The 140,021-nt window shown below is 47.5% G+C and overlaps 2 protein-coding genes across 5 annotated transcripts; one reads left to right on the forward strand and one right to left on the reverse strand.

Annotated features, from left to right (window-relative positions):
* Nucleotides 1-32,228: 32,228 nt before the first annotated feature.
* On the reverse strand, nucleotides 32,229-38,270 carry Dbi (diazepam binding inhibitor, acyl-CoA binding protein). The gene is made up of 4 exons (XM_041648507.1): nucleotides 38,114-38,270; nucleotides 37,015-37,132; nucleotides 34,150-34,212; nucleotides 32,229-32,483 (listed from the first exon to the last, which is right to left on the reverse strand). The coding sequence occupies exons 1-4, from the start codon at nucleotides 38,120-38,122 to the stop codon at nucleotides 32,410-32,412; spliced, it is 264 nt and encodes an 87-aa protein (XP_041504441.1). The 5' UTR covers nucleotides 38,123-38,270; the 3' UTR covers nucleotides 32,229-32,409.
* A 52-nt stretch (nucleotides 38,271-38,322) lies between these two features.
* CUNH2orf76 (chromosome unknown C2orf76 homolog) lies at nucleotides 38,323-99,759 on the forward strand. Of its 4 annotated transcripts, none has more exons than XM_041648505.1 (7): nucleotides 38,323-38,385; nucleotides 58,460-58,539; nucleotides 61,589-61,733; nucleotides 71,897-71,947; nucleotides 79,777-79,814; nucleotides 86,232-86,313; nucleotides 99,620-99,759. In XM_041648505.1, the coding sequence occupies exons 3-7, from the start codon at nucleotides 61,601-61,603 to the stop codon at nucleotides 99,694-99,696; spliced, it is 381 nt and encodes a 126-aa protein (XP_041504439.1). In that variant the 5' UTR covers nucleotides 38,323-38,385; nucleotides 58,460-58,539; nucleotides 61,589-61,600; the 3' UTR covers nucleotides 99,697-99,759. The 4 variants fall into 4 exon arrangements, 3 of the variants coding, with proteins under 3 accessions (XP_041504439.1, XP_041504440.1, XP_041504438.1); XR_005974040.1 differs by lacking the exons at nucleotides 38,323-38,385; nucleotides 58,460-58,539 and adding exons at nucleotides 43,743-43,790; nucleotides 98,773-98,880 and having other exon boundaries at nucleotides 99,620-99,672; XM_041648506.1 differs by lacking the exon at nucleotides 58,460-58,539 and having other exon boundaries at nucleotides 38,353-38,385.
* The last annotated feature ends 40,262 nt before the right edge of the window (nucleotides 99,760-140,021 follow it).

Below are 140,021 nucleotides of genomic sequence, written 5' to 3' on the forward strand. Positions count from 1 at the left end.
TTCAGCGGTAGTACCCAACAACAACAAAAACCCCAACAACAACGAAACAGTGCAGAAGCAGATTCTGAATACTTGAATGGCTTTGTGACCCCGGGTGCTTGTGTGCCCACTCGGGGTCAGGAGCAAAGCAGCTGAGACCATGTCCACAGCTCAGCCCTCCCCGCCTGGGCAGACAGTGGAATCAGGTCTACAAGGCATGCACAGGCTGGAGAGCATGGCAGATTCCTGCCACCATACACAGAGATATTTCCATACTGCACATGGCACTACAAGGCAGATTTAGCTATTGCTCAGATAAAAAGGGTTTATGTGCTGCACGCTCCTTCTCAGAGGTAAAGTGGTGAGTGAGGCTCCTACCTGGTGGTCCCAGAGTTGGCAGTAATGGTGCCTCTGCCATTTTGAAAAGCAGAGAGAGGCAGAGGAAGCACTTAGGGCCTCTGCAACCAAGCTGCTTACTATTTTAAAAACCATCTAGGTCAGAAAAGGATTACAAATACACAATAGGACAGATTCAGACATAGAAGACCTCTAAAGGAGACACCATGTGTTTAAAATATGTCCGTAGGCTTGGGAGAGAGAAGAAACAGACAGTCATAGTGGTGGAATTCATTGATTTAATGTAGCTCAGGTTTGCCTCAAACTCCTGGCTCACAAACCATCCAATTTCAGCCCTCCTCTCCACCCCACCCCCAAGTAGCTGGGACATGGGTGTGCCCCACCATGTCTAACCACAAAGTGTCTTTAATACAGGTGTGAAAACGCATTAGCTCAGAGCGGTTGATGCATTTTAAACTTCTCTTTAGATCTTTTGGAAGCTTGAGTCTCACTTCTATATTTTAGACAAATCCTGCCTTGAGAGGCCACTAGTCTTCCCTCAGGTTCTGTCTACTCCCCGGTTGCTAGCCTGATGCTAACGACACACTATTGTGTATCTCCCAGAAGTACTAGGGATCAAACACTGGCCGCTGGACTAAACCTCAGCCCTTCCATGTTTGATTTCTAGATAGGGCCTCACTAAATTGACAGGATGTTTTTGTCTTGTTTTGTTTTTAACTCAGAATCTTCCTGCCTCTGCTTCAGGCTAGGTTTACATGTGTGCTCAGGCATGAACTGTGTTAGCCCAGTTCAGTGATAAGGACGTAAGATGGCCAAGCCTTGCTTCCCTGACTTCAGGGGCCGCCCCTTCCCATACTACTGCTGGCTGCTTCCCCTGCTAGGCTGTAGTTTCTTTTTCTTGACTGGTCTGGGAGCCACTCCCCTCCCCGACCCTCCAGGCCCAACACTGCCTCCTCCATTTGTAGAGATATTTTATTTGTGTTCTAATAAATAAAGCTTGCCTGAAGATCAGAGTGCAGGAGCTAAGCCACAAGAGGTCAGGGAGTGGTGGCACACACCTTTGATCCCAGGACTCAAGGCCATCATGGGCCATCATGAGATCGAATCTGTCTAAAAATAGAAACAGGGTTCACGCCTTTAATTCCAGCACTAGAAAAGAATATAAGGTAGGAGGAATTCAGTGCAGTCTCAGTGGAGTCTGAGGTTTGGGGGAGAGCAGTCTGCAGTCACACTGAGGACAGGGTCACCCCTTTGTTTGTCTGAGCCTTTGTAGATGTATGAACTCTCTATGATTGGCTGCTTTGCTTTTCTGATCTTCAGCTTGAACCCTAATATCTGTCTCTGGGTTTTTATTATTCATGTTACACGCATTTTCCACAGGCGCTCTTACCACTGCTGGCAGGTACTCTTTGCTTCAGGGTTCCTTAGGGTTTCTCCAAGTCAGAGTAAGTGACTATCTTGATGTTAGCCCCATGGTACCATCTTATTGACTATCAAATTTCATTTCCGAAGGTTGCTAAGAAACACCCCGCTCGTGTTAAGGGCAGTGTGGTGAGTGGCTTCAGACATGGATGGGTTGATGACCTGACAAAATAAAAGCAGCAGCCAGTGGCGCTGAACAGGGGGTTAGCAGTGTTTTTTCTCTGTAACTGGGGCTTCTGGTATACCTAGGAAACTTCAGGGCTGTGGTTGGGAAGGAAGAGGGCAGAAGCAGTTGGTAATTTTGCTAGGATTTTGACCATGCTGCTGCTGAGAGCCTTCAAGCAGATGCTTGGTGAGAGCCTCCTGGCTTCTCAGTTGTGCCAAGTTTCCCGCTTCCATCCCGTCCCGTTGCCGCTCGCTTGTGTTCCTAGTGCTGTGGACATGAAGGTGGATGATCAGAAGTTCAATCCTGTCATCCTCTGCTGGACAGCTAGTCTGATGACAGGGTGGGCGTTTGTGGTAAGAGCTTTTACCTGCGGAGTCATCTTGCCAGCCCCAGCGAATGCCTTCATCTGTGTCTGTCTCACAGGGACATGCTGCAAGCTTCTGAGCATACTGTCCAGGCAGGTGGATCCAGAGGTCAGGACACAGAAACAGACTCACTGCCTGTGGTGGTGATTGATGACTGTCAACTTGACAGGGTCCAGCATCCCTTTGGAAACAACCCTTTGGGCCTCTGGGTCTATCTGTGAAGGTAGTTGGAGGATAGGGTCCCCCGTGGTGGGGAGGTGGAGGGAGTAGGAACTCCAAGAGGCAGCTTGTTACATTGTATGTACAATGGGGAAGCAGGGAGCGATGGATACTGGCGCTCCACTCAAGTTCTTTTCATTAAGTCCAGGATACTGCTTGCAGCTGGTCCTGCCCACAGCTACGCGGGTCTTCCCACTCTTAGGAATGAAATCTGGAAACTCCTTCACAGATAAGCCCAGGGTTTTGTTCCTGTAGTGAGTTAAATCCCATCAAGTTGGTAACAAGTTTCGCCATCATAGCCCCTTACCCCTGAAACTGACACATAAATTCCAAATCCTAGTCACTTTGTGTGTGTGTGTGAATCCACGGGTATATGACGAAAATCAAACTTTTCTCTTGTCCACTGGTCTCTTTGTCACTTTAATTCCCAGATTCCCCAATAGCTGAGAGGGGAGAGGAAAAGCTTCCTTGCCAATGTGGATGGAAGTTTTCTGTCGTCTTTCCCACGTTCTGTTTCTGGGTGACTGTCCCCTCTGACCTATGGTTCCCAGGCCAGGCTACTCCACAAAGTCCCATGGAGTACTTTTAAAAGCATGAAATCCTGGGCCCCATTGTAGAGGTTTAGATGCACTGGTTTGGGCTTGAGTTACAGCTGGGGCACAGCCAGCCCCAGAGCCCCACGTTACTCCAACTTCCTTCCACTGACCTGAAACTCAGCTGGATGTGAAACCATGACCATCAAGTTGTTAGTGGCCAATTTAACCCTCTAGTGAGTAAGAGTTTTGTTTCTTTTCCCCCGCCACCCCCCCATCTCTGAGTTGAACCCAGGGCCTCACACACACATGCAGAACATCCTTTTTACTGCCGCACTACACCCCGGCCCAGGATCATCCAGTGTGTAAAAACCTGCTGAGTGACCATGGAAATGACTCATAGTTAAAGCACACACTGACAGGAGTTAGGGTTCTCCATGCCCAGAACCATGTAAGACGCCAGTGGGTGTGTCAACCTTCCTATAACTCCAGCCTTGCTAGACAGAGACAGAGCAAGCCAGCAAGCCTAGGGAGACTGGCCTATCAGCGAGCTGTGGTTTGGTTGAGAGGTCCAGTCTCTATGAATCAACACGACATCCCCAGCACCCTCTGTGGGAGGAGGACTTTAGACCACGCTCTTTGCAGTGTGGGTCCCCTGCCCCATAGCCATATTCTTCACTTACCTTAGGATGTAGGTGCTTCTAAGAGACGGTTCAGAATGTTTTTCTCCAGGTGAGCAGAGAACCAGGAAACATGCACCGTAGGGAAAATCCCGGTGAACAGAGCAGACTAGACAATCCTATGTCCATGACCTCTCAGCTTCCTGGTCCCACAGCCCTAGGCAGGATGTCAGCCCTGGGCCACTCTTCCCTCGGTGTTTCCCTCGCCCTCCCTGCTCCCTACAGAAGGGTACCAGCTGAGAGCAAAGCTGTGTGTGGGCAAAGGACCAGGCACATCTCAGCAAATACCAACATCTCCTTCTGCTGCTGTTCCCTCCCTGAGACTGCAGTCAATAAATTCTCCCAGGGAAGCCAGGCAAACGTTTTGCTAACAGTCACATGCATCCTTGGGACGGGTGGGGTGGGGAGGTCATCGTGGTTCAGTCTATAAAGTGCTTGCCCACAAACATAAGAACTTGAGTTCGATCCCCTACACCCATTTAAAAAAGCCAGGCTGGAGGGGTGTACCTGTAATCTGAGAGACGAGGAAGCAGAGAGGGGAAAATCCTTGGGGCTCACAGTCCCCTGAGTCAGGAAACTCCATGTTTAGTGAGACACCTTGTCTTAAAAAGTAAGGCCTATAGCAATTATGGAAGACATTGATGTACCAAATGTAACATACACCCACACATGTGTAGAGGCCAACCCACCTACATGCAAAATAATAATAATAGTAATAATAATAATGGAAGCAGCCTGATCTGGTGACCTCTTCTTCCAGGACCCTGTGCCATCCTCTGTGAAGATTTGTGTGTGTTGGAGAGTTGTTTCTCAACTCCACACAAGCTAGAGACATTTGAGAAGAGGGAAGCTGAGGGACATTTTCTCGACTGGTGATTGATGTAGAAGGGACCAGCATAGGGTGGGCAGTGTCATTCCTGAGCAGGGGATCCTGGAGTGTGTAAGAAAGCAAACCGAGGAGGCCAGAGAGTGCAAGGCAGTAAAGTGTTCTCCCATGGCCTTCAGGCTCCCAGTGTTCCTGTCCCAACTTCCGTTAAGGATGGACTGGAAGCCAAACAAACCCTTTCCTTCCCGAGCTGGTGTTGGTCAGGATTTTATCGGAGCCATGGAAAGCAGACACGGACAGTGTGTGTGTCAGTTAGCTCTCTATTGCTGTAACAAGGCCGTGTAACTCCTGCTCCGCGTCTCCCATCCTCACTGTGTGCCGGGAAGACACTGAGCCTTTGTGATGCTGTCTAGGGTGCTGGAGGAGTTGGCTGCTGCTGATGGCGTAAGGAATTACTAGGCATAAAAGGAGTGTTCCCAGAATCTTGGGAGTCTTGGTGGAACCATCAGGGGAAACTGAGGAACTCTCTTAGGGTTCTTAGTCTCACTAAAGGAAAAAAATTAAGAACTGATTCAGATGGAAGCTCCAGGGCAATTTGGTAGAGTTTAAAGAAAAACACAGGGCAGATAAGCTACCTGTCACACCTTCTCAGAGGGGAAGGGAGACAGAAAGTCAGCATAGAGGTCACCACATGGTGGCAGGTAGCCACACAGGGAGGAAACTCTAGGGAAAGAGTCAGGAAGCCCAAGGACTTTAAGGGATCTGTAGGCTCTGGCCAGCACCCAGAGGGGAAGGACAAGAGAAAGGAGCCATTATGCCTTTCTGACTCTGCCAGTGGGAGACCCAGTTGGACCCAGTGGCCTCTTGAAGGGGCTGCAGTAGGAGGTGGGGATGCTGGACAAGAAAAAGCTCATTTTCTGAAGGTGAACCTGCTTTCCTAGGGGTCCCCGACCTGTTCCACCCAGAGACAGCTCTTCAGCCCCTCCTTGCGCATGTTCTTCTGTTTTCAGCCCCAGCTGAGCCCCTCCTTCACCTGCAGAGACAAACCCTGTCATTTCACTTGCGGTCCTGGTCTCCCATGTTAAGGTTGGAAAGCCATCAGGCCAAACAACACGCCAAAAGTCGCATGGTAGGAGCACACAATCTTGGACAGCCCCTCTCTGGCGACACTGGGTCCTGTAGGATGTCCCCTTGTAGAACAGGACAAATGACAGTGATCATGTTTCCACTCCAGGGAAGGCAGAGTCACGAAGGTCAATTGAGAGAGTGAGCTGGGCTCTGGGTTGAGGTTCAGTGGGAGAACACTTGGTGGAAACTGAGAGGTCCTAGGTTCCACACCCAGTACAAAGGCCTACAAATTCCTCTGTTCTAGGGGTGGCTATAAAATTCCCTTTTTAGAGAAGCCTGGTTTTGGGGGTGAGCACCAAGGACAAACACTTAATAATTCCCCAAACAAAAAATGTCTTTTATTAGATTTGAACTGAATTTTCCTACATGGCTATCCAATGTTTTCACGTGTGTGCCTGCCTGCACGCATGTGTGTGTGTGCAGGTGCAAGTGTGTATGGGTGCTCCTACATGTGTGTATGTGTTCAGAACCAAGGCTGTAGTGAAGTCACAAAGGGAATCAAGAGGGAGGCTGCTAGAACACCTTGGATCTGATATATACTTGATTTTGAATTAATTTTTGGTAGCCGTATGTTCAGAAACATTTTCCTGTTGTGCATTTTTTGTTACCTTCACATTCAGATAAGTGACCCCATATGGAGTTGCGAACCACAGTTTTAAGAAGTTGGGATTTTAAGACATGATATACAGTAGCCACCACAATGGGAACATGCCACGGATAACCCCTGACTCTTCACCAGAGTGCCCCAATTCTGCCAGACTCCATCTGATCACGTCACTCCTTAGGGACCAGTTCCTTCCCTTCTGCTGGTGTGGACACAGGATCTACAGCCTGTTGAGCTTGTGGACTCTCGGACTCTGAGTCTGGCCTGGTGGCCTCCTCCATGGGCTAACCTTTTCTTTGGACCATATGGCCTATCTGCTGCTCCTTCCTCTCCATGCACCTCCCAGCTAAAAGCCCAGGGTTCTGCTTCTTGCTGTCTCATGTTAGCCTTGATCCTTTGTAACTGGGTGCTGGGAACCCCTCCAAGGGGGAGTTTAGGAGATGCCCAGAGGAACGGGGAAACTGTACTGACAGCCGTTGGATCTCACTGCTAATCTTTGTGCTCCAGTGTGGGACTGGGTGTGTGGTACACAGCAGTATTCAGTAAGGGTTCTGTGAACCAACAAATGAAAGTGGATGAAGAATAAATGAAGAGTAAAATAAATGAAGCGCAAAAATACCTGGAAAGAAGGAGAAATACCTCATCTCTCCTCAGGGTTAGTCCCTGGGTCCCTCTATCACACGCTGAGGGGAAAGTCCTCCAGAGGCTCCTCTACAGAAGATTATGGCAGGAGGGTCACAAACTAGAGACAAGCACACTGCCACGCCATCTCTCTCCTGCCCTCTCTCTGTCCTGGGTCTAGGGAGTTGTGGGTCTAAAGTGTTTGGCTTCCTCTCGTGGTGTAGTTGTGAGGACAGAAACTAAGATAGCTTATGGGGACATGGGAAGGACAGGAGCCCCTCCTGAGGACTCTGCTTGAAGCTTCTTGTCATCTGGGAAGGAGGCCAACACAACTGGCTTCTGATTCAGGTCTTTTCCCTGCCCGCTGGGAAGCTGTGTGGTTTTAACAGGACACTCTCTGGTGTTCCAATATGTGGTAGCAGATACGTCCGAAGCCTCGTGTGCAACTCTTGATTCCTGTCACCTCTGGAGCCACCTGTAGTCTCAGTTATCAAGCAAAACAAAACAAAACAAAAGAGAGGAATAGGGACGGAGAAGAGTCCCTTAGAATCCCCATAAGCAATGGAATTCTAAATGTTTCCAAAACTCCTGCCTACTGTCATCGCTGACACTCAACTGTAGAAGCCTACGCTCATGCTCAGTCCCTCCCTCTGTGCCTGCGTCTTCTTCCCCCTCCCACCCCATCTGTCGTCTGTCTGTCTTGTGTGTGTATTTGTGTACATGTGCACATATGTGTGGTTCATGTGCACTTGTGGATACAGAGGGCAAAGGCTGATGACAAGTGTCTTTGTTAATTAAATTTTGACCTTAATTTTTTGAAACAGGGACCCTGGTGAGTCTCCCATCTCCTCCCCACTGCACGAGCAGCCCAGCTATTTTTTAGGAGCTGGAGATCCAAACTCAGGTCGTTGTGTATGTGCAGTGAACACTTTGCCAGCCAAACCGCTGCTCCGTTGTCTTTCAATCTGCTTCTCATAGACTTCATCTCCACTCTATACTGGCTTGTTCTGAAATCCTTGTCTGTACCAAAGCCAGGCTTTGCACCAAGATCTGGCTTCACCTAAGGGGAGGTCCTTAAAAGATTGCCTCCCCAGGCTGCTGAGAGCAGTAGCATTAGCTATGCTGCACACTTGTTACTGATGGCAGTGGCTGCGGGATAGAGATCGGAAGAAGTAGCAGAATGCACAACATAGAGCTGCAAACTTCTGTGTGCATCGGAATCCCCTGGAGGGCTGTTCAGACCTAGACCTGCAGCTGGAGAGACGGCTCAGTGGTAAAAGCACTTGCTGCTCTTGCAAAGGACCTGACTTCAGTTCCCAGCGTCCGCAGTGGATAAGCTCACGACCACATGTGGTTCCAATGCTGGTCACCCTGCACACATGTACAAACCCATATGCACATACATGTAATTAAAAATAATAAAAGTAGGATGGGTGTGGTAGCACACGCCTTTAATCTTGGAGGCAGAGGCAGGTGGATCTCTGTGAGTTTGAGGCCAGTCTGGTCTACAGAGTGAGTTCTAAGACAGCCAGAGAAACCCTGTCTCAAAAAACCAAACCAAAATAAAACAAACAACAACAAAGCCCCCACATCACTGGACTCATTCCCCTGTGTTGGGTTCCAAAGGCTGGGCTGAGACTACAGAATATACCTTTGATCAAATTCCCAGGTGAAGAGATGGCTGCAGGAGGGGTTGGGGTGGAGAAGGACCCATGCCCCAGAGACTGTATGGACAAGACAAACTGAACTGGCTTTTTTTTTTTTATCTTTTATTGGGAGGCACACAAGGGTAGGGAGCAGACCGGGAAGGATTTGGGAAGTAAAAGTGATCAGAGTGCGTTATGTAAAATTCCCAAATAATCAATAAAAATATTATGTTTTTAAAAAATTCCCGGGTGAAGCTGACCCTGTGGGTTTGAGCAGCACTGACAATCTCTGGTGTAGAACAATGGACCAAAAACAGGGAAATTGCTATTCTGTTCTGATGTCCGTGTGTGACCCAGGTAACCTGCGATGCTCTTTCCACCATGGTTTTTCTCACCTGTGAAATAACAAAGCTGAGTTTGGTCATCTGTAGTGCCTGCGCTAAAGGCAGGTACGCGAGCTGGGAACCGGGCTGGAGACTTAAAAACATACAGACACCACAGAGACAGAGGGGACACGGGTCATCCTTGATACGAGAATGCCAAGTTTATTGTGCTCCAGGGAAGCTTATATAGGGATCTTTAACTGTTAGCCACGCCCAGCTCTCAGGATCTTTCAGCCTCATCAGAAGCCACTCTCCCACCATCAAGGTGTTTTGCTCAGTTCACTCCAGCAGGCAAAGGGTCTGAGGCAGGCAAAGCAATTCAAGGGGCCAAGGGTCTGCAGCCCCAACAGTCATCATAAGAATTGGACATGCATATATATATACATAAATGTATATGTGTGTCTATGGTGTATGTGTATGGTGTGTGTATGTGTGTGTATGGTGTATGTGTGTGTATGGTGTATGTGTGTGTATGGTGTGTGTGTGTGTGGTGTGTGTATGTGTATGGTGTGTGTGTTTATGGTGTGTGTGTGTATGTGTGTATGGTGTGTGTATGGTGTGTGTGTGTATGGTGTGTGTGTGTATGGTGTGTGTGTTTGTGTGTGTATGGTGTGTATGGTGTATGTGTGTGTATGGTGTGTGTGTATGTGTGTACGGTGTGTGTATGTGTGTGTATGGTGTGAGTGTATGTGTGTATGGTGTGTGTGTTTGTGTGTGTATGTGTGTACGGTGTGTGTATGTGTGTGTATGGTGTGAGTGTATGTGTATATGGTGTGTGTGTGTATGGTGTGTGTGTTTGTGTGTGTATGGTGTGTATGGTATGTGTGTGTATGGTGTGTGTGTATGTGTGTATGGTGTGTGTATGTGTGTGTATGGTGTGAGTGTATGTGTGTATGGTGTGTGTGTGTATGGTGTGTGTATGTGTGTGTATGGTGTGTGTGTGTGCGCATGTGTGTGTGTGTGCGCATGTGTGTGTGTGTGTTTGAGTGGAGCACCTGTTACAGTATCCGGCTACAGTCCTAGTACTGGGAGCCCGAGGCAGCTCCTCACATCGTGTCCACTATCGCAAAGCAAGGAGGTTAAAGCTCCACTTGTTTCCTGATCTTGAAAGACCCCCACAGTATAGACAAACAGCTAAGCAGCAGCAATGCCAGGCTTAAACTTTGGAGCAACACAAGTAACATTAGAGCAGGGAAGTTCGACTTGAGAACAAGGGCGGAGAAGCCAGGCAAGATATCTGCGGTCAGCCGGTCAGCCATCTGGCCCCAAGCGATAAGGAGCCAAACTAGAAACAGGAAAAATGAAAGACCCTCTGGACACCCCCCCCCAGAACCCGCAGCTGGCCTGCTCTCATGAGAACATCCTGTTCGCTTAAGACCCTCAGGACCCCTCTCAGGACCTGCAGCTAGCCGGCTCTCATGAGAACATCCCGTTTGCTTAGGGAAACAGGATGCCTATAGTCAGCACATGTGCCCAACTTAGAATATCAGTAATTCACAGAAGAGACAACTCCCCCTATGAAAGATCCCAGCTTGGCTGCTGTAACGTCATTTCACAAAGCTTTTGACGAACGACTGTAAGTGCAGAGTAAGGTCAGGGTCCCTGGCTGCAAAACAGGATATTTATATCCATAGATTTGGACAGGACATCAATTAACAGGATATCTGTTCCCATACATCTGTGCTGGGAAAGGAAAAACCACCTGTGCCCCTTGCCCCATTCCAACTGACCACTAACAATGCATTTGCTTCTGTAATCTGCTTCTGCTGCCCTCTTTCCTATAAAAAGACCTTCCCCCAGTCTGCAGGCGCGCTTGTCTTCCGAGAGACTAAGTCGCCCCAGGTACCTGTGTACTGAATAAAGCCTCTTGCTATTTGCATCCGAATAGTGACTCGCTGTTCCTTGGGAGGGTCTCCTCAGCCTGAAAGACTGCCCACCACTGGGGTCTTTCATTTGGAGGTCCCACCGAGATTTGGAGACCCCTGCCCAGGGACCACCGACTCACCACCGGGAGGTAAGCTGGCCAGCACAATTGTTTTCTGTCTGTCTTCTGTCTTTTATGTTTGCGCCTGCGTTTGTACTGGTTAGCTAATCAGATTTGTATTTGGCGGACCCGGGGAGGAGCTGACGAGCTCGTACTCCCCACCGCAGCCCTGGGAGACGTCCCAGTGGTGTTTGGGGGCCCGATTCGTGGCCCATTTGCAGTTTGTGAATCGCGTGGAACTGGGACTGTTGGGGGCTGCCCCACTGTCTGAGGGATTCGTGACTCTTTTGGGAGACGAGGAGCCCGGGTCCTCAAAGTCTCCGTCTGAATTCTTGCTTTCGGTTTTATGCCAAAGCCGCGCTGCGAGTTTCTGTGTCTGTCTAAGTTGTATTTTGTTTGTCTGTCTAATTGTTACTGTCACCACGGTTGAGAGAATGGGCCAATCTGTAACCACCCCTCTAAGTCTGACTCTACAGCACTGGCGAGACGTCCAAGACATTGCAAATTACCAGTCAGTGGACGTTCGGAAGAGATGCTGGGTAACTTTCTGTTCCTCGGAATGGCCCACGTTCAATGTGGGCTGGCCAAGGGATGGTACTTTTGATATCAATGTTATCTTACAGGTAAAGGCTAAAGTGATGGATCCTGGCCCTCACGGGCATCCAGACCAGGTCGCGTATATCGTGATCTGGGAGGTGATGGCTTATGACCCACCGCCCTGGGTCAAGCCTTTCGTCACTCCGAAACCCCCTCTGCACCTACTTTACCCCCTCCACTCCTTCCCACCCCAACGGGACCTCCGCCCCACTCCTCCCTGTACCCAACCCTCACCAAGTCCCCGGTGCCCAAGCCCCCTCCTCCAAAAGTCTTGCCCCCAGATGATGACCTACTGATGGACCTCCTCATGGAAGGCCCTCCCCCATATCAGGAGCCAGCTCCACGGCCTCCGAATGAGGCTGACTCAACTGAAAGAAAAGAAGAACAAGCAGCGCCAGCCTCTGCTGGTCCTTCTCCGATGGCCGCACGCCTGAGGGGACGAAGGGACCAGCTGCATGCAGCGGATACAACCTCCTCACAGGCATTCCCTCTTCGCATGGGAATGAACGGCCAACTGCAGTACTGGCCATTCTCCTCCTCAGACCTCTACAACTGGAAACATAATAACCCTCCTTTTTCTGAGGACCCCTCTAGGTTGACTGCTCTGATTGAATCTATTTTGATTACCCATCAGCCTACATGGGACGACTGCCAACAGCTGCTGCAGGCCCTGCTGACTTTGGAGGAATGGCAGAGGGTCCTCCTGGAAGCCCGGAAGGAAGTCCGGGGACCTGATGGCCGCTCCACCCAATTGCCTAATGAAATAGATTCTGCCTTTCCCCTTGAATGCCCCTCTTGGGATTTCACCACGGTGGAAGGTAGGAATCACCTAGCCCTCTATCGCCAGTTGCTCATAGCGGGTCTCCACAGGGCGGCTCGACGCCCAACGAATTTGGCTCAGGTAAAGCAGGTTATACAGGGGTCAGAGGAAACTCCCTCTGCGTTCCTTGAGAGGCTCAAAGAGGCTTACCGCAGATATACTCCCTATGACCCTGACGACCCCGGACAGGAGACCAATATCTCCATGTCTTTTATTTGGCAGTCAGCTCCAGATATCAGACGCAAGCTGGAGCGTCTAGAGAACCTCAGGGAAAGCTCACTCAGGGATCTGCTAAAGGAAGCAGAAAAGATTTTCAATAAGAGGGAGACTCAGGAGGAGAGGGAGGACCGCCTAAGAAAAGAAGCTGAGGAGAGGGAAAAGGAAAGGGACTTAAAGAGAGGGACCGCAAGAGACATAAGGAAATGAGTAAACTTTTGGCCACCGTAGTGTCAGGGCAAAGACAGGATAGACAGGGGGGAGACAGAAGAGGGCTACCCCTCGACAAGGACCAATGTGCCTACTGGAAAGAAAAGGGGTCTTGACCCAAAGGCTGGGGCCCTGGCGGCGGCCAATAGCCTATCCTTGCGGAAATGCCTGGGACCAGACCGGACCTGAGGGATCAACCCCTCCGGGATGCGGATGTCACCTGGTACACTGACGGCAGCAGCTTTCTGCGGGAAGGTGAGCGAAAGGCGGGTGCAGCGGTAACCATGGAGACCGAGGTGATCTGGGCACAGCCTCTGCCTGCGGGAACTTCTGTGCAGCGAGCAGAGCTTGTCGCCTTGACACAAGCTTTGAGGATGGCAGAAGGTAAGAAGCTCAATGTCTATACTGACAGCCGATACGCTTTTGCCACTGCTCATGTTCATGGGGAAATATACAGAAGAAGAGGGCTACTGACTTCAGAAGGAAAGGAAATTAAAAATAAAACAGAGATCTTAGCCTTGTTAAAGCTTTATTTCTGCCTCGGAAACTGAGCATTATACATTGCCCAGGACACCAGAAAGGAGACAGCCCTGAGGCTCGAGGAAACCGTCTGGCTGATGAAGCCGCCAAACAGGTGGCCCTGCAGGCTCCGCTAGCCATACTGCCCATGCACCAAGATAAGAGAGACCCCCTCAAATATGATGAGGAGGATCTAAAGCTCCTGGCAGACATGGGAGCGGAGCAGGACCAGAAAACGGGCGAATGGACATGGAAGGGAAAAACAGTGATGCCGATGGCATACACTTATAAGATGCTTGATTACTTACATAAATTGACCCATCTAAGCCCCCAAAAGATGAAAACTTTGTTAGACCGGCAGGAAACTTTTTGCTATTTACTAGGGCGAGACAGTATCCTCCAAAAAGTTATGGACAAATGTAGAGCATGTGCACAGGTAAATGCAGGAAAAACCAAGGTGGGACAGGGGGTGCGAATCCGTGGACATCGACCAGGAGTACAATGGGAAATTGACTTTACTGAAATAAAACCAGGCATGTATGGATACCGATACTTATTGGTATTTGTGGACACCTTTTCGGGATGGATGGAAGCCTTCCCGACCAAGCATGAGACAGCAAAAATTGTGACCAAAAAGCTGCTGGAAGAAATCTTCCCCAGGTATGGCATGCCCCAAATGTTGGGCACTGATAATGGGCCCGCCTTTGTCTCCCAGGTAAGTCAGTTGGTGGCCAAACTATTGGGGATTGATTGGAAATTACATTGTGCATACAGACCCCAGAGCTCAGGACAGGTAGAAAGAATGAATAGAACTATTAAGGAGACTTTAACCAAATTAACGCTTGCAACTGGCTCTAGAGACTGGGTACTCCTACTACCCTTGGCTCTATATAGGGCCAGAAACACTCCAGGACCCCATGGACTCACTCCTTTCGAAATACTATATGGGGCGCCCCCGCCCTTCATTAATTTCTTTGACTCCAACATTTCAAACTTTGCTAATAGCCCTTCTCTGGAAGCTCATTTGCAGGCACTCCAGATCGTGCAACAAGAGGTCTGGAAACCCCTGGCTGCGGCTTATCGGGAGCAATTGGATAAACCAGTGGTGCCCCACAACTACCAGATTGATGACACGGTGTGGGTTCGCAGACACCAGACTAAGAACTTGGAACCCCGCTGAAGGGGACTATTGTCAAGCGGGGATGGGACAGGCCCCCAGGGGACTATAGAGCGAAATGTGGAGAGACAGAAGGCACCTCGGGGTGGGGCAACTTCCGATGTTCCAATGCGACCTATCTACCCCTTCAGATATCATTCACTGAGGCGGGGAAACAGGCTGCTGGCTGGCAGTCCGGATATCAATGGGGCCTGAGATGGTACCTATTGGGCGTGCAGCACGGGACTAACCCCCTGTGTGTCCTCCTCTGTCTTAAACATGTCCTCTGATTACTGTGTGCTAATTGAATTGTGGCCAAAAGTAACTTACCATGAACCAGAGTATATATACACTCAGTTTGAAGGAAGACTTAGATTCAGGAGAGAACCAGTGTCTCTCACCCTAGCCCTCCTACTTGGGGGATTGACCGTCGGAGGCATCATGGCGGGGGTGGGGACCGGGGCAACGGCCCTTGCCGCCACCCATCAGTTTGAGCAGCTACAGGCGGCCATGCACACTGATATGAAAGCCTTAGAGGAATCGGTCAGTGCACTAGAGAAGTCCTTGACCTCACTATCTGAGGTAGTCCTACAAAACAGACGGGGACTAGACATATTGTTCCTGCAGGAAGGAGGGCTTTGTGTAGCCCTAAAGGAAGAATGCTGCTTCTATGTAGACCACACCGGATTAGTCAGAGACAACATGGCAAAGCTAAGGGAGAGACTTAAGCAGAGACAGCAGCTCTTTGAATCTGGGCAAGGCTGGTTTGAGGGAATGTTCAACCGATCGCCATAGTTCACTACCCTGATTTCCTCCATCATGGGACCCTTAATCATACTATTACTGATCTTATACCACAGCTAAATGAATAAAGGGTTTTATTCAGTTGATAGAAAAAGGGGGGGATGAAAGACCCCCACAGTATAGACAAACAGCTAAGCAGCAGCAATGCCAGGCTTAAACTTTGGAGCAACACAAGTAACATTAGAGCAGGGAAGTTCGACTTGAGAACAAGGGCGGAGAAGCCAGGCAAGATATCTGCGGTCAGCCGGTCAGCCATCTGGCCCCAAGCGATAAGGAGCCAAACTAGAAACAGGAAAAATGAAAGACCCTCTGGACACCCCCCCCCAGAACCTGCAGCTGGCCTGCTCTCATGAGAACATCCTGTTCGCTTAAGACCCTCAGGACCCCTCTCAGGACCTGCAGCTAGCCGGCTCTCATGAGAACATCCCGTTTGCTTAGGGAAACAGGATGCCTATAGTCAGCACATGTGCCCAACTTAGAATATCAGTAATTCACAGAAGAGACAACTCCCCCTATGAAAGATCCCAGCTTGGCTGCTGTAACGTCATTTCACAAAGCTTTTGACGAACGACTGTAAGTGCAGAGTAAGGTCAGGGTCCCTGGCTGCAAAACAGGATATTTATATCCATAGATTTGGACAGGACATCAATTAACAGGATATCTGTTCCCATACATCTGTGCTGGGAAAGGAAAAACCACCTGTGCCCCTTGCCCCATTCCAACTGACCACTAACGATGCATTTGCTTCTGTAATCTGCTTCTGCTGCCCTCTTTCCTATAAAAAGACCTTCCCCCAGTCTGCAGGCGCGCTTGTCTTCCGAGAGACTAAGTCGCCCCAGGTACCTGTGTACTGAATAAAGCCTCTTGCTATTTGCATCCGAATAGTGACTCGCTGTTCCTTGGGAGGGTCTCCTCAGCCTGAAAGACTGCCCACCACTGGGGTCTTTCAATCTTAGCCATCACAGCTCACAAACGATACCATTCTCTTTATCAGCTGGGAAGAGCCACAGTTTCATGGTAGAAAGAATGGAAGGCGTGCTGCCAGGCCGACCTGGCTTTAGACATCCCTCAGGTGTGAGCTGAGGGGCCACTTGTCCAGGATTTCACAGACAAATGACTTACACTGCTAACCCAGGAAAGCCCTAAGCAAACCTCGCCTGCCCACGTGGTGGTCCATCTGCTGTATCCATGTGAAGACCGAGGACCATGGAGAAACTTGCTATGGTTTGACTGTGGAATGTCCCTCACAGGCTTCTGTGGGGGTCTGGTAGCCCACGGATAGGCTTTTGGGAAGTCACTGGATCTGAGGGCTCTGATCTAAATGGATTGATACCCTGATACGATCTGGTGGCACTATGTTAAATGGTGAGACCGGAAGTACGGTCTTATTGGAGGAAATAGGTCACTGCGGGCACGCCCTTTGGGACTGTGTCTTGCTCTGGCTCCTCCCTTTATTCCAGCTTTTTCTCCGTTGTCTGTAAACTGTAATGTGAACTGTTCTGCCATCCGCTCTCTGCCTTCACAGATGAGACCATGAGCCAAAAATGAAATCTTCCTCACTTGTTTTTCTCGGGGTCTGCTCACCATGGAATGAAACCATCTAACACAGCAGGCAATCACTAAGACCTCACTCACCGTTAGGAACCGGGGGAGGGGGGGGGAGCCCAGAGTTTGGGAACTCAGAGGTCATCTATGCTCAGCACAGCACACTAAGGAATGAACTCGCTCTGAATTTCCTGCACACGTGCATAGGGATAGGGGACCTTGGGTGGGGTGGGACATGCGTGTTCACAAATCATATCAAAATTACAGAATTTACATTTAGAAAAGGACGACTCGCCCCGCCAGCCCCCACCCCCACTCCCGGCCCTGAAGTGCAACACAGATTGCAAAAGAAAAGCCTGATAGAAGACGCTGACTAGTGAAGCTGGACTAGGCTCCAGCCTCTGGGTAACCAAAGCAAGCGCGCGCCTTCTAGCGGCCAGGAGTCCGAAGTGCAGCGTGGGCCGTACTGATTTGCGGCTTGCTTCCGCCGAGGATGCAATGATGAAGGACTGAGGATTAGACGGTACTGGTACTCTGGTATCTTCTGGATTAAGAGAGATTTCTGTAAAGATCTAGTCTCTCCAGAGTCAAGACGTTTGAACTCCCTCTCTCACCTCTCTTAGTAAGGAGGGCAGTGGCCGAGGGTGACACCCCGGACTATCCAGCCCTTCCAGAAATCCCTTACTGATATGTGGGGGAGAGGGGGGCGGCTTCAGAGCTCCCAAGGTAGCTAGCTCTCTCTGTACCCCACCATATCGGATCTTGGTGAGGCAGGAACCCTTGATTCCCCTCCATCTTGTTCTCAGCAAGGATCTTTAAATCTCCCTGAGTCCCAGTCCCGGTATCCAGAAGCAGGAAATGGGCAATCTGTTTAGCCTGCCCCTCACCCCTTTCCCCAGCCCTCCTAATGGTTCACCCTAAGATGCTGGGAGCTCGCTCCTGGCTTCATCCCCACCCCTACCTGATGCCCTCTGGGTCTCCGTACAGACTCCTTTTTGCTATGGCCTGAAAATACTCCTTAGAGAAGACTGTAAATATAGCTATCATCTTTTAAATTAAAATTTTGATGAAACATTTATGCCTTGTGGGGGGGGGCAGGGGCGTTGCCCACACATGTGGAAGTCTGAGTACAGTTTGCCACGTGAGTCTGCGGAATTGATTAGGGGGAGTCAGGCTGGTAGCTGGTGCCTTTATCCACTCAGCTACCTAGCTGACCCCTAAATGTATACATTTTTATGCTCTGTTATGAAATGATATTTTGTCCTTATTCTTCCAAGTTTCTGTTCTTTCTTTCCTCGGTGCTGCTGATGGAACCCTAGGACTGTATGCAAGTGTTCTATGAACAAACTATACTCTAAATCTGAGACTTCTGATCCTCCTGCCTCCACCTCCCTAGTGCTGGGAGTATAGGTATCATATGGCCCCCTACTCAGTTTATGTGGTGTTAGGGGTATGTGTGAGTGCATCTATGTGTTAATAAAGCTTTATTTATAAAAGCAGGCAGTGCACTCTAGTTTCTGATTCCCGGACTAACACATTGAAATTTCAAGGAATTATTCAGTAGAACCCACACTTCTACTTTTGGAATCTGATTTTTACCTGGCTATATGTGATGATCTTCATTCTTAGAGCTGGGCACCGTAACCCTAGAATCAACTATGTCGTCATTGTTGTACATACAGACAGTCCACGGTGTACTAGATGCTTAACTGTGATGTTTGATGATAAGATATAGCCATATTTTTATATCATAGTTTCATCTTTTAAGGGGGGCCTTGACCTCGGACTCACCATCTAAGTGAGGATGATATTGAACTTTTGGTTCTCCTGCCTTCACTTCCCGAGTCCTGGGACTGCCAGTTTGTGCTGCTACACTTGATATAGTGTTAGGGACTGAATCTGGGGCTTTGCAAACGATAGACAATCCACATCACTGTGCTGGATTCTTAGGTCAGGAGCATGTGTCCTTTGAAGGGGACAGAACTGAAGAAATCAAGGAGATGGAATTTTGATACCCACCCACCCATCTGTTCGCCTTCTATTTCTTAGGGATTCACATAGCTGATGTCTGAGGACGCATGCAGGACTAGGGAAGGTAGGCCTTTGTCTCCAAGGGCCTCAAGCTGACTCGTTCTTTAAGAGGGAATAGTCCTCTGTGTTGCACTTTGATATTTAGATAGAGCTCCATGACATAAAAGTGTCCGTAGGGGTGTATATGATAGAAGGGGCATCTATAAAGTGAGGGGGAGCTGAGAACAGTCCTTAAGAAAGCAGGGTTTCTGTGGAGCAGGAAGAGGTGAACTCGAGGACCCCCTTTTGTGTCTCATCAGGAAGGTGGTGGAGTCTCAGATTAAAATCTTCCTGAAGTGCTTAGGACTCAGCAAGAATCTGTTTTCACAGTACCTTTTCGAGATAGCAAAAGAAGAGGTTCTGCACTTTAGCCTGGCCGCAGGAATTTGAGCGAGCTTGTTGTACCTGGCTGGAACCGTTAGATAGCAGTGTTTTTCTTCCTTTGAACTCCAGAGGGCGCTCCAATGCTTCCTTAAAGGCTTTTGTTTTTGTAAAAGCAGATAAAAGTCATTTCCCTCTGGCTCTTGTTTTCTTTTCCTTTGCTGGCACAGCCAGAGGGACTTTGACTCACAGTTTCAGACCCTTCCATTCATGGTCCTGTTTCGCTCTGGCCTCGTCATAGAGGAGGAGAGGAAAGAGAGCAGTAGAGAAAAGGGAAGGGGAAGGAAAAGGAGGAAGGGGGAGGGCGGAGAGAAGGAGCTGGGATCGCCATAGCCTCTCCAGAGGCATATCCCCAGATGGCTGGATACTTGCCCATGAGGTCCCACATTCCTAAGGCTCCACTGCCTCCTAATAGAGCACATGCTGATCAAGCCTTCAACATGTTATATCTAAATTTTGTCCCAAAGTAACAATAGACATATACGTAAATATAAGCACTGATTAATAACGTACACACTTAAGATTATGGGGAAGAATACTGGTGTCCGTATTGCTTTGGAATGTATGCAGGTATACTCAGCCTACTGGCAGAGCAGTGGAAAAGATAAAGGACTGGGTGTGTGATAAAGTTCTCAGGATAAAATGCTGAGATAGGCGTCCACGGAGTGGGCTCATGACTGCTCACTGCGGAGCTATTCTACTTTCCTGGGTGTTTGAAATATCTTATAATAAAATGGTCCCAAATAGGGCTGGGGAGATGGCTCTGCTTGGAAAGCGCCTTGCTGCGAGCCTGAAGACCAGAGCTGGATCCTCCAGAGCCCATGGTAAAAGCTGTGTGTGGCGGTGAGTGTTAGTAATCTCATTTCAGGGAAGGTAGGGACAAAAGGATCACACTGATCAGAAACCGACCTTGGAGCAGCTGCAGTAAGGCTTTCCTTCTGGACCCTACTCAGCTCCCCATCTCTGGCAACTCCCCAGACCCCTTGTGGCCTTCTGCTGAAACATGGCTTTGTCTCCTCAGAGCTCCCAGATGACTCATAGTCTGCCCACAGGAGCCCTTCCGGTTTCTAAACATCTGAGTCCTGGTGGTGTGCCCTGAAGGCCTGCTTCCTCAAACGCTGACCGTTTTTGTGGTTCACTGAGTGCCACATTTACCCCTGGGGTGGGGTGAGGGTGAGGGCAAGGAAGGCCCAGTCCACAACACACCCACACATACACACACACACACCCCTGCCCACGCGAGCGAGCACACCACACACACACACACACACACAGGACCTTGGTGACTGGAAGACATCTGACTTGCTGCCCCTGAGCACGGTTAGACTTGAGAGCAAGGCTGGACCTAAGAGTGCAGGGGGAGGACAGGAGGGAGGTGTCAGCAGTGAGGGAGAGGTGGGGGAAGTGAGCCCCATAAAGAAGGCAACTGTCAAACTTTAATTTTCAAGGAAGCCTGAAGTAGCCAAATACCACCATCCTTGTCTGATAAGCTATAAAGATAAAATCATTCTAAAAATGATAATCAAGTTAGCAAAGACACCTTGACCTTTAATACATCAAAGAGGGGCTAGGGATGTGTCTCAGTTGCAAGCGCGCTTGCCCAGCATGCAAGGAACCCTGGGTGCAATCCCCAACACTGAGTCAGCTAAGCTTGGTGACACAAGTCCTTAATCCCAGCACTCGGGAGGTAAGGGCAGATCAGAAATTCAAAGTCATCCTCAGCTACATAGTAAGTAGGAGACCAGCCTAGGCTACATCAGACTGTGTCTCAAAACCCCAAACAATCCATTTGCAAGACCTTTAGTTTATTAAAAACAACAATAAAAACAAATAGGCCCTAGTTCAGAATCCTACTGATGGAAATGTTAGAGGTTGGCAGGAGGGGGCGGGGTAGAATTCTGTCCACGCCAGGCTGGAACAAACACACCATAAAACAACAGTGTCATTGTAAGGCTGTGGACTGTCCCAAGTGGCAAAGGCTGCCGCCACTGCTCTATTGCAACTCGGATGGCAAGAGTAGCACATTTCCACCAACTACAGGGCAGTGAAGGGTCACTGGGAGAGAGAGAAGACATGTGCTACACATACACGCAACCAAAAAAGCTGGTAACCCTGGTGTTGGCGTGCTGGCTGGATTCATGTCAACTTGACACCAGCTATTGTCATTTGGGAAGAGGGACGTTCATGGAGAAAATGTGTGCACCACGTTGGGCTATGGGCAAGCCTAAGGTGGATTTTCTTGATTGATGATTGATGTGGGAGTGCCCAACTCAGTATGGGTGGTGCCATCCCTGGGCTGGTCCGGGATGCAATAAAAAAACAGGCTGAGCAAGCCAACAGGAGCAAGCTCATAAGCAGTCCTTCCCCATGGCCTCTGCACCACCTCCTGCCTCCAGGTTCCAGCCTTGCTTGAGTTCTTGTCCTGATTTCCTTCAGTGATAGACATGCAAGCCAAATAAACCCTTTCCTCCCCAACTTGTTTTATCACAGCAATAGAAACTCAAAGTAAGAGAGTTGAGGGGGGAGGGGCAGAAATGGTTGGGTAATGGGGGTTGCCAATCCAGTCAGCCTAGCTGAATCTTGCCTTCCAGGCCAGGGAGGGACTCTGTCTCAAAGCACAAGGGGGACAGTGTCCTGAAGAATGACACCTGAAGCTGGACATCCATGTACACACACATCTGCACCCTCCAAACAGAGGTGATGCCTGGCTCTCTGGAAACTCAGCCACCATGCTCTGAGGAAGTTCAAGTCATGTGACTTGACATGGGCCGTGTCGGTCTGATGAGCAGGGAAAGGGACACGATTCCAGCCTGGGCCATCTCCTAACCACAGCGACATGTACCCCTCGCTGAGACAGGGCCAATCCTAGATCCACGTGGACAAGAAAATGTCAGCATTTGAAGACACTAATTCTAGGGACGTTTAATTCCACGTAGATAAGTGAGACCCTCCGTCTTTTTGAGACAGGGTCTCAAGCAGCTCAAGTTGACCTCGAACTCGCTATGTTGCCAAGGACAACCCTGAAGTTCTGTTCCTCCTGCCTCTACCTCCCACCGTGTTGGGATTACACAAACACTGACCCTTCTGCAAGTAGAAGTTTGGTGCAGGTCCCTGTGGGTAAATGTCTAGGCATAATAGGACCATTTTCCTTCGGGCATCTCCAGGGGAGACTGTTTCCTTGGCCTCCCTAGTCTCTAGGAACTTCCATGTGCCCTGTCATGTTCTGCCTTCTAAGCCAGCGGGGGATCTCATTCGGACACTGATTTATTTGTCTTTGTCTGCCACGTCCACACCTTGTGGCCACACTGGGCTCCTCTGGACTATTTTTGAAAACATGGTGAGTTAATGACCTCATTTCTGTCTGTACCCTCAGTCTGGGGATGAGGACAGAGGTCTCTCTTTAGGGACACCATTATCTTGCTGACCATGGGACCTTGAAAAGGAAGTCCTGTTTGTTTTCTATCCCTCCTTCCTTCTTCCTTCATAGGACTTGTGGGATCCCATGTCTGTACTTAGTTACGGTGAGGGGTGGCCTCCCAGAAGCCCCTTTTGCCAGGGTCACATAAATATGAGGACCCGAGCTGCACTGCCCAAAGCAGGTTATGCTGATGATATGAGCTTCTAATCCCAGAGCTGGAGAGGCTGAGATGGGGGATGCTGGAGTTCATGGCCAGCTCGTCTAGCTGAATCTGTGAGAGACCCTGCTCAGAAAGTGTGGAGGGAGTCTGAGAAAGTCACTGAGGCTGACCCTTGACCTCCATATGCATATACACACATGAACACCCACAAACACAAAATATGTGTATTTGCAAAATGTGAACATATATATATTTGGTACACATATAAAAAAAGGAATCGTTAGGACTGATGTGCACGAAGGGATGGATGCAAACTTGAGAAATGTTGGTGCCTGCACCAAGCACTTGGAACAATGGGGCTTGTCTTACTTTTCTTGTTGCTATGATAAAAACACTTGGCTGATCTGCAGTGGATGAGAGACCTGTTGCTTCTCCTCACTGGATGCAGAACTAGAGAGAGTGGGCCCTGAACCTTGCCTGGGGCAACACAGTCCAGCTGACTTTCTTGGTGGAGGTGTGAGGAGCTGGCACCGAGAATGTGAATGAGAGAGAGTCCTGCCCCTCATTTGCTACACGGTGGTGTGGGCGAGGGCGAGAAGCACCCTCCATGCCCCTAGACGTCTATGGTGGGTGGGAGAGCTGTCCCTGAGGTTACTGGAGCAAGAGAGCTGGACCTGCCTCTCACCAGCTGCAGCCCTAGGCAGAGCGGCCCCTACACATCAACTAGGCAAAACAGTAGAGCTGGCCCTGGTGGTATAGGCGTGGATGAGCCAACCTGACGGCACGAGAGCAGAAGAATCAACCCCAACCCTTGCTGCTTACTACATAGGGTGAGCTATCGCTGGGGCAGTACTGGGGAGCTCACCCTGGTGTTGAGGATGAGGGAAAGCTGATGGGCTGACCAACCCAGCAACCATGCAGACCCAGAACCAGAGCCATGAGTTGGCCCATTCCATCATCCAACCCATCTATGATCCCCTGGAACAAGTGAAGGGGCTGGTCCTGCAGACAATGTTACAGGGTCTCCATGACACAGGACAATGACAGGATATCCAACAGGAGCCCCCTGAGGGCCCAGCATTGATGATGTAGCAAAATCCAGAGACCTCAGATCAGAACAATGAGGCAACGCAATGAACAATGGGAGTCACAACACATGAACGAAAGGGCTGTGGGACTCCCTGTGTCACACTGCAGCTTCCACAACCAGGTTTTTCTTTCCTTTTCTTTTAAATTTTATCTTGTTTTATCCTGGCTGGGGGCGGGGGGGGGGGGGAGAGGTTGCAAGGGCAGATGGGAAGGGATGGGGAGATGAGTGGCATCGAGATGCACGAGCCACAAAGAATCGATACAAAGTTAAATTTGAAAAAACCCCAAACAAACAAACAGCGCCTGGCAGAGGCACTTAGAGGAGCAGGATTTTTTGGCTCACAGTAACAGGTTATGAGAGGAAGCTGAGGCAGCGGGACTTGAAGCAGACAGTCGCATTGCATCCTCAGTAAAGAGCAGGTAGCAGTGATGAACGCATGCTTGCCCTCAGCTCACTTCCCTGGGCAATCCAGTCTCTCAGCCCAGGGAATGGTGCCACCTACAGTGGGCAATTAACATAGCTCAATTAACATAATGAAGATACACCTCCTCTGCCTGGCCCAGTCTAGACTCTCTTTGCACGTGACTCTAGACTGTGTGCCATTGACAATTAAACCATCACAGTGCTGCTATGTGGCCAGCTCTGAAGACACGCTCGTTTAGGAGCACACTGGTCCACCTGTCTGCAGCTCACAGGTGTCCAGCTGCCGGTGGCTGTCAGGCATGGGATCAGCCAGGGTGGAGGACACTGCAGCTCAGTTTCCAGTGCGTTCTCCCTCGCGCACCCAGCCGCAGCTGTTGGCACATGCTCTCACTATGGACGCCCGTCACTGTGCCACTCCAATCTGTGCCCATTTTCACATGGTCTTTGTATTCCTGTCTCTCCCCACAAGTTCTCTGGTGACTGAGCCAGGCCCCACCTTGTATCCAGGCTGATCGTCCCTCAATAAATATCCTTTGTACCTGCAAAGACCCCAGAGCAATCCCTTCCTCATCCACGCCTCACTTCCGTGAGATCGGTTATCTGCACACATTGCAGTCCCAAAACGTCAAGTGAAAAGAACAATCACAGAAATCACATAAGTGCACTCGCATGGGTAGCAAGGCAAAGCCTCATGCAGTCCCATTCGGATTATGGCGCCTGACCCAGAGCCCAAAGGCAAAGCTCTAGGAAAGCCTGCCTCATTGGTGACCTCTCTGGCCTCACCCTCAACTTCAGTCCCTGTAATTTAAGAACCTATAATCATCCGGCTGTTTAAGACATCTATTTACAATATTCTAACCTGACTTTAGTAACCCAGCCACCCCTGGGGGCTTCTCTTTGCCCTTCTGTGGCTTTCATGGGATGCTAACTTCCTTAGCACCGCTAAAAAAAAAAATAAATTATTTCTAACATTTAAAAAAAATTATGCGTAAGTGTGTGTGTGTGTGTGTGTGTGTGTGTGTGGTGTGTGTATGAACATGGGAGCACAAGTGCCAAGAGACCAGAGACATTTGATCCCCCTGGATCTGGAATTACAGGTGGTTGTGAGCCACCTGACATGGGTGCTGGGAATCAAACTCAGGTCCTCTGCAAGACACTGGTGCTTTTAACTGCTAAGCCATCTCTCTGGTCCTTGGCTCCTTGTGTGGTGTGGTGTGGCGTGTGTGTGTGTGTGTGTGTGTGTGTGTGTGTGTGTGCATGCACAAGCGTGAACTCCTGTGCATATGCCACCGCACAGGTTGAGGTCACAGAATGACTATAGGTGGTAACCTTTCACCTTGTCTGGGACAGAACCTCTTGTTTTCACTGTGTACTCTAGGCTGGCTGGCCCAAGGGCTCCCTGGGATGCTCCTGTCTCTGCCTCCCTGAGGGAGCACTTTGATTGTGTGCTACAAGCCCAGTTTTATGTGGGTTCTGGGGAGCTGAACTCAGGGTCCTATGCTTGCACAGAAAGTGCTTACCTACTGATCTCTCCCCATCTCCCAGCCCTGGGTTCTGTCTTGTTGCTGAAGAAACTGAGGCTCCCTGAAATGACATGATTGTCCCAAGTCTCTTTAACTTGAGTGACTGCTGAAGCTCCTGACTTACAGTCCAGTGATGCGTCCATGTTTCTTGGCAATGCTTGTCTCCAGACTTCTGGATCTTGGAACCACTTTGGTGTACGGAGGACGACTATGAGCAACCTACATTTGCTTGTTCTGGAGCTCTGACAAAGTAAGGCTAGGGACCCCGTGACGCCGTGGTGCCCAGCCTGGACCTGTGCTCCTGCGGAAGCCCAGAAGAGCCCCTGAGGGGAAGCTATGGCTGACACTTTAGAATGCTAGGTAAATACCAGTAGGACTGCTCTCTAGTGTGTGCGTAATGGGGCAGCGGGGAGCGGGGTGGAGGGGAGGTGGTGGGACAGGGCGATGGCTGACACACCTGCTCAGCCTGGGAATCACCTTAAAAAGCGTGCTCACTGGCGCCCCCTCCAGGTGGAGATGGAACTGCTTTTGCCAGCGCGTTTTCAGGAATGGATTCCAGGACTTTGAGCTCCTGGGAGCACGAGAAGTTGTCGTTCTTGTCCTCGGACAGTCAGTGGAGATGGAACTCTGAGAGGGAACATGACAGAAGGAAAGAAGCGGGGCTTTCTAAACCATTTATATCTCCTCAGCCTTTAGCCTCTTATTTGGATGATGAACACAGCCATCCATCGGCCAGGCAGGCCATCTGTGCCCGCTCATCTGTGTTTTGCTTTCTGTAGTTTCAGGACTTGTGATAAACAAGTTCAAAAGTATTGAATGGGAGTGGGGCATAGTGGTGCGTACTTCAGGAGGCTGGCACAGGAAGATCCTGGGTTTGGGGCCAGGCTGGGATAGGCATGCAGTGAGACTGTCTGAAACAATGGAAAATGTAACGTCTTTAGCGCTGTGTTTCTGCACTGAGAGGGGAGATGGGAAGGAGGTAAGAATGTGTATTGTGTAGGTGTGAGGACCTGAATGTGACCCAAGAATGACACAAACTCCTGGGTAGCATGTCTGTAATCACAACACTCCCACAGAGGGATGTAGGCAGAGGATCCCAAAAGCCTGAGGGCCACCTCGTCTGCCAGACAGTAGAGGGAAAACAAAAGACACACCGTTCCAAACAAAGCGATAGGTGCTGATGGGCACAAGAAGCTCCTCTGACTCCCACGCGTGGCCCAAGTGTACCGCATGCCTGGATGCACACACGGATGCTTGTGTGCACACACACAACAAATAAGCCATAGTTTCAAAACATGTTTAAAAGAGCAGGCTCACTGAGTAAAAATGTTTGCTGCGTGGGCACAGGAATCCACGTATGGAGCCCTGTGTGGCAGTGCTGTGAAGCAGGGACAGGTGGATTCTGGGAACTCAGTGGTCAGCTAGTGTAGCTGGGAAAGATAGATTCCAGGTTCACCGAGAGACCCTGTCTCAAAATATGAGGTAGAGACAGTGGAGGGCAACCTCCTCCCCCACTGGGTAGGTCGGGGGTGAAAAACTCCACAAGCGAGCAACTCGTCATTAAGTTAGCTGGTGTATCTTATCCTTTTCTATTTCATTAGTTATTGTTAATATTTTAATGCATACGATTCATAGATTAAGCCACAGATATGCACAGAAAGGAAAAAGTGTGCATACAGTCTGGTATTTGTTGGCCCCGGGCGTATATACAGCATCTTGGAAAATGTTCCCCAAGAACTAGTTCACTGTAATGAGGTGTACTCTCCACACCCAAGGATGCAAACACTAAAAGGAAGACCTTGAATGACGGCCCTATCAGGTTCTCTGTAAACAAAGCAAAGGCCACTGATAGGAGACCGTGAAATGGTGACCCCAAAAGACTTTGCTTTTTTGTTTTGTTTTTGGAGACAGGGTTCCTCTGTGTGCTCCAACATGATGGACTAAATCTACTTAAAAACCTGAGGGGGCTTAAAAAGGATAGAGAGAGAGAGAGAGAGAGAGAGAGAGAGAGAGAGAGAGAGAGATTAACACAGCTTTTTGCTGTTTGCTAGGGTGTGCTGCAGAGAAATTTTCTTGACTCAGCAGACTCAGCAGGAAAAAAGCTGCACCATTTTAAAACGCAGCTTCCTGGGCTGTGCGGCCGGTGCAAACTCCGGCTATGGAGCATTTGTGGGCTGGATGTTTGTGTTCCCACTCGGGATCGGGAAGAAAGTACTCTGAGACCATGCCTGTGCTCCCCGCCTGGGCAGACGGCGGGATCAGGCTTAGGCAAGTGGGAGAGCATGGCGGATTTCTGCCACAATACAGAGAGACGTTTCCAGGCTGTTCAGTGCTCTGCATGACAGATCTGACTGTAACTTGGATGAAAAGAGTTTCTGTGCTGCACGCTCAGTCTCAGAGTTAAAGTGCTGAGTACAGTTCCTACTTGGTGGCCCCAGAGATAGCAGAAATGGTACATTCACCATTTTGAAATTGGAGAGAGCTGGAACCAACATTCAGAGCAGCCCACTGCTCTACAGCTCAGAGGCACAAGTGATTCAGTCACAATGTTGGACTGGGCGGGGCAAGCCCGCAGTACCTGTTTTTGACCTAGGACTTAGATTCTTAAGTGCTTAGTGATTTAAAAGCACAAAGCAAGAACAGACAATACAATAGGACAGATTCAGACATAAAAGACCTCTAAATGGGTCACAGTGCTGGATGAGTGTACCTAGGTTTCAGAGAGAGAAGAAAAAGAATATAGAGAATAAAGTTAATGCCTTAAAAAAAGGGTAAAGTCTTTAAGGAGACAGAATAAAGTAAACTGATAAGAGTAAAAATAAGCCACGTAAAAATGGAAAATTCACAGAGGGTCTGGATTATATATTTTTTTGTGTTTTCTTTAAAACTTTTGACTGTGATGGAGTTAAGTACAAAAAACCATTTCATTAAATGGCTGCTAAGCTGAACCTGCATATATGTTCTAAAGGTATCTTGACTTCAGAATTTGGATCTAAGGATATCAATGCTTTGGAAAAGAGTTTCTTCTTTTGTTTTCACAGAGGATGAGACCCTGTGGATTGCTTCTATCCCAATATGGTATGATAGACCACACCATCCTGAAAGGTTGCTGTGAACACCCTCAAAAAATTACTTCACTCAACTGCTGACTTAGATGAACCTGGCACACAGGTTACACCATGAAAGATCTGATTAACAGCACCCCCATTCAACACGAAGTGTAAAGCTAACCATGCGGGAGCCAGGCGGGATGAAAAGTAGGCCTGCTTATCCCCTTACTACATCTGTGTAACAACCCTAGCTGTCCTAGAATTTGCTTTGTTGTAGACCACGTTGGCCTCAGACTCACTGAGATCAGCCTACCTCTGCCATCCAGGTGCTGGGATTAAAGATGTACACCACCACCACCTGACGCCACTGACTTTTCATTTCCACAGAATGGTTCCTTCCCATCCCCAGAGAGAAGCACTGTTAAGTGGTCAGAAGACAGTCCTAGAGCCGTGTGACTGTAGTGTGTCAGGCCTGGAGGCTTCCTCACCAGGAAAGGCGAGGACATGGTGCCCTGCAGGCCTAGCTCCTCACAAGCCACAAGCCAGTCAGAAGGTTGTCCTGGGCTACTTATCCACTCATGTCATGTTACCAGCTGAACGGGCTGAGCTCCAGGCCTAAGGCCTCCTGGATTCCCACAACCATAGACTGGGAGGTTGCTAGTAAGGGTGGGTGAAGGCTCATGGGACAAGATCCCGATAAAGGAGTCTTGATGGTGACAGCCTGTGTTGGAAGCCTCTGGCAGTCTCATGAAGGTTCACCACTGCCCTCCAGGGGAGTTTGCTGAATTGAGCCTTGAGCCACATCTGAATGGAGAGGGAATTTCCCCCTTAATTTCCTCTGTGTGCCTCTCCCTCCTTCCATGTTAGGCCCACCTTCTACTAATGCAGTTTACCCTCAGTGTATTTTGATATTTTTTTTTTGAGATGGCATCTTGCTGGGGAGGGGTCTCTGCAAATGCCATGGCTAGCAGGAGGTCAATCTGAGAGAAGCTAAGAAGTCCAGTTCAACTCGACTCAGGAGCCAGTGTTGGTTCAAACTCCAAGACTCTAAAACCAGCTTGTTTATTTTAGGCTTATTTAAACACAGTGCAATTTGGAAAGAAAAAAATTTCCTGGGGATAATTCACTCAATGCTAAGTGCACAACAGAGCTTAGGAGATGATTATATCACAGCTCCAACAAAATACAACCAACGTCTTCCATCAAGATTAAGCAAGGAAGCAGGCTCAAGTAAACAATGCTCCTGATAAGGTCTGGAGAGGAGAGCGCTACTGAGCCAGAAATAAACAGGCTCTGGATAACAGTCTAAGCAGCCTGGCCATACAGATAGGACAGAGGTTACCAGGCTATTAGCTACCTCAGCTCCCTGCGTTATGGGTGAAAAGTATGATGCATCTCTCCCTTTGGAGACAACCTGTGTGTTTAGCATTCCTGGTTTCCCTATTGCTTATCCAAGAGCACAAAGGCCTCTGTGCCTTCTGCAGGCATTCTGCTCGGGCATTGTCCACCTTTTAAAAAATATTTATTTTATGTGTATGGGTATTTTGTCTGTCTATGTACCACATGCATGTCTGGCATCCATGGAAGCTGGAGGTGTGTATTGGATCCCCTGGAACCGGAATTACAGGTAGTTGTGAGCCATCCTGGGTCCTCTGTAAGAGCAGTAGGTGCTGTTAACTGCTGAGCCACCTCTCTTGCCCATCATGCTTAAAAGACAGGCTCTTACTGGCCTAAAACTCGCCAGGTAGGCTAGGCTGGTTTTCCAGGGAGCCCTAGGGAATTGCCTGCTTGTCTCTCTGGTGCTAGGCTTACAAGTGCATGCTACCACGCCCAGCTTTTTATGAGTTCTGGGGACTGAACTCAAGTCCTACAGACAGCAGCAACCCCTCAGCCCTCGGACAGCACCTTCATATCCACTTCCCTGTGCTCCAACTGCCTAGCACAGATTTGGGCACATTTAAGCCTGCTCTCTCCTGTCTTGTGGTACAGAGGGTACCACACCCAACAGTGGAGGCTACTCGCCTTCTTCTGGTCTCCTTGAAGGTTTCGGCTTTGGAACCAGGGTAACGACCTGCACTTAAAAAGCTGATTCTCCATTTAGTTACCAGCGGAGGGAGCCAGCATGAGTTATTCTCAGGCTTTGGCGCTGTTCTGAGGCTGAACTGTGGCTATGGACCTGGGCTTTGTAAGAGGAAAGCTGAGCGAGCTACTTGTCCTTGGAGTACTCGTGAAACCCTTTCAGATTTAACATCCTCACCCATGACATGGAAAAGCACTACAGTATCCCATGTTCAGGGCACAGAGGGGCCCAGCTGCAGCATGCCTTTGCCGGCTGTCTCTTCTTCTTCTGAAGAGCAATTCTTCTGTAGGAGTCCAGCTTGCTTTTCTGTGGTCTCCCCAAGCCCTGCTCTCCCTTCTTCCTACTAAGAAAGTTCTTGGCACACTGGCGAATGGCCTTCCTGTTCCCACTGTGGTCCAGTTTTGAAAGGAACCCTGGGAGACCTCAGACCAGGAGCATCCTGTTACCAAGAGTGCTCCCTCTCTTGCTCAATTGCTCTGGATCCAGACAAATCCAAACACTGTCAATCCTGCCTTCCTTAGAACTTGAGGGCGGCCCTGCGATGGGGCTCTTAGAACATCTGGAGGCGCAGGTCCCTGCCAGCTCACCTGATCTGAGGTGGCTGGGAGCAGGGGAAGAAATACCACTTCTACAACCCCACCCCTCACTGTGGCTGTCCACACATGGGAATGAGCGTGACCACCGCTCACGTTCCATCCAGGTAGAGAAAGAGGGCAGACGGGCTTCAAGAACACATCTTCATTTATCTTTAATTTTATTTGGTTTTTATGACTCAGGGTCTCATGTAGCCCAGGCTGGTCTCAAATTCGCTCTGTCACCAAGAGATGGCTTTGAACTTCTGATAGGCCTGGTCTACCTCCTGAGTGCTGGGATTACAGGTGTGCACAACCATGCCTGATTTTTTGGTGCAGTGCTGGCTGGGGAACTGAACCCACGGGTTTATACATGCTAGGCGGCACTCTCCAAATTGAGCCACACCCCCAGCTCCAAAGCACATCTTTAGAAGGAAGCAAAGAGGAGAGCCTGGAGCAAGGCGAGTCATTCCAGGAACCTGGGTGGTGGGCTGGTGAGATCCTCAGTGGGTAAAATGCCTGGTGACCTGAGTTTGATCCCTGGGACCTTCATGGTAGGAGGAGATAACCAATTCTAGCAATTTCCTCTGACCTACACGTGTGTGCCGTTGCGCTCCCACCCACCCATACACACAGAAGACAAACACAATGAATATAAAAGAGCCCAGGCGCCTAAAGAGATAAAGTAACAAATGTACTTTTAATTGATTTCAGGTAAAAACTACACAGGGAGAAGGATCAGCGATTAATTCTGGCCCTAATTTATCAGAGCCATAGCATCTACATTAGAAAAAAAAACAAGGCATTATGACCTGTGTGTCCTCACAGGTCACACGTGTGGCTGGCCACCAAATCTGGTCTTCTATATTCCGTATTTCTTCTTTAGTTCTTCCACTTTCTCCACGTAGGTTTTCATGGCGCTTTCCTTGGAAGTTCCTGGAAGGAACCGGTGAGAGTTACATCAGGGAAGCAGTCTGCTAGAAAGGCGCTGAGCTGGCGGGGGTGAGCCCTATCTGTGCAGCTGGATGTAATATGCACGTATGTGTCTGTGTATCTGCCAGCGGATGTGCACGTGTGCAAAGTGGAGGTCACAGTTACATGTCATGTGTCTTCTCCACGGCTCTCTATTTACTTAAAAATCCTTCTATCATTTATTTATTAACTAGTATGCATATGTCCTTGAATATATATGTATGTGCACCAAACGCATGCAGGTGCCTGAGGAAGTGAGACGAGGGAGTCAGATCTCTTAGAACTGGAGTTATAGGTAGTTGTGAGCCACTTGTGGTTTGGGGGACCAAAATCCAAGTCCTCTGTAGGAGCAGCAAGTGCTCTTAATCAATTAACCATCTCTACATGATCTCCCCATGTGATGGACCACAGGTTGGACACACTTGCGGCGATCCCAGTTTCATATTTGGAAGTTACTTCTTACACACACAGCACAGTTCTTGTATCTCAGAGATGGCCCGAGGGCTAGACACACAGCACTCCAGGGGATGAGGTCTGCTTCATGATGCACCCAGCTCTTGCCTGATGGGGCCGCAGGCAGCAAGGACCTTAGCCTTCTAGACAGGCAGGAAAGTATCCCTGCAGTGATTCTGCTGGTGCTGCTGATTTACTGTTTGACTTCAGCTTTATGGACGACCTGTTTTGGATTCTTATCTCCCAGGGCTACGCTGTTGGCTTTCCGAGCCAGTCCCCCTCTAACCCTCTGCCCCCACAAAGAGAAGCTGGGAGAAGAGGTGAAGACTGCGGATAAGCAGTTGGCTCTTGGAAAGGAATGAGGCAAATCTTTGTCCCCTGGTCACGGCATAAAGGACAATGGATACACCCTGAGGGACGGCTATACTGGGTTTCCTAGATCCCCCAGGGTAATGAGAAGTCCTCGGGGACTGAGAAAGCTTGTTGTGAAGCACCAGGGTTTCCAGGGCCTGAAAACAGTGTGGAAGATGGACAGCCAGACTCACATTGCCCTGGCAGGGCATTTCAGTGTGCTGGGCCCTTCCTGAGCCCATGCCTTTCTCTCTGTGAGGACAGAGGCCTATTCAACAACTGGCTGGCGAGGGTATGAAAGCTGCCACAACTCTGGTGCCAGCTCTTGGGGCTTGCTGCCGTGGGAACACGTGATTTAGTGGAGCCTGGACACCTCTTAGATGCCTGTGCTCTCAGCGAATAATCGTTCCATTCACTGGCCATGCATTACCTCATCCTCTTTTCTCATGTGCCCTTCTAGCTGAAAGGGAACTGGGGAATGGCCACTCGGCTAAGGGGTCATCGCCTGGCCTTGTTGGGGAGATAGAGGCGTGGACGAGAGAACTCTCTTTACTCAATAGACATCCAAAGACCATGGCAACAATGTCACTCCCTGGCCTTCTTCTCAGTGGCTGGTCCCCAAGTCCTTCCCCTCCAGATAACATGTCTGCTCAGAGACAAAGCTCTTAGAAAAGGAGGGAAAGGAGATGGCCTAGTTTTCCCCATGCTAGGCTTGTCTGGGCTGGCTTCCAATGTGAGCTTCCTGACCTTTGTCCTCCCCACTCCAGAACTGAGAATCTTCAACGGCCAGCCTCACAAGGGAGGGAGATCGATCAGAACAAGTTACCTTTCAGCTTATTCCAGGAATCCCACTTGGCCTTGCCTTTGAGGTCCAAAAGCCCTGGCCGATCTGCAACAAGGGAAGGGCAGACAGAAGATTTGTTACAAGTTCTAATGGAGAGCTTTATCAGCTTCCTTCCCATGCAAAGCAAGACATCATTCCTGCCCCCATAGAGTTTCCCCGGCTCTGACTGTGCTGCAACTTACTCTGTAGACCAGGCTGGACTTGAACTCACAGATCTGCCTACTTCTGCCTCCGTGTGCTGGGACTAAAGTTGGTGCTATCACTTCCCAGCACTAAGATATTCTTTTGATGCATATACTCCCAGTGTCTCACACAGAGGGTTCTAGCATAAGAAACCCAGATGGGTTTATAGTAACTCAAATTTAAAATATAGAAAAAACAGGCTAAAAATGTTCTTAATTTTTTTTTTCTGTACTGTAAGTTAAATGTTTAAAACCCAAAGTTTTACTTTAAAAACAACACTATCTTTGGGGCTGGGGATGAGGCGTAGCTGTAGGTAGTTCCCTAGCGTGCACAACGCCCTGAAGAACTCCAGCACCCTGTAACTAGGGCATGGTGGTACACACCTGTGATACAAGGAGCTGGGGCAGGAGGATCGGAAGTTCAAGGCCCAGACTGGGTGGCTTAGTGAGATTCTGTTTCAAAACCAGAAAAATATTAAATAGTAAAAAGGCTAGCGATATGGCTCCGTTGGCAGAGTGCTTGCCTGGATGCCCCAAACCCTGGTCTCCCCATCCCCAGGACCAGATAAAACAGGCCTGGTGATTCACATCTGTAAGGTGGAAGCCAGAAGATCAGAAGTTCAAGGTCATTTTATTTTGGCCACATAGTAAATTTGGGTCAGCCTGGGCTACATGAGATTCTTGTCTTAAACAAAACAGAGGAGGAAAAAAAAAGACCAAAAAATTCTCAAACCAAACTATACCTGTACTTTAATCAAATCAAACAAACATCCATTCACATGGTTCAGAATTCAAAAACTCTGGGGAAAAAAAGGGGGCTGGAGAGATAGCTCGGTGTTTAAAGAGAACCCAGCACCCACATGGCGGCTCATAGCTGTCTGTAACTCCAGGTCCAGGGGATCTGGCGACATCACACAGACAGACATGCCGGTAACATACCAATGCACACAACGATAAAGCAACAACACCAAACCCCAAAGACAATTCTGAAAAGAAACACTTAGATTCCACCTGCCGCTCAGCGGCTTTACCACCTGGCCCTATTTCCCTACCACATTGCTGAACTCTGTTTTTTTTTTTTTTTTAAATGAAGACCAGGCTTCTTCCAGAGCATCTGGGTTTGGGAGAGACCTCCTACCATCCTTCCTGGGGAGCAATTTCATTGCTAAGAGCAGAAACTGCAGAGCATACAGCTTGGGGCACTGAGTCTGAGGAAAAAGTCCTGGGAACCTTACAGGACTATGCCTACAAAGGTACCCTCACCACCCCAGAGGAAGACGCCCTAGGTGGGCATGCATATTGGCCACATTCAGTTAGTGCATGTGTATATTGGGGTGCACGTGTGTGCGATGCCAGAGGAGAACTTTTGGGAGTTAGTTCTTTCACCAGGTGCGGCAGCAAGGCTTCACCTGCTAGCCGTTTTGCTGGTCCTTCCAACATTTCATTCAGAAGCCACTTGCCCCACGTGGTTACCGAGCCCTTGAAACATAGCTCATGCAGCTACAGACTGTTTTGCGCATTGCTTAGGTAAAACCATTTGCAGCTAACACTTAGATAGCCACAAGTGGCTAATCTTCGCTGTATTGAACAGTGCAGCCGAAAAGAGACAACAGTTTCCTGTTCAGGGAGTGAAAGATTCCAAGCCAGTCTGATGCTCAAGTACCTCTAGGCTGGCCAGAGGCCAGGCTGTGACAAAATACTATCTGGCAGCAAGGCAGTCCGGCCTCCCCGTTATCTTCTTCTTCCTGGATGTTCATAAGCTCTCTGCTCTGACCTGCTTGGCCTGCCACTCCAGCCCAGTGGAACTGGAGGCCACACTTGGTGGGTGGCTGAGGGGTACATTCCCTTCTATGCTGCCATGAGTTCTTGCTAGAACACACTGTGCTGCTGTCTCAGGACACAGCCACTGCCCAAGGCAGCAGCAGAAACAATATTATAGACCATGGTAATCCACAGCATAACTTCAAAATCTGTACCAAAGGGCTAGAGATAGGTCAGCCAACAAAGGGCTTACCTTGCAAGTATAAGGACCTGAGTTCCAGTCCCAGAAGTAATGTGGAAAAAAAATGGGGCGGGGTAGGGGTGCATAGGGCAGCCTGTGCTTATAATCCCAGTGCTGGAGAGGTAGAGACAGGCAGATCCCTGGGGGAGGTGGACGGTGCTGTGGAAACAATACTCCAGGCTGTCCTCTGGCTCCCACATACACATGCTCCGGCCCTGCACAGAAGTCTGCACCAAGATCCTTAGAGGGGGAAAAGTCATCTCGAAGGTGCAGACTTTGGCCAGCACCACTTCCAACTGCTCATCAATTAGGCTTTGGGGCCGCTGCCAAGTGCTCAATGACCCTGTTCACCTAATGGGAACAGTAGGTTCAAGAAAGCTACTTCTGAGCAACAGGGCTTAGAGCAAGCTTCCTGTCTGGGACCTTTGCTTCCTTCACAGGAGATGCTGAAATAATAGGTAAAGTCCTTCCAAAACCAGACTGAATCTGCTCCCAGGGTCACACAAAGAGTTTAGGAAGATGGTCTTGCAGGTGGACCTCCCAGCTTTGATCTGCCACCATCCCTGCCCGAACCTTAGGGCCTCCGGCAGTTGGAAAGTGAGCTTCTCAGACTCCTGGGCTGCCGAGCCAACTCGGCCTGCTCTGATGAGAAGCTGGGCATACCTGTATTTACGTCGCCCACGGTGGCTTGTTTGAAGTGGCTGTATATGAAAAGCATCTCTTCATCACTTGGCTGAGTCTTGAGGCGCTTCACCTCCTCGGCTGCTTTGTCGAATTCAGCCTGGGCGAGAGGGAGAGGAACGGGATGGGGGTGGATATCTGAGTGGGAGCGGTCTAGGGGTGTGTGGGGAGGGAAGGCAACACTCCTCACAAACTCTGCTGGCACCAAGATTCGGCAAAGGCCCACCTGTCCGCTTGTGCAGTTACAGCACTGTGTCAAGAGCCGGGAATAGACTTGACTTACAATGGAAGTACAAGCCTTTAAATTTTTTTCTGCCCAACTGCCTGACCACCGCTGGCTCAAATACAGCAATTGCTGGGGGTTCCCCCTATGATCAGCGGAGATAGACGGGGCAGTGAGGGGAAACGTGGAGTGATGAAAACAGTCGATCAGGGTTCAGGCCATGAATGCAGTGGAACCCAGGGTCAGGCGCCCACTGGTCCCTTCCTACTGGGGCCTGGAGTTCAGCGGTGACCTCTGTCCCAGTGCCCAGATTAGGGACAAGCAAGTGGGAGGAGCCAGGAATCATGCTACAGGGAATCCGTCCCGGACAGGGGTCCCAAAACAGGGAAGGAAAAGGCTTCGGGGCCACCTCATCTAGTCGCATCTCTTTTGTAGAAGGGCAAGCCAGGCACAAGGCTAATTACTGCCCCCCCCCACCCCCCGACCTCCAGGTTCCCCAGTCAGGGCCTTCACGAGTGCCCCACTGTTCCACTCCGGTCCTTCCCAGTATGAGATTCAATCTTCTCTGCCCTTCATCCTCTTTTTGCCCCATCTTTCTTTCGAGAACCCTGTGCCTGCTTCACTCGGGAGTCCAGCCCACCCGCAACTCTCCAGCAGTTCCGGCGTGGGTGGCAGTTTCAGAAATCTGCAAGGGAAAAAGTTCCGCTCCCCAGGCTATGAGCTGGGCTCGGATCCCAGAACAGAAGCCTAGCATCCGGGAGGAGGGGTGGTGGTGGGAAAGATACCCCGCGGGGTTCCCGCGAACTGATTTCCCCAAACCCACTGCACCTTCGCAGCCCGGCAGGGCACGCGCTGTACCTGAGACATGCTGGCGAGGTGACCTGGATGGCGAAAGCGCGGGAGCAAGTGCAGGCAGGCAGTACTCAAGTTCCTGAGTTCACCCGGTAGCGCCTTTAAAAGCACTGTCCCTACGTTCCAACCGAGCTCGGGCGAGCGCCTGCAGCCAATCAGAAGTCGGATCTGCTTTCGGGGGCGTGTCCATCCTAGGCCGGAGCTCCAGCCCCTCCTGGACTCAAGAGGGAGTTTATTGCGCACGCGTGGGGAGGAACCGCGGGGCACGCCGGGAGCAGGTGGGAAGCATTGCGGGTTTTTGGGCTGGGGCGGCATGGGAAGCATTGGGGGTGAGGGCGGTTGTGCAGAGGTCGCGTGGAATGGGGCGCTGCTGCAGGAAAGTAGAAATTAGTATGATTCTTTCTCTTTAAATATCAAGACGGTTGGGAAGAGGCCGGAATTTGCATCTCTGGTCTAGTAACTTCTCCGCCTGGAAAGTGGAATGTCGCGGCACCTTTAAGGGAATCTAGGAAACCCTTGGCGCTCTGCGTGTCAGTGACCCGTTGAATCAAGCCCATGCTCAAGCCTTTTCTTCTGAACGGTTGGGCACACTCTTTGACCTGTGCACATTGTCCGTAGTTTTCAGTCCTGCACCCCTAACACGATCCAGGGTCCTCTCAGTGCTTTCTGAAGGCGGAGGCAGTGTGATGTCTTTTGCAGGGAAAGAGGTGCCCAACAAGCCCTTGTTAAGTGAATAACTTTTCTTCTCAAATGTTTTTTAAACACTTGGCCTGATGAGTTCAGGCTTCTAGACCTTGGGCACGCAGCAGAGGGCAGATAAATCTCTGCAACCTTGGAGCTTCTTACAATGGGTTAATAGTTGGGATAGTAAATTATAGACTTTTTAAAAAAGAGAGTTGGAAGTTTTAACTGGTGTGTGTTTGGGGCGGAGGGCGGTGGAGAGAAGATACAGTTTGAGCAAGCCTTGCAAGTGAGGGCAGGAACATTCTATCAGAGATCAGGGGTCAACAGCGGGTCCCCTTTGAGTTCTTAGTCTCATTAACAGCAATTTAAAACTGACTCAGAAGGAAGCTTGAGGGCAATTTCATTGAGGATAGAGATAAAAGACACCAGCTGAAAATGCTCACATCCCCTAGAAGGAAAGGAGATGGAGGAAAAGAGGCTTTTAACTAGACTTGGAGGTTAGAGAAACAGTGGGGAAGTCCTCAGTAGGGCCCTGGGTTCAGAGCGCATTCAATGCTGAGCACAGATGTCTCAGGGCAAAGGACTTCCCCAGAGACACGCGGTTAGACCTAGAAGCAGAGATAGCTTATGAAGAAAAGGAAAAACGCAGGGAATGAGGGAATAAAAAGGGCCTAGGCTGGAGAACTAAGAAGGGTAGGCTGGTCTTTCTGGGGATGCAGGGATCATTCTGATGGAGAGGGAAGCGATGGAGTGCACAGGTGTCTTCCGCAAACTTGTTATGGGAAACTTAGCTCCGTGGGAGGAGGGGAAGTGGGAGAATTTAGTAGGCCAAAAGGAGAAATTTCTGTCATTGGATACCAAGGAAGAGAGAGGTGATAGAAAACTCCCTAGAGGTAGTCTCAAAGGGAAATTGTCCCTCATTAATCTCCTAATGTGTGGCAAGGGACCTGGACTACAGATCGCCACCCTTTCTGCCCCCTCCCCCATCACTACTGTAGTGTGTACAAAGGGAGGGCTCGGGCTGTTCAGTGCTGGATAGTGTCTGCCTAGAACATTTGAGGTTGTGCGTGGGATTCCCAGCCCTGCAGAGTAGAAAACTTAAGCTCAAGCAAGCTTTCAGGTGTCACCAACAGCATCAGCCAGGTTTTTGTGGAATGTTTGGGAAGGAGTTGTTTTTTTTTTTTTTTGGAGACAGGGTTTCTCTGTAACTTTATAGAATCTGTCCAGGAACTCGCTTTGTAGAGCTGTGAATTAGCGGGCCTCTAATTCACAGAGATCTGCCTGCCTTTTGCCTCCTGAGTGCTGGGATTAAAGGCATTCTCTACCACAACCTGGCCAAGATTTTTTTAAAAGATATATTTATGATATATACAGAAGAGGGCACCAGATCTCATTATAGATGGTTGTGAGCCACCATGTGGTTGCTGGGAATTGAACTCAGGACCTCTGGAAGAGCAGCCAGTGCTCTTAGCCTCTGAGTCATCTTCTGGGAAGGAGAAACTAAATTGCAGGGAAGGCATGCAGGTTTGTCAGTTTGTGTAACAAAATTTTGGAATTAAATTTGGAGAAATTGCCTGTGTCGGATAAACAATGCGTGGTGATTTAGGGGACCCCACCCCATTAAGGCTCAGGTGAATAGCTATGGTAGACTTGTATTCTTTACCGTGACTTTTTTTGCCATCTTTGAAAGCTCAGTTGGCACCATGGAGCTTTGCATGGGCTCAGATGCAGGCAAGGAGATCAGTAGATGTGCTGCCGTCCTCATGACAGTCTGTAGTTCAAGACTATTTGTTGGTCGCTTTTTAGGGACATGACTCACTTTCTTAATTCCATGTCGTGGTTCCAGAGGAGGGTACAACAACAGTTTCAAGTGGGTGGCAGACCTGCTGAAGGGCTGTGGGTGCTAAGCCATCTGGAGCCAGAGAAGGGAAGGATGCTCCTCCTTATTGTAGAGTCTCCCTAGGCCTTGTTTCAGGGTAACCGAGGGCATGCTTTTCCGCATCCTTCTGACCCTTGCCTTGCTGCTCAGTGACTTTGTGTTGGGTCATCTAGGGACGTGCCACTGAAAGCCCCGCCCTTAGTGCTTCTGCCCCAGGGAGTTGGGTGGCGTTTGGAGGCCTTAGAAAAACTGACTATAATTCCTCAGGTGCCTCCCAGTTGGTTTTGAGAAAGTGTCCTGTCTCTTGTTGTCCTGGAACTCATCAAGTAGGTTAGACTGACAGGGCCAGTGATCCCTAGGGGTTCTTCTGTTCGGTCTACCCAGCACAGGGATCATAGGTGGTAGGATTCTGCGGGTGAGTCCAAACCCTGGGGGTGAGAGGCCACGGAGGATGAGAGACAGATACACCATATGGACAGATTTTAAGTGGAGAGTTTTATTGAGATAAAGGGGGGGGGGGGGGAGAGAAAGACAGAGATGCAGAGAGAGGACGAGGAAGAAGAGGAGAGAAGTAGGCGGAGTCAGGGTACTGCCTGCCCTGCACACAGGTGTGAAGCAGGGCATGACACACTCTGTAATTTCTCATAGGCACAGGGCCAGGTTCGTCTGGATGCTAACAGTAACACATGCCACCATGCCTACATGTTTCACATGGTTTGTGGAAACTGAACTCAAGGTTCCCATGCTTGTGTGGCAAGCACTTTCCTGACTGAGGCTTCTCAGCCCTTGGGATTTAATTTGTAAAATAAGCTTCAGGAGCTGGTGAGATGGCCCGGCCGGGAGAGCATTTGCCACGCAGTCCTGACAACCAGGCTCCAGCCCTCAGAACCCATATGAAGGCGGGGACAGAACCGAGTCCACCAAATTGTCCTCTGACTGCCACATATGTGCTGTGGCATACATGGACCTGCACTCATGCACACGGTTCTTGCACACACTTGCAATAATAAATACATTGAAGATAAACTGCTTGATGTATTTGGGGTGAGTCATACGAATTTTTAAAAATTATGTATTTCTACAAGACTAGAAAAGGTCATTGCTTTTCATAATGCTGAGAAATCACTGGCTCCCGAGCAGCTCTCACGGTTTTTATTTTTATTTTTCTGCCATCTGCTCTCACCCGTACCAGAACTAAGGAGGGTGGAGTCACCACACACTGGCCACTGCCACATCTCGATACTTGCTCTTCCTAGGAACTCGACAAATACTTATTGACGGAGCACAGTGCCTTTCTCTGGTGACTGTGCTGCTTCTGGTTAGCCTTAATGGCACAGACTGTCATCCCAGGACTGGGGCAGCTAATGCAGGAGCGTCCATGAGAGTTGAGTGAGTCTGGGCTCTACATTTGTCTGAGAAAGCAAACAGAAAGGACTTGGGCCATGGTTCAGTTGCTAAAGTGTCAACTTTGCAAACACAGCGATCTGAATTAAGACTTCAGCCCCGACTAATTGTTAAAATGTATTTTCCGCACTGAGGAAGGAGATACAGGCAGATCCCAGGAGCTATTAGGTGGCCATTCTAGCCGATTGGTGAGCTCTGGGTTCAGTGAGAGACCCTGTCTCAAAATAAAAGGTTGACAGCAGTTGTGGAAGACACTCAATGTCAGCCTCTGCCCTCCACCACAAACAAGCATACATGTTACCACATCCAAAGGGATGCGTCACATAGACACACATATACCAGCAAAGACTAGCAACAGCAACAACAAATCAAAAAGTTCCCTTTAGTTAACTGCCCTTTTGAAAACAGCTGAATTTGGTAGAGCTGATGATGAGTCCATGGGCTGGAACAAAGCAGTTGAACCGTGCCCCAGGCCTGTGCAGTGTTTTGGTCGCTTTCCCAGCTTTGGAAGCAGAGGGCTTAGGGAGAATGAGGAGCCTGTCGCAGCCAACTTGTCAGCTGGTCAACAGCGGTTGTCAACGCTGCAGCTTATTCTTGTGGATGTGAATCTGAGGCGTCGTTCTGACTGTCCCAGGCTTCCCTTGCTCTCGGCTTAGCTTGACCAGGTTTGCGAGGTATGAAATTCCTGCTCTGAAGCAGGCCTCATAGCACAGCAGAAACTGCAGCTGGTTACCCTATAACTGTCATGCCGCTGTGTGACCCATGGGTGTATTTTGCCAGGCAGGCCATTGTTGTAGCATGCAGGATCCAACACTGGATAAGACCACTGAGGTCTGTCTTTTCTCACGCAGCAATTTGCCTTACACCTTCTGGCACTGCACAAACTAGCCAGCAGAGAGGGTTTCTCAGGCACCTTTGAGGTCAATTTCTCTGTTTTTGTATCCACGGGTTTCCGTTACTGTTAGTTTAAACCAGACCGGCAAGGCACAGGAACAGGTGAAAATTATTCCCTCCCAGTGAGTGTGAGGAGTGGTTTAAGATAAAGTTTCTTGCTATAAAGGAAACCTCTAATTTCTAGAAGTAACCCAATCATTAAGAAAAGAGTTAAGAAGAAACTACTGTGGCAAGAGGTTTTGTGGAAGGCCAGGGCGATACCACACGGCCAGTTAGCATGGTACTTGGTTTCCATTCTCTTGAATGTGACTCCTGGCCAGGCTCCAGCAGAGCTGGGTGGGGAGTAGAGTGCTTTTAAAGGGATTGGGACGTGCATCTGGGATAGGAGTGAGGAAAAGGGCCGGCGGAGGAAGAGCCCAGAGAGGGGTGGGCAGGTGAGCGTGGCATTCCCACAGCTGCAGAAAGAGACTTCCCAGCAGAGCTCTGGACCATTCTCTCCTTTGCCTTTCTCCAGATGCGTACATTGAGAGTAACTGCATCAAGGCGGGTGTGAGAGGAGAGTGTGTGGCACACGCTTGGTGTATCCTCTCCCACCCTCACCTCCTCTGTATCCAGGCTGGTGTCCAGTGTGACAGCATTGATTCCCCAAGAGGGCAGTGGAAGACTATAGGAAGTGCCCTCCCTTCGCCGGGAGAAAGGGAAGGATCACATGTTCTAAGCCATCCTCGGCTATGTATCCTGTCTTAGTGCCTTTGTGCGTACACGCGTGTTTGTGTGTGCATGCGTGAAGGCCAGGGGACAACCCCAGATGGTATTCCTCAGGTACAATCTATCTTTTATTAATTTTATTATTTTTCATTACTTTTGCACATTTCTAAAAGATTATTTTTAACCGTATGTGTATATATGTGTGTCTGTGTGAGCGTATGCTGTGCCTGTACAGGTGCCCACAGGGGCCAGAAGAGGATATTGGTTCACCTTGCAGCTAGAGCTGTCTGATGTGGGTGCTGGGAATCAAACCCAGGTCTCCTGGAAGAGCAGCAAGTTCTCTTAACCACTGAGCAATCTCTCCAGCCCCACTTTTATTATTTATAAGTGTGTGTGTGTGAGTGTGTGTGACAGTATACATGTTTAAAGGACGGCTTTCAGGGGTAGGTTTATCCTCCCACCTTGTAAAGGCAGTGTCTCTCTTCTCATATTGCTCTATATTTCAGCTAGGCCCTCAAGCTTCCGTCGCTGCCTCTTGTCTCTCACCGTGGGAGTACTGGGGTTATTTCATCTGGGCTCTGGGACTTGAACCCATCAAGCTTGCAAGGCAAGGACTTTTTCCTGCTCACTCACCTCAATGGTCCCATCTTGTTTTTGTGACAAAATCTCTTCCTGGACTGGAGCTTCCTGTGTAGGCTAGGCTGCTGGCCAGTGAATGTCAGGGATCTGCTTGGCTCTGCCTCCCCAGTGCTGGATTACACGTGTTTGCTACCACGCCCGGGGCATTTTTTAAACACAGGATCTGGGGTCCATCTGCTTGCAAGACTTTTCCAGCTGTGACGTTTCTCTCACCCCATCTTAGTGCCTTTCTTTGATATCCCACTCTGACAGACAAAGGGGATCGCTAACCTATTATTAGTAGATGGAGGGAAAAGTTCTGTTCTTGGTATCAGCTGAGGTGAGGCAGGACATCTGGCTCTCCCAAGGACCTCTGCAGCCACCTTACTGTCAGGGACAGGAATGCCTTGCCTCTGCTTATGGCCTGTCTTCCATGGATGTTGAGATGGTCTAGGAGGCTGGCCTTCCTACAGTGGATGGTGGGACAATGCTGGCCCTCCAGTAGGTCTACCTTACACTACCCTCAGTGGAGAGGAAGGAATGCATGTCTCCAGTGATGGGGTAAAGTTGGAGATTCCCCAAGTGGCCTCATTGCCGTGGGGAAGATAGAGTAGGATGCACTGTGGTCCAGCTCCCTACCTCCTCTGACAGGCCTGGTGTGGATGGGACTCCCAGCATCCCTCGGGTGCTGCTGGTCCAGGTAGAGGTAGGGCCACAGTATCCTGTGGTCTCTACTGGAGCAGAGCCACATGGTTTCTTTATTGTTGACATTTCTGAGGTTGGCAAGTTGTTAAGCAATGAGTCTGAGACCCAAGAAGCCCCAGGAAACTAGTCCACACCACCTTATGCCCCAGGTCTCTAGCTTGCCCGCCTCCCTCCTCCCATGTTTCAGAGTTTTAGCTCTGTTTTGTATATGAATCATCAGGAGTTGAAGTATACGGAAAAGCACATCACCCATCTTCATGTCGGACGGCACCACTTGAAGCTCATTATTAAGATTTATTTTTATGGGGTGGGGGCTGGAGAGATGGCTCAGTTGTTAAGAGCACTGGCTGTTCTTTTAAAGGTCCTGAGTTCAATTCCTAGCAACCATATGGTGGCTCACAACCATCTGACATGAGATCTGGTGCCCTCTTCTGACATACAAGCATGCATACAGGCACAACACTGTGTACATAATATATACATTTTAATCCTTAGATTTAATCTTTAAAAAATATTTATTTTTATTTATGTATGTCTGTGTGTGTCTTTGCATGAGAGTGCACGTGCATGGGGACACCCATGGCCAGAAAAGGGGTCGGATGTCCTGGATCTGGGGTAACAGGCAGTTCTGAGCTGCCCAGGGTGGGCACTGGGAACTGAACTCAAGTCCTCTGGAAAAGCAGCGCTCTTCCCACCTAGTCGTCTCTGCAGCCCTCGGACCTTGTTTTCACCAGGCCTGGAGGTTCACACCTGTGGTCCCAGCCCTGGGACAGTGAAGCAGCAAGACTTGATTCAAGTTTGAGGTTTGACTGGGCGACATAGCTAGACTCTGTCTCAAGTAACCAGACACGACAGCCTCCTCCCAAAAAACAAAAGTTATTTCTACAAAGTGCACATGTGTATCTCCTGCCAATCTTCTGTTTCTTCTTAGATTATTATTTAAACATTTTAAAATGTATGTTAAGTGTGCCTGCACATTTGTCCATGCACATAATGCATGCCTGGTGCTCATGGAGGGCAGAAGAGGGATTGGGATCTCCAGGAGCTGGAGCTACAGATGGTTGTGAGCTGCCATGTGGGTGCTGGGAACTGAACCAGGTCCACTGCAAGAGCAAAAGTGTTCTTACCACTGAGCCACCTCTCCAGTTCCTTCTTAGATTATTTTTGTCCTTTTAATTTAGTTTTTGTGTTTGTGCATGTGAGTGGGCATATGTGGAGGTCAGAGGTCAGCTTGCAAGAGTGGCTTCTCTCCTTCCACCTGGAGTTGAACTCGGGTCACAGGCTCATCAGGCTTGGCTACAAATGCTTTCACCTGTTGAGCCATCTTGCTGCCTCCACAGCCCCCTCGTGTGAACCTTGAAAGCCCCATGAAGACTCTTGAGTTTCCACTGTCGCCAGTGACACATTAGTGCAAACGTGACTCTTGGAAAGCTGGGTACAAGGTAGAAGAACATCATCATATCTTAAGAATCCGGGCTGCGGGCTGCAGAGATGGTTCAGTGGGTAAAGAGCTTGCCTTGCAAAGGTGAAGACCTGAGTTCAAGTCTCCAGAGTCCATGATAAACTTGGATGTGGTAATGCTGTGTCTGTAATCCCAGTTCTAATGAAGGTGGGAAACAGCAAAATTGCTAGAAGCTCACAGGCCAGTTAGTCTGACTCTGCAGTGGGCAAACAGCAGGAACATGTCTCAGTCAGGTAGAAGCAGAGGACAAAGGTCGTCTGTCCTCTGACCTTCAGGTATGTACCATAGCATGACCACTCCACCACACACAAGACTCTTAGAAAAGAAAATTAAAAAGAACACAGATGGTTCTTTTTAACCGCTTCCTGGTTTGTCCACTAAACCTGAGGTCAGGTCCAACTTTAGAGCCTATTAAAGTGCACACTTTTGAGCATTCCAAAGAAATAATCTTACAGAGCACCCTTCCTGGCACATGCGTTGCCCAATGACGGCTGGAATTTACCTTTTCTCAATGCTCTGTCCGGCACCCCGAGACGCTAGCTGTTCTTTCTAGCCTGTTAGATGAGTCCTTGGTATAGCATAGCGTCTGCTCTGGGTGGAAGTCAGACATTGATGAATGATTCTAACTCCTCCATCCCTCTTTCCTCATCTGTAGAGTGGGGTGATTGCAGAGTGAGTGTCTGAAGCTTTGCTTGTGCTTGACCCTCTGGATAGCAGTCATCGCTGTCACAAGGGTACTTTCATAGTCCGGAAGCCGACAGACACATGGTAAAGGCAGAGGTCAAATCTTGTGCTCCTGTTTGTATAGTGTCAGAATTGAATCAAAAGAGGCAGCTCAGTGAGTAAAGGCAGTTGCTGCCAAGTTCAGCATCCTGAATTCTATCCCCATGACCCATAGGGTGGGGAGAGAACTAGAAGTGGACAGATGTCTTCTGGCCTCCACACACACATACACACCAAGAACATTCGTGTGCATGTCTCAACTGGGAGCTAACCTTTTTGGCTAGATTGGCTGACCATTAAGCCCCAGAGATCATCTTGTTTCTTCTGCTCCCCTCTCCCCAAGTGCTGGGGTTGCCAGCATTTGCTATGATAGCCAGCTTCATTTATTTTTTTATATTATTATTATTATTATTATTGGCATTTTTGAGACAGGGTTTCTCTGTGGCTTTGGAGCCTGTCCTGAAACTAGCTCTTGGAGACCAGGCTGGCATCGAACTCACAGAGATCCGCCTGCCTCTGCCTCCTGAGTGCTGGGATTAAAGGCGTGCGCCACCACTGCCCAGCTATAGCCAGCTTTTATGTGGTGCTGGGGTCCAACTGAGGTTCTCACACTTGTGCTTTGGCTATCTTCCTAGTGAGTCATCTCCCCAGCACAGGCCTCATTTTTTTAGAAAAATTTTGAACATTTATTTTAGTGTGTGTGTGTGTGTGTGTGTGTGTATGAGTACATGTGTCTGTGGGTGTGTCTGTGCCTATATTTGTGTGTGTGTGTATGAGTACACGTGTCTGTGGGTGTGCCTGTGCCTATATGTGTGTGTGTGTGTATGAGTACACGTGTCTGTGGGTGTGCCTGTGCCTATATGTGTGTGTATATGTGTGTGTGTGTGTGTATGAGTACACGTGTCTGTGGGTGTGCCTGTGTCTATGTGTGTGTGTGTATGAGTACATGTGTCTGTGGGTGTGCCTGTGCCTATATATATGTGTGTGTGTGTGTGTGTGTATAAGCCAGAGGACAGACTCGGGTGTTGTTTCTTAGGCCATTTTTACTTTTTTGAGACATTGTCTCTCACCACCCTGGACCTTACCTATAGACTGGCCAGCAAGCTCCAGCAATCTGCCTGTTCCACCTCCTGAGCTCTGTAAGTGTAAGGATACAGCATCACACCTGGCCTTTTCACATGGGTTCTGGAATCGAACTCATGTCCTCATGCTTGTAAGGACTGAGCCGTTGATTTAGTTTTGTGTCTTATTGCAGTGCTAGAATACTTTGGGAAAAACAACTGGTGGAGAAAAGGTTTGTTTTAGATCACAGTTCCAGGTCACAGCGCATCACTGTGGGGAAGTCAAGGTGGCAGGAACTTGAAACAGCCAGAAACAAAGTCGAGAACCAAAAACAGCGAGCTAAGGCATGCATGCTAGTGTCCAGCTTACCTTCTCCACTCTGAGATACAGGATCCCTACTAGGGAATGGTGTCACCCACAGTTGAGATACAGGATCCCTACTAGGGAATGGTGTCACCCACAGTGGAATGGTCTTCCTGCTTCAGTGAACATAATCAAGATAATCCCCCAGACCAACCCAGTGTTGGCAATCCTTCAATGAGGCTGTCTTCCCAGGTGGCTCTAGATTGTGAGGAGTTGACAGAGCTAACAGACAGCCGTCTCAGCAGTCCCACACCCCCTCTCAGACAGTCTGTTGTACCATAGGTGTTCTCAGACTCCCTGTATGTTGACGTTCTGATCGCCCTTCTTCCATACACGTGTCTGTGTCATAGCTGTAGAACTCGAAGTTTAGGTAATCCAAGCTTTTATAATAGGACTCTAAGCAACCACCCCCCGAGGGAGATCTGCCTTTGTCTTAACAGACAGTAACCAGACCTGCGTGCTATGCTGCTAGGAGACCCTGTCTGCCTTGCTGAGCGCCGGAAGCTACAGATCCCTGAAAGATGGCTGAAGGCAGCAGCAGCCACCACCTCTACTCTAAAATTAACCCATTTCTATTATTTATATTTTACCATGAGGCTAGTGGTTTGTTACCATTCTTGCTTCTTGGGCAGCTACGTGGGAATCTCTCTGACTCTGCCTACTCTTTCTCTATATCTCTGTGTGGATTTTCTGCCTGGCTTTGCTCTGCTAAGCCATTGGCTAAAACCGTGTTATTCATTAACCAGTGGTAATAAAACTTATTCACAGCTTACAGAGGGGAGTCCCACATCCCTGGAGCTCGTGTGCCAGCCGAGTCAAAGCAAGTCAGTGAGGTCTAGTTCAGTGAGAGACCCTGACTCATGAACACGGTGGAGAGTGATTGAGGAAGACACCCGAATAACCTTGTAGACACATAGACAGATGGACAAACAGACACATGAGGAAGAGAGAGACAGAGAGACATAAGAGAGACAGAAATAGTCTTTCCCTCCAGTCTGGAAAACTCAGCTGCCTTGGATCATTTCCGAAGTCTCACATGTCTCTAGCACAGAAAACAAGTGATTGTTTTGCACATTTGCCCAAGATGAAGGGAAGGTCGTGGCCAAGGCAAGTCTGTGGAGCTGTAGGTGTTGATTCCAGCAGGTCATAGATTTGAGAGTGAGCAGCAATCTGTGCTTATTTCCTTGTTTGGCGTTGGTGATGACCCATCCTCAGCTGCCGAGGCACATGTAACAAGCGTCAGCAGCATGGGGGACGTGGGGGAGCTGTTAGGTTCACTCTGGGTTATTTTGATCCTACCATGTTTCTTAAATACTGACAGCTGGAAGGTTTTATTTTTTTTAAACTCATCTAAAAGTGATCCAAACTTTAAAAGCATTCTTTTATTTTAGATTTATTGTGTGTGGGTTTGTGCATGTGAGTGTCAACGCCCGTAGAATTCCGAGGAGGGCGTTGGATTCCTGGAAGCTAGAGTTGTAAGCTGTCCAGTGTGAGTGTTGGAATCAGAACTCAGTTCTCTGCAAGGGCAATGTACTCTTACCTTGCAAGCCATCTGTGGTGATTTCAGTAAGAAGGGCCCCCATAGGCTTATGTATTTGAATGTTTAGTCACCATTTGACACTATTTGAGAAAATCACAGTGCAACCTGGTTGGAGGAGGTGTGGCCTAGTGGAGGAAGTGTATCAAAAGCTCATGCCAGGCCCAATCAATCTCTTTCTCTCCCCCCTTCCCTGTTCCTCACCTTCTCACTCTCCTTCCTCTTCCTCCTTCTTCCTCACTCTCTCTTTTTCTTCCCCCTCCCCCTATTTCCCTCACTCATCTCCCTCCACCCTCCCTCTCCCTCCTCTCTCTCTTCCCCTCACCTTCCCTCCTTCTCTGTCTCTTGGCTTACCGATCAGGATGTAGCTCTTAGCTACTTCTCCAGCACTACACCTGCCTGCCGCCACGCCCCCTGCTGCCACGCCCCCATGCTTTCTGCCGCCACGCCCCCTGCCGCCACGCCCCCTGCCGCCACGCCTCCCGACCCCCCCCCCCCCCCATGCTCTCTGCTGCCGTGCTCCCGCTGTCATGCCTTCTGCCATATGGCCATGGACGGCCACACCCCTGGAGCTATAAGCCGGCCCCCAATTAAATGCTTTCCTTTATAAGAGTTTTCGTGGTCACAATGTCTCTTCACAGCAATAGAATAGTGACTAAGACACCATCTTCTCAGCTACACTCATTCTTGAATTAATGTTAGAAGTGTTTTTCTTAAAAGTTTTGTCTGTAAAATATCACAGCAGTCTTTCTAGAATAATGGTGCCTTGGTTTGTAGTATGTAAGCAAACCAAAGGAAAGGCAGGAAGTTTTCAGATGGTCATTTGATTGTCACATGGTCCTAGTTTTTAAGTCCTTAGTTTTATATTATCAATTATTATTATTGGCTTTAGATTCTGTTTTAATGTGTGTGTGTGTGTGTGTGTGTGTGGAAGGGCACACGTACCGTAGTGTGTGTGAAGGTCAGAGCACACCTTGGAGGAGTTAGCTCTCTACCTCTACTGTGTGGGGCTTAGGGATTAAACTCAAGTCCTCCTGTTTTGTGTGGAAGTCACTTTTCCATCTCTCTCTCTCTCCAGTCTAGTTTTTCATATTTTCTACATGGTCATCTTGTGTTAGTTTTGTTACTCTTAGTTAATTTTTTTTTGGTTTGTTTTATTTATTCTCTGACAATTTAACACACATATTCAGTGTGTCTTGATGCTCCCTCATGGCTGACACATACCCCTCCCACCTTTTCACAGTTTAGAAAATGTTACAACTATTGTTTACATTCTACAGAAACAAGATATAATAATCTAAACAGAATGCTAAGGTTAAAAAAACAACTCCAATGGAGGATCTGGAAAGAGTTGGAGGAGGGCAGACCATAGCAAAATATTATATATATATAAAATATCTAATTACAAAGCCAGGCAGTGGTGGCCCACACCTTTAATCCCAGCACTTGGGAGGCAGAGGCAAGTGGATCTCTGTGAGTTGGAGGCTGGTCTGGTCTACAGAGTGAGTTCCAGGACAGGCTCCAAAACTAAACTCTTAATTAATTTTTTGTCATGACCAAAATACCCAAGAAAACAAGTTCAAAGATGAAGGTTTATTGTGACTCACAGTTTCAGAGGACCTCACTCAGAGGGTGCAGCAGAGAGAGGGCTCAGTCCATTCATACAGGGAGGGTAGAGGGCTCAATCCATTCATACAGGGAGAGAGGGCTCAGTCCATTCATACAGAGAGGGTAGAAGGCTCAGTCCATTCATACAGAGAGGGTAGAAGGCTCAGTCCATTCATACAGAGAGGGTAGAAGGCTCAGTCCATTTATACAGAGAGGGTAGAAGGCTCAGTCCATTCATACTGGGAGGGAGGGCTCAGTACATTCATACAGGGAGGGTAGAGGGCTCAGTCCATTCATATGGGAGGGTGCAGCAGAGAGAGGGCTCTGTCCATTCATACAGGGAGGGTGCAGCAGAGAACTCAGTCCATCATGGCAAGGAGGATTTAGCTGAGTGGCTTATGTCCCGTGGGACAGCAAGTGGAGGAAAGGGGACTTAGAAAGAGGCCAAGGCAAACAACCTCAACAAACAAGCTCCCAGTAATCTACTTCTTCCTACCAGGCCTCGCCTCCCACTTTTCCCTGCCTCCCACTGTGCATTGTCCCCTGAGTTCATCTAATCCTTTCCTCAGGTCAGATCCTGTGATGTAATGGCCTCCTCACATGTCTCCTAGACATGCTCAGGTGTGTCGCTATCCTCCTGGGTGTTCTTAATATACTAGCAGCTGACATTACCCATCTGGCAGCTGCGATGACTCAGCCTGAAGCCCTTGCTGTGCAAGCCTGACAACGTGAGCTCCATCCTTGAAACCCATCCCATGGTTGTCTTCTGGTCCTGACTTGTGCAGTGTGGCATGACCCCCGACATGCGTGCACTAACGATTAAAGAAAACGAGAAGCCATCGCAGAATTGCACCTACAAGGCAAATTCATTTTCAGAGAAAACAGCCAGTAAGATACCTTATAGGGAAAAGTACTTGCTGCTAAGCCTGGTGACCTTAATTCCAACCCTGAGTCATGGTTAGGAGAGAATGGACTCATGCAGGCCGTTCCCCAACCTCTACCCACCCCCAAAATAAATAAAATTCAAAAACTTAAAATAGTAAACTTTTATACTTATAATACTGATCTCTAAATATAGAGGAAGCTAAGCACTTATGGTAATATGGAAATGATTTGTTTGTTTGTAGCTAAACCATCCTTCTTGGGAAGCTGTACGTTCCCCTACAGTTATGACCTTTAAAGCAAATGGAAATTCCAAGTTTTGTAATTCTCAATTTAATGGTGTAAATGTAACTCTAAAATGATTCAGGGTTTAAAATAATTCCATCCAAGTACCTGTTCAAATTCCAGTCATACCCAAAATCAGACGTATAGACAAAAGGAATAGAATAGAGGACCCAGAAGTAAATCCACGTAGCTACAGCCACTTAATTCTGACAGAGGCGTTAGAAACATGCATTGGCTAAAGACGGCCTTGTCAACAAACTGGACAAGCTGGATCTCACAGGAAAGACAGTAAAACCAAACACGCAGCTCTCAACCTTGCACAGACCTCCATGTAAGACCTGAAACTTAGAGAATGCTAGAGGAAAACACCGTGAGATATGAGCAGGGGCTTGGGAGATGGTCGGTGAAGAGCATGTGCCCCTCTCACAGAGGACCGGAGTTCAGTTCCCGGCACCTATGTCTGGCAACTCATAAAGACCTATAACTCCAGTTCCAGGGATCTGATGCCTCTGACCTCCTCTACATTGCACTTCAAAAAAATATACAGGTGTAGGCATCTGATCATCCTAAGAATTGTCAGGTAAGATGAAGTAAATTTTTAGTACAGCAGAGGAAATGTCAAAGGCTACAGAATTGAAAGAAAAACCATTTTTACCAACATCAGACAGGAGACTGATATGTAGAATATACAAATGACTAGAAAAAGTACCAGAAAAAGGAAATCACCTGGTTAATAAATGTCCTAAAAAGCTGAAAAGATAGTGCTCAAAAGAATAGACACATGTAACCAATTTGAAAAGACTAACCAACATCCTTAGCCACTGGGGAAAGTAGATTAAAGCCACACTAATACTCTGTCTCAGGGGCATGGAGATAGCTCAGCAGGTCAAGGCACTTGCTGCCAAGCCTGAAGACAACGTAGAAAAGCTGAGATTCCAACTCTCTTTAGTCACAGTGCTTACTAAGAAGATAGCTGGCCTAGCTGGGAGGGCGTGGGGAAAAGACAGCCATTACTCACTCCCAGTGCCAGTGCAAACTGGTGCAGCCACCACGGCAATCAGTACGGAGGTTTCTCAACTAAACACAGCAATCATCCAGCTATCGTAGACTTGAATGCACATGGGAAAGACTCTAGGTCATGGTTCTCAACCTTCCTGATTCTGAGACCCTTTAATACAGCTCCTCATGTTGGACCTCCAACATAATCTCAATCAATCTCTCTCTCTCTCTCTCTCTCTCTCTCTCTCTCTCTCTCTCTCTCTGTGTGTGTGTGTGTGTGTATGTGTGTGTGTCTGCCAGCCTTGTGTGTGTGTTTGCAGATCAAACACAACCATGAATATCACTCCTCAGGTACCTTCCCCTTTTTTGAGACAGAATCCCTTAATAGCCTAAGTAGGCCAGGCCATCTCTCCCTTGAGCTTCTAAGGATATGCCTGTCTCCACCTACCATATTGCCACTGGAGTTATAGACATGTACCACTGTACTGGCTCTTCTTTCCTCCTTCCCTCCTTCCTCCCTCGCTCCCTCCTTTCTTCCCTTCCCTCCTCCCTCCCTCCCTCCCTCCCTTCCTCCCTTCCTTCCTTTAAGAATCACTTTTAGGTGACTCATTAGTTTTTAAAAACTACATTTATTTATTTATTTATTTATTAGATGTATATGTGCATATGCCATAGCACAGGTGCGGAGGTCCAAGGACAACTTGAGGGGATTGGTTCTCTTCTTTCACTGTGTGAAGGTCAGTGGCTTTGGCAGTGGACCTTGAGCTGTCTCCCCAGCCCCAACTATTTTTTCCTTAATTTAAAAGTTATCTCTGTATGTATGTGGTGGGACACATTGGAGGTCAGAAGGCAACTTGCAAGAGTTAGTTTTTCCTTCCACGGTATGGGATCATGGACTCAGACTGAGGTGGTCACGCTCAATGGTAAGGGCATTTACTTGCTAAATCTCCTCACTGGCCCCTGTGCTGGCTTTTTATGTAGATTCTAGTTGTCCAAATGCAGGTTCTCATGCTGAGGATTCAAGCAAGCACGTTGCCAACTGAACCATCTCCCTGTCCCCATCTTTTACTTTTTAGTTTTGTTTTTAATTTTTAAAAAGTGTTATTGTGTACAAGGGTCATAAATGTGTCACAGCGTGCATATAGAGGCCCATAGAATAACTTAGTAGAATTGGGCTCCCCCTTTTGGTTTGGAGACAGAGTTTCCTGGCTGCCCTGGACAATTTTCCCCTTTTATCTTCACTTGGGTTCTGGGATTGAACTTGGATCTTCAGGCTTTCCTAACAAGCGCCATTAACTGACAGAACCATGTCGCTGCGACCTATCTTTTGCTTGTGTAAGACCTCCAGATGTAGATCTGAATCACTGCGTGTTCATAAGCGTTAGAGGGCCATGTATACCTTACAGAGCCGACAGGTATGGTGGGCAAATTTCCACACACATGGCCAATGTCATCATCTGTGAATTCAACGTTAACAGACATGCATGACAAAACAGGACAGTTTATGTCTTTATCAACTGTCAAAATTTCCAGGACCAGAAGTTCCTAGGAAACTGACCCTGTGTTTGTCTTAGCAGGGATTCCTGAGTTGTAACTCAGTGTTGATAACCAACTTCATAGACACAAACTACGTTAACAGCCAAAATCAACTCTAGTTACATGTTTTCTTTGAGCTGATAGAGATCCATCAGTATAAAGCCCACACCCAGTGTGATGTGGACATGTGTGTTCTGCATGTTTGAGGGATGTCAGCCTCTGATGTTTCACATGTACATACCACTGCCCCCTCCAGGAGAGAAGGATCCAGCCTTGCTGGGCTCCTAGCTGTTCAGCTGGGAACTCTGCCCACGGAGAGGCTCCGGCTTGAGAAACTGCGAAGTCCTGGGTGTTGTGGCAGCCTGTCGCTACTTTCCTAGTTCCTGAATGTGTGTCACTCAGAGGACTGGAGTCTGGAAGCCTCCTGACTTTGATGACACTTAACCCCTAAGCATGCTGAAGCCCGGGCCAGTGGGGCCCTCGATTCTGCAGTGATGTGGCTGCCAGGGAACCGGGTGCTCCAGCAGACACCCACCTGAACAGGTTTTGTAGATGGGAGGTTTAAAGACCTTCCTAAGCCCCGGGCACTCTCACTTTTCAAAGCCCTGCCCAAGCCTGTATTAAGGTGTGCCCAACCTAGGTTCAGCTGAACTGCCTGTGATACAGAGATATTGAGTTGCTGTTGAATAGTACTTTTTTTTTTTTTTGATTTTTCAAGACAGGGTTTCTCCGTAGCTTTTGGTTCCTGTCCTGGAACTAGCTCTTATAGACCAGGCTGGCCTCGAACTCACAGAGATCCACCTGCCTCTGCCTCCCGAGTGCTGGGATTAAAGGCGTGTGCCACTACCGCCCGGCTTGAATATTACTTTTGTAGATATTTAAATATTAATTTTGCTTTTAAAATTTGTTATTGTTGGGAAACAATAAGATTTTCTTTACATCTCCTTCCTTCTTTCCTTTCCTCCTCGCTCCATCTCCTTCTTCTCCTCCCTTCCTCTCCTCCTTTATCTCCCTCTTGCCTCCCTTCTCTTCTCTCACCCATCTTTCCTTCCCTTTTGTACACCCTTCCTTCACCCCTCCCTCCCTTCTTAACTCCTTCCCTCTTCCTTCCCTCTATGATGACTTTTGGGGTGCTGGGGTCCAGCCTCATGTGTGCCAGGCAGGCACTGTACCGCTCCCAGCTTGTGCACTTCTCCTGTAGCCCTCCTGCGTTGTTGCAGGATGCCTGCTAGTGTGTCTTGGGGAATGCAGGTTGTCCTCAGCGCCGCTCTTCCACCAGCAAGCATTCCTGACTCTCTGATGCACCTCAGGTAGCCCAAGTTGCCAGATCCAGAAGAAACCGAGCATGTAGTATATTTTCCTGTGAGCAGTGTATTCTCCTTCAATGGGAGAGAGCTCCAGAGCTCAGCCTGAGGGAGGAGGCACTCAGATCGAAGCTGGCCCACCTTGGGAGTCTCTGACCTGCTTCCTGAAGCTCCCATTGTTGGAGGATAAAGGGAGTGACAGTGGGAGGGTGTAGCACAAGCTGGGTGACTGTATGGGAAGCCAGGAGCTGTCTTTGTAGCTGGAAGGATGCAGGGAAAGTGGATTGTGATGGTGAGGGCTCAGGCTGGGCCGAGTATGCGAGGCTTTCAGTGCTGTGCAGATGATTTAGACTCTTTCCAGGCATGTGACCTGATTCTACTTTGTTTTGGTTTTGTTTTGTTTTTCGAGACAGGTTTCTTTGTAGATTTAGAGCCTGTCCTGGAACTCACTCTTGTAGACCAGGCTGGCCTTGAAATCACTGACATCCTTCTGCCTCCCGGAGTGCTGAGATTAAAGGCGTGTGCCACCACCGTCCGTTGTGGCTTGATTCTGGTGTACTAACCACTGAATGCTATTTGGATTTATTTGCCGTGGCTCAGTATGTTACTGGAATATAACCATATGGTGCTGGGAATTGAGCCCAGGGGCCCCCTTTATTCTGAGCATTTACTCTGCCACTGAGCCCCATCTCTTTTTGAAGATCCTACCACCTTTTGAAGGTCCTACCACCCCTCCATACCACTACATGAGTGCCCAACCCATGTCTGAACCATGCCAATCTAGATACATGACTGTCACTCTTAGTTCACTGTTTCTTTGTATGTGTGATGTGTGTATGATGTATGTATATGTGTGAGTGAAGCTGCATACATGAAACAGTGTGCATGTGGAGCTTAGAAGACAGCTTCGGGGGTTGGTTCTCATCTTCCACATTTTGCTTATTATTTTACTTTTGTTTTTAAAGATTTGCTCATATGTATGTGTATGTGAGTGCCACATGTGTACAGGTGCCCAGGTAGGACAGAAGTTACTGGATCCTGTGAAGCTGGAGTGACCAGTGTTTGTGAGCCATCTGATGTGGGTTTTAGGAACTCTGGTCTTTTGGAAAGAAGTGTCGAAAGTGCTCCTAACTGCTGAGCCATCTCTCCAGCCCCCATTGCTTCATTATTTCTAATCTATGCGCCTGTATCTGTGTCAGTGTAGGGGTTTGTGTACATCAGCAGTTCTCAACCTGAGGGTCATGAGGACTTTTGGGGGTTAAAGGACCCTCTCACAGGGGTCACCTAAGACCATAGGAAGAAGATTATATTATGATTCATGACAGTAGCAACATTGTAGTTATGAAGTAGCAACAAAATAACTTTACAGCACGAGGAACTGTGGTAAAGAGTCACAGCATTAGGGAGGCTGAGAACCACTGCTGCACACGAATGCAGACACCCATGGAAGCCAGCAGAGGGTGCTGGATCCCCTGGAGCTGGAATTGCAGGTGGTTGTGGGCTTCCTAACATGGGTGTTGGGAATGGAACCCAGGTCCTCTGGAAGAGCAGTGAGTTCCTAACTGCTGGAGCATCTCTCCAGCCCCCACCCCACCTTGTTATTGATGCAGAGGTCCATGCTGTCCCATCTCTGTATGCCAGGCCAGCTGACTTGCAAGCGTCTAGGATTCTCATGGCTCTAGTTTCCGTGTCTTCACAGAAGCCCCGGAATTGTAGATGCTCCCTACCAAGCGTGGCTCTATATGTGTTCTGAGGAGCTAAAGTTCTCACACTTGAACAGTAAGTATTTTACCCCCTGACCAGTCTCCTAGACTGTCTTCTTTATTGTTTGGGAGTTTGATGAAGAAACCAGGCCATGCCTCCAGTAAACCCCCTTAGCGTCTGACCTTGGCTGCTACCTCTGTGTCACTGATCCTGCCTCTCTCAGTAAATACGCTGGAAGCTCTGGGCTTGATGCATTCATTAGATTGGCTGGTGCATTTAGGTGCTGACAGCCAATAGCTGCTGTGGTGTCTCTAAGGTCTCTACTGGGCTCTTCCCTGATGGTTTTGGTGCTGTGTTGTTCAGTGCGGTCCCTCCATTCATCATGGCAGCAGGCTTGTCTGAATGTCTTACTTAGGGAAGAGACACCAAGACCGCAGCAACTCTTGTGAAGGAAAGACATTTAATTGGGCTGGCTTACATTTTTAGGGATTTAGTCCATTATCATGGTGGGACATGGCAGCGGGCAGGCAGACTTGGTGCTGGAGAAGTAGCTGGGTGTCTTACATCTTGACCTGCAGGCAATAGGAAATGATCTCAGTGTCACACTGAGCAAAGCTTGAACAAGAGACCTCAAGGCCCGCCCCCACAGTGACGTACTTCCTCCAGCAAGGCCACTCCTTCTAATAATGCCATTCCCTATGGGTCATTTTCTTTCAAACCACCACACTGAATGATGAGTTTTAGAAACTTTTTTGAGATAGTTGTAGTTCTCCATGAAATCATAAGAAATAATGCAGATAAGAGTTGTTATACCTCTAACCCCTGTGTCCCCCTGGTGGTGGGCCTGGCTTGAATATAGTCTCTTTTCATGGCTAGACAACTGCTGTTGGCACAGTCCATGGTTTCAGTTCATATTTCACTGTTTTACATCCCCTGTGTGTGTGTCTAGGCATGTCTATGTGTTCATATGTTTATTTTATGCAGTTTGAACACATGTGCAGATATATATGACTAACATCACGATCCAGAACCAGAATATGTGGTTGGACAGGTAGCTCAGATGTTGTTAAGAGCATTGGCTGTTCTTCTAGAGATCCAGAGGTACCAGCAATCACGTGGTGGTTCACAATCATCTATAATGAGATCTGGTGCCTTCTTCTGCAGTGTAGGCATACATGCAGGCAGAACACTGCATACATAATAAATCTAAAGAAAGAAAGAGAAGCAGAGCATGGGCTGGAGGGACAGCATGTTGGGTAAAGGGGCTTGCTGTACAAACTGAGTTCAGTCCACATTGTGCAAAGAGAGAATTACCCCCACCAGTTGTCCTCTGACCTCCACATGGGTACCATGGCACAGTGCACCACCTGAATGTGCACCCACAATAGACAGACAGATAGATGAGAGAGAGACGGGGGGGGGGGGGGGATAAATAAATGTAGTCAGAATGAAAACCTGGGCTGGAGAGATGGGCAGTCAGAAGCACATGCCTTGTAAACAGAGGACATGAGTGTGGGGTTAAACAGCTGCAGTTGGTGCTGTAGTCAGAGACAGGTGGGCCCCCAGCAGCTACTGGCCAGCTGATGTGGCCATCAGTAAGATTCCAGGCCAGTGAGAACCAGCGTATCGGACAAAAGTAGAAGGCCTCTGTCTTATTCAGAATCTTCTGCTGTGAAGACACCACAACCACTGAAGCTCTTATGAAGGAAAGCATTTAACTGGGGCTGGCATACAGTTCAGAGGTTCAGTCCATTGTCATCACTGCAGAAAGCAAGACAGCATGCAGGCAGACATGGTGTGGAGAAGTAGCTTGAGAATTCTACATTTAGATCCTCAGGCAGCAGGAAGAGAGACACTGGGCCTCTTTTGAGCATTTGAAACCCCAAAGCCTATCCCTAATGACACACTTCCTCCAACAAGGCCACACCTCCCCCAGCAAGTCCACACCTCCTAATAGTGCCACTCCCTAAAGACCAAACATTCAAATATGTGAGCCTATGGGGGCCATTGCTATTTAAATCACCACAGTATCAAAGGAACAACACATGAGATTGTCTTGTGACCTCCACTCATACATACAACATACATGCGCCTGTGCACTCACACATACATGAACACAAAGAAGACACTCAGGGCTGGGTGGGGAGCAGCTCAGGAGAAAAGTGCTGACGGAGGATATGCCAAGCTCTGAGACTATGCCCCAGCATGCAAAGGAGATTTAGAATATTTGATCACAAGATTCCTGAAACTGGATTGTGCCAGTAATATTTAGTGCCTCAGTATGTTGAAAATTTTTGTTTTGTAGATGTTGAACTATTGTTTGGTAGCTTTTAGGCCTGTGTTATTCTGAGGAGAATTATGAAGGTGGTATGGGGAATGCTGTAATCACCAATATTGGAGTTATCAAAAGATTTATTAGGTTTATTAACCAAGAGGCAGGTTAGATGAACCCTTACTTTATTTTATAGGGAAAATCTATTGCAGGTTTTGTTTTATAGAAGCCATTTCATTATAGCTAATATGCTAATTTTAATTATAAATTATTTGATGCATTCAAATAATAAACTCCCTAGTTTTTCATGCTTAATATGCTTTATCTTTCCCCAAACTTAGTAAAACAATTGGACAAGAACTCAGTTATTCAGAGAAACTTTTAAAGCCAAGTTTGTGTGACTTCTTTGTGGTTATGAACTATTTCAGACAAATTGAAAGGCATAAAAATAGTCCACTGTCCCTATGTTTAATATCTTGCTTAAGACACAGAATGTTGCCAATTATTAAAGTCCCTGCCACTGACTAAGAAATAACTTTTATTTGAATTTTATTTATTTTAATGTGTGTGTGTATGTGTAGCGTGTGTGCATGTGTGTTTGGGTGCACATGTGTGCATGTGGAGGAGGCCTGAGGTTGACAACAGATGTCTTCCTTAGTCAGTCTCCACTTCATTTACTGAGGCCGGGCACCAGTATAGCTAGTCTTGCCAGCCGGATTGCCCCAGGAGTCTCTTGACTCCGATTTCCAAGCACTGGGATTGCAGAAGGCCCCCATACGTGCTCAGCTCAATCCGAAAGCTCGCTCTTCCTCAGCCGTGCCTTGATACAGTTTATCATGTGTCTTACCACAGGTTTCTCGCCACATGGCTGCCAAGGAAGCAACGGTCACAGTTCGCCTCATTCGTTCATTTGAACATCGAAATTTCAGACCTGTAGTATATCATGGAGTTAATTTGGACCAAACTGTGAAGGAATTTATAATTTTTCTAAAGCAAGGTATGAGAAATAGAGGGGCTTTGTTTCAGTTGTATTTTGACTACATATTAATAATAATCTTTGAAAAGTACGAAATTAGTTTGGGTCTAGTGATGCACACCTGTAATCCCAGCACTCAGGACGTAGAGCCAGGAGAATCATCCACACCCTAACTTGGTCCCACCTCTTAAATATAATTGGTTGACAAAGATTCCCCATCATACCCAAGCTTTGCCATCCCTCTTGAGTCTGGCCCATATGGGTAATGGCTTTGCCAGTTTTCCATGGACCAATTAGTCTTGGAATCCTTAAGAGGCCTTGCTTCTGTCAAATATTCAGGATTTCGCTCACTCCAGGCTTCCTCTGCATCTTGCACCTGTCTTCCAGAATTGGTGATCAGCGAGAAGACTGTCTTAAAGTAAGGTGGAAGGAGACTGAGGAAGACCTCCAGTGTTGACGTCTGGTCTCCACACACATACACATACATAAACATGTGCTTACACACAGAGAAAGCCAAGTCTGCCTATAGTGAGTCTTCAATCTTTGGAGACTGATTGACATTGGAGGGAGATGTAGCTGACTCTCATTTTACAGCACACCGGAGCCTGCCCTGGGAGTGTGGCTACGGCAGCAGGACGCTGAAGAAATCAGAGAAGACACTTTACATTTTCATGTTTATTTACTGTGTGTGTGTCTGTATGCATGATGTGTGTGGTGGGAGGCTGCTTGTGCCAGACAGTGGAAGCCAGAGGGCAGTTTACAGGATCAGGGTCTCTCCTTCCACCATGAGGGGCTGGGGTTCGAACTCAGGTCGTCAGGCTTGGCAGCAGGTGCTTTTACCAGGTGAGCCATCTCTGGCTCGGAGATGGAAGTCTTGTGGTGGTCTCATTTATCATTCTGGACGTGCAGAGGTAGAAGTGCAGCCCCGTCCTGGCGGCCTTATTGCTCTTCACTACTGACGTGTTCCACAGGCGTCGGTACAGCCTCTAGCAAATGCTTTGATTCTTTTAAGTGAAGCGAAATTGATATAGAGTACAGTTCATAGCTTTTAATATATAGTTCCATGATTTGTAACCTGTGTGACTTTTTATTTTTACTGTTTTATTTTTCCATTTTCACATGCAAGCTTGTGTCTCTGTGTGTGTGTGTGTGTGTGTGTGTGTGCATGCAAATGTGAGGAAGCCTGAGGTTGGTTTCAGGAATCATTCTCTGTTGCTCTCCCACCGTATTCACTGAGGTGCACAGTCTCTCAGTCAAACCCAGAGTTCACTGACAAGGCTGGTTTTGTTAGTCAGCTCTCTCTCTCTGCCTTCTGAGGTTGGATTTATAAACAACATCCATGCCCACTGTCTTACTTAGGGTTTCTAAGTAAGTAGGTTTTTACTGCTGTGAAAGACACCATGACCACAGCAACTCTTATAAAGGAAAACATTTAATTGGGGAAGGCTTACAGTTTCAGAGGTTTAGTCCATTATCAAGGAGCATGGCATCATGTAGGCAGAGATGGTGCTGGAGAGGTAGCTGAGAGTTCTACATCATGATCCATAGGCAACAGGAAGTGAACTGTCTCCCACACTGGGCGTAGCTTGAGCATATGAGACCTCAAAGCCTGCTCAACAGTGACATACTTCATCCAACAAGGCCATACCTCTAGTAGTGCCACTCCCTATAGTCCAACCATTCAGACACATGAGTCCATGGGGTTCATATCTATTCAAACCCCCACCCCCACCCACGGGGATCTTGGGATCTGAATTCTGGTCATCATATTTATGTGGCAAGTGTTTTACCCACTAAGTTATCTCCTAGTCTGTGTGTGTGTGCATGTGTATGAGGACTATGTGTGTCATGATAATGAAGGTTGCCAGGGTTACTTTTCAGGTCCTTGAAAACCACTTTTGTTTAAAGCCCTCACTGTTCCCTTGGGTCTGCTGGGTGACATTTCTGTATGCATGCTGTGTCTGTCCCTTTGCTGCCCTGCCTTTTGAGTCAGTTCATGCAGACATGTCAATCACTTAATGTGTACTTAGGAGGTGGTAAATAATGACTGTCACTAAGCTCATCCAATCCTTCTTACCTCTTCAAACCAAAAGGTGTCAAGATAGGAGTGGCTGAGATTTTCCAGGTTTCAAGCAGGTGTGTCTGATCTGTGGCCCGAGGGCCGTGTATGCTCTAGGAATGAACCCAACACAAAACCATGAAGTTATTTAGGAAGCTGGATAAGTGGCTCAGTGGCTAAGAGTGCTCACTGTTCCTGCAGAGGGCCTGGTTTGGTTCTTAGCACTACAGCTCAGGAGATCTGAGGCTCTTTTGGCCTCTGTGGGTACTGCATACATGTGGTGCACACGCAGACAAGGAGGTGCATGTACACACACAAATAATTTTAAAAACCTTACTAAAATCATATTTTTTCTACTCTTTTTTTTTCAATTTGAACGTCATAGATGACATATCTGTTGCAATGAGCACCATGGTGTCATGATTACATGTGTACTGACCACCAATTTCACAACCCCGTCCCATTCCACTCCATGGAACGGGGCCTAGGGATGTCCAGCCACCACTCTTTCCTTACCTAAGCCCCTCTTCTTTCTCCTTGCCTCGCTTACACTGAGTTAAGATGTATTTTTTAAGGCCAGTGAGATGGCTTAATGGATAAAGCACTTGACATCAATTCTGGTGACCCAAGTTTGTCCCACATGGTGGAAGGAGGGTGCTAACTTCTACGGGTTGTGCTCTGGCCACCAAAAGTGCACCATGGCATGTATGTCCTCACCGATATATAATAAATAAATAAAGTATAATTTTAAAAATTGGTGTTTTCCCAACGCATTGCCCTATGTCTTGAGTAAATATTTTTTTTAAAGATTTATTTATTATGTACACAGTGTTCAGCCTCCATGTATGCCTGCAGGCCAGGAGAGGGCGCCAGATCTCATTACAGATGGCTGTGAGCCACCATGTGGGTTGCTGGGAATTGAACTCAGGACCTCTGGAAGAGCAGTCAGTGCTCTTAACTTCTGAGCCATCTCTCCAGCCCTTGAGTAAATATTTTTAAAGATTTATTTAATTTCATTTGTGTGTTTGTATATTTATATGTGTACCACATGCATGCAGTGCTAAAGCAGACCAGAAGAGGGCACCAGATTCTCTGGAATGGGGTGATGGGAAGATGTGAGCGCCCCACAGGTTCTGAGAGCCAAGCCTTGGTTTTCTGCAAGAGAATTAAGGACTCTTAGCTGCTGAGCCATCTCTCCATCTATGAGTAAGCTGTTTCATTGCTGTAACTACTCACCCTAATTCCTTGAGCTCTCTTTTTGAGAGGTAGATATGTGGGCTTGGTTTGGTGGCAGGTTTCCTTTCTGTGGTTATTTAAATTGTTTTGTGAAGTATCTTCTGACTGACACCTAAAATATAAAGTTTTGTTGCCATATTCTTTTTTGCTTTCAAGACATGGTTTCTCTGTGTTGCCCTGGCTGTTCTGAAGCTCACTCTGTAGACCAGGCTGGCTTTGAACTCGGAGATCCACCTGCCTTGCCTTCCAAGTTCTGGGATTAAAGGCATGTGCCTCTAGATTTGTTGTTCTTAATTATTAGGGGAATATTGATATTTCATACTAAAAGATAATGTTATAGGGGAGAAAACTAACTTTTCCTCACTCATAAGTTCTTTTAAAAACTTATGTATGATGTGTGCCTATGTGCAAGCATGCAGCACACACATTCATGTGTCACACAGCACATATGGAGGTCGGGACAACTGCGTGTCATTCTTCACCTTCCATCTCGTTTGAGACAGGTCTTTTGTTTCTTGCATCTGGCAATTCTCTGCCTTCCATTGGCCCGTGGTTGTGGGATTGTAGTCACTTACTGCCATGCCTGCGCTGATGTGGTCTCTGGGGAATCAATCAAGTCTTCACACCTGCATGGCAAGGGCAAGCAAGTGCTTTCCCCAGCTCCGGCATCGGAAGTTCTCAGTTGAAAGAGACGGGTGAACAAGAGAAAACCCAGCAGGGGCTTATGGCTAGGTGCACGCCATGGATGTGGGATCCCCAGGGATGAAAAAAAATCCCAGAGAAGTGCCCAGACAAGGAAGAGGATTTGGATGCTTAGGGGTGGAATCTTCGGGACAGGGGAGTAGAGAAGGCCTGGTTGCTGGTTGTGGTACGGTACACTCTGATGCCCCCTGCAGGCTGATGTGGGCACAACAGTTTACTAAGGTCGCTCTGGAAGAAAGCCTGTTTGTAGGCTGCCTTAGGCAAACAGGGAAGGAGAGATCACTAGACATCAGCTTTTAGCTCCAAACAATCCTTGTGGCAGGTAGGCATATATTGGGGTAACATGTTCTGGTCACCCTCAGTGCCAGTTACAGAGTAGCCTGCATTTGGAAAGTCATTCCTCAAATAAAAAAACATACTCAAAGTTTGAACTGCAAACAGTTCTACAGTTACTTTCAAATCGTTTTCTCATTTTTATTACATTTTATTTATTTTCTCTCTGTGTGCACATATGTTCGTGTGCACGATAACCTGTTTGTGCATGTGCACAGGTGTGTGCTGCAGTATGTGTACAGAGGAGGAAGTCAGACTCCCCCTGTATCACATGGGTCCCAGAGATTAAACACAGGATGTCAGACTAGGTGGCAGTGCTTCTACCTGCTGCTGAGCCGCCTCCCGGCCATGTGCTCAAGGCTTCACGGCTGCGAAGGTCTCTGCTCTTGGCATCAGTGCAACAAGGGCGTGGTGTTCTTGGTCAGGCAGAATAGGACCCTTTTGATGTCCTCGGGAATAAGGTATGATTTTCAAGTTGCTATGGTGGTACAGGAAGTGGTTGTTTCCCAGTACCACAGAACGATTCATTCACAGCGACTGTTGGTTACCGTGGTCCCCAGCAGACCAGTGGTTCCTGTCACAGCTACACCCTCAGGCCTGCCACAGTAATGACATGATCACTGCCCATTTCTCTTGAGTATGTGGGAAAATTCGGCTGCTGTAGAAGTGAACTAGGGGTGCCGGGGGCGTTCCTTAGTTGGTGGAGTGCTGTCCTGGCATGCTCACAGCCCTACCTGGGTTCCATCCTAAACACCGCACACGCTGGGCATGGTGGCACATACTGGAATCCTAGTGCTCAGAGGTGGAGGCGGGAGAATCAGGAGCTCAAGGTCTTTCTGAGCTTCTTAGGGAGTTTGAGGCCAGCTGTGTAACAGGAGACTTAGTAACAAAAACAAAACAAAACAGACCTGTTGACCTGTTAGGGTATGGATTCCTTTGAGCTTGTGGACTCTGTGTCCAAGCCTGTCATCTGATTTGAGGTCCTGGAGAACTCTGAAAAGTTGATGGGACCACATGTTAAAAGCCAAAAGGTCCTGTTCCTGCCCTGTAAAAACTGACAGTCCCATAGCACCCGTACCACTGCAAGATGGTACGTGAGCTGGGAACTAAGGTGAAGACCTAAAAACACAGAGACAGACACACAAACAGACAGAGACGTGGACACGGGTCATCCTTGATAAAAGAATGCCAATGCCCCCTTTATTGCGCTCAGGGGAAGCTTATATAGGAATCCTTAGACACACCCAGCTCTCAGGATCTTTCAGCTGTAGGTCTCCTTAATCTCATATATATATATTATATATATATATATATATATATATATATATATATATATTATATTATAGAACTACCATGATACCTTATGTAAGTGGCTGGTTTTCTAAAGCAGCATCATAAGAGTGCAGAAACCAATTATGTAGATGAGATGAGATTTCAAATAGTCTTTGATTTAGAAACATTTTGATATTTTCTGAGATTTCAAATCCTACTTTCTGAATGTTAGGTCATTCTCTGTGACGAACTGTGACGGCTTTGTCCAGCTTTCACGTTCTGAAGATTTCTTTATGTCCCTTTACTCCTGGCAGTGTTGCTTTGTGAAGCAGCCTGCTTTCCCGAGGGGGCACTGTAGCCTTAATACTGTAAGATTCACTCCCCCCGTGCATGTGTGTGCATATCCATGTTGGTACGTGTTCATGTATATATGTATATGGGGCTTGTGCCCTATGGATCCTCCTGGACCACCCTTGGGTGTCCTTCAAGTGCCATCTACCTTGCTTTAACAAAAGGATTATTATTATGTGTGTGTGTGTGTGTGTGCACCGATATGAGTTTGTGTGCACCATGTGTGTGCAATTGCCTGTGGAGGCCAGAGAGAGCTGGACTGCCTGGAACTGGGATTACAGGCTGTTAGGAGCCACGTGATGTGGGTGCTGGGAACCAAACCCTGGTCCTTTGCAAGAGCAGAATGCATTTTCAACCAGTGAGCCATCTCTCCATCTTCCTACCCTCTGTTTGTTTGTTGTTGTTTGTTTGAGACAGAGTCGCTCCTTATATGACCTGGAGCTCACTGGCTAGGCTAGCTGGCCAGGGTCCTCCTGGCTCCACTTCCCCAATGCTGGGTCACACCCATGCACAGCCACACACCCCTCTTTACATGGATGCTTGTTATTGGACTTGGGAACTCAAGATTATGTGGCAAGAACTTTGCTGACTGAGAAATCTCTCTAACCGCAACATTTCCTTTTTATCTTTTCATATCTCTTTGCATTTAATACCCCCAGTTTCCTCTCTTAACATTGTTCATTAGAACACTACATTGGCTACAGCTATGAACTGACGAACACATCAGCAATGACTAAAATTTATTCCTATTTCTTTTTTTGTTTGTTTGTTTTCTTGCTCAAGGTTTCCAGGCAGGATCCCACTTCATACTTCATTATCATGGTTTTGTTTTCTAACCTTATCTTATTATTGCTGTGTACAGTATGTGTATGATGTGTGTGTGCATGTGTGCATGTGTGCATGCATCTGTGTCGTGTCAAAGGACAAGCTTGTGGAGTCATTTCTCTTCTTTCACCTGTACATGGGTCCCAGAGATCAAACCCAGGTCATCCGGACTGTGGCAGATGTGTTTTCTAGCCGACTTCTTACCGGGTCCATGGTTGTCTGATGTCTCAGGCTCCTCTTGACTGACAGCTACTCAGACTTGGCATGCTTCTGGAAGTCCTGAGGACTGGTTGGCCTATGGGAGGATTCTCTTTGGTTTGAGTTTGCTGGGAAGTCTCTATGAGGTGGGGTTCTAGCTTTGTGCGAGGCAGATCATGGAGACCCCTTCACCCTCCTCATGTCCTGTTGAGCACATCTGATTTCCTCATGCCTTAGTGTGGACCCCACAGTGTGACACTTTGTCTCTGTAAAGTTGTGCTTTTCCCCCCTCTTTTCAGGCTGTACTTTTGGTTTCCCTTCCTGCTTCCCCCCCCCCCTATTTGAAAAAAGGCCTCACTCACCCCAGTCTGTTCTCACACTGGCTATGAAGCTGAGAATGGCCTTGAACATCCACTCCTCCTGCCTCCACCTCCCAACTTTTCAAATTACAGGCGTAGATCACTTCTCTTGTTCTGTGTTGTGCTAGACATCAAACCAAGAGCTTCATCCGGCCAGGAAAGCACTCTACCAGCTGAGTCCAGGCCGGCCCTGGGGCCCGTGGATCGGAAGTTCCTTCTGTGCACAGTCTACAGTTGGAGTGCAGGGAGTTACCCCTCCTGCCCTGAGGGTGGGCTCTCTGTATGTGTTAATAATTGTTGTAAGAGCAGAGGGCCACTTCCCAGCACCCGGCCGCCCGGCTAGTTTTTACCCGAAATAATTACATGTAAACTGTATTCTTTTAAACACTGCCTGGCCCATTAGTTCCAGCCTCTTATTGGCTAGCTCTTACATATTGATCTAACCCATTTCTAATATTCTGTGTAGCACCACAAGGTGGTTTACCAGGAAAGATCTTAACCTGCGTCTGTCTGGAGTGGGAGAATCATGGCGACTGCCTGACTTGGCTTCTTTCTCCCAGCATTCTGTTCTGTCTACTCCGCCTACCTAATTTTCTGTCCTATCAAAGGGCCGAGGCAGTCTCTTTATTTAACCAATGAAATTAACACAAAACAGAAGACTCTCCCCCATCATTTCCCCTTTTTCTGTATGTAATAATGAGCTTATTTATATTTGTGTTTGTATTTATATTAACTTGCTTACATTGTTGTAGCCCTGGCGTTTGGTTTTCAGGTGATAGTCCTGGCATGTGTGCACATGTGTTCACGTACATGTATGTTAAGAATTTCATCTTTGGTACAAGATGTTCTAGCCCACAACCACCGGGCATCACTAATTGCCTCCTTGGAGCCTTGGTGCTCACAGGTTGCCAGGCGAAGGGGTTTACGGTGTTTCTCCTTCTCAAGGGTTTCTGAGTGCCTGCCACATGCTGCAGGTGATTTTTTAGATAGCAACTACACGTGAGAGAAGCAGACTGTGGTCTCTGCTCACGACTTGAGAAGACAGTCCATGGTGCCTTAATCTTCAGGGATTTATGAGTTAGCAGAGAATGGAGCCATTTTAGGTCAAGCAGCATGGCTATAGCAACGTCCACGGAGCTGGTACCCACGGGGCTGTCAGTGGACTCGGCAGTGGAGCTGAGATACAAAGAAAGTGTGTTGGTCCCATCTCTCTGTGTCTCCACATACTGTAACATCAGAGCCAATTCTTCTCCTGATCACTCTCGGGGAGTACACCCTCTGATTTGCCATCAGTGGCAAAACATTAAATACAGGGATTCCCCTTTCCTCCTCCCTCCCTCTCCTCATCTCCCTTCCTTCTAGCCTACATACTATCTGTCTTTTAGGGGTTCTCAGCAGTCCTCATTGTCCGCTATGTTCAGCGAGTCCGGTTTTATCCCAGGCTTTTTCAGACCCAGGCCAGCTGGCCTTAATGAGTTCCCCATAGAACATCCCCATTGTCTAAGTGTGTGGGTGCACCCCTCGCGGTCCTGAGTTCCTTGCTCGTGCTTTCTCTCCTTCTGCTCCTGATTTGGACCTTGAGATTTCTGTTTGGTGCTCAAGAACAATGGCAATGGGTTTTTGATCCTACTGCGCGTATTGGCTTTGTGGGAGCCTAGGCAGTTTGGATGCTCACCTTACTAGACCTGGATGGAGGTGGGTGGTCCTTGGACTTCCCACAGGGCAGGGAACCCTGATTGCTCTTTGGGCTGACGAGGGAGGGGGACTTAATTGGGGGAGGGGGAGGGAAATGGGAGGCAGTGGCGGGGAAGAGACAGAAATCTTTAATAAATAAATAAATTAAAAAAAAATAAGTAAAAAAAAAAAAAGAAACTGCTTGGGGGACAGCTCAGGGGCTAAGGGCTCTTCTTGTCCTTCCAGAGGACACAATTTTGGCTCCCAGTACCCATGTTGGGCAGTCACAACTGCCTAAAACTCCAGCTCCACAGAATCCAACCCCCAGGCCTCTGACGTCACCTACAGTCATGTGTGTATACCCTCCCCCACATAATAAATATTAGTAAAAATAAATCTGGAGCTGGGCGGTGGTGGCGCATGCCTTTAATCCCAGCACTCGGGAGGCAGTGGCAGGCGGATCTCTGTGAGTTCGCAGCCAGCCTGGTCTACAAAAGTTAGTTCCAGGACCGGAACCAAAAGCTACTGAGAAACCCTGTCTCAGAAAAAAATAAATAAATAAATCTGGAGAAAAACAAGATCTCGTGTAGCCCAGGCTAACTTGAACTTTTCTGTGTAATCAAAGATGACCTTGAACTTCTTATCCACTGCCTGCCCTAACTTCACCAAGTCTAGGATTATAAATGTGTATCACCATGCCCAATTTATGCAGTGCTGGCATGGAAACCCAGGACCTCATGTATGTACATGCATGTTCAGGTGCACATGTAGAGAGCACACATGTGTGAAGGCCTGAGGTCAGTGTCCAATATCTGTCCTTGCTCATTCTCCACCTTCATTGTTTGGAAAGGTCTGTCACGGAAGCTGAAGCTCACTTATTGGGCTAGGATGACTGCTGGTCTCCAGGGGTTCCGTCCCCCGGGGCTAGGGATGCAGAAATAAACCACCGTCCTCTGACATTTTCTGTCCAGATTCTCATGCTTGTGAAGCAGCTACTCTTTCTGACTGTGCCTTCTCACCGTTCCCAGCAATCGTTCTTCCAATAGTTTCTCTGACTTCTTGGATCAGTGGCTACCAGCTCAGCGTCTCAGTGATGGTTTCCTTATATAAGGACTGAAAGACTTGGCGTCCTATCTGAATATTTTGTAATGAAAAATCATCATTCTCTCTTGCAGATGTCCCTTTGAGGACCAGCCTGCCTCCGCCACTCAGAAATTACAAATACGGTAACCAATTGTTCATACTATTTTAAAAGATACAGAATTATTTTTGTTGGCATGAATTTAAATGTGGTGTTCAAATATTAACTTACTTTGGAGGGGCAGGAGGCATAGCTTAGTGAAGAATCTGCTTAGCATGGGCAAGACCCTGGTTGATCCCAGCACTAACATATATGTGATATCTACATATACACTTTTGGACTGTTATGCATGTGTGAGCCACTTTTATTTTTATATTATTAATGTTTGCTTAGCATATGAATCAGAGATGCTTTTGAGGGTCTTTGGCAGTATATATGTTATATATGTATACATACATCCATATATCAGTGTGGAAGTTTGTTAAGGAATTTAGGAGTCATAGCATGCTATGGAAGTCCATTGTAATTGTGTAGGGGAGTAGCATGCTTGTGAGGAATAGCATGCTTGGTAAAACTGTTTATAAATGAGGTTTCTTTGCCAGGTAATCAGAGAGGAAAACATGACAGGGGACTAAGAATTTAAAGAAGTCATTTAGGGTTGTGGATGTGGCTCCATTATCAGATTTTACAGTTGCAGGAAGCCCTGGGTTTTGTTCCTGAGCCAAACAAAACTAAGTGTGTTGGTGCACACCTACAATCCAGCGTGCTGGCACACACCTGCAGTCCAGCAGTTGGAGGTGAGACTGGAGAATCTGAAGTTGAAGATCATTCTCAACTACATATGGAGGTCAAGGCCAACCTGGGGTGCCTCTGACCTTGTCTCAAAAGAAGTGGTTTAGCATTTGAAATGTCAGTGACTTGAACATGCTTGGGGCTTTTGGTTTTTTGATTTTTAGAGACAGGGTTTCTCTGTGTAACTGCCCTAGCTGTCCTGGAACTAACTCTGTGCACCAGGCTGGCCTCAAACTCAGAGATCCATTGCCTCTGCTTCTGAGTGCTGGGATTAAAGGCGTGCACCACCACTACCCAGCCAAACAGGCTCGTTTTACATGCTGCAATTAGTGACCTGAATATCCAGGAAAGAAGCTGGGGGTGGAGCACAGTTGTTTGGGTGCCTCCCTTGTATGCACAGAGCCCCCAGTGAGATCCCAACTGCTGCGTAAAGTGGGTGGCTCCAGAGCACCTGGGAGGCGGAGACAGGAGGATCTGAAGTTCAAAGTCATCCTCAGCTATAAAGCAAGCTGTCAAGGCCAGCCTGGGATACTTGAGACCCCGTCATCTCACAAATAAATAAATAGCTAAGGGCTGGTGAGATGACTCTGCAGGTAAAGGTACCTGCTGCCCTTCCTGACAACCTGAGTTCAGTCTCTGGGACCCACATGATGGAAAGAGAGAACTAAATCCACCAGTTGTCCTCTGCCGTGGCATGCATGTATGCACATCCATAAACACACAAATAAATGAAATACAATAAAGAGTGAAAATACAATCATAAAGCCAGAGGCTGCGAGCCACTGTCTGTTGTAGAGACCATGCAGTCCCTCATTTCAGTAGAGGGCACTGAGCAGACTTGGATTTGAGACCCTGCTTGGAAGTTACAATGCAGCTAATAAATATTTCTGCTAATTAGCACAGACATTTGAAAGTGTAAATTTTTTATCACCTTAAGTCATTTTCCGGAGTGCCTTTTCACTCCGTTCCCATCTGATAGGGCAACCAATGACCTACAATCTTTCGGAATCACAATCTACGTGTGCCTGCATTTTAATACCCGGTGTCTAATTGTGAGGTCGCAGAGGCAGCCAGGCAGGAGGCAGAGGCACTGAGTGGAAAGTACTTTGATTTATGAGACTTCAAGCATTTACATACTCAATACTGAAGCAGAGAAAGGAATAAAAAGCACGATTGAGGTAAATATGAAACTTCTCAATTGTGGCTTTCACAGCTTTTGAAGGAGAGAGCTTTGAATAGAATCTCGAAATCTTAAGCTTGAATCCACCTGCAAATTACATATAGTTTCCCTTTTTGCATATTGCGTGTGGGGGGGCATGTGTGCGATGTCAGTTCTTTTAGAAGATAACATTTAAAACAAGGAAAGCAGAGCTGGGGAGATGTTGATGGCACATTTGGTAAAGTGCTTGCTGGACAAGTATGAGGTCCCCAAAACCCTCATTAAACATGCTTATAACAATGGCACTTACTTATAGTCCCAGAGCTGGGGAGGTAGAGACGGGTGTGTTCTTGGGGCTTGCTCACCAGACCAGCCTAATGGAACCAGTGAGCTCTAGGCCGGTAAGAAATTCTATCTCAAAAATAAATAAGTAAGTAAATAGATAAATAAGTGACAGGGTGGATGGCTTCCAAGGAAGGACAGTTGAAATTGTTCTCTTTCTCTGGCCTCCTCTCTCTCTGTGTCTCTCTTTCACACACACACACACACACACACACACACACAAACACACACACACAATATAAACAAGATAGTGTAACCATCAGAGACTCTAGGTTTCTGAGTCTCATTGGGGTAGAAATATGTCGTCATCCAGATGACTCTGGTCTGGCTGAGAAACAGCCCGCTGCTTTGTCTGGCTTAGGAACGGCTTGGTGCCAGCTTCTCCTACCATGGTTGTCCGGTACTTGTCTGGCTCGTGCACAGAACTGTGCACTGTGTGAGAGGAGTGGGGGGCAGCGTAGGTTTCCCTTCTGCTGCTGTTTGGTTCTGTGCTGTTGTGTAAGGGGCCCGCTCCTACAGCCAGCAGTGTCTGGTTTCTGAGACCCTCCTCCTGTTTAATTGGCATCTACAGCTGTTGGTCCAGCCATTTGTCCCGGGGGCACAACTGTCTTGCATTTGGACACACAGTCTAGAGCTGTAGATTGAGCCTTTTTTCCCAGGGACTCAGCTACCATGGATCTGGACACAGTAATCATCTTGACTTCTGTATACAATGCTAAGCCTTGTGTGTGGTCCCTTAGATTTTATTGTTTGTTTGTTCATTTGTCTGTTTTGAGACCAAGTCTCTCTAGCCCAGGCTGACCTGGAACTCTCTATGTAGACCAGGCTGGCCCCAAACAGAGATCTGCATGTCTGTGCTTCCTGAGTGCTGGGATTAAAGGTGTGCACCCAGCTAGCCTGGTGTGTTTTTTGGTGCAGTATGAAATGCATGGGCTAGCATGTTAAATACTCTACAAATATACATCACTACTTTTAAAATTTTCAACATTTAGAACCCCATTTTCTGTTGTAGTGATTTATGTATATAAATGTTTGCCTGTATGTATAAAAGTCTACCATGTGTAAACTCTGTCCACAGAAGCCAGAAGAAGGTGCCAGATCCCCATAACTGGGGTTATTGACAGTTGTGAGCCAGCACCTGTGTGCTGGAACCAAACCTGAATCCTCTGCAAGAGCAGCAGATGCTCTTAACGGCTGAGCCATCTTCACAGCCCCATTTGTATATGTTTTTAAAGGTTTATTTTTATTTACATGTGTCTCTGTGTGTGTGTTCCTGTGGAGGCCAGAGGAGAGCTTTGGATCTCTTGAAGTGAAGTCACAGGTGATAGTGAGCCACCCAGCCTGGGTTCCTCTAAAAGAGCCGTGCACACCCTCAAGCCTTCTCCCTAGCCCTGGGATAATATGTTTATAAAATCTTACTTTTCAAGGAGTTTTTATTAAGGAAATATTTTTGTTAATAAAGTGGTTTGTGAGTTTTTTTTTAAAAAAAGAAGTCAAAATAAGCATGTCAGTAACCCAGCACTTGGGGAGCTAGAAGCAGAAGGACCAGGAGTTCAAGACTAGCCACATAGCAAGTTCAAAACCAGCCCGGGCAACTTGAGACCCTGTTAAAAACAGACAAACAAACAAAAATCAAAACCAGGCAAAAGCAACAATCAAACAAACCATCCCAAAGTCAGAATGAGTGATGTTCTCACTGTAGAGGAAGTGACGTTTTTTCTTTACTTTCTTTGGTTTTGCCAATTTCAGTTGAAGAGAAAAGTCTGGGTGAAAATTTCAGCTCACAGTGTCTTTGTCCTGCTGAGAAAAGGTAGCTTCCCCTAGTGTAGGTTTGCAGAGCCTGCTGAGCATTCTGGAGGGGTTTCTCAGGAGTTGGAGAATTCCCAGCACAGACATGACTGCTCACAGCCATCCTTAACTCCAGTTCCAGGGGGATCTTCTTTCTCTCCTGTATGCTTGTGTATGTATTTGTAGGTGCACATATGTGGGGGGGAGTGTACATATATGCAAGTGTGTGTTGACATCTGGTATTTTCCTCTAGCACCATCTGCCTTGTTTATGTATTTGAGACAGCATCTCTCACTGAATCTGGAGCTCACTTACATGGCTGGACTTGGCTGGCCAGTGAACTCCAGGGCTCCACTGTTCTCCACCCCTGGGCTGGGATTACAGATGTGTGCCACAAAACCTGTCTTTTTGACATGGCTTCTGGGAATGGGCCTCAGGTTCTCTTGCTTGGACAGCCAGCTCTTTACTCTCCCCAACACGACCGTTGAAGATAGTGAATCATTCTCAGTGTAAGAGTGTGGTGGTTTAAAAGAAAATGGCCCCCAAAGGGTGGCACTATTAGGAGGTGTGGCCTTGTTAGAGGAAGTGTGTCACTGGGGGGCAGCCTTTGAGGTTTCCTGTGCTTGGAATACCACCCAGTGAGTCAGTCGACTTCCTGTTGCCTGCAAGATGTAGGACTCTCAGCTGTTCCTCCAGTACCAAGTGAGCCACCCCAGTTAAATGTTTTCATTTATAAGGGTTGCTGTAGTCATGGTGTCTCTTCATAGCAATAAAACCTAACTAAGACAATGAGTGTCTATGTGCACCATGTCCCAGCTTGGTGCCTGAGATAGGCAGAAGAGCCACAAGTGCCCTTGTACTGTGCCATTCTCCACTGAGTGACAGACTTTATGATGACCTAGCTATGCTGAGGTGTGCTATAGATCCTGCTTTTCAGACAGATTCTTTTTCACAGTGTACCTAGTAGAATGGAATTTAGTGTTATAGATTCTTTATTACAGCATAGCCAGTAGAACAGAACTTAGTGTACTGTTGAAAGCTTCTTCAGATAGAGCTATATACTGTGATCATAATACAGTAATTAAATGGTTTAGAAAGTGAAGTAGAGAATCAGAAACTTTTAGAATTCAAGTATGCAGAATACTTGTGTCTGCTGTATAACTAAGGACTGATTGTCTTAGAGTTAGAGGGGTGGGTAAATGTTTTTAAATGTAAGAGCTTATATGCACGGTGGTTCCAGATGGAGAGTAATAATGGTGGAAGAAGCATGCCAGCAGGTACCTGGTCAGGAAGAGATCACGTCTTCAACCACATGCAGATAGCGGAGAATTCAGAGAATTCAGAGTTCGAGGTTCATCAAGTGGAGAGAAATAGTCTGTGGCAAAAGTTCAGTATGGCCTGGTTTCAGCACAAGTAGCTACAGAGTGGAGCTGGGTTCAGATGGAGTAGGCTCTGGGTAAAGTGTTTGTCTCGCAGGCCTAACTGTCTGAGTTTGACCCCCAGCACCCACATAATAAGGTGAACATGGTGGCACACATCTGAAATGCTAATGCTGGCAAGGCAGAAATGGGAAGATCTGAGCGGAATATATGAATTCCAGGTTCTGTAGGGGGAAAAGGGTGAGAAAAAACACCCTGAGCTTAACTTGACCCCAGGACCAAGTCTTGAAACCCTCCCAGTCCCTGAGCTTGCCCTAGAGTCAGGCTACAGAACCTGCATATCCACTGTATCCCCCACCCCCAGCATGGAATCCCACCAATCCCTGAGATCCCTGAGGATGAAATCCCACCAATCCCAAGCCACTCTGGGAAAGCTCCTCTCCGCCCCCCTCCAAGAAAGCCTATCTAAGCTCTGTACTTTGCTTCATTTGCTGCTGCTTCTCCCGCTACAGGCAACCACCCTCCTGGACTTTTCCATCCCAATAAATTTTGAGCGAGGTTTGTTGTGTGGTATGACACTTTTGCCTGAGAGAGCCCAGCTGTATTAGAAATGTATGTAGAACATTTTTTAAACTTTCTCTGGAGTTGAAGTGGCGCAGAATTGTAACACTTTTGTTGGGGAAATTTTCGCCTAGCCAAGCCCAGCTCTGAGCAGAGCTGTAAAAACTTCACTGGGGACACCCACCCCCTCACCCGCTGGAGCAGGGTTGTTACATTTGCACTGAGGAAACCTTTCCCTGGAGCAGAGCTGTAAGCTGCAAAACTTACAGTGACTTTGTGGTATTCCTTGGCTCCCGACTGCCAAAATACCTTTCCATCTGAGCTCCAACACTTACAGGTTCAGAGAAAGACTGTCTCTAAATACTGGGTGGAGAGCAATAGGGGAAGACACCTGACATCAACCTCTGACCTCCTTGTTCATGCATGTACAACATGCATGCTATTTACAAGCATGTGCATGCACTCATACACACATGTGAATGCATACATGCATATGCTTGTGCACACATACAGATATGTGCATACATGCATGTATACATATATGCACCCATACACACCTTACACACACGTGTACACACAAAAAGAATAACAGATATTGGTGGTCTTTGGGCATTGGCAAACTCTGGAGGTAACAGCAATTTTCCAGCCCAGTTATTTGACCTGCAGGCCTTATAACTGCCTCAAGAGAATAGTGATTTTTTTTTTTTAGCCACTTTTCATTTGTATTTTTTTTTTTTAAAGACAGGGTCCCACCATGCAGCCTTGACCAGAACTTGTTCTATAGATCAAACTGGCTGGGAACTCATAGAGATCTGTCTGTCTCTGTCTCCTGAATGCAGAGATTAAAGATGTATACCACCATCCCTTGTTGAAGACCAGCTTCGACAAAACTCAAAAGTTCCAGGGTAGGAGCATGAGAATTAGAATTATTAAGCAAAAGGAACAGAGATATAAGAGAAATAAGAGACAGAAGCAGAGCAGCATAGGAAGGGACATTCTGCCTTGTTTATCTTCCACACGCTTGCATATTTCACTCTGAGAGGGGAGAAGGAGGTGACAGACTTCGTTAACGTGATATAAGGAATGGACTTGAATTCTCCAGCTTTTGGTTCAAGTGGAGCGGATCCATCTCCATACCTGAAATACTAATTAACCACACCCTAGGTCAGTCAGAATCTTTCGTTTGTAGCCACACCTGTTGTCAACAACTTTGAGAGAGGAAAAATAAGCTCGGACTCTTGGCTTCCAGTCAGGTGGAACTGGCTCACAACTCTGGGCCCTCACAATGCTCGGCTGTCCCTTGTGTCTTCATTTTATATATATATATATATACATACATACATATACATATAGTTTACTCTTAGCTTTTCGTGACTCTAGAAGAGATAATGGAGTTTTATGTTTGCTGTTCAGACTTCCGGTTCCGCTGCCCCATTGTTGCATAAAGGTCTAAGCTTGGAACCTTCATGGGCACGCCTGACCCACAGGCCTCGTGAAGCCAGTACAAAAGTGACCCTTACTTAAAACATTATCAAGTGTTCTGTGATTTGTTTTTGGTAATTCAGGGCTTCTTGATTTTGAACTTTGTAGATGACAATTTCACATCAATGTCAAAAGGTTATCGATTTAAAGTATCTTTGTGTATCTCTCTCCCTCCCTCTGCCTCTTTCTCCCTCTCTTTTCCTTTCCCTCCTCTCCCTTTTCTCCCCGTGGTCCCCCCTTCTTCCTTCCAGGATCTGCATATGTGAGCAGTCCACCACGGAGCTCCACTTCTGACCTCCTATACTTTGCATAATTTGCTAAAGTGCATTTTCTTTTAAAGTAGGACAGATTTTAAGTAGGTATGTTTGTAAAGAAAGGCTTTCAGTTTTTCCAGTTTCTGCATCTAATAATTACAACAGAGGTTTTAGATAAATCTGTGTGAACAAAGAACTCGTTTGTTTTTTCTTTCAGATACACTAAAGATTCTTCATCAAGCTCACAAAGCAAAGGTGTGTCATGGATGGGCTTCGGGTGGGTGGGGCATCTGATGGGTGGGGCTTATGGTGGGCGGGGTTTCTGGTGGTGGGGTTTCTGATGGGCGGGGTTTCTGATTGGTGGGCATATGATGGGCAGAGTTCCTGATGGGTGGGGCATCCAGTGGGTGGGGTTTCTGATGGGTGGTGTTTCTGATGGACAGGGCATCTGATGGGTGGGGTCTCTGGTGGGCGGGGTCTCTGATAGGTGGGGTTTCTGCTATACCAGCTTCACCAGTGTTGCTAGAAGCTGGAGTAAGCAAATAGACATGTGTGTCTAAAATCTCTCCTATTCTAGGAATTAGTTTTGGGAGGTGGCTCAGTCAATAGTGTTTACCTTACAGGCATGGGGACTGAGTTTGTTTCCCCAGTGCCCAGGTGAAAGCCAGATACCATGGTGTACACCTGTAATCCCAGCACTGGGAAGGTGGAGACAGAAGGGTCCCTTGATCCAGGTTAGCCTAGCTGAATTGGTGAGCTCCAGGTTCAGGAAGACAATGCCGCAGAGACCAAGGTGAACCAGCATTTTGCGTGTGGACTGTGACCTGCTGTCTTGAAGGTTGGCTTTAATTACCAAGCTTCCACCGTGGTAGCTGGTGGAGACCTGGTCAAGGCACGGTGATCTGTGTGCAGGCCGAGCAGCACCACGTACAGTGTCAAGGCCCAGACTGGCCTGGGTCACAGGTTTGACATCATGGATGCCAAGTGTGCTTTGCTCTCGAGTGTGTGAGTGAGGGAGTGGTGGAAGGATACTTTTGTAGGTCCATGAGGACATGGCAGCTCTTGAGAAGGGTAGTTCTGCTGACGTGGATAAGCAGAAAGAACAGGACACCGCTTCTCCCTCTGTTTCATACTGCTACCAGCCAGAGCCCCCAGTTTCAGCTCCAGCCGTAGCTCCTGGCATCAGTGCTTTCTGACCAGGTCTGTCTTTTCTATGTGGACCTGAGGAGTCTCCATGAATTCTCAAAGAAAGAAACGACAACAACAGGAATAGCAGAGAGCAATTGAAGACATAGCTGATATGGACATCTGGCATTTACATGCACACATACAAATACATGTTTGTTCACGTACCCCACACACATACAAAAGCCAACTCAGGGCCAGCAAGCTTGTTCAGGGTAAGGCACCTGTTGCCAAACCTGACTACTGGAATTCAATCCCTGGAACCTACATGGTGGAAGTTGTCCTTTGACCGCTGCTGTGGGATGCACACCCACACATCATACACACAGTAAATAAAATGTAATATAAAGGTTTAAAAAGCTAAGTCATGTGTACTTGCTACTAACATATCTTTAAAATAAAGTGTGAAATAGCCAGACATGGTGGCACATGCCTTTAATCCCAGCACTTGGGAGGCACAGGCAAAGAGATCTCAGTGAGTTCAAGGCCAGCCTGTAGCAAACTTTCTCGTCAGACTTTCTTTGGGACTGCCAGCTCCCCAATCATGACACAGATTATAAAATTATAATTACTATAAAATTATAATTATAAAAGCTTGGCCTTTAGTCTAGGTGTATTCCCACCTAACTCCATAACTTAAGTTACCATGTTTCTATTGATCTACCTTCTGCCACGTGACTGTTTACCTCCCTTCCACTCTGTACGTCTACTCTTGTGTCTTGCCAGATTCTTGTGTGCCTAGATTCATCCAGAGCTCCTCTCTGTTCCTGGAAGTCCCGCCTAGTCTCTCCCACCTTGTTGTCTCCATTCAGCTCTTTATTAAACCAATCAGAAGCCACTATAGGCAGAGGCACATCTTCACTGTGTACAGAAAGATCGTCCCACAACACCAGCCTCGTGTGCAAAGCAAGTTCTAGGACAGCTGGGAGCATATAGAGAGACCTGTTCTCAACAAAACAAAACAAAATTTAAAAACAAAAAACAAAAAAAAATGTGTGTGGGGGGAACTCCCACACATTTATACAGAATAGGCACAGGATATGCTAAAGACCCAGCTTGTGTAAAGAATCTGCTTGGCATCTGGAAACTGAATCTCTTTCTAATTCTGTAGCAGAAACAAATGCCCAGAAGCGAACGCTGGTGCTCTGTGTATGGGCACAGGCCACAAGAGCCCTGGTGGATACTTCCACAGAGGCACAGCCCACACTTTCAAGGTGTCCCTGACCTTAAGAGAGCTGCGTGTTTATGTGTTCTGTGTTTTCGTTCATATGTTCTTGAATACATGTGAGGTTTGGATGCTGCTGCTGCCAAAGGTGTCCTTCTCACACAGATGTGAGTGTCTTTTCTCCTAATCCTCTGTGGCCTTCCATAGACTCCTCATTGAAAATGTCAGCTCACTCTTACATAACTGCTCAAGGATAAGGGACACACTTGTGTGGTGTGTGTGTGTGTTTGTGTGTACCTGTCCATCTGTACGTGTGTATGGAGCCAGGTGTGCTCATGCTTGTAAAGACCAGGGTCAACACTGAATGACTTCCTCAGTTGCTCTCCACTTTTTATTGTTTTTTTTGAGTCAGGGTCTCCCTATGTAGGTCTGCATGCCTGGAACTCACTGTGCTATGTAGACCAGGCTGGTCTCAAACTCACTGAGCTCTGCCAGCCTGTGCCTTGAGAGTGCTGGGATTTAAGGCGTATGCCAATGCCACCATGCCTGGCTTCCACCTTATCTTTTAGACAGGATCTCACATTGAACCTGGGTCTTATTATATAGTACCCTGGCTGGCTTAACCCCATCTTTTCTCCACGTTGCCAACACTGGGATTGCACCCTCATGGCCAGCTTTGGAACTCAGGTGCTCACACTGTGTGGCAGACACTTTACTGACTGTACCACGTCCCAGCCCTGAGGGGTTATACCTTTTTATTCATGTCTCTTCATATCTTACCATCTAGTGTAATGTCTCAGTCATAGGAATTGTTATAATTTTTTAAATCTTTATTGCATTTTATTTATTTATTACGTGTGTGTGTGTGTGTGCGTGTGTGTGTGTACATGTTGTAGTGCGTGTATGAAGGTCAGAGGGCAACTCCCAGGAGTCTGTTCTCTCCTCCTGCCGTGTTAGTTACAAGATCTAGGTCTTCAGGCTGGGCCTCAGGTGCCTTTACTTCTGAGCCGTCTCACTGGCTCTCCCTAACAAGTTTTGAGTGAACTATTTATTGATGAATTGATTTCTTTTTATTCTTGTTTCAAGTCATTGGCACAGTTGTAAACTCAAGCTTTCAGATGAATGTGTCACAGGCGACACAGAGCAAGTGGCTGAGAGTGTCAGTCGGCTTCAGGTTAGGGACTTAGTGACATTTATTGCATATGAAAATTTGACAGTGTCTTAAAATGTTGGGCTGACACATTGAAGTCTGAGGCTGCAGTGCGGCACCTGCTCTTTTATGGGTACCAAGATGCTCCACCACAGTCTGCCCACAGGCTTCATCCGTGGGGTGTTTTCATTCTGATTTCTAAACAGTAGGGAAGACAAGGTATGGTTTTGTTTTCTGTTTTATTAGTTACATTTCTCTCTGATGGGGCAGACTATCTGACAACAGTGGCTTAAGAGAGAGAGTTATTTATTTCTTTATTGTCTTATATCCTGTGTTTTAGGACATAATCCTAAATGGAGGGGAAGCATGGCATTTATAATAAGCAGAGCCACGGATGCTGGAACTCAGCACCCCCATGTGCACATGTGCATGTGCGTGTGTGTATGTGTATGTACAGTGGCCGGCAGAGGGTGTTGCGTCTCCTGCTCTGTCCCTCTCCACCACACTCCCCTGACACAAGATCTCTCACCAAGCCTAGAATTCGACTGGCAGCCAGTAAGCCCCAGCAACTCCTGTCTACCCTCCATATAGCGCTGAAGTCACAGGCACCCTCTGCTTTTTGAAGGCACTGGGGATTTGAACTTAAATCCTAATGCTTGCACAGAACATGCTCTTACTCAGTGAGCCATCTCTCCTGCCCTACAGCCATATTTTTAAGAGAGAAAAAAATGTAAGACTTTGGAAGACAGTACATGTTACATTTGTGTTTGCACATCTATCTCCACATGTGTGACATGCATCGATGGTGTCAGGAAACACATGGCCAGGTGCAGTTTCTGCAGAGGACAGGTCAGTAGCTGGGGCATAGGGGTAGGAGATTTTGCAATTTTCATTCTCTATGTTCTTGGAGAATTTTGTATTTCGATTCTGTGTTCTAAAAGAACTTTTATTTTTGTGTTTTTTTGTTTATTTGTTTTGTTTTTCGAGGCAGGGTTTCTCTGTGGTTTTTGGAGCCTGTCCTGGAACTAGCTCTGTAGACCAGGCTGGTCTCGAACTCACAGAGACCTGCCTGCCTCTGCCTCCCGAGTGCTGGGATTAAAGGCGTGCGCCACCACCGCCCGGCTCTAAAAGAACTTTTAAAGAAAGCATTGAATTTTTTTTTCAGTGATTGTACTCTGGAGTTCAGGGCCCTCATCGGTACTGAGTGAAGTTCATGATCCATGGAACATGGAACATGGTCTCTGGCTTGTGGCTTGTGGGGAAGCCTTTCTGTTGAGTCTGTCTCACGTATATTCTAGAAACAGGGCAGGCGGGGCTTGGGCAGTGCTTTCAGCAGAAAAGTGTTTGCCTGGCAAGCATGAGGACCGGGGGCTCGGGTCCCCGGAACTCACGTAAAAAGCTAGGTATGGTGACAAGCACTATTGTCAGCACTGGGGAGGCAGAATAGACAGCTCCCCAGGGCTCATGCCAGCTAGTCCAACTAATCAGTGAGTTCTAGGGTCAGTGAAAGACCTTGTCTTGGGGTTTCTAGTGCTGTGAAGAGACACCATGACCACGGCCATTCTCAGTCCATTGTCATCATGGTGGGACGTGGCATGGTGCAGTGCAGGCAGACATGGTGCTGGCGAGGAAGTGAACTGAGCACAAGCCCGCTCCCACAGTGACACACTTCCTCCAACAAGGCAGCACCCACTCCAGCAAAGCCACACCTCCTGATAGTGCCACTCCCATTTGGGGGCTATTTTCTTTCAAACTACCAGAGACCCTGTTGTAAACAATACAGTGGAGTGGAGATTGAGCAAGCCACTCAGCACTGACTCCATTACACACGTACCCATGCACTCACATGCACACACATACGTAGAACTAGAATAGACTACTAAACGGCTGAATTCTGGTTGGCTGTGGGACTGTGTGCCCCATCTGCAGAAACTTCCAGGTGTTAGTCAGGGGAGACAACAACCCCAGATTGTCTCCAGTGATGTCCATCCAGATTTGCAGATATCTCTGGAGAACAGAATTCACCACCTCTCCAAATCACTTAGAAATACACCAGCAAATGAGACACAGTCTGAAATTTTTGTCAGCTTGGGCATGGTTTTTAGATATGTGCCCTTGGGGCCACTTAAGGCCACCGTGGCTTCTCTCAGATGTCACATTGTCAAGAATGTGTCCTCAGTTCCGTCTCTGATGAGCCACATGCCCCAGGCCTGCATTTTTGCAATTCTTCGCAGGTTCTTGCAACAGGGTGACAGCAGACGTAGAGGGTGTACTCAGTACTGAGGGTCTGGATGGGCCATCGCGCATCCTCCTTAACGCCAGGAAAGGGCGAAGCTGCACTCACTTCCCCCGCTGTAGCTGCAAAGTAACTGAAGCTTGGAGAAGTTTTCAGTGTTGAGTGCACAAAGCTGGGCACCCAGGGAACCCGTGTTAGAATCCCAGCTTGTTCCCAAAGCCTGCTTGTAGCACTGTCTTTAGTGTAGCTTACAGGGCTGGCACTTAATAGGTCTATATTCTGCATCCTCTCTGTTGTCTCTTTACCACAGTAGAATGTCACATGACTTAGATTAGTGTGCGTGTGTGTGTATGTGGTATGTGCATGTTCAAGGGTGTGTACACATGTTCATGCTGGGTGCGTGCAATATGGAAGCCAGAAGTTGATGTTGGATGTCTTCCTCTATTGTTGTCCACTTTACTTTTTAAACTATTTCTTTCTTTGTTATTTGTGTGTGTCCGTGTGAGTGTGTGGGAGGGTGGCTGTAGAGTCCAGAAGAGAGTCTTGGATCCTTTGGAGCTAGAGTTACTGCTTTTGTGAGCTGCCTGACGTGGCGCTGGGATCTAAACTCCAGTCTTCATGATAGCGCAACAAGCTCTAACTCCTGGACCGTCTCTCCAGCCCCATCCGCATTCCTTCTTGAGACAGGGTCTCTCATTGCGCCTGGGACTTGCTGTTTGATTAGGTTGACTGTCCAGTGACCTCCAGGGATCCTCCTGTCTCCACCTCCCCATCACTGGGATTACATGGCATGGGGCCCCAAACCGCAGGCCCTCGTACTTGCGGGGTGAACACTTTGCTGACTGAGCTGTTCCTCAGCCCCTCCAAGTACCACTCTCAGGTCTTCAGGACATCTTGGCCAAGTGTGCTGACCAAGTGGGGATTCTTTCTCTCTAGACGAATGAGTTGGTGTTGGGTCTGGAGGACGACGACACACTCCTACTGAAGGAAGACAGAACGCTGAAGGACTCGGGGATAGGTGAGACGGGCTGGGGTGGAGGGAGGGGCACTGGGTTTCCTGGCCTGTGTGTGAGGGTGATAGAATCTGGAAAATCCTCCCAAAGCAACACCCCCTCCCCGTGCTGAGAGAGCTGCGTGCGCTCTGACCGTTTGACCGAGGCGAGGGCACTACAATTCGTCTGCAGATGTGCAGAACGCAAATGGTTCTTTTCAGGTTCCCTCGGAACTCTGGTGAGGGTCATTTTAAATGATTGGCAGGCTCTTAGTACAGTAACTGCTGACTGTCGTCAGCGCTGTTGGAGAGAAATGGCCTGGTGGAACTATTGTAGAATAATGAAATGAGATGTTGTTTGTACAACGCGCAGTGCAACTTCTGACACTCGCTCAAGACTCAGTGCGCAAGCTGTGGAATTTAGACTATCCGCCTGGTGTGTACAGTGGGAAAATTACCTGGTGTAGCCTTTCCACCTAGATGTGCATTCAGTTCTACTTGAGAGAAGTGCGGTGTGGCCCATCTCCTGGCCATTAGGTGTCAGTGTTCTTCTTCTTACGCCTTCAGTATGTGCATGAGTAGGAGCAGGAGTTCTGAGCAGAAGGCACCTGCTGCCTGTGACACACCTCTGTGGTTAGAGAGCAGGATAGCGTCCCGGTGCCCACTTCCTCCAGAAGTCCCCAGGTACAGTGGGTAAGAGGCATGGGCAGTGAGGGCCACACTGGGAGGCCGTACGGTTTCGTTGTTGTTTTGGACAACAGTTTCTGTTGTCACTTCCACCACGTGGCAGGAATTCACCTTAAAGGATTCACGTGGTTTATGTGAATTCCTGGCAGTGGTCTTTCCCTCGAAATAGGATTTAAAATAATAGGTCAAAGGGTTGGGGAGATTGCTCAGTAGGTAGGTGAGCTTGCTGTGCAAGCGTAAGAACCTGAATTTGATTCCCAAGACCCCTGTAAAAAAAACTGAGTGTGGTCATATATGTACCCGTAACCACAGCAATGAGGGAGATGGAGCTGGGAAGGTCTCTAGGGCTTGCTGGTTGCCAGCTTAGATACAGGTTTGGTGAGAGATGCTGCCTCAAAAGAATAAGATGGTAATCAGGACTACTGATGTCGTCTTTTGGCCTCTGCACACACAGACTCTTGCGTCTGTGAAGACTTGCATACACACAAACACACACGCGCGCACACACATGCATGTAAATAAATGGCAGGTTATGAAATCGTAAATCTGATCTCTGTGTTAAGTCTACACAATAAAAGTGCCCGTTCCTATTATGAATACAGTAGATTTATTGTTACTTGAGATTCAAAAACATTTTTCTGTCCCTGTGAATTGTGCACAGGAATTATATTCTCTGATACTTATATTATTTTCTGTAACTTCATCGATGATCAAGTTCCCTGGAAGTAAAATCAGATTTGGGACAATTACAATGACCTCTTTCTGGGTATGGTGGTGCGTGCCTTTAATCCTGGCACAGGGAGGCTGAGGCTGGGGGCCATGCATTTCAGGTCATCCTGGGTTACATAGCAAGTTCCAGACCAATCTGGACTATCTGCTGAGAGCCTGCCTGTAAATGAATACGTAATAAATTAATGTTTTTTGCTATTTGGAAAAAAGTCATCCTTCAAATAGGTATTGAATGTTTATGTCAGTGAGAAATGATTTTTTAACTTGATGCTTGGTGTGTCAAATGCTGCTTTTATAGCAGGTGGCACTTGTCTAATTGAGACTTCTAGAATGTGAGGAAGCCTGGCTGGCTTTGAAAGCCTACACTGAAATGAACATCACAGACTGGTGTTGAGGTGGGACTGGACAGGTAACTCAGTAAAACACTGTAAAATCCAATGCAAACTATAACCAGACTATGAGGTAATAAAAGTTGGCATCTCGCAATAAACAGGGAAGAAATGAATTAGCCAAAAACTATGTGAGTTTCTAGGAAACAAATTTCAAATCTCTAACTCTGTCTCTATTTAACAAAAAATTCGAGATGAATTGTTACAATATAAAAGTAAAATTAAAGTATTTTTACTTTCTGGGTGTGGTGACACACGCCTTTAATTCAAACACTTGGGAGGCAGAGGCAGGTGGATCTCTGTGAGTTGGTGACCAGCCTGGTCTACAGAGTGAGTTTCAGGACAGCCAGAGCTACATAGTGAGACCCTGTCTCGAAAAGACTCTTTTACTTATTTTTTGTATGCATCTTTGTATGATGTGTGGGGGCCTGATGATATGCACAGTGGTGAGCACATGGAGGTCAGAGGACAACCTGTGAAAGTTGGGTCTCCCCTCCCACCGCGTGTCCCAGGGAGTGGAACTTAGGACTTCAAGTGTCTTCAACAGTTGAGCCGTCTTGTCATCTAAGAAAAACATTAGTTCACGACCTTACAGGAAAGGCTGCAGAGGGGAAGAGGATGCCATGACCCTAAGAATAAAGAGCAAAGGGACTGTGCCAGCGAGTTTTATGTCAACTTGACATACCGTTAAAGTCATTCAGGGAAGCCAGAGCCTCAAGCGAGAAAGCACCGTCAGCAGGCTGGCCTGCGGGCAAGCTTGAGATGCATTTTCTTAACTGATAGCTGATGTGGGAGCCCTAGCTCGGTGTGAATGGTGCCACCCTGGATTGCTGGTCCTGGATGCAGAGAAAGCAGACAGCGCAAGCCAGTAGGCAGCACTCCTCCTCAGTGTCTGCTTTGGTCACAGTCTTCATCACAGCAGTGTAAACCCTAAATGAGACACAGCCCTAAAGGTAAACGGGCAAAGAAGGCATGAGTACGTGTGTTAGGTGTGTTACACGACACATGAAAGGTTGCTAGCCTGACTGAAGAGATCTTCAGGACTCGAGAGGTGATGGGTAAAGTGCTTGTTGGGTAAAAACCCGAGCTTAGTCCCTTGAACAAGCAGCAGTTGTTACAAGATTGGCAGTCATAAATAAAACTGGCAAGCCTCGGGGAGGTTACAGTGTGGGAAAGGACTTTCTCGTGCTCATCTGCCAAGAGCACGCGCTTCCCAGGCTCTGTAGTCAGGGACCACTTTCTGGCCTATCTTCCTAGTCTACAGGAGCAGGCCTGCTCAGGTTCCCATTCTGAAGGGCGGTAGGGGTCCCTCTTCTGTTCCTGTCTGAATCGCTGATGTGGGTGTTTATCCCACGGATGAAGGATATGTTGTGTGATGTCATCATCATGTAAACCCTACGTGTGGAGCTGGAGAGATGGCTCAGCAGTTACGAGCACTGACGCTCTTCCAGAAGACAAACCTGCATCCTAGTGCTCACACTGGGTGCTCACAGCTGCCTGTAACTCCAGCTGCAGTCTTTCTGGCCACACATACCCATACATGTACATACTCACTCAGACATGCATGCGCACATACATAGCCATATTAAATATTTTTTAAATAATAAAAGGTACACAGTTCATGTTTGTAGGTGTATATGGAGGAGGAATCACACAGCAGCCAGCCAGTGAGCCTGGAAACCTGCCTGTGTCCAGTCTCTGAGTGTGGGGCTTACAAGTGTGTGCTCTACATCTGGCCTTTTTAAAAATGTGAACTCTGTTCGGACTGATATTGAGGTCTTTAATCCATTTGGACTTGCACTGGCTTTGTGGGAGCCTAGGCAGTTTGGATGCTCAACTTACTAGACCTGGATGGAGGTGGGGGTTCCTTGGACTTCCCACAGGACAGGGAACCCTGATTGCTTTTCGGGCTGAGTGGGGGGGACTTAATTGGGGGGGGGAATGGGAGGCGGTGGCGGGGAAGAGACAGAAATCTTTAATAAATAAATTAATTAATTAAAAAAAATGTGAACTCTGGTGGGACTGTGGCGAGGCACGCCGTTAATCCCAGCCCTCGGGAGTCAGGCAGATCTCTGTGAGTTCAAGGCCAGCCTGGTCTACAGAGTGAGTTCCAAGATAGGCTCCAAAGCTACACAGAGAAACCCTGTCTGACGCCACCCCTCCCCCCAAAAAACCAAAGTGGATTTTGAGGATGGCACCCAGGTCCTGATGCTGGCAAGGCAAATACTTTACCATTCTCGTTTTAAGGCTTCGATCAGACTTTGATTCAAACTGGGTCATTTTTGCTGGGTCACCTCTGGGCTTGGAGTGGGGATCCCCAAAATGCCCTCTCGACCTGACAAGGCAGCATGTGGGTCCCTCCTAGAAACAGTTTCCTCTGCCTCCTAGAGCTGTGTTCTGTCCTCTGGGGAGCAAGCCTTGGTTATATCTGGGGGAGGACACAAGGTCCCCCGAGAGCAGCAAGGAATTACAAGTGGGAATCGAGTTGTCAAGTGTGATATTTCTAGGGAATTTTCCTTCCCCCCCCCCCCCCCCGCATCTGCTTAGGCTTCGGGGAGGTTTAAGAGGAACCTCAAAGTCAGCACTCGCTCCCCCTTCACTCCTTGATCTCGCTAAAGAGCTGTCAGTCTGCTATCACAGCCAGTTGCCATGGGAATAATGCCAGTGTGATAAATGTGTCATCCTGACTTTCTGCAGGAGTTGGAAAAGAAAGCCCGGGAGGGGAACTGAGAAAAGAGAGCAAGACTCTGTTCCTCTGTAGACTTTCCGCTTTACTGGGGCCCCACAGTATATTCCTCACAGTGGTATACAGTATATACCACACAATATACCCACACAGTAGTATACAGTATATACCACCTCACAGTACAGTCCACACAGTAGTATACAGTATATACCCACACAGTAGTATACAGTATATACCACACAATATACCCACACAGTAGTATACAGTATATACCACCTCACGGTACAGTCCACACAGTAGTATACAGTATATACCCACACAGTAGTATACTGTATATACCACCTCACGGTACAGTCCACACAGTAGTATACAGTATATACCACCTCATGGTACAGTCTACACAGTAGTATACAGTATATACCACCTCACGGTACAGTCCACACAGTAGTATACAGTATATACCACCTCATGGTACAGTCTACACAGTAGTATACAGTATATACCACCTCACGGTACAGTCCACACAGTAGTATACAGTATATACCACCTCATGGTACAGTCTACACAGTAGTATACAGTATATACCACCTCATGGTACAGTCTACACAGTAGTATACAGTATATACCACCTCACGGTACAGTCCACACAGTAGTATACAGTATATACCCACACAGTAGTATACTGTATATACCACCTCACGGTACAGTCCACACAGTAGTATACAGTATATACCACCTCATGGTACAGTCTACACAGTAGTATACAGTATATACCATCTCACGGTACAGTCCACACAGTAGTATACAGTATATACCACCTCATGGTACAGTCTACACAGTAGTATACAGTATATACCACCTCATGGTACAGTCTACACAGTAGTATACAGTATATACCACCTCACGGTACAGTCCACACAGTAGTATACAGTATATACCACCTCATGGTACAGTCTACACAGTAGTATACAGTATATACCACCTCATGGTACAGTCTACACAGTAGTATACAGTATATACCACCTCACGGTACAGTCCACACAGTAGTATACAGTATATACCACCTCACGGTACAGTCCACACAGTAGTATACAGTATATACCACCTCACGGTACAGTCCACACAGTAGTATACAGTATATACCACCACATAGTAGTATACTGTATATACCATCTCACAGTATACCCACACAGTAGTATACTGTATATACCACCCCACGGTACAGTCCACACAGTAGTATACTGTATATAGCACCTCTGCGGTATATTCCACACAGTAGTATACTGTATATAGCACCCCCACGGTATACCCACACAGTAGTATACAGTATATACCACCTCACGGTATATTACACACAGTAGTATACAGTATATACCACACAGTAGTATACTCTACATACCACCCCACGGTATACCCACATGGTAGTATACAGTATATACCACCCCACTGTGTACCCACACAGTAGTATACAGTTATTCCACTCCACAGTATATTCCTCACAGTAGTATACAGTATATACCACCCCACGGTGAACCCACACAGTAGTATATACCAGTATATACCACCCACGGTGTATTCCTGACAGTAGGGCCCATTTTTGATGGTGGTCTTGTATAAATAAGATGATTTGCTTTATGGCTAGGAAGATTACTCAGTGGGTAAGAGCATTTGTGGCTCAAGCATGAGGACCTGAGTTCAGATCCCCAACAGCTGTATAAAAAGCTGGGCATGGCCATACACATTCACCTATAACCCTGGAGCTGTGGGAGATGAAGACGGGAGATCCCTGGGGCTTACCGACTGCCACCGTAGCTCCAGTGAGAGACCCTCCGGAAGGGACAAGGTGGAGAGTGATGGAACAGGACGCTGACATCCTCCTCTGGCCTCTGTGTGCACCTGTAGGCAAATACTGCACACACCTACACAATACACATCAAAAAGAAAAGCACAGTTTACTTCTGGGAAGGAGGAGGGAGTTTCACCAAGACATTTATCCTACACGACTTAAAGGTTGCTCTTGATAATTAAAATCTCACGGACTGATTCACCTCAGAAAGAAAAGCACGCGAGCTTTGTGGAACTGTTTTATATGTCTCACTTTTCCCTGTGCCACTGTTGTTCTCTGGATCTGTTCTGCTCAGGATTCGTGGCCTGGTGGCCCTCACACAGCAGGCTGTGTTTTACTGGGAGACGTTAGAGCCGGCGACAGTGGGCCACACCAGCGCTGCTCTCTGGGGAAAGCCTCTTGCCGGCCTGGTTCTGTAATGTTCCCACAGCTCCCTGGGGTTGTTTCTCATCTTCTGTCACTGTGCCATCAGTGACTTCATATTAATGGTTGTAACAGTGGCATCTGGATTTCAGTAATGCTAGCTGGGGTTCTAAAACAGATTCAGAATGCACCCCTACAGACGCTTCTTCCTTTTGGTGGTGGTGGTGGTGTGTGTGTGTGTGTGTGTGTGCTCAGGTAGGTGTGCATATGTGTGCATGTGACTGTAGAGGCCTGAGGACAGCTTCAACTGTCATTCTTCAGGAGATGCCCACTTCGGTTTTCTGAGACAGGGTCTCTCCCTAGCTGAGAATCACCAGGTAGGCTAGGATGGCCGAGCTCCAGGGGCACCTGCTCCTGCTGCCGCAGCACTGGGGTTACAGTGCCCCACCTGGGGTGGAATTTAGAAAGCAGATCATCAAGTAGCAGCTTTGTCACTTTGTCAGCAGCTGAGCCTTCTCCTCAGCCCTTCTTGTTAGTCTTTGTTTGTGAAGGTTTTGTTTATGGTTTCCTTTTCTCTAGCAATGGCAGGGAGTAAACTTGGGGCCTCACACACACTAGCAAGCCTTGCACTACCAAGCTCTACTCCTGCCATATTTTGTGTTATTTTGAAGTATCACTTTTTGACGTGATTTTATGTGTTTGTATCAATTTTATATAAGTAAAGGCATTTGTGTACTCTGTGGAGTACAGGGCCATACTTTGATTCACCAGTACATGCACACATATGTATACATGCATATACATACATGCATGCATATATACGCATATACATACATATACACACATGCATGCATGCATGCATACATACATGCATACATACATACACACATAATGATCAACTCTGTCACTTCAGATATTTATTACTTTTTTATGTTGGGAACATGCCAAATCTGTCCTGCTAGCCATTTTAAATGCAGTATATCCTGACCCCTGCAAGCCTTCTAATTCTGTGAAAACAACTTTTTAAAATGTGTGTAGATTTTGTATGTGTTTGTGTCCATGGGTGTCTTAGTGAGGGTCTCTATTGCTGTGAAGAGACGCCATAACCACAGCACCTCTTCTAAGAGAAAGTGTGTAACTGGGACTGGCTTACAGTTCTGAAGTTTAGTCCACTGTCAGCACGGCAGGAAGCATGGCAGCATGCAGGCAAACCCAGTGCTGAAGATCATCGTCATCACTTACGCCCCGCAGGCAAACCCAGTGCTGAAGATCATCGTCATCACTTACGCCCCGGCCAAGCTTACGCATGTGTGGGCAGCCTGTTTCTGGTGTTCTCCAGTTGTTCCTATCCTGAGCAGTACTAGATGCTCGTGTTATTGTCATATCCAAGGTTCCACAGTCTTCCTTTTTGCTGTCTATCCAACGTTTTTTGGGCCTTCCTCTTGGCCTTATCCTGTGCACTCCTCCAAACAGTGCTGTCTTGGGGTATCTGCCGTCATTCTCATAACATGGCAGAAGGATCTCCAGCACTGTTGCCGTATCCTGTAGTTTACTTCCTTCTGTAGATGGAGGTGTTTGCTAATGTCATCGTTGTGCAGCCTGTCTTTGTGTGCGGCCTCAGCCGCTGGTCTTGGTGCTTGCTGAAGAGGTAGCTGAGAATTCTGTGTCTAGATTGGCAGACAGCAGGAAGAGAGTGAGACACTGGACCTTGCCTGAGCTTCTGAAACCGCAAAGCGCCCCCTCCCCCCCCCCCCCCCCCCCGTGACATACTTGCTCCAACAAGGCTATATTTCCTAATAGTGCTACTCCTTATTACCCTATGGGGCCATTTTTATTCAAACCACCACAGTGGGGTATGAGTTCGTGTGTGTGAATGTTTGTGTGAATGCCAGAGGTCAGCACACCTTTTTTTTCTTTTTCTTTTTCTTTTTTTTTTTTTTTTTTTTTCTGTTTTTCAAGACAGGGTTTTGCTGTAGCTTTGGAGCCTGTCCTGGAACTAGCTTTTGTAGACCAGGCTTGCCTCGAACTCTCAGAGATCCACCTGCCTCCTGTCCCTGAATGCTGGGGCTGTAGACATGGACCTCCATGCCCAGCTTTTTACATGGGTGCTAGAGATCCAGCACACGGCAACAAGATCTTTACCCACTGAGCCGTCCCTCCATCCTCAAAAAGTAGAGTGAACGCCACAGGTCCTTATCTTCTCCTGATGCCCTCTAGTTTATGCGTATTGCTGTACACATTAGGATTCCATCCTCTTTGTGGCTGGATTGCATTCCACTGCGTAGATGTTTTTTACCTTTCCAGCTCCAAGCAGCCACGTGCCTGGTGTATGGGAGCTCAGATGTCTCAGTATGTGCCGTCTTTGGTGTGTTGTTTGCTGATTTACATGGCCAGCCCAATACAGACATTCAAAGCAAGCATGACATGAAGATCCCAACTGTCTAGACCAATTCCTTTTCACTTCTGCCTCCACTGATCAAATTTAGAAGTAGCCCTCAGCTGTGAGTTCTGCTGTGAAGGGTTTGTAGCTTAGGGTTTTGTGAGCCTGTGGATCCAAGTCCAGTCCCATCAGATCCATGTAAGAGAACTAGGTGTGATGGAGCATACTTCTAATCCCAGCATTGGGAGGGAGGAAATAGGCAGGTCCCCGGGGCTTGCTGGCCAACCGGCCTGCCTGCTTGGCCTACTTTCATAGGCCAGTGAGAGACCCCACCTCATAAACAACCAGGTGGGGGCTGAAGAGATGGCTCAACAGTTAGGAACACTGCTCACTCTTCCAGAGGACCTAAGTTCAATCACAACACTCATATGGTGGCTCAGTGAGTGACTCACCCATAACTCCAGTCTCACAGGCTCTGACGCCCTCTTCTGGCCTCCACAGGCACTGCATGCATGCGGTGCACAGACATATATGAAGGCAAAAACCCATCCACATAAAATAAACAAAACTAAATCTCAAAAACCAGGTGTATGGTGTCTGAGAAGTGACACCCAAGGTTGACTTCTGGCCTCTGCATGCACATGCACACACATATGTACACACGTGTACATTCACAAACATACAAAAGAAAGGATAAAATACTTTCCTGGAGCAGAAGAGAGAGGGAGGCTTTTTCTTTTCACCTCACTTTGCTCTGAGAACTAATTTAAAAAAAAACAAGCAAAAACATACTGTTATCATCACTTGACAATCTGTCCTGGGTGTCCCCCAAAGCACACACGTGTCAGCTTTTCTCAGACTACGTAAGTCACAGCAAAAATGCAGGAATGTCGAGAGCTTGTAGTGTGTCTTTGTTGATAGCTGAGAAGTTTGTTACAATAGGTCAGAGGAGCAATTAAACTATATTTAATTTCTCTTGAGATTTCAGAGTTAGAGTAGATTATTCTTTCTCTTAATTGGAGTAATTATCAATCTCCCATGAAAGGTGTGTGTGCATGTATGTGTGTGCGCGCACATGCGTGTGAGTGGATGAGTGTGTGAAATCTGTTTAGAAGTGTTATCAAGTTATTAATGTTATATCCAAAGTCTGGATGTCCTGGCTCATGTTACAATGGCACACCAGCATTCAGAGGTTCCCCGGTGTATCTGGGGGGGGGGGCTCTCCTTGGTTTTATTTGATAGTGAAGACACCTGGTTTTAGATCTCACTCTCTCCAGATTCCCACGCCGACACTGTACACTTTTAATTTAAAGCCAATTGCCCTCTTCCTACTGACTCTTCTCTGCTGTGCTTAAAGAACTGTTTTAAATAGAACTCGGGGAGTAAGTTGACGGGAACTGGTGGAGAGAGTGACTCTATAGTAGTCATAATCATTTGCAGGAGGGGATGCAGCTCTGTTAGGACAGTGCTTGCTGATCGTCACAAAGCCCCAGCTTTAGCCCCAGCATTGCACAGGGTGGGCCATGTCTGTCTCCCCAGCATTTGGGAGGCAGAGGCGGGATAAGAGGTTCAGAATCAACCCCATCTACATAGGAAAGACTTGATCTACAGACAACTTTGTCTTAAAAAGAAAATCATTTGTAATTGCTGTTTAAATTATTAAAAAATTTTAAGTACATGAACTCATTCTCTCAAGCATTTCCAAAAGATATCCAGGTTTTTAAAAACCATCATTCCTTCCACTTGGAAACTATGTTGCTAAAGTCTAAAATCTATTTTTTTTGTTTGTTTGTTTAGCTGGAGTTTTTTGAGGCAAGTTATCCCTGTGTAATCCATGCCAGTGGCCTGGATCCCCCTGCCTCAGCCTCCACAGTGCTGGGATTTCGGGCATGCTCCTATGCCAAGAGTACAGCTGTCTTGTGCTTTATTTTGCGTGTGTGCATAAGTGTAGCGTGCTTGTATGGAGGTGCATTCGTAGAGGCCACAGGAGGGCGTCGGGTGTCTGCGCTGTCTCTCTCTACTTCATTTCCCTAAGACCTGGAGCAAGGGTGGTGGCTACCAAGTTCCAGCTCTGTGCCTCCCACAGAACTGGGCTTATAGGCATGTGTGAGCACACTGAGCCTTTTACATGGTGCCTCTTGCTTGCACAGAGAGTGCTCTGAAGCGCCGAGCCACCTCCCCAGTTCTTTCTGTCTTCCCTCTGATTAGTTCATTGTTTTTCAAAAAGCAAAGGATGAGAGGGAGGACTCAGTCAGGTGGCTCTTGCTCTGAGTAGGCTTCCCTTCAGAAAGAACGTTTTGTTGTGGTTTTGCAAAGGGTAGTGCCCCGATACCTTCCCCCGGAATAGCAAGTTTTCTGTGGCCACACCCGCATATGCTTGTGTGTTTATAGCATGCGTGTGGAGGCCAGAGCAGGACATCTAGAGTCTTCCTCTATTACTCTCGGCCTTATAACCTCCAGACAGGGTCTCACTGACTTAGACACTCAGTTTCACTGTTGAACTGTTTCAGCTAGGCTGTTTGCGCTCAGGATCCTCCTGTCTCCACCCCACATTCACAGCCATGCTCACTTTGACATGGGTGCTAGGGATTCGAACTCAGGTCCCCATGCTTGCAGAGCAAGTGCTCTTCTTCCCCACAGAGTCATCTCCCAGCCCCTCCAGCCCCCTTTTTACAGTCAGCTGATTCTTTGAAATGGGATAATTTGCCAAGAGGCTGAACTGCTTACTAACCCACTGGAGATGAGGGAGGCTCATCTCCAGCCTGCCTTTGATTCTCAGCTTCTTTCTGCGGTGCCTCCCCACCCAGGCTCAATGCCATGAGAGTTCCCAATCAAATTATCAATCACTTGGATTAAATTTAATCCCGGGGATGAAGTGTGTCTGGACCAAGAATCTGTGGGCATGATCATATCGTTTTTCTCCTCTCAATATTTGTTTATTTTCTCGAGAGCACAGGATAATTTATGGCAGAGAGATACTACATATGATATTCTTGCAAACAATGAAACCATTCTTAATGAAATGTCATGCTAATCTCTTGAATTTCATTCTTTTGTGATAGAATTTAATGATGAGATTAGAGCCAACCACTGCAGACCGGTGCTAATCCTCTGCATGCCTCATCCTGTTTATTTGGGGTGAAGAGTGTTCCTTGTCTCTTCGGAGCGCCTATGTTAATTGAGTGCTCAGTATTCATTACGAATAATCACGTCTGTTTTCTTGTTGAGCTTCCGAAGGCCCTTTCGCCTTCTGTGAAAGCCAAGCAGACTGTATTAACTCGTGGTTTAATTTTAAAAAGCCAGTGTGGAACTTGTGGGTGCCGACACCTTGAAGAACCATATGTTTAATAATGGGAAGGCTCTCCATCAGATCTGAATTAATAATGCTGCTGACTTATTGTTTTAGAAGACGGAGTCCTTGACCTGCTAGGTTGAAAGCTTCATGGCCGCCCTGAACTTCTGCAGGTCCTTTAGCTGAGCCATTTCCCCCGTGAATAATTAGAGGCATTTGAAGGTATTGCATAGAAGCCAATTTGTGTCTTTCACTTTGCATATTGCTGAAGCCTCATGAATTAGTCATGAGCGGGGGCCAAAAATTAACTTCTTCAGACACATATTTTGATGGGTCATGAGGGAGAATGTAAAGTGATCTGTAAAATATTCTACTGATCCTCTAAGTATTAAATTATTATACCTACGGGCTAATTTCGGGGGGCAGAGGGAGTCCTTTTCCTTCTGGAACTGACTATTTGAAAGAGATCAAGGTTTTTTATTTTCCAGGGATATAAATGAGCAATGTAGGTACCTCTTGAAAATCTTCACTCTTGTGCTAACTCTTGATTTTTAAGGAGATTGTTTTCAAATTTTGAATTGCATTTATTTGTGTGAGCACGCATGTGTGCGTGCATGCGTGCGTGTAAGTCAGAGGACAGCTTGAAAGGATCTCTCCCTCCACCGCGTGAGCTCTGAGGGTTGAACTTAGGCTGCCAGGCTCAGCAGAAAGCTCCTTAACCGGCTCACTGTCATGAATCACTCTTCCTTTTGTCTTTGAATTATTTGAGTTTTAATCTGTTCTAGCCACACTGATGCTTCTGGCTGGTTTGGTGGAAAGTTATCCTGCACTCCAACCGCCACTTTGTCTTTTCATTTTCAACATCCATGATAACAGACCAGCGTAATACGGATTTTCATACTTGCTCAAAACCTGGTTTCACATTAAAATAGTTTCTCTCCTTCCCCGTGCTTCTTTTCAGCCAGTGAGACTGAAATTGCCTTCTTCTGCGGAGAAGATTATGAGAGATACAAGGCTAATCCCACCTCGTCCTGGTGAGCGTGCCGGCACACCTTCCCATCCCGTCTTCCAAAGCGAGCTTTTTAAATTGTCAAATAAAGCTTTAAAAAATTAATCCTCTGCTTGATTTTTCCCTGTGGAGGTCTCTCTTTGCCGTTCTGGTCTCTTCTTTTCCTCCTTTCCTCCTTTCTTCCCTCCATTGCCTTCTTCTTTCCTTTCTTGTTCTAAAATGAGCAAAACACTTGAAATGTTTTGAAATATGAATGAAAATGAAATAAATGTTTGTTTTAAAAGTAGCACATCTGGGCTGGAGAAATGGCTTGGCCGTTAAAGGCCAGGCTCACAGCCAGAAATAAAAATGTCCCATCTGAGGTTCGGGAGTAGCTCAGTGGGTAGAGTGCCTAGTGTACTCTGAATTCTGTCCCCAGCCAGGAATAAGCGTGCGGTAGCAACCCCAGCACTTGAGAGAAGAGGGACAAAGACAGAAGAATCAGGAGTTCAAGGTCATCCTTGTCTGTATAGGAAGTTCAGGGCCAGCCTCGACTACGTGAGGCCCTGCCTCAAAAATAAATAATTTTTTTCTTCTAAAATTAGAAACTTTTTGGTGACTTAATGTGTTGGGTTCTTCAAAAAGACACAACCAGAGCTGGAGGGATTGTTAAGAGCACTTCCTGCAGAAGCACGAGGGAGTGAGTTCGAATCCCCACCACCAAGGTGGAAAGCAAGTACTGGTGAAAGACCCTTTTCCTCCAATGAAGTCCCCAGAACCAGGACACTCCGAGTCCAGACCACAGGATGCAATTAGCAAGAGGTTTATTGAGTAAACACAGGTACCTGCGGGCAGCAAAGTCTTTTGGAGGACTTGCGCACCTGCCAACTGGAGAGCGGGCTTTTTATAGGGAAGAGCAAAAAGCAAGTTTACAGAAGCAAAAGCGTGGTTATCGGAATGAGGCGGGGGGGGGGGGGGGGGGGGGGCATGACTGTTCCTATCTCATAGATATCCTGTTTTGCAGTCAACCTGCTTTGTTGATGTCCTATCTTATTGACATCCTGCCCTGCAGTCTTCCTATCTCATAGACATTCTGCTCTCTCAAGCATGTGGGATGTTCTTACGAGAGCAGGCTGGCTGCTGATCCGGAGAATTTTTTTAAAGCAAACAGAACGTTCCCCTGGGAGCATGCTAGCTGCGGGTTTTGAGGAGGGAGTCTGTAGGGTCTTTCACTGGCCAGGTGCTCCTGTAACCCCAGAGCTGTAGAGGGAGGACAGGAACGCCACCAGGCGTGCTAGCTGCCAGCCTAGCTCTGGGTTCAGCAGGAGACCCTTCTCAAAGGTATAAATCAGAGCAACAGAACAGGACTTCTGTACGTGCTAGGGGTGGGCACTGCCTGCGTGTGAAACACACACACACACACAAATTTTAAAAAGCCATAAAAATATTTAGATAAAACTGCAACCAAGAGCATACTGTTTAGATACTCTTTAGAGAAACTGCTGTTTTCTGTGACTGACAGAGACTGGAGGAGGCTCTTAGGGACAGTCAAGGTCATTGCTTACCCCAGGGGTGTGAGATGTGTACCCCCAAGGCATTGGGTAGTGATTATTTTAGGGAGCTTTCCTGGTGTAAAGGGTTGTTTTTCTTTCTTTTCTTCTTTTTTTCTATCAGTCTACACTAATAATGCTGCTGGCATTTTTGTGTGTGTGTGGGGGGGGGGCTATTTCCTGGCTTTTTTTAAAATAGCAAACTGTAATAGCAGCAAATTCATTTGTTGGGAAAGAGTAGGTAGCCGGATATGTGTACTTCCAGGAGAAAATTTTGGGGACGCTGTCTGTGTCCTGGAAGACGCTTTCTTCCAGAACAGTATAATTCTCCTGGTTCTTGGGTGCTGAGCCGTGGCTGCTTTGAAGGGGTCTCAGCCAGCACGTTGTGCTTAGATCGTCTGGAAGGGCTGGCTGGCTTCCAGTGTTGGCCTCTTCCTTTGCAGAGAGGGCAAACTGGATTCATTGAGGTGGGGGAGCTGTGAGGGAGTTAAGGTCTTTCTCGCAGAGGAATCCTCTGGAAGAGTCTGATTAGCATGGTCAGAAGCGCTTTGCTCTGTTGGAAGGTTTAATAGAGTCCTTCTTTAAAACAGAGACTGTTTGTTTTATTCATTCGTTCATTAAACAAAGTGCTGAGTACACAGATGGCCTCAGACATGTTCTGCCGCAGTAAGTGGGAAAGACAGGCCTACTTTTACTGGAATGGCAGGACAAACTGCCACAGGAACACAGACAAGGGGGCAGTCAGTTCTGTGAGCTGTTATTTTTGTTTTATCATTTTTCTAAGTCCCGGTTGAGCCGTCTTCAAGAATTGAACAGACAGTTTTGCTGAGGGAAAGAATTGCTGTTGCTGCTGCTGCTGTTGCTGAGTTGCTGCTGCTGCTGCTGTAGTTGTTGCTATTGTTGTTATTGTTGTTGCTGCTGCTGCTGTTGTCGTTGTTGGGTGTGTGTTGCCACAGTGTGCCTGAGGAAGTCGGGATAGCTGTGAGGAGTCAGCTCTCAATTCTTTCTATTTTTGTGAGAGTTCAAGGACCGAACTCAAATCCTCAGGCTTGTACGGCAAGTGCTTTGTCCACTGGGCCCTGTCACCAGCGGAAAAGTGTCTTGTCTTTGTTGTTTGTTTTTCTCAGGAGGCACTAGCCAGCATATAGGCAAGGTAGCATGAGAGAGCTTGGGCTTTAATAGAAAGTGCAGGCTCCAGGGGCTGGGAACAGGGACCATGATTTCAGATGGTGGAAATAAACATGAAAAATGATGAGAAGGAAGTTTGGATAAGGTGCATGACTTTGGCAAAGAGAAGACCTTAAATGTGGCTTCTGAAATTCATCAGATCTGGCATACAAATATAAAAAACTAGGTCGAAGATCACATTGGCTGGAGAGGTGACTCAACTGTTAAGAGTACATACTACCCTTCCAGAGGGCCTGAGTTGGGTTCTCAGCACCCACATACAGGGGTTCACAGCCTCCAGCTCCAGGGGAATCTCACAGACTATGTGGGCACAAACTCACACAGAAGCATACACACATACATATAATTAAAAAATGAATCTTTTTAAAAAGTCCCATGAAGGTCAAAACACAAATGGGAAGAGTCTATTTGCACATCAAAGTGAAGGATTCATTTCTAGATTAAAGGACTCTTGCAAATCAATGAAAAGATAACCATATAGTGGAAATTTACAGAGATTGGTGTAGAAGGAATACAGGGGCAGACAAGATGTTCGTCAACTCAAGTTGCTGCTGAGCCTGCATCCCTGAGTTTGATCCCCAGGAACTACATGGTGGTAAAAAAAAAAAACTGGCTGCTGCCAGCAATACACACACACACACACACACACACAAACACACACACACACACACACAGAGAGAGAGAGAGAGAGAGAATAAAAGGAACACTCGTATGTATGACAAATATGAAGATACACATCCTTTTTCCAGGGAAATTCAAGTTAAATAACAGGATTCCACTTTCTATTAACAGACAAAAAAGAAAGGGTTCGGCAGCCACTGACAGTGATGTGTGCCTGCACTGCTGATGGGAGAGTAAATCTTATTTAAATCATTTAAATGAGCAATTTGGAAGAGTGTCTATTGAGATAACTTAAATTATAGGGACCCAGAAGTCCAATTCTTGGAGTCTTTTTCCAAAGAAATCTCTAAGAAGGGAATTCGCTGTAGTGTTAAAATAGGAAGCTGTAACCAACCTAAATGATGGTAATAGAGCGTTGTATAACTGTGTCTCCATGTTCTAGATTCCTGCTTAGTCAACCGTGAGAACATCCTGTCACTTAGGGACATGGAGTCTGAGATATAACAATGAATGAGATTACAGAAGGGCTCAAGCAAACGTGTTACAAGTTTCCAAAACCACATTGGGCCCGTAAGAGAAGGCTTGAAGGGTAAAGGCGCTCGCTGCCAAGCCTGAGGACCAAGTTCAGTGCCCAGCACCACGTGGTGGAGGGAGAGAACTGACTCCCATGAGCTGTGAACAAAATACACGCAGGGATTTATACAATGGTCAGTATTGAGTTTCACTTCTACTGGATCTCGAATCACCAGGGAGACAGACCTCTGGGCATGTCTGTGAGTTTCTAGATTTGGTTAATTATGAGCAGAAGGCCTACACTAACTGTGGGCAGCAGTAGTTTCTGTGTTTGGGTCCAGGTGAGCTGAGCACCAGCATCCATTTCTCTGCTTCCTGACTGTGAATGTGTTGTGAGCGGCCACATCGTGCTCCTGCAGCCATGCCTTCCCCACCATGATGGACTGTGCCCTTGAAAACTGTGAGCCACAATGAGGTCTTTCCTGACGTGTTTTCATTGGGAATTTTGTCACAGCAACAAGACATATAACTTATGCGATATGCATGTGCACAAAAGGACATGCAGGAGGAAGCTAGGTTTGGAAAGCAAAGATACAAAAAGTCATATCTCTAATGCTTACTTTTACTAGAATACATTGCATTCAATGTCAGCAAAAACAAATCTAATACATATGCAACAATTTTTAAAAAAATGTGGAAAAAAAAGAAACCTATCAGGTAAATGTCATGAACATATTGAACATTTTGGTCTATGATGTCCCTCTGAATTATTTTCCCTATGTTAATATTTTAATGTTTATCTTATCTTATGAATTTTAAATTTTACAAGTAAAAGTTAATTCTTAGAAACCATCTTGGAGATGAAAAAGTAATAAGTATAATTTTATATATTTGCATTTTTACTGTATGCCTATAGTACCACACACACACACACACACACACACACACACACACACACACACGTATTATGTATGTATATCTGTAGTCTAGGCTAGCCCCAAGCTTGTTTTGTAGCCAAGGATGAACCTGCTCTTCCTGCCCTTACTTCCCAGTGCTGGCTTTTGGGCATGTGTCATACCCAGTCTGATTCTGGTGTGGGGAATTGAGCAGAAGGCCTCGTGGATGGTAGGCAAGTGCCCTACTAGCTGAGCCACATCCCTGGCCCCTAGATTCCCTTATTCTAAGGTTAGTTCTTTGCTCACCTTTCTGTACACATTTTAAGACATTTTCTAGACATATAGTTATGTATATAAACTTGATATAGGTACACTGGCCTGTGTCCCAAGTCCTCAGAGGCTGAGGTGGGTGGAGAACACACAAACATTTTGTCATTTTGTGCGTATATACATTTTAAATTTACTTATATTTAAAATTAATTATAATTTTTACTTTATAGTTTAGTGTGTGTGTGTTAGAGAGAGAGAGAGAGAGAGAGAGAGAGAGAGAGAACATGTGTGTAATCAACAACTCTTGGGAGTTCTCTTCTTCCACCACGTGAGACTGGGGGATCTGAAACAGCTCCTCATGGCAGTGAGCGTCCATTGAGCCATCTCTGCAGCCAAGGCTTGGAATCTCAAGAAAGGTTGATCCAGCACCAAGGAAGCTTGCTTTCCCCATGGAGAAGAGAACTTATACATCATATGTGTGCACACGTGAGCGTCAAGTTAGATACTGCCTGTTGTCCCCTAATAGGCAGAGCCTGGCACAAAGTAAGTTCTCATATGTGTGTCATGGTTCTTGCCGTGAACTGTCTCAGATGCCGCAACTTCATCTTGAAATAAAGGACTCTGACTCTCATAGATGGTGATCCACTTACCAGGGCTTAAGATGATTAGAGGTCTTTTGGCTTTATTTGGTTTTTTTTAGATTGCAAGAGTTGAGTCTTTTGGGTCAATAGAATATGGACATTTTGGGGCCAGCAAGATGGCTCAACAAGTAAAGGTGTTTGCTGCCAAACTTGATTTCCTGAGTTTGATCCCCCAGACCTACGTGGTGGAAGGAGAAAATCAAGTAGTGCCACATTCGAGCTGTGGGATGTGTATACGCACACAGACACCATGTGTACATTCGAGCTGTGGGATGTGTATACGCACACAGACACCATGTGTACATTCCAGCTGTGGGATGTGTGCGCACATAGACACCATGTGTGTATTCGAGCTGTGGGATGTGTATACACACATAGACACCATGTGTGCATTTGAGCTGTGGGATGTGTATACACACATAGACACCATGTATCCATTTGAGCTGTGGGATGTGTATATGCACACAGACACCATGTGTGCATTCGAGCTGTGGGATGTGTATACACACATAAGACACCATGTGTACATTCTAGCTGTGGGATGTGTATACGCACACAGACACCATGTGTACATTCGAGCTGTGGGATGTGTATATGCACACAGACACCATGTGTACATTCGAGCTGTGGGATGTGTATACGCACACAGACACCATGTGTACATTCGAGCTGTGGGATGTGTATGTGCACACAGACACCATGTGTACATTCGAGCTGTGGGATGTGTACGCACACATAGACACACATGTATACATGCAAGCTGTGGGATGTGTATATGCACATATGTGATGGGGAACCTCCTTCAGCCAATGAGCTTTAAGAAGCTGGACCAGGTTAGGGCGTGACCTTTTGGTTACCCAGAGAAAACTGCCTGCCTGCCCAGGGCTCTCTCTCTCTCTCTGGTTCCCGCGTTGCACACATGAGGTTGGACTTCTCGTTCCTGTTCCATTGAGTTTGCCCCTTATAATAAAGAATTATAACTGGAATCTTTTGGAATTAGTTTGGGTTATTTGACTCACGTTCTCACCCTCTTTTTCAGTAGCACATGTATACGTTCCAGCTGTGGCCTGTGTACATGTACAGAGACACATATGTACACATTCAAACTGTACCATGTATATATGCACGGAGACACACCTGTATATATTCCAGCTGTGGCCTGTGTACATATACAGAGACACATATGTACACATTCAAACTGTACCATGTATATATGCACAGAGACACACCTGTATACATTCCAACTGTGGCCTGTGTACATGTACAGAGACACATATGTACACATTCAAACTGTACCATGTATATATGCACAGAGACACACCTGTATACATTCCAGCTGTGGCCTGTGTACATGCACAGAGACACACCTGTATACGTTCCAGCTGTGGCCTGTGTACATGTACAGAGACACATATGTACACATTCAAACTGTACCATGTGTTTATGCACAGAGACACACCTGTATACATTCCAGCTGTGGCCTGTGTACATGTACAGAGACACATATGTACACATTCAAACTGTACCATGTGTATATGCACAGAGACACACCTGTATACGTTCCAGCTGTGGCCTGTGTACATGTACAGAGACACATATGTACACATTCAAACTGTACCATGTGTTTATGCACAGAGACACACCTGTACACGTTCCAGCTGTGTCATGTGTTTATGCACAGAGACACACCTGTATACATTCTAGCTGTGGCACGTATATATGCACATAGACACACATGCACATTGGTTCTGACTTCAAACCTCACTTCCGGAGATGTTTTGAAAACAGCGGCATTGGCACTTGAGAGACGTGATAGGAATGTCATCCACCCTGTACCAGTGGGCAGCTTCCAGCCATGCTGACCCGTAGGACTTCATGCCAATCACTGCCATCCTTGGTGGGAAGAACTCTCCCTTCCTGTGCCACAGGAGCGCACAGGCCCTGCCACTAGTCAAGTAGGTTATGTGAGCCTGGGGGCTCTTTTTCACCACAGCAAATGTGTTTATTTCAATGCTTTTCCAGATATGTGCAAAGACAGCAGTTCTGTCCATATGGCACACCTGAGGATGTAGTCCAGCCTGGGGGCTCTGTGCAGGACAGGAGGTGGGGCAAGGCATCCCTACTTCTGGTGATACAGTCGTCATTTGTGGTGGCTCTGAGATTGCTGCATTGCTTTCCTGATGGGTAGGTGAGGCCAAGGACAGCTCTGTGTGTGTGCGTGCACGTGTGTGTGTGCGCGTGTGCACACATGTTCATGTGAGGGGTGTGGGCTTGTGTGTGTGCGTGCATGTGTGTGTGTGTGCATGTGCGTGCGTGCGCACATGTTCATGTGAGGGGTGTGTGCACGTGTGTGTTATGGGGTATGTATATATACACGTATGTATGCATGTGGAGACTAGAGAACAGCAAACAGGTTCCATCATTGGGCTGGAATTAGCCCAACAGGCTAGGCCAGTGGCCATGGAACCCCAGGGATCCACCTGTCTCCTCTTCCCTAGAGGCTCTTTTATACAGAGTCTGTGCTTTGAACTTCAAGGTACCTTGTGCCTTTAAAAAAAATTATTTATTTTACATATGTGCGTGTTCATGTGCGTGAATGTGTGTTCATGTGTGAAGGTCAGAGGAAAATCTCTAGTGTCAGCCCTCAGCGTCCACCTTGTTTTGACAGGGTCTCTGTTGTGTGCTGCTTCTAATGCTAAGCTAGCCAGCCTGCGGCTCCTGGGAAACATTCCTGCCTTTGTATTCCATTCCACTGTGTACTTGCTGGGATTGCAGCTGCATGCTCCGGTGGGAGCTGGGGATTCAAACCTGGGTCCTCACGCCTGTGCAGCAAGCGCTTCCCTGGCTGGACCATCTCCCTGATCCCAGACAACTGGACTTCTGTTGTCCTTTTCTCATCGTGTGCACTCTGGGGGACAGGCTCAGCCCATGACTGCTGTTTACTGACTGTTTTACCTCAGTGTTGTTCTCAGAACCTCCTGATGGTCTGACCAGGAAAGTTAGCTCAATATGAAGATGTTCTCTTAGTTGATTTCATAGTGACTTGAACTCCACCATCAGGGCAAGGGGCTTAGGGCTCTGCAGGCTTCAACGTCCCCATGTCTTACAACAGTGACCCCACAGCATGAGACCTGTGGCTTTCCTCTGCCTTCTCCTTACTCGACACCTCCAGCATCTCTAGGAAGTGCTGGTATGAAGGAAAAGGTGTGACTCTGTCATTTCTTTCCGTCCAACACATTTATTCAATGAATCAGACCAGAGATCAGCCCCTTCTCCCAAATGTTCATTTTGGGCGAGAGCGTGAACATAAGAGTTTAGATAATGGCCTTTGGCGACTCATATCTCTCCCTATCTCTCGCTATCATTAGTCAGTGGGAGATCATACGATGTATAATGGCTACGAGAAGCTTCTCAGATGCGTGTCATACTGCTCACGTTGTGTGCTGTGGAAAGTGCCCCTGTCTGTTCTCTGCAGTTCTGAGTGACTCTTCAGACAATAGCAACATTTGTAGGCAGCCAGACTGAAGACGAGAAGGTCTACTTGGGTCCCAGATGATGCTGTATTTACTCTCTGGAAATAAGTAAAAGCAGGGTGTGATTCAGTGGGTAATGTTCCTGTAGCACAAGCATGAGGACATGAGCTCAGATTCCCAGAACTCACTTAAGAAAAGTAGGTGATGAGCTGGAGAGGTGGCTCAGTGGTTAGGAGCACTGGCTGCTTTTCCAAAAGACCTGGTTTCAGTTCCCAACGCCCATATGGTGGCTCACAACTGCGCACAACTCCCCCCCTTCTTGCTGTGGGACAATGGTCTTGTATTGTTTTAATAAAATGCTGATTGGCCAGTAGCCAGGCAGGAAGTATAGGCAGGGCAACCAGGCAGGAAGTAAAGGTAGGGCAACGAGAACAGGAGAATTCTGGGAAGAGGAAAGGGTCAATGTGCAGGCGTCACAGAGGAAGGAAGATGAGAATGCCTTGCTGATAAAAGGTACCAGGCCACATGGCTAACACAGACAAGGGCTGTGGGTTAATGTAGGATGTAAGAGTTAATAAGAAGTCTGAGCTAATAGGCCAACCAGTTCATAATTAATGTAGGCCTCTGTGTGTTTCTTTGGGACTGAAAGGCTGTGAGACCAGGCGGGACAGCAACCTCTGTCAACACCTCTGACTTTGTAGGCTCCTGTATGCATGAGTACATACATGCACTCAGGCACGCACATACATGCACTTTTAAAACAAATACTTTTAAAAAGAAAAAGCAAACAGATGGCCCAGTGAGATGGCTTGGTGAGGAAAGGTTTATGTGGCCAAGCCTGATGACCTGAGTTTGATCACCAGGATCTACATGGTAGGAGGAGAGAACTGGTTTCAGCAAAATTGTCCTCTGACCTTCACATGCATGCTGTGGTGTATGTGTGTGTGCGTGCACACACACCGGACTCACCTGTTCCTAAGAAGTTCCTCCTTTCAGCTAGGTACATGGAAGTTTCAGGTACATCATACACACACACACACACACACACACACACACACACACAAGTACGCATGCACACACCTAGTTTCCTGAGGAGGTTTAGAGGTCCTAGGTGACCAGCCCTTGCATCCCCTCAACTACAAGCTCTCCGACTTCAACTCTTTCTTGCATGAATGATTGACTTGAAGATTGTGTTTGGTTTTTAAAATAATCTTGGCAGGCCCTTCTAATCAATGGGTCTGTGTAGAAAGAATACATTTATATAATCAGTTTCATAAGCTTGAATGGACTGAACTCTGGAAAAAATTGCTCAGTGGTTCTGAGTGCTTATGTATTTCGAAAGGCGTTGAGAAATATGATTAAAAATTGGGTTAGAGGGGCTGGGGATGGCTGAGTTGGTAGGCTACTTGCCAAGTGCCCACGAAGCCTGGGGTCTGATCCCTAGTACCATATAAATTGGGCATCATAGTGCATGCCTATAATCCCAACATTTGGGAGATGTGGGCAAGAGGACCAGAAGTTCAAAGTCGCCCTTGGCTATACAGCAAGGTCAGCCCAGGCTACATGAGGCTTTGTCTCCTAAAGGGTGAGACTGAGGGCCGAGAAACAGGAATTAGTTAGTGTGTATCTCCTCCCGTGGGCACTGCATCTGCATCTCTGTGCGTCAGATGTGTTTTTCTGCCTGGAAGGAAGTTCCTGTGTGCCCAGAGGCAATTCTCTGCCTTGTGAGGATGTTTTATTTTTAATTTTTAATTTTTTTTTTTTGCCGTCCAGAAAACAAAACACTATTCTGATTATCCACCATAGGGAAGGTAGGTGTCCTAGACTGTCGTCTGTTTCCTTTTGACCTGCCCCTGGAAAGCAGAGCAGAGAGTCAGCCGCGGCTTCTAGAACTGCACACACTGCCGTGCCGTGTCCCTCGCTCGCCTTAGAGCAAAGTGACCTAGAAGTGAGCTTGTGGTGACATTTAAAACCACACAAATTACAAAAGGCAAATGGTGCACTTTTGCACGGGTTGTTATTTGTCTTGCCGTGTTTGCTTTAGGCAAGCGTGAGGAGCAGGAAGGAACATCTGCTTTGTACTCCGGCAGTGGCAGCATGAAGAACCAACACCCACCATCACTGACCTAGAGGTCTGACCTTGGAGCAGAAGCCTCAGTCTTCTGCTCCATTAAATGGGGATGTCCATATTGACCTCGCAGGATTGCCCTTGGGCTTGGGGAAATGACCCCGTGAGATCGCACATGTTATTCTAGCACATCTGTGCTTCATTAACATTAATCCCACTGACACTGGGGCTAGGGAGATGTTCAGTTGGTAGGGGGCTTGTCACTCAAGTGTCGGCCTGAGCTCTCGTCCCTAACAACCCACATAAGAAGCTGGGCGTGGTGGTGTGTGTCTAATTCCGGTGCTAGGGAGGCAGACAAAAAGGTCGCTGCAGCTCTCTGGCCAGCCAGCCTGGCCAAACAGGGGACCTCTGGGTTCAGTGAAAGACACTGTTTCAGAGAACAAGGCAGAAGGTCTGGAGAGATGGCGAGGTGGCTAAGAGCTCGTATAACTCTTAGAGAAGACATGAGTTCGATTCCCAGCACCCATGGTAGGTAGGGAGAAAATCAGATAGAGAGTGATTGAGAAAGACATTTGACATTGGCCTCATGAATATGCAGACTCATGCACACAGGTGAACACATGAACACTGCACACATGCACCACATACATATACACACTTAACAAAAGAAATTGTAGATGCTAAACAAAGTGCTATATCCCATACGAAGTAAGCACTCATGGTACCCGGACTTCCCACCAGGTCAGCACTTCTATCACCTGGATTGCTAGTGCCTGCCAATCAAACCCTCAGCTCTGCAGCTGCCCCCCCCCCATGTGTTCCCAGAGTCCAGGAAGGACTCTTATTTTCCCAGAACCCCTTGCTTCCTGCCACCCTTTCCAGATGCCTTATACCTGGGTACAGGCAACCCGAACACGTGGCCCGTCCCTTTTATATGTCTTCCTTTTTTTTTTTTTCTTGCTTTGTTTCCAGTTAGGAAAAGTGGGCTCATTCCAAACAGCAGAACAATTTACACTTCCTTTGTGCACAACTTGCTTCAAGTTCAGGCATTGAACAAATGGATGTAGAGAGGCCAAACATGGTTTCTGGGCAAAATGGTCTAGCAGAGTCAGTTTTTTTTTTTAAATTTATTTATTTATTAAAGATTTCTGTCTCTTCCCCGCCACCGCCTCCCATTTCCCTCCCCCTCCCCCAATCAAGTCCCCCTCCCTCGTCAGCCCAAAGAGCAGTCAGGGTTCCCTGCCCTGTGGGAAGTCCAAGGCGATGAAAGGAGACAGAGACAGAGACCCACATTGGAGCACCGGACAGAAATAGCAGAGTCAGTTTTACAGTTTGAATTTTCTAGGTACGGAGCTCAGTGCCAGCTGAGGACTGCCTCACCGTTGGTCTTCAGGCAGTGCGATCTTCATGCAATTTAGCCTGCGTTCCCTAGAGTCCCTGCAGTAGCCGGTGACTGATTTCCCGCTGTCAGCCACCAGGTGGCAGCAGAGTCTGCCGAGGACCGGAAGCTGGGGGCTGAGTCTGTGAGTCATCTCTTCATCACCCTAGAGTGGGTGGTTGGCCCACCTTCAAGTGACTGTCCTTGGAGTTCTCTAGCTCAAAGTCAAACACATTAGCTTGTGACTGGGGTAGCCCTCGACAGCGCTCAGGAGTGGCAGTGGGATGGCTGGTGTCTAAGATTTGTTTTCATGTAAAAGTCAGTACCTGATTACTCTAAGGTCACAGCACAACCTCCTTATTGGGCTTCTGATATTCCTGCTGGTGTGCATGTGTACGTGTGTGTGTGTGTGCGTGTGTGGAGGACAGAAGTTGACATCAGGTATTTTCCTCTACTGTTCTTCACCTTAGTTTTTAAGAGAGAGGCTCTCCCTGAACCCGGTGTTCACTAATTGGATAGAAGCTCTGGCCAGGGATTTGTGTTCTCCAGATGTTCCCGCCCACTTCTGCACTGGGGCTGTAGGTGTGCACGGCTATACCCAACTTCACGCGGGTGCTGGGGATCAGCCTTGGGTCCTCATGCGAGTACAGCCAGCACTTGGCCTACTGAGCCATCTCCCCGGCTGCATCTTGCTGGTTTCTAGAAGGTCAAGGAGGTGCTGACAGTACCCTGCTCTGTGTTGACAATTATATTCAAAGCAGCCTCCATTTGGCCAGGGAGGGTCTAAAATACACTGCTTCCCTAGCCAATGGCAAGGGTGATCCCTGCTCAGCAGGGGATGTGGGGGCTGTCCTCTTGTGCCCAGGCACTACAAGAGCTTTGGAGGCACAGCGACACCAGTGGCTGGAGTTACTTTGAAGAAGGGAACACCCTCTCTTTTTATCCTGAAGGCTGGAAGTTCTCATATAGGATGGGGCAGTGCAGCTGACCCCAAATCTTGTAGGAAGCTCCATGCTTGTCTCTCTTTAAAAACTAAGAAACTTCACATGTAGGTTGTGCATTAGAACCGAGAACGGGAATGAGTGTGTGTTGTTAAAAGGGATTCACTACATTGGTTTACTGGATAGTCCAGCAATGGGTGCCTACATTCTGGAGAAGCTGAGAACCCGGCAGGTATTCATTCCATGAAGCTGCAAGCTGAGGGCCTGGAGGATCCCTGGAGAGCCACTGGTCTTCTGTCCACATTGGAAGCCTGAAGCAGCTGGGTTCTATCGTCAGTGCAGGATGGAGTAGCGGCAGCCGCAATGACAGCACAGATGCACTCACCAGCAAGAAGCAGAGACAAGCAAACAACGGTGTTTGTTCTGCATTCTTTAACAATTTTATACAAGTAAATAATGTATCTTGATCATCTGCACCCCAGCTTCCCCCACCTACTCCCCTCAGATGCCCCCAAATGACTCCTCTTTCTATCTTCTCTCTCCCTCTCCAGCTCCTTTGGGGGTGGGGCAGCCCACTGTGCCCAGTCAGTGCTGCCTGCTTTTGTGCAGCTTCCCACAGCGGCGCTGAGTTCACAAGTGCACTGCTGGCTGCGTCGTGTCCTGAGCACAGCACTTCACAGCCCCGGCCCTGACCTTCATTCTTTCGCCTTCTCCTGTGATGCTCCCTGTGCCTTTGGTAGGTGACCCAGAGCCCTCTTTAGGGCTGAGCACTCATTGATCACTCATTCTTGACCCTCTGACCAGTTTGGAGTCCCTGCACTAACCCTGCCCACTGCAACAGAAACTTCTCTGGCAAGATTGAGAGCGCCACTAATCTAAATGTTTAGAAGGCAGTTTGACAACATGCATTGCACCTCTTTATGTTTGGGCCACACACTGGAGATGCCACCTGCTCTGAGGACGGGTCTTTCCTCTGCTCCTCCGTCTTGCCCTCAGAGGTGCCCAAGAGGAGGGTCTCCCAAGTGGTCCCAGATCTTATCAGGTTGTCAGTTGGGATGAACGATCACAGTAGCAAACAATAAAACCAAAGTGTTGTGTCCCTGTGGTTCTCTGTTTGCATCAGTTCGTGTCTAGCTGAGGGCAGGGAGTGGTGGTAAAGCCCAGAGTGTAGCTCAGGTGACAGAGGTGACAGGCCTTCCGTATGACTCCCTGAGTGTGTCAGTCCAAGTGCTGGTATTGCTCTGTAGGTATTTAATGCTGGTGCACAGCAGAAGAGGCTTCCAGAGAAGATCAAATCTTGCCGGGCAGTAGTGGCTAATCCCTAAAATCCCTGCACTTGGGAGGCAGAGGCAGTAAGCTCTCTCAGTTCATGGCCAGTCTGGTCTACAGAGTGAGTTCTAGGACAGCCAGGGCTACACAGAGAGACCCTGTCTCAAAAAACAAAACAAACAAACAAAAGAACAAATCTTATTAGAAGATTTTGGGAAGTGGGGAGGAAGGATGGCTCAGCAGGAAAGAGTGCATACTGCTCTCTCAGAGACTTGAGTTCAGTTGTCAGCACTCACCTATAGCATCTGACAACTCCCTGTAACTCCAGCTTCAGGAGAGCTTCCGCCCTCTTCTGGCCTCTATGGGTACTGCATGTACATGGATAACCTCCCCCTCCCACATACACATGATTTAATGTTTTTCCTTTTTTCTTTTTTTTTCTTTTAAGACTAGAATTTAAGCAATAAGAATTGGTTACCTTTTTAAAACTATAGGAGCTGAAGGCATGGTTCAGGTAGAGTGTTTGGGTAGCATTTTCTAGGTCCTGAATTCCAAGTCGAGGGACCTGAGTTCAATCTTCAGAACACACATTAAAATGCAAGCCATGGTAACACACACTTGCAGTTCCAGCACCAAGAAGGCAGAGAGCTGGGGGGAGCCCTGCAGCTTACTGGCAAGTAGGTGGGCTCCCGGCAAATGCGAAACCCCATCTCGATGGAACTCTACAGCATTCCTGAGGTTGGCATGAGAGCTGCCCTCTGACTGCCACATGCATGAGCACACATACACATGCATTTCTGTGCAGAGATAAAAAAGCACACACATACATACAGTAATAAAAACCACCAGGCTATTATTTATATCCTTCAGATTTAAGATGAGGTCTATGTTTTCTAGAAAGGCTTTTGATAAAATCAAGTTCTCCCATAACCAACAGGACCCCGTGTCACTCGGAAACTGATTGAGAAGAGGGCCAGTGAGGCGGCTCAGTGGGTGGAGACGCTTGCCACCAAGCCCGACAACTCGGACTGGATCCCTGGGACCCACGCATGGAAAGAGAGAACTGACTTCTACACGCATGCACACACATTGCCCCACAAACAAACAACTGTAACCTTAATAGCTCAGGCTAGGATCCACCTCTGCAGCAGCTCTCGCGGTCACACGCAGTGGCAGGCACCTTCCTGGGACGCTGTTGACAGGATTTTCTGCCAGTTAGCTCACATCAAAGGTGACTGATGTTCAGGTATTGGCGACATCCTCTTCCTTTCCACTCTGTTCCCGCCTCCTGCAAGCAAGTCAGAGAGCTGGGTGCAGGCTCTGGCTGTAAACCTCCCACCCCCACACTCAGAGGGTGTAAGAGCAGACCTTGCTTCTGCCTTGTGGGCTCTCTCTCTACAGACCCCACCATGCTCTCTGTCTCAGGTGCTGGGGCCTGAACTCTCCTTGGAGCCTCTGCCATGCTCCTCCTCTGTCTGTCTGTCTATCGAATCAATAACTCTTCCAATGGACTCCTTAGTCTGCAATGCTCCATTTCAGTGTCTTCTTGAACCACCACATCCAACACCTAACAGTGAGCAAGTGCTGGTGTTATGATGTGGTGAGGACTGAAGGGCACCAGGCCCGGTTCCTGCCTGCCAGATGCGCGCTGTCTTCCTGTTCACCTTTCATGAGCAATAGAAGCCACATTTCACAATTTTGATTTGCCCAGCAACAAGCTCTCGGGGGAGACTAAGAGACAGTGTGTGCGGAACGCTTACTGAGCCAGCCCTCGGTCTCGCACTTGATACACAGCTATCCCTGTAACGTCAGAGGACTTCTTCCAGAACCAGTGGCTGCTACATCCCAGGATGCTGTGGTGCCCTCCACAAGATGGTACCAGAGTTGCCTTTGATTTGCATGCATCCTCATAAATGCATTTTAACTTTTTGTGTGTGCATGCGCATGCGTATGCAGGTGCACATGTGAGTATGGAGGCCAGATAACAGCTTCTGGTGTCATTCTCAGGTGACCAAGTAGGCTCCACTGGCTGCTCAGCCAGCAGGCCCATCGGATCTGCATCTGCTCTACCTCTCCGGAGCTGAGATTACAAAAGAACACCACTGTATCTTGTTTTTATTTTATTTTTCTAAAGAAATGTGGGTTCTGGGATCAAAGTCAGGTAGATGCTCATGCTTGTTTGGCAAGCAGTTTACTGCCTGAGCTGTCTTCCCAGCCTCTGCCCTGGTGTAGTCTTCAAAGGGGTCTCTATTTCCCTCCTAATAGAGCACCCCCCCACCTCTTCTCTCACCTGCTTTGCCCCACTTTGTCCAACACTGCCCTCCAACCCCTCCACTGCTTTCCCGGGACACACCAGGTCACCACACTGCTCAGAATTCCCTCTGCTCTCTGGAATGCCCTGTTCCCCAGCCCTGGTCCAGATTCTTTTCTATTTTGTGAGCTGTTGCCCAGAATCACGTCCTTAAGACCTTGCCTGTCCCACCGCCTATCCCCATCCCTCCCAATTCCCACCCCACTGCTCCACCCAGCTCTCCCATCCCCCCACTGCTCCACCCAGCCGTCCCAACCCACCCCACTGCTCCACCCAGCTCTCCCATCCCCCACCACTGCTCCACCCAGCCCTTCCAACCCACCCCACTGCTCCACCCAGCCCTCCCATCCCCCCCCCACTGCTCCACCCAGCTCTCCCATCCCCCCACTGCTCCACCCAGCTCTCCCATCCCCCCACTGCTCCATCCAGCTCTCCCATCCCCCCACTGCTCCACCCAGCTCTCCCATCCCCCACCACTGCTCCACCCAGCCCTCCCATCCCCCCACTGCTCCACCCAGCCCTCCCAACCTGCACCCCACTGCTCCACCCAGCTCTCCCATCCCCCACCACTGCTACACCCAGCCCTCCCATCCCCCACCACTGCTACACCGCCATCTCTGGTCTGTAGACTGAACTCTGCTGCTCTCTTTCTCTGCTTGTCACTACCCTGCGTCTCCTTAGCTGGCCTGTCGAGGATGGCAGCTGATCCTAGCTTGTGAGGGCCACCAGTTGACTCTAGCAACTGCGGACACAAACCAGCTCTCACCTGAGCAGGCTTAAGAATTAGTTTATTCTGGGGCCAAACAGGAGTGGCCAGGGCTCAGGGACGCAAAGATAGGTCACTCCAAACTCTGTCTTCAAATGTGGAAGTCATTTCTGACGTTGTTATGGTAACAGAACAGTGATAAATCAGGGTATTTTTTCAAATACGTGGGTGAGACATCCCAGAGGTGGGTTATAGCCCATCAGAGAAACCTTAGCTGTTGGCCCCAAATGGTACTCTTCGCCCTTTGTTGGTGGAGAACAGGCTTTTGTTGGTACATCCCGAAAGGTTTAACCCCTTAGTCATGGATGTTAGGCCTGACGGAAATGGGCTAGGAATGGCTATTTAGAGGGTTAATGGTGGCACATAAGAGATTGTGATTAGGCTCTGGACCCTGAAACTTTCCAGCCACTCCATGTCACTGAAGTTCCAATTAGTCAGCCAACCTTTGTAGGCATGGCTTCTTTCTAGGAATTTTCTTTCGTAAAACCATGACTGTGCCAGTTTATTAGAAAACCGGTAATATGCCTGTCTGCCTTGTTTTATATGGCAGGGATGGGTCTCAGGACCTGATACCTGGTGGTCAAGCCTCTGCTACTGGACTGTATTGTTTAATATGGCAGGGATAGGTCTCAGGACCTGATACCTGGTGGTCAAGCCTCTGCTACTGGACTGTATTGTTTAATATGGCAGGGATGGGTCTCAGGACCTGCTGCATGGTAGTCAAGCCTCTGCTACTGGACCATGCTTTTTCTACATCTCCACTCCCTGGCACATACTGGAAATTAACAAAAGTGTGGATCTCTTTATCTGTGTATGGAAGAGTCAGTTTGGCTCTCCATCTTATATTGTATATTCTTCTGGAATTTACTGGACTTTCCAGAACTTACATTAGGAGGTTAAAATACCAGTAATAATCACTGGATACATCAGCCACTGCACAAATTGCTCAGTGAGATTATCTGTGCTTCACTCCCGGACCATAGTTTCTTTTTTTATTCCTGAATGTTTTTATTTTATTTTATTGAGCTATACATTTTTCTCTGCTCCCTTCCCTGCCTTCCCCCCACCCCTTCTATCCTCTCCCATGGTCCCCATGCTCCCAATGTACTCAGGGGATCTTGTCTTTTTCTACTTCCCATGTAGATTAGATCCATGTATGTCTCTCTTAGGGTCCTCATTGTTGTCTAGGTTCTCTGGGATTGTGATTTGTGGGCTAGTTTTCTTTGCTTTATGTTTACAAACCGCTTATGAGTGAGTACATATGATAATTGTCTTTCTGGGTCTGGGTTACCTCACTCAATATAATGTTTTCTAGCTCCATCCATTTTCCTGCAAATTTAAAGATGTCATTATTTTTTCTGCTGTGTAGTACTCCATTGTGCAAATGTACCACATTTCCTTATCCATTCTTCAGTCGAGGGTCTTTATTCTTGCAAAGCAAACACTTCACTGAATGAGCTGTCTCCCCAGCCCCAAACTCAGGTCTTTTAAACTTAAGTCTGGGACTGGAGAGGCAGCTTTGCAGTTAGCTGCTCCTGCAGAGGACCCAAAGAGTAGCTCACAGCCATCTAAATCTAGTTCCAAGGAATCCCTTCTAGCCTCCAGGGCTGCTCAGCATGCATGTGGTACACATACCTGCACGTAAGCAAGCGCTCATACACATAAAATAAAAAGAACTAAGTCTTTAAGGCTAGTTATTTAGAGAAAACATAATATCAAACTGTAGGGTCTATTCAAAAAACAGAGTAACAAGAAAATGCAGGTTCTCGCCCCGAAGCAGTGAACTGGTCTTTCCCTTTTGGGGATTGAGGAAGTCATGGCAACAGTCCTGTGGCTGTCTGTGGTGCCCAGTCTCCTCTCACACACAGTGTTGACTGAAATCAGTATTCCCTGCTCTGTCTAAGCACTCACGATGGGCAGCGTACCCTGCTGCTGTGGTCAGAGAAGTCGCTGCCTAGAGCCCAAGGTGCATCTTAGTTTCATTTGTTTACTATTTTCCTGTTGCCTTGATTTTGCATGTGTGTGCCTGTCTGTGTGCATGTGTGTGCCTGTCTATGTGCATGTGTGTGCCTGTCTATGTGCATGTGTGTGTGTGGATGCTTGTGCCACAGTGTGTGAGAGCTGGCTCTCCCCTTCCACCAGGTGGATCCTGCAGCCCAAACTCAAGTCATCAGGCTGGTGACAGCTTTAGCTGAGCTGTCTGGCCAGTCGCTTGTTTTCATTTAGTTTTTAAAATGTGAGAGCTACTTTATTGGGGTGGTTAGGTTAGAGAAAAGGAGGGAGGGAGGGAGGGAGAGAGAGAGAGAGAGAGACAGAGAGAGAGAGAGAGAGAGAGAGAGAGAGCGCAAGCACAGGGGAGGTGTGTCAAGCCTCCATCCTTCACAGAGTTCACTCCTGCCTTCATACAAGGAAAACATACAACCAAACTCTGTCCTGGTTAGTTACAGAGACTGTTGGGTGTTCAGAGGGATGAAACCATGTGCTCTAAGGAGCGACGGGAGTCCGATGTTTACGTTTTTTAGTGTTTGTGTGTATGTGTGTGTGTGTGTGTGTGCGCGCGCGTGTGTGTATGCGTGTGTGTATGCGTGTGTGTGTGTGTGTGTGTGTGTGTGTGTGTGTGTGTGTGTGCAGGTCAGAGGACAGCTTTGGGGAATTAGTTCTCTCCCACTGTCCCTGGGATTGAACTCAGGCTGTCAGGCTTGGCGGTTGGTGCCTTTAACCACTGAGCCAACTCACTACCCTGAGTGTGGTGTCTAAAAACTTCCTTCTTCTCTTCGAATAGCAGGGCATCTAAGAATCCGGCAGGGACTGCCTTCACTGTTCTCATGAAGGTCTAGGCCATTTCAGCCTGTGGTCAGCCAAGGCTGGGCTTTCTGGGAAGCTCAGTGTCAGATTTCAGATGTCAAAGTACCAATTTCTATTTCAGGATGGTGCATGACAATAGAGAGATCCTCAAGTTTGAATCCTTAAGTGTTGCAAAATTGAGATGGTTGTCAGGAAGGAAAGAGGGAGAGCCAGGCCGATGGAATGAATGCAGGAGAGATGACAGAGGGAGGAGAGAGCTGGAACCAGCGCAGAGGCTGGGCTGGGCTCCCAGGAGTGTGGGGAGAGGAGCTTGTAGCAGTGGAGGGTGGTGTGGAATTTCCCTGCCAATGTATTACATAACCCACAGGATGGGAGGGCAGGAGTGGCCACCCAGGCTGTTGGCTCAGCTCCTGTGTTTCCCCGACTACATGTCACTGAAGCCACCATGGGCATCCAGCCAGAGTTCCAAAGAGTTGCTCTCAGCATCTCTCAGGCAGCTGGGGATTCAGAAAGAGCTCTCTGTACGGACTCCCTGGGCATGCAAGGGACTATGATGGTTAATACTGATCTTCAATTTGCCAGGATCTAGAGCCACCTGGAGAGACCTCTAGACATGTTTATGAGGAGGTTCCATATCAGGATAATTGTGATGGGAAGACCCACCTTATGGGTGTCACCATCCCATGGACTGGGAGTCCCAGACTGATTAAAACATGAGGAAGTGAGCTTAGAACCAGCTCTTATCCCTCTGCTTCCTGACTAAGTTCCATGTGAGCAGCTGCCTCGTGCAGTTGCCGTGACTTTTCTGTCACAATGGACTGTCCCGCAAACTGTGAGTCAGAGGAACCCTTCCATCCTTAAGTAGCTTTGGTTAGTGCCTTAGTTACTCCTCTGCTGCTGTGATAAAAACAGCAGCTTATAAAAGAAAGCATTTAATTTGGGGATCATGGTTCCAGAGGGTCAGGGTCCATGACTATCAAGGTGGGGAGCATGGCAGCAAGCAGGCAGGCGGCAGGAATGGCAGGCAGGCAGGCAGGCAGGAGTGGTTCTGGAGCAGCAGGCAGGCAGGCATAGTTCTGGAGCGGCAGGCAGGCATAGTTCTGGAGCGGCAGGCAGGCATAGTTCTGAACAGTAGCTGAGAGCTCACATCTTTATTCACAAGCACGAAGGAAAGAGGGCTAACTAGGAATGCCATAGGCTTTTCGAAACCTCAAAACCCTCCCCGCAGTGATACACCTTCTCCAGTAAGGCCACACCTCCTAATCCTTCCCAAACAGTTCCACCAACTAGGGACCAAGCATTCAGTTATGTGCACCTATGGGGCCATTCTTGCTCAGACCACCAGAGTTAGGTAGTTTGTCAGCAAGGAGAATGGTAACTACCATAGGGGACTATTGGTAAATGGTTCAGGTAATGATTTGTGACACCCTTCCAAGCCAGTTGGAATTCCACAGTTTCTTCTGTGTATATCCTCAAAGAAAGAATGTCAGATGTGAAATTCCTTCTTAAAGAGGGACTTGGGTCAATTCTCCCAAGGGCAGGTAGGTTGCTTGCTACCTCAGGCATAGGTATTAAGAGAGTGAAAGCAGCTGGTGAGATGGCCCAGTTGGTAGAATGCTGTGGCCTGCGTTCCATCCTATAAGCCCCTATATATTTATATAGGTGTGGTGGCACACGCTTGAAACCCCAGCACTAAATAGTTAGGGACAGGCGTCCTAAGGCTTGCTGGGCAGAAAACCTAAACATGTTGGCCAGTCCCAGGTCAGTGAAAGACCCTATCTCAAAAATAAACACATTAAAAACCAAATTAAGGAGCATCTAAGGAGTGGCTCTGAGGTCGTCCTCACACGCACGTGCACACATGTGCATGTTGACCTGTGCACACTGGCAGTTCTGGGTTATGACACTTTTACCCGAGTCTCATTTCCCCATAGCCCTCAGCACCGCAAACCCTGGATTACTTTTTAATCTTCTTTCCTATGTTTGCTGTTCTGCTGTTGGGCTGGTTATGCAGAGCTACGCGTGTTGTTGATTCTGCAGCTCCTGTCCTCCAGGGACAGCGACGGCGCTCCGCTGTCAAACCATCCCCTTGATCCTCTCACAGAGCGATGCACCCGTGCTCACCCGTCCACCAGGACCCTAGAGAGTGACACTTTAAGTGGGCTTGTCACACGAACCACACCAGGCGGGGGGCTCAGTGGCACCAAGATCCCAAGTCTATTAATACCCTCCAGCCCTCCGTCTCAGATGGTGAAGAAATACATGTGTGGGAATGAAAAGCCAGCCTCTCTGCCCTGGAGGACAGAAGGCGAGGTGGCTGTGAAGGTGTCACCTGGAATCACCCCCAGGCAAGTGCTGTGTCACCCTGGATCAAGGCCAGCAAGGAGGCCTGGTGAGTGACAGTTCTCAAAGCAAAGTAAAAACAGAATCCTGCATAGGAGAAAGGTAGGTGTGAGAGCCTGCCCTGCTCAGCGTGATTGTCGTGAGTCGGGGTAAGGTAAGTTGTGAGAGCCTGCTCTGCTCAAGCGTGATTGTCAGTGATTGTCGTGAGTCGGGGTAAGGTAAGTAGTGAGAGCCTGCTCTGCTCAAGCGTGATTGTCAGTGATTGTCGTGAGTCGGGGTAAGGTAAGTTGTGAGAGCCTGCTCTGCTCAAGGGTCACAGAAGGTGCCTCCATTCATGTCTCATTTAGCTGGTTACTTGGGATACCTCCAACTCCCTCAACTTTTAAATCTTAATAGCCCTTCCAGAACTTTCCGGGACATGGACAGCCATGTGTAACCACCCCAGAAGGCAGGAAGATGTTCTAAAGAGACACTGTGCCTGTCACTTTGGTTATCAGTAGACCCCCCAAAATTAGAATTTCCCTAGCAGTCTCCTGCTGGGGGAAGGAAAAGACTCGGAGCAGGTATCTGTAGAGGGAGAACGTGTCTCCAGGAATAGTTCATACAGTGCTGACAGCCGGTCAGCCCACCTTGCTGCAGACACCGGAGCCCAGACAATGAGGGGTCAGCGCTGGGCAGAACCACACTTGGACCAGGCCGCTTTGTCTCTGCACACCTCTAGATCTCTGTTCAAACCTGAACCTCATGTCAGGACCCTGAAGATGGACATACAGGGCACCTTTTTATTTGTCCCTTTTCTCAATGTGATCTTGGCGAATCAATCTCTTTTTCCTGCTTTTCACTACTGTCTGTCATTCCTGGCCTCTTGAGGATGGGTTCCCAAGCTGAACCTTCCTGCCGGAGCTTGAGCCCTGACCCTAGCTGCTCAGTATTGCTGGTGAACTAGGGCGGGATCTCGGGTGATAGAACAAGGAGAAAGTTGCCCTGGGTTCTCTCGCAGGTCTTCTCACTGAGGGAAGAGGAAGACACTGTCTCGGCTTGTGTCACGGCTCCTCAGAACTCCCCAGCCCCTTTTCTATAAAAGTGAAAACATGTTCTCTGATAGGTTTTCTAGACAAATAGAATTTAACTTAAATATTTTCTGCCGTGTGTATGTGTGCACATGGGCACGTGGAGGTCCAAGAACGGCTGCGGGAGTCGTTTCTCTCCTTCCTACCTCATGGCTTCCCAGAGTGGCACTCGGTCGCCAGGCTGTGTGGCAAGCGCTTCACCAGGTGAGCCATCTCAGGTCACCAGGCTGTGTGGCAGGTGCTTCACCAGGTGAGCCATCTCAGGTCACCAGGCTGTGTGGCAGGTGCTTCACCAGGTGAGCCATCTCAGGTCGCCAGGCTGTGTGGCAGGTGCTTCACCAGGTGAGCCATCTCACTTGGTCACAAAGCTGTGTGGCAGGTGCTTCACCAGGTGAGCCATCTCAGGTCACCAGGCTGTGTGGCAGGTGCTTCACCAGGTGAGCCATCTCAGGTCGTCAGGCTGTGTGGCAGGTGCTTCACCAGGTGAGCCATCTCAGGTCACCAGGCTGTGTGGCAGGTGCTTCACCAGGTGAGCCATCTCAGGTCACCAGGCTGTGTGGCAGGTGCTTCACCAGGTGAGCCATCTCAGGTCACCAGGCTGTGTGGCAGGTGCTTCACCAGGTGAGCCATCTCAGGTCGCCAGGCTGTGTGGCAGGTGCTTCACCAGGTGAGCCATCTCACTTGGTCACAAAGCTGTGTGGCAGGTGCTTCACCAGGTGAGCCATCTCAGGTCACCAGGCTGTGTGGCAGGTGCTTCACCAGGTGAGCCATCTCAGGTCGCCAGGCTGTGTGGCAGGTGCTTCACCAGGTGAGCCATCTCAGGTCACCAGGCTGTGTGGCAGGTGCTTCACCAGGTGAGCCATGTCACTTGGTCACAAAGCTGTGTGGCAGGTGCTTCACCAGGTGAGCCATCTCAGGTCACCAGGCTGTGTGGCAGGTGCTTCACCAGGTGAGCCATCTCACTTGGTCACAAAGCTGTGTGGCAGGTGCTTCACCAGGTGAGCCATCTCAGGTCACCAGGCTGTGTGGCAGGTGCTTCACCAGGTGAGCCATCTCAGGTCGCCAGGCTGTGTGGCAGGTGCTTCACCAGGTGAGCCATCTCACTTGGTCACAAAGCTGTGTGGCAGGTGCTTCACCAGGTGAGCCATCTCAGGTCACCAGGTTGTGTGGCAGGTGCTTCACCAGGTGAGCCATCTCACTTGGTCACAAAGCTGTGTGGCAGGTGCTTCACCAGGTGAGCCATCTCAGGTCACCAGGCTGTGTGGCAGGTGCTTCACCAGGTGAGCCATCTCAGGTCACCAGGCTGTGTGGCAGGTGCTTCACCAGGTGAGCCATCTCAGGTCGCCAGGCTGTGTGGCAGGTGCTTCACCAGGTGAGCCATCTCAGGTCGCCAGGCTGTGTGGCAGGTGCTTCACCAGGTGAGCCATCTCAGGTCGCCAGGCTGTGTGGCAGGTGCTTCACCAGGTGAGCCATCTCAGGTCGCCAGGTTGTGTGGCAGGTGCTTCACCAGGTGAGCCATCTCAGGTCGCCAGGCTGTGTGGCACACATTTCACCAGAGGAGCTATCTCACTGCCTTTGTTTTTCTAAGAACTTCCTTCAAGTGATACCGAGAAATTCAGTATCTCTGCATTATTCTGAGGCTGATGACTCTGATTCTGGATTGATCTGGATCTTCTTTCTGAGACCGTCCCCACACTGGCTGGCAGTGTGGACAACTCCTGGAAGGCTGTGCGGTAGGGACAGGTTCAGTGGCACAGCGACCGTCTTTGGAGAGACTAATTGAGTTAATGGCTGCTGAAAGATGAAAGTGTACCTCTATTTTTTGTGTGCAGATCCTCTTTATTCTTCATTTAGACAAAGGAAATCCCAAAACATCATAAACCTACATGGCTTTAGATTCTGCTGTATAGTTCCCGTCTTCTTTGTGCTTCCCTGGATTAAAAACTGGGCTCAGCGCTGGGCTTGTAGCTCATCTGCTAAAGAGCTCACCAGCATGCCTGAAGCCCTGTGTTTGGGCCGCGGCACAGCATAAACCAAGTATGGTACACATACCCATAAACCTAATGATGTGGGAGTCTTCTGGAGGCTTGTGACTGAATCAGTCGCACCTCTGAGCTGCAGAGCAGCGGGCTGCTCTGGATGTTGGCTCCACCTCTCTCCAATTTGCTCTCCTGCCTGCTTAAGCCTGATCCCAAAGTCTGCCCAGGCGGGGAGCGCAGGCATAGTCTCAGAGTACTTTATTCCCAATCCCGAGAGGGAACACAAACACACCATAGCTAGAGTTTGCACCAGCAGCAGGGCCCAGGAAACTGCGTTTTAAAACCGCGCGGCTTTTTTTTTTTTTTTTTTTTTTTTTTTAAGGCTGCCACGCCACCCACAAACAGCAAAAAGCTGCGTTAAGTTCTCTCGGGTTTTATATGGATCCAGTTTAACACGTTGGGAGCCACTCTCTTGTAGGAGCTGTGGTGGGCTGCTTTCCCACCCAGCTCCGCATGGCTAGCTTTACCTGAAATAATTACATAGAAATTGTATTCTTTTAAACACTGCCTGTCCCATTAGTTATAACCTCTTATTGGCTAGCTCTTACATATTGATCTAACCCATTTCTAATATCCCTGTAACACCATGAGGTGTGGCTTACCAGGAAAGATCTTAACCTGCATCTGTGTCGGGTGGGAGAATCATGGTGACTACCTGACTCGGCTTATTTCTCCCAGCATTCTGTTCTGTTTACTCTGCCTACCTAATTTTCTGTCCTATTAAAGGGCCAAGGCAGTTTCTTTATTTAACCAATGAAATCAACACAAAACAGAAGACTCCCACACCAACCTAGCATTCGGCAGGTAGAAGCAGGAGGTATCAGAAGTTCATGGTCTCAGGTACACAGCAAGTTCTAGCCTGGGATACATGAGCCTCTGCCTCCAACAAACAAAACAACAGCAAAAACTATCAAGAATTTTTTTCATCTCTCTCTCTCTCTCTCTCTCTCTCTCTCTAAACGAAGTTTTAAAAATCACATATCTAGGGCTGATATGGCGCCTCAGCGGATTAAGGCCCCTGTTGCCAAGCCTGGCAACCTTCATTTGATCCCAAGACCTGCATGCTGGAGAGAGAACTGGCTCCTGCAAGTGCCCTCTGACCCTCCCATCAGCACTGTGAACACTGTGGCATGCATGTACACATTACATACACACAGTAAATTTTAAAAGAATAAATAAGTAAATATAATTTAAAAACATTTAAATCACATTGCTAAGTAATAAATGTTTGTCTGTGATTGTGTCTAATCATTATAAAAAATCATATTAAAAAGGATATCATCTATGCTAAATTTGTTTTTGTCTGTCATGCTTCCTTAAAAGAAAGCTTTAAAAGTCATGTAATTATGCATCCCTCAGCAATACATTGTCCAGCTTTTGCCTGGCTTCTGAGGTTTATGTAGACGGCAGCTCATGGTATACAGTATTCTCTTACTTGCCGTCCTTCTGCCCCGTGCTATGTTTTTAAGTTTCTCTCAGCTATAGGTTATTCATTGTCTAAATGGCACAATTTATCTGTGCAGGCTCCTCTAGATTAAACCTGAGTTGCTTTCCAGTTTGGAGTAATTATGTACAATAATGCTGTGTACCCTTAAAAATATGTGTGTGTGTCTGTGTGCGCGCGTGCGTGTCTGTGTGTGCACGCGCGCACGCACAGCATGTGTGGAGGCAGAGGACAGCCCCAGGGAGTCAGTTCTCTCCTTCCACTACAGGGGACCTAAGGATGGAACCTGGGTCATCAGTCTTGGCCACAGTGCCTTTCCCAACTGAGCCATCTCACCAACCTACTAGGAACACCGTCTAAAGCGACAAAGAGCAGCGATGGAAGAGACGAGACGGCAGGAAGCTACCAGACAGAATAGACCTAAAGAGTCCACACAGGGAGAGAGAGTGGGAGAGTGAGACGGTGGTGGTTGGACTTGGAGGCCTTGCTACACACAAGAGATTAGGGACCATTATCGTGCTCTGGGCTGGGAAGGGAGCACTGGGAAAGGGAGGCCAGGTTTATGGGGTCAGGGTAGGTTCTTTTGCATGGACTATGTGAAGTGTTCATTGTTCTGTTTTGCTAACCTTTGTCTTGTTTCACACTGAGTGCACACCCATGTGACAGTTATTTTTACAACTAGATGTTTTTCCTTTCAGTTCTTTGAATGTTAGACACGTCATTGAGAAGAAAGTTAGGGATACCGTCTTTCTTGGGAAGCAGGAAAAGGAGGATAAACTTTGACTATAAATATGTCTTTTGTTAACTCCTTGAGATTCTACATATGTATACAATGTATTTTGATCATATTTATCTCAGCTCTTCTGAGACCCACCTCAAGCGCTCTCTCTCTCTCTCTCTCTCTCTCTCTCTTTCTCTCTCTCTCTCTCTCTCCCCTCCCTCTCCCTCTCTTTCTTATCTTCTCTATAGCTCAGGCAGTTTGCCCTGACTCTCATCTAACACGCAAGGCAGCTGCACAGTGAAGTGTCTGTTGCTGTCTTTCAGAGATGTCTCTGGCTTACCACTGTCGTGTGTATCTACAATCCCAGTGACGTGGGAAGGTGAATTAGGAGAACTGAAGGTCAGGGAAGTTGCCAAGAGTTCAAGACTAGCCTGAACTACCATGTGAAACTGAGAGAGAGAGAGAGAGAGAGAGAGAGAGAGAGAGAGAGAGAGAGAGAGAGAGGAGGGGGAGAGAGAGAGAGAGAGAGAGAGAGAGGAGGGGGAGAGAGAGAGAGAGAGAGAGAGAGAGAGAGAGAGAGAGAACCAGTTGTTCATTTGCTTTGCAAGCATGAGGCCCGAGTTTGACCTCCAAAGCCCAGTTAAAAAGCTGAACATGGGCTGGAGAGATGGCTCACCAGTTAAGAGCTCTGGCTGTTCTCCTAGAGGACCTGGTTTGATTCCCAGCACCCACATGGTGACTCGCAGTCCATCAGTAGAATCCAGTTCCAGGGGATCTGATACCCTTTTCTGACCTCCTTAGGCACTGCACGCACAGGATATGCAGGCAGGCATGAAAGCAAGACTCATACCCTTCAAAAATGTTTTTAAAGTGGGACCTGGTGGCGTCCACTTGTAATCCCAGTGCTAGGCAGGCAGAGAGGGGAATCCCTGGGCTCCCTTGTCAGCCTAGTGAGCTGGTGAGCTCCAGGTCCCCGGAAAATGACCTTTCTCAAAAAGCAAGGTGATTGGCTCCTGAGGAGTGACAGCTGATGTTGTCCTTTGGCCTCTGTATGTATACACACATGCACAAGCGTGCTATACACACACACATACACACACACGTGCATATGCAGACATGGACACACACAGGCATGCCAGCACAGAGCCCACTCTTTCTCATGGTCATCTGTTTCCAGCACTAACCCCAGGTGACTGTAAATGTTTAACTCATTTCTGGAGTTCAGAAAAAGTTGATTCTGTCCATTTGGGGGTCAGTTTTTTCTTTCTTGTTTAATCTTTCTCTACCCACCCTCCTCCCCTTCCTGCCTTGATCCTTCTTCTCCATGGCCTTTTGTGACCCCAAAATCCTTAAGTAGAGGGGGTTTTACTCTCCACCAAAGAGAAACAATAAAGCTCTGTTGATATGTAATTTGGAAACCTATATTTTGAGGCATAATGAATACACTGTTGAAATGTGGATCCTCTGTGACTGTAGTCTCCATACAACCCCCACTCTTGCCAATATGACCCACGCATGCCCACCCACGCATGCCCACCCACACATGCCCACCTTCCCCCAAAGGTGCTCATGTCCTTGTCCAGTGGCCTCTCTTCCCATTTGTTACTGAATTCTTTCCCATGCCCCTCTACTTTGTCCTCTTCAGGCACGAATGGATTCTGAGTGTGTCCTTTCGTGTCCTTCTGTGGCTGCCTGAATGGATTCTGAGTGTGTCCTTTCATGTCCTTCTGTGGCTGCCTGAATGGATTCTGAGTGTGTCCTTTCCGTGTCCTTCTGTGGCTGCCTTCCTCTGGCCCAGCACGGGGTCTTTGCCAGTAAACTAATGGTTGTTTGTATCAGTAGCCCCATTCTTTCTACTACACAGGACTTTAATAAAAGTGATAAATTAGTTTGATGAACTATTTTTTTTCTGGAATTTTCTTCCATCCAACTGTGTAAGTATTCTATAAGTTGTAGCAAAGACACTTGCTTTCCTCTCTCCCTCTCTTTCATTTTTTAGGGTCTTCTGTACTCCAGGCTGGCCCTAAACTTGCTGTGTAGCGGAGAAGAACCTGGGGCTCCTGGTCTTCCTGCCTTGACTTCCAAGTGCAGAGATTACCACCCCCTCCAAAGTCCCTCTTCGGATTCTACCAGCAGGTAGCTAAAGCATGAGAACCCACTAGCTTCTTTTTATACTACTCCTTAAATCACTTCCTGTCTGAAAGATCAGCGCAAGAAGGGGAGTCAAAAAGTAGTGCAAGGGCTGGCAAGAGGGCTTAGCAGGTGGAGAGGCTTGCTGCCAAGCCTGAGGACCCGAGTTCGATGCCCGGGCCCCACATGGTGGAGGGAGAGAACAACTACTCCAACATGTCGCTGGCCTGTGTGCTGTGGCATATGTGTGCCCATGCACATATACACGTTTGCACACACACAAATAAATAAATGTAATAATTTTTTAAAAATCTAACATGCTGGTGGAAGGTAACAGTTGAGTAACTGCTAGCCAATGGTGCCGTGGAGGCTATCAACTGCAAGAAGTGTTCTAATTTCAGAGAAATTCAAATATGCAAAATATATGTCTCTGAATCAATAAAACGTGTGTCGGGTTTCCATATCTGTGTGGGTCTGTTTTTAGGTTTTCTGTTCTGTCTATTCCTGGGCTTCCACCACATTGTGTTAATTAGGATAACTTTAAAATACATCTTGATATTTGGTAGGGCGCATTTCCACATCTGATTTGTCACGAGGACCTTAACTTGCCTTGGGTCTTCAGTTTCTCTGCAGAGATGTTGGCACCAGGTTCCACACTTGTGGCTCCAGCTTCTCAGGAGCCGGCACTTCACACCCACCCTACCTCTGTTTGCCAAGCACACCTTATTTTGGACCTGATAATATGATCAAGGCACCTTGCCTTGGCTCCTTGTTTCTTTGTCACCGACCTCCTTCTAGGGTACATATTGTGTGTGTGTGTGTGTGTGTGTGTGTGTGTGTGTGTGTGTGTGCAGAAGCCAGAGGAGGATGTTGGGCATTCCATTCTATCCCTCACTATGCCTGGAGCAAGCTAGCACCAGCAAGCCCCAGGTGGTCCTCTCTCCTCCTCCCTATAGGACTGGCGTTTTAGAAGCACTTTTGTGTGCGTGGGTATTTTGCCTGTATGTCTGTGTACCACATGGGTGTCTGTTGCACAACAAGGCCTAAAGAGAATGTCAGATCTCCTGGAACTGGAGTTACAGGTAGTTGTGAGCCACCATGTGAGTGCTGGAAACTGAGCCTGTGTCCTCTGGGAGAGCAACTAATGCTCTTAGCTGTGGAGTCATCTCTCCAGCCCCCAGTCCTGGCTTTTTGTGTGGGTTTTGGGGTCTGAACTCAGGTCCTAAGGCTTGCATAGCCAGCACTCTTAGCCACTGAGCCATCTCTCCAGGCCATTTTATTTTAAAATAAAATTCTCACTGTGTTGGAGTGTCACACTTTAGGTCTCTCTGTACCCACATGGTCATCTTACAGCCAGATATTCAATACCTCGAGGCAGCCCATATTCCCAGAGCCCACTGATACCCTAAACCTGCTCTACCATGTCAGTTCCCTCTGGGGACACCATGATGAAGTCACTTGCCCATGCCCTCCCCCTCCCCCTCCTCTTGCCTCACTGACCCTAGTGCTCCCTTGTGTGGCCAATCACAGTGCAATGACTCTCTCTCCTCTCCTCTCCTCTCCTCTCCTCTCCTCTCCTCTCCTCTCCTCTCCTCTCCTCTCCCCCTCCCCTCATCTTTGAGTACAACAATGCACTATTGGCAGCACTATAACACAATAAGAATAAAACCTATTAAAATATCTGGACAATTTCTTTTCAAAAAGATTATTGGGCTTTGATCTCATTAAATATCTAGATACATTTAGAGAAAACTGGAATTTCTAACATGGGGTTTTCCTTCTCAGGATTATATATAATGCTTTCAATAAAATTCTGTCAATTTGTTACAGTTCTTCCCATATGTATTAGATTTTATTTTACATATCTTGTATTCTTGTTGTCATTCTAAAAGTCATTTTAAAGTTGTTCTTTTTCTAAATCACTGTTGTTAACTTATGAAAATTCATTCTTTGTTTGTTTAATGGCAGGGTTTCCTTGAGTAGCTCTGGCTGTCCTGGAACTCATTCTGTTTACCAGGCTGGCCTCAAACTCAGAGATTTGCCTGCCTCTGCCTCCCAAATGTTGAGATTGAAGGCATGCACCCCCACTGCCTGTCCATTTTTTCTTTTCTTTTCTTTCTTTCTTTTTTTTTTTTTTTGATTTTTGAGACAGGGTTTCTCCGTAGCTTTTTGGTTCCTGTCCTGGAACTAGCTCTTGTAGACCAGGCTTGCCTCGAACTCACAGAGATCTGCCTGCCTCTGCCTCCCGAGTGCTGGGATTAAAGGCGTGTGCCACCACTGCCCGGCCCATTTTTTATTTTCTTGAGAGAGGATCCTGAAGGTCTGTCTGTCTGTGTATCTGTCTATCTGTGTATCTGTCTATCTGTCTATCTGTCTATCCATCCATCTATTTATTTGGGGGCAGGGTGTCCCTAGCCCAGGATAGTCACAAACTCCCTAGACCACAGAAGCTGACCTTGAACTCCTGATCCTCCTGCCTCCACCCCTCTCCACAAGTGCTGGGGTTGAATCACCAGCCTTGTTTTTTTCTGTGCTGGGAATAGAACTCAGGAACTCAGAGCTTTGTGCATGCAAGACAAACCCTCTATGGACTGAGCTGCCTTCCCCCATCAACAGATCTTTATGTTAGTGAAAAGCAGGCTGGCTAAAGCTCTGCGTGGCTGAGAGCATTTACTTTCTTCCGACTTTCCAGCGCAAGTGAGAGGTGCATCTTCTACGTTGCACATAGCTTTGCCTCTTTAATCATTTGGTCCTTATGCCTTGGCTGCCATCTCTGCAAGCAGACACTGTCTTATGTAGAGTCCTCATGAAGAGGGCCCTTGTTTTGTTCTTTAGTTGATCAATTAGTTAGATCTTGGCCACACTGGGGGTGGAGTCCAGGGCTTTGAACATGCTAGACCAGTACTTGGTTCTGGAGTCAGATGTGACTGACGTTTCAGTACTAGATGATAGTTGCTGTAAACTTAGAGATGATGTGTATTGGGTTAAGAAAAAATTCTGTTGGCTTTCTCTTTTTCTTAGAAAATTCTCTCTCTCTCATTGTGAGTGATAGATTGGTGTGTTTTCTGCTGCTATAACTAAATAAATGAAGTCCAGTAATTTGTAAAGGAAACGGTTTTGTTGACAGGTTTGGAAGCTGAAAGTCCGTGACTGGACAGCTTTATGGATTTGGGTTTTGATAGCATTTTGGTAGATGGCAACTCAACCGTGGGAATAAGTGTAGAGGGAGAGATCTCGCGTGTGACAGAACCTGGAGCTGTGTGTGTGTGCTGAGTATATGTGCAGATGCATGTGTACCTGGTTGAGAACAAGTGCATGTGTGTACATATGGAGGCCAGAGGTCATACACCTGTTTTTAAAAACAAGGTCTCTTACTGGCTCGGAACTTGCCCAGTAGGCCAGGCTGCCTAGCTGGCGAGCCTGGGACTCTACCTGTGTTGTCACCACGGTGAAGAGACTGCAAGTGCACACCACCGTGCTCAGCGTTTAGAAAAGGTGTGCATGTTGGGGGCCTCTGGCTAACCAGACTCAGGTCCCCATGCTCGTAAGGTGAAGGCTTTACCAACTGTGCTGGCTAGTTCTGTGTCAGCCTGACCCAAGCTAGTCATCTGAGACAGTGAATCTCTAAGATAGAGCTGCAGGCAAGCTTGTAGGACATTTTCTTGAAGGGGAGGGCCCAGCCCCCAGCCCATTGCCGGTGGTGCCATCCCTGGCTTGGTGGTCCTGGGTTCTATAGGAAAGCAGATTGAACAAGCCAGGAAGAGCAAGCCAAGAAGCAGCAGTCCTCCACAGCCTCTGCATCAGCTCCTGCCTGCTTTGAGTTTCTGCCTTGGTTTCCCTCAGTGGACTGTGATTCAGGATATATAAGACAAATAAACCCTTTCCTCCCCAGGTTGCTTTTGGTCATGGTGTTTTATCACAGCAACAGTAACCCTAAGGAAGGCACCGACTGAGCTGCCTCACTGGGCCTGGTGAGTTTTTGTTGGTTTGTTTTTATTTTCTGTTATTATTATTATTATTATTATTATTATTATTATTATTATTTATCAACCAAGTCTTGCGGGACTACTTACCTCTCTTGAGACCTGTGTTAATTCCCCCTCAAGGGCAATGCTCAGTAATGACCTAGTCACCTTCCCCAACAGGACTAAAAGATCCCATCGCTTCTTAATAACACCACATAGGGACAGGCTTCCAATGCACGGACCTTTGGGAGACACATTTACACGATATCCAAACCTTAGCAAACAGATGATAGATTTTTATCATTTCCTTCTTTTTCTTTCTATTGAGATGATCAGAAGTATTGTGTGGTGATGTGTGATTGTTTAGAGTCTACACTAAGATACACCTGTATTCCTAGAAAAAGCCAACTTAGTTACATGTATGATCTTGGTCACATCACAAGATTAAGCCTGTTTTGCTTGCAATTTTCTTCTTCGTGCTGGGAGTAAGAATAGAATATAATTTATATATTACATATATTATCTTTGCCTATCCCTTGTTGTCTCATAGAGTAAGCTAGAGAATAGTTTGTTTTAAAAAATATTTTTAGGAGTCTAGAGTGCTGGCCAGTAGTTAAGAACAGTTGCTGCTCTTATAGAGGCCCCGGATTCAGTTCCCAGCCATGGCAGTTCAGAACTGTCTGTAACTCCAGTTCTAATGGATCCAAATGTTCTCTTCTGGCTTCCCCGAGTACTGCACACACATAATTATACCCTTGCTCATTCTGAACAAGTTTCTAAGATATTTGCATAATCTCGCATGTAAACTCTTTTTAAATTTTATTTCATTATTTTTGATTATGGGTATTGTGTAAGTCTGTGTACTTGAGTGCAGGAGCCCATGGAGGCCTGTGGTGCAGATCCTGCTGGAGCTGAAGTTCCAGGTGGTTGTGAGACACCTGACATGGGTGCTGGGAATTGAACCCGGGTCCTCTGGAAGAGCAGTAGGTGCTCTTAACCACTGAGCCGTCCCTCCAGGGTCTCTTAAACAAAAACTCTATTTTATCTGTACTGTTGTGTTTGCAATGGTTTATTTAAACCTTTGTCTTTCTAGACATTATCAACCTTATCAAAGATTCATTCATTTGATTAAATGAAAAAGAGGATCAGTTTCGCTGTCCCCTCTACCAAGTCTTTGTTTCTTGTTTCACAGATTTCTGCTCTTACATTTTGTTTATTGTTACGTGTACCTTGTCTGGTAAATTTTTCAGTTTTTACTTTCATGTATTTATTTGGTGTGTGATTGTTGTCAAAGCCATGGGTTTCTTTGATAGAGATAGTTAATAGTAATCCAATTAAAATTTTTGAAAAAGTTTCTCTTACAATTTTCTCTTTGAAAAATGACCTAATTGGAGATGAATATTTTAAATTTCAAAAGTTTGGATATTTAAAATACCACATTGTTTTTGAATGCTAGTATTTTTTTCATTGAACATAGAGAATGTATTCTAAACAAATATCTTTGATATTTGCTAAAAATTGCTTTATGGCATAATGTTTTCTTAGGAATAGAATTTTCCTATTATGATGGCAAGCTTGCATTGTTAAACACACATGTAATTCTTACTTGCTGGGATTTAGCATGGTGACGGCCCCTCCCCTCCTCTGTCCTTCCTGCTTCACTCCCTGCTGTGATGGCTAGTTGTTGTAATCCACTTGACACAGATAGAATCATCCTAGGAAAGGAACCTAGGGATCGCAGCCATCAGATTGTCCGTAGGCAACTCTGTGCCCGCTGTGGGCCAGGCTACCAGGGCTGTGTGAGAAAGCAGGCAGAGCAAACCACAGGAGCAAACCAGGGAGCAGTTGTTCCTGCATGGCTTCTGCTTCATTCCTGCCCCCAGGTTCCTGCCTTGAATTCCTCTTCCTATTCCTTCTCAGGTTGCTTTTGGTCATGGTGTTTATCACAGCAACAGAGAGCAAACCAAGATGTGTCTCTTCCTTTAAGTATTTAAAATATCTATCTATCTATCTATCTATCTATCTATCTATCTATCTATCTATCTATCTATCCATCCATGTTTTTAATTGTATGTATGTAAGTGTGTCTGTGTATGAACTTGTGCATGGGAGTGCAGGTGTCTGAAGAGGCCAGAGGGTTATTGGAAACCTCTGGAACTGGAGTTCCAAGTGGTTGTGAGCTTCCCAGTGTGGGTGCTGGGAGGAGAACCTGTGTCGTCTGGAAGATCAGCAAGTCTTCCTAACCACTGAGACATCTTCCTAGCCACTCTTTATGTATTTTGAAGCACATTATTTAATATATTCAATTCTAAATATTTTACCATTATGTCATGACCCTCTCTACCCCAAATAATGCCTTTTGTCATAAAGTACACTTTATATGATAATGTAGCCACCCCCATCTTAATGTTTCTTCCTAACACATCTCTTCCTACCACTGCCTTTAGTCTTTAGATACGCAGCTGTATGCATAATTAATTATATGCATAGCTATATTGACAAAAGCCAAACAGACAATCTCTTTTAAGCTATATTTTTGTTTATTCTTTCAGAATAGCATTTTTATTTTATGCATGCATACAATATGTTTTGATCAAATCTACCCCATCCCTTCCCCTTTAATTGCTCTCAGACCTCCCCTGTCTTGTTTCTCTCACAACTTCATGGTATCTTTTGTTGGACCCACTGAGTCGAATTAGTGCTGCTAGTATGTGCCTAGGTACGGTACCACCCATCGGAGCATGGGGATTTAACAGGGGTCGACTCCCTAAAGAAAAGGACGATCCCTCCTGCAACAGCCATCCCCTGCCCGTAGCTCCTCAGCCAGGGGTAAGGTCTCCTAGCCATGCTTCACAATCTCTATCTTTTGAATGAAGAGTGCAGTGTAGGGATAAGTCCCGCCCCTTGGGGGGCGTGTTTGCCTCGGGCTAATGTTTGCCTATAAATTTGGCAAGGTCGCTTTCCTGGTCTCCGCGTGAATGGTGGTTCTGTAAGTCTATTTCGCCATTAAAGCTGTATATATATATTTTTACAATCTGTCTGCATTCGTTTACGCTGTTACAGTGCAGTCTATCTGGGATCATTGCGGTGACTGCTCATAGGGCCTTGGCTAACACAGCCCCCTCTCTGTCTCTCTGTCTATATTTCTCCTTCCCTTCTTCTCTCCCTCCCCCACTCTGGGAGTGTGTATGTGATTTGGCACACATTTTTGTGTGAGGTGTGGGTTGTAGGTCAACCTCAGGTGCTGGTCCTTACTTTCCACCTTGTTTTGATACAATCTTTTGCTCAGTGCTGTGTACTCTAGGTTAACTTGATCTCCTAGGGAGTCTCCTGTCTTCCCATCTCCCTGAGGCACCCCTGGGACTACAGACACTACATACCCTGATTTTTATGTACAGCAATTGTTTTCATCCATTGAGACAGCCCCCCCCCCCTTCTTCCCTAAAGTTCTGGGAAAGAATGTACACACATGCAGCACCCCGACTTAGGAAGAGTTGTATAGACAGCTGAGCATTATCCTTGCTCCTCCCAGAACAGGGTGCCCTGCAGTGCCACAGCCCCGTGATCTCAATGGCTCCTGGATAGAAAACCCAGAGTGGACGCCTCCTGAGCTCCTCAGCTGTAGTGGGAAGGGGGCCCAGGGAGGCTGGTTTCTGTCCTTGTGGCATCCACATGCTGGAAGGCAGGCTCTCAGGGATGCGGGGCTCCTGTTCACTGTCTGGGAGCAGGAAACCCTGGAGCTGGACTCCTGGCTCTGCCTCAGTAGATATTGATGTTTAGTTTTATGCAAAACCTCAAGGCTGTGGATTTGTGTTGGAAAGACCCTGTCAGAGCTGGGGACTCGGGGGTTGAGAGAGTTTAGACATTGGTGAGTTCACCTCAGTGCACAATGACGTCCTCATTGTTTTCTGGAAACATACTCATTTTGCCCTCATTCTTTTTTTTTTTTTTTTTTAACAAGATTGTTTTCATCCCAGATTGGTCTCAGACTTTCTATAGAGCCAAGGATGATCTGGAACTTCTGATTCTCCTCCCACGTGCTGGAGTTGAAGGTTTGTACCACCATGTCTGGTTTATATGGTGTTGGGGATCAAACCCAAGGGAGGCTTCATGTGTGTGTAAAGTCCTAACTTGAGCATGGTGCATGTGTTTTCAATTCTAGCACTCGGGAGGCAGAGGCAAAGGCAGGTGGGTCTCTATTAGTTCAAGACCAGCCTGGTCTACATAGTCACGGGCTGGCCAAGGCTGCATAATAAGGCTCTGTCTCAAAGCATAATACATACTTATATTTGTAAATGTTAAATATGCAAATGACTATGCAAATAAATAAAGACGATCACTTCCTCTCTGTCTTTTAAGAGCTGTGATACTATTTTCTGTTTTCCGCCGACTTGTCAGGAAATCTCTTATGGTTCCACGACTGTAGGTGATCTGTCATTTTGTCTTTCCTGGCTGCTTCTCAGAGTTGCTTGCTGGGTCTGAATGTGGCTTACTTTTAATTTGTTTCCCTGCCTGCTGGTGAACACTGTGCTCTCTGCTTCGGTGAGATCCCAGTCTTACTGGCTTTAGCAAATCTTGGCTTTCCCCTCTTCACAATTTGCCTTCCCACAGTTCTTTTCATGTCCAACTCCAGTAATTGGTGGCGTGTGAGTCTCCTTTTCTATCTTAAGTTTTTTTATTCACTTTATACGTATGAATATGTGCCTGTGTGTATGGACGTGCCCCATGTGCAAACCTGTTGGAACCCCTAGAATAGGGTTTGCAGATGAGTGTGAGCCACCATGTGGGTATTGGGAATCTTATACAAGAGGACCAGGCATTATTAACCTCTGAACCAGCTCTCCAGCCCCTCCCCCTTTCACAGATTTTTATTTGGAATGTGTGTGCATTTGTGTGCGTGCTCACGTGCACGTGTGCACACCCAATTGCAAACCACGTGTACTCAGGTGCCTACTGAGACCAGATATGGGATCCCCAGGAGCTGGAATTACAGGTGCGTGTGAGCCACCTACTGTGAGTGCTGGGCACTGAACTCCCATCCTCTGCAAGAGCAGCAAATGCTCTTCACCTGCGCCACATCGCCTGCCCCAGACCATTAATATCTCTTTAGTTTAACAGCTTTTCCTTTTGAAAAGAAAGCATTATTTATTTTATGTGTATGGGTGTTTCACCTGCATGTTTGTCTCTGCATCAGATGCGTACCTGGTGCCTGCGGAGGCCAGAAGGTGTTAGGTCCCCTGGGACTGGACTTGCAGAGGGTTGTGAGTCATTCTGTAGATGTTGGAAACTGAGTCCCAGTCTTCTGGAAGAGCAGCAAGTGCTCTTAACCAAAAACTCATCTCTCCATCTCTTGTAAAAATACAACACTTTAATCAGTTTCTTGAGGATTTCATACATGCACACATGTATTTTGATCATATTTACCTTCAACTCATCCCTGTGTCTCCCAAATCCTCTCTTACTTGCTACCAACCTCATGACTTTGTTGTTGATGATTTACCAACCCACTGAGTTTAGTTTGTGTTGCTCACACATTCATGGGGCAGGGACCATCCACTGGAACTCGGCCGGTCTACCAGGACCACACCCTTGATAAAGGCTCTCCCTACTCCAGAAGCCACCAACTGTCAGTAACGCCTCAGCTGGAGGCAGAATGCCCTTGAGTGGCTCCATCTTGTTCAGGCAGCCATGGCTGCCGGGGGTTCCTGGGTGCAATGGTTCGGTCATGTCTGGAAGACACCAGTTCTGCTCTCTGAGGTCCCTGGGGATGCTGCTGTGCTCTCACCTGTGGTTTGTTGAAGGTGAGCTGGTGTGAGCAACGTTGTTTTTCACCAGGAAGCACCCAATAGGCAGTAGCCCTTTGTTTGCCCATTTATTTTCGGCCCCACTAATTTTTTTACTTCCTGAGAGTTCAGTGGAACCTTAAAAAGGATGTTTTCAAGGCCAGTGAGATGGTTCAGTGAGAAAAGCCAT

Source organism: Microtus oregoni, unplaced genomic scaffold (assembly GCF_018167655.1).
Source record: "Microtus oregoni isolate MIOR12 unplaced genomic scaffold, Mior012 000003F_ref0000135, whole genome shotgun sequence".
Classification (NCBI taxonomy): Eukaryota; Metazoa; Chordata; class Mammalia; order Rodentia; family Cricetidae; genus Microtus; species Microtus oregoni.

Bases quoted from the DNA above. Each gene is read 5' to 3' on its own strand.
- Dbi (XM_041648507.1), bottom strand. The intron at 34,213-37,014 runs GTATGCCCAGCT...CCCTTGTTGCAG, and splicing joins CGTGGGCGACGTAAATACAG to ATCGGCCAGGGCTTTTGGAC. The intron at 32,484-34,149 runs GTAACTTGTTCT...GGTTCCTTCCAG, and splicing joins TTCCTGGAATAAGCTGAAAG to GAACTTCCAAGGAAAGCGCC.
- CUNH2orf76 (XM_041648504.1), top strand. From the start codon at position 43,749: ATGCGTGAAGGCCAGGGGACAACCCCAGATGGTATTCCTCAG. The intron at 61,734-71,896 runs GTATGAGAAATA...TCTCTCTTGCAG, and splicing joins TATAATTTTTCTAAAGCAAG to ATGTCCCTTTGAGGACCAGC. The intron at 79,815-86,231 runs GTGTGTCATGGA...CTTTCTCTCTAG, and splicing joins ATCAAGCTCACAAAGCAAAG to ACGAATGAGTTGGTGTTGGG.